This window comes from Cervus elaphus, chromosome X (assembly GCF_910594005.1).
Source record: "Cervus elaphus chromosome X, mCerEla1.1, whole genome shotgun sequence".
Classification (NCBI taxonomy): Eukaryota; Metazoa; Chordata; class Mammalia; order Artiodactyla; family Cervidae; genus Cervus; species Cervus elaphus.
Genome location: NC_057848.1, coordinates 153,857,496 through 153,974,371, shown reverse-complemented (window position 1 = coordinate 153,974,371; position 116,876 = coordinate 153,857,496). Strand labels below are relative to the sequence as shown.

General features: G+C 41.9%; 1 protein-coding gene, 1 long non-coding RNA gene and 1 pseudogene across 2 annotated transcripts; 2 read left to right on the top strand and 1 right to left on the bottom strand.

Annotated features, from left to right (window-relative positions):
* Positions 1-62,192: 62,192 nt before the first annotated feature.
* LOC122690744 lies at positions 62,193-63,984 on the top strand. Its single transcript, XR_006340093.1, has 3 exons — positions 62,193-62,304; positions 62,514-62,706; positions 62,974-63,984. It is a non-coding gene; the product is annotated as an uncharacterized LOC122690744 (long non-coding RNA).
* A 312-nt stretch (positions 63,985-64,296) lies between these two features.
* On the top strand, positions 64,297-114,433 carry SMS (spermine synthase). The gene is made up of 11 exons (XM_043896307.1): positions 64,297-64,627; positions 84,373-84,493; positions 88,076-88,166; positions 88,720-88,784; positions 95,037-95,212; positions 96,062-96,216; positions 96,652-96,741; positions 104,887-105,001; positions 105,967-106,046; positions 112,539-112,654; positions 113,920-114,433. Exons 1-11 carry the CDS (start codon positions 64,579-64,581, stop codon positions 113,957-113,959), a joined length of 1,098 nt encoding a protein of 365 aa, XP_043752242.1. The 5' UTR covers positions 64,297-64,578; the 3' UTR covers positions 113,960-114,433.
* Positions 94,354-94,820, bottom strand: LOC122689678 (annotated as a pseudogene).
* Positions 114,434-116,876: the final 2,443 nt, after the last annotated feature.

Genomic DNA, 116,876 nt, shown 5'->3' with positions numbered 1-116,876 from the left:
TCTAAATGCAGCCTCAGTTTTCACTTAAGCAATCACATATGAAAGTTGTTGACAGATCACAGAAAGAAGTCTTCGTTTAACGTGAAATCCCTGTGCTCTCACTACTCTTTTCAAAATGGCTTGCTTATTCATGGGTGAGGAAAGAAGACTATCATGTTTCATTACTGTGTGACAGGTCTTCTCTAAGTTAGGTTATGTTTTTAGGAATTCATGAGAAGAAGTGTTTTAACTATGATATTTGGTTCTTCACTTTTTGCCCTGGTGCTTCCTACCATGTTCACAGAGCCACCCTCCCAGACAAATACACACACACACACTCTCTCTCTCCTCTTCCCTCTCTTCCTCTCATTGTTTGGTTACTAAGGGCCAAATAAAACAGCCTGGGGATTTAACCCACTTCCTGAATGGTCAGCCCTCATTTCACTTCTCCTCTTTGCCTCTGATCCCATTATGCTACAGTGAAGAGCCACAAGACTAGATGATTGATTTTCTATCAGCTTTACTGAGATATAATTAAACACTATAAAGTTCAGCTGTTTAAAGCGTACAATACAATGTAGACTATTTTTCTTTTAATAACTCATCAAATAATACTACATATGTGCTTTAGTATAATCTGGCTTTTTAAGGACTTAAACATGTGATAAAAGACAGGAAGAAAAAAAAACTATTTCACAGCTATGTGAATTCTGGGAATGATTTTCACCATTGGAATAGAGTTGGGTAACAAATTTATTTTTAAGGTAAAGCATGTGGATATGCTTATTGAGACAGTAAGCCTTTAAAAATCAGCGCATATGCAAGCTACTCTTGCTGTTTAGGCCATACTAATTTGAATAATCCATTGTATATTTTATCAGACCATGGCAAATGAATTCAATGAGGGGAAGGCCTCTTATTTCACAACCTAATGCTACAATAGGTTATATTCAGGGTGGAGGTAGAAAAAATAGCTAAAGGAAGTTACAGTTCTAATTACCAACCAGGTTATATTGTGTAGTTTGATTTCCCACTACAGAAAGAAAAAATACCCTTATATCTTAATTTTATTTAGCTAAAGATCAATGGATATTCAATAAATGTCCCTTCTTATTATCTGAGTGTTTCTCAGACTTTTGTACTTAAGTGCTCTATACACTGTAGAGGTGGGAAAACCCTGAAGTATCTAAGAGTATAATCTTGTAATTGGCTCTCCATCCTATAAAATTGAAAATCACTTTATGTTACCTTTTCTTTTAAAATTTGACTTTGCTGGCATGTGTGGTCTAGTTCCCCAACCAGGGTTAGAACCTGGGCCCTGGTTTGGGAGCATGGAGTCTTAGCCACTGGACCACCAGGGAAGTCCCTCACTTTATCTTAACTTCTTGTGAATTTTACATTCCATTAATCAGGCATCAGGAAGCCAGTCCTCTTCTTAAAGATATGAAACTCTAAACTGTAAAAGAATTAGATGCTAAGAATATTAAGATTTTCTTCATGTCTAAAACACATTGATAGACAGATTCTTGGCAGTCCAGTGGTTAAGACTTGGCACTTTGACTTCCATGGCCCGGGTTCAATCCCCGGATCTGGGAACTAAGACCTGGCAAGCTATGCAGTGCAACTAAAAAAATAAATAAAACACATTGGTAGAAAGTAGTTTATAACAGCTGGTCTATAGACTAGTGACAGTCTATGTTGGTGTCCTTGGATCCATAGTGAAATAAAGATAATGTGTGTGTTGTTAAAACGTTACCTGCTGCCCTTTATCAAAGAGTTCTCCTTTATTTGGGGTATGGAAATACAATAATTTCACTTAGCACTTAGTGGCTGTCTGTAACTGACACACATTCACTGGCAAGGTGTGAGGCTTTCTTGTTTACCTACATCCTTACCTCCTCCTGAATTATCTGATTTCCATGTTCTGTCAAATCCTTTGATGCAAAATGGCATTTCCTTTAAATTTGCATTTCTCATATTATTAATAACATTGCACATCTATATTTGCTTAGCCATTTAGACTTTTCATTCTGCTAATTGCTTATTGTTATCTTTCGTTCAGTTTTCCATTGAGCATCCTAAATTTTTCTTATTGATCCATAGGAATTTTTTATACAGTCTACATTAGGGACTGACAGACTACAGCTTGAAAGCCAAATCCTGCTCACCAGCTATTTTTATAAGTTTCTATTGAAACACAACCATATTCTTTCAGTTTTATATTGTCTATGGCTGATTTCATGCTATTGGAGAAGGCAATGGCAACCCACTCCAGTACTCTTGCCTGGAATCTCACATGGACAGAGGAGCCTGGTAGGCTGCAGTCCATGGGGTCGCTAGGAGTCATGACTGAGCGACTTCACTCTCACTTTTCACTTTCATGCACTGGAGAAGGAAATGGCAACCCACTCCAGTGTTCTTGCCTGGAGAATCTCAGGGACGGGGGAGCCTGGTGGGCTGCTGTCTATGGGGTCGCACAGAGTCGGACACAACTGAAGTGACTTAGCAGCAGCAGCAGCTTTCATGCTATAACAAACAGGGTTGAACAGGTGCGATAGAGACCATATGGCCCATAAAACCTAAAATATTTGCTATTTACAGAATAACCCATGATCTAGATATCAACTCTTGTCCATTTCAGATGTTGCAAATAATTTTTCCTAGTCTATCACCCATCTGTAAATTTTGATTTATGAGATTCTTTGTTGAACAAGGATGTTTAGTTTGATGTAAAGTCTATTAATTTCTTGATTCATTGTTTGTATTTTGTGAGTCTTACAAAGTTCTGTCCTGTCCCAAAGTCATAGCAATATCCTACACTTTCTTTTCTATGCTTTAGAGTTGTACTTTCACAGTGTGATCTTTGATTTCTAGAATATATGGTTTGAAATAGGAAATCCAGGTTTATTTTTCTGTATAAAATGAACTCTTTAAAATAGATGTAATAGTATTTTCTTTATAAGATGTTAAATAAAACAGTTTACATAAAGTTCTGCATGTGGTGCCTAACATACTCAAGTTGCTGCTATGTACGTAAACTACTTTCAGAATGCAGAATTATTACATGAGTTTGCCCTCATATCTCAGTCCCCACTGGCATTAGATCTTGCCTCCTTTTGGTCTGCCATTTTGGTTTCCAGTGCCTTCGAGCTAGCTCTGGTTGTCCAGGGTATATCCTCAGGACTTGACCCTTTTATACATTTCTTCCCCCAATCAAAATGGACCTAATATCATATTGAAGATGTTAACTAAGGATTTTGTTCACTGAAACTATTTAAAATAACCTGTGTTTATGGGTATATTCATATGATGATAGTAACATGGACATTTAAATCTGATCTTACCCAAACTGTCTTAACTCAAAAGAAGGCACTATGATGGACCAATACAAGAGAGAATTCAGGATAGAATAGACTTTGAGGACTAAATCAGATAATATAAAGCTGTACAAAGTCTGGGATATTGCATTTCAAAGTAAGCTTTTTTTTTAACAAGTTAATTTATACTTTTTTGGTTAGAAAAGATGCCAAACTACTTCTTTAAATTTATTTTTTAACTGGAGTATCATTCCTTTCACAGTGATTCATAAACTTCTTATTTTTAATGTCTGTTTTTTTGTGGAAATTTTTATCCACATCCTTTGCCCATATTTCCCTGCAGTGATTATCACCTTCTTCTTGCTTCTCATCATTCAAGACTCACATTTTCACAAAGGGTTTGCAAATATATTGGACTGTATCTTGACTTCTTTTCCAGGTCCTTCACTTTCATACTTTATTCCTAGCATTCTTTCTTCCCTTTCAGCACTTTGTTTCCACCTTTAATGGCTTCTAATTTTCTTCCTATGCCTTATGTGTCACCAGAAATCTACAGGGGGAGGTAGCACTTAGCAATGTACAGAACATTCACTTCTCCAGTTAGGCTATCCCCTTTTCTGTTACAGAGATACCTGGAAAAAAGAGGTTGGTAATTAGGAGTTTGCTTTGGGAATATAGAATTAGAACAGAAGGAGATAGATAATGTAACTTTGGGGCCTTTATAACTATTTCTTACTAGAAAAGAAATGTAAGTTCATTATAGAAAATATGTTAAATGAAAGTAAATTTCTTGAAAAAAATAGCATATATTGTAATTGGTAAACTTGCTTTTTAAACTTGACAATGTATTACAAGCATTTTTCAATATTATTAATATTCTAGTGTTGTTTTAATGGATATATAATATTCCAGTGTTAAATATGCCATAAATCAATCAGCAACCCCTATTATTTCCAATTCTGTGATATTATAAACAAAGTTGTGAGGACTATCCTTATAACTAAAACTTTCTGTATATCTATGATTTTGGATAATTCCAGAAATTTTCAAGATAATACTGAAAAGAAAAATGGCAATCTTGAAATTGAACAAAATTTTATATGTACATATTGCCTTGTTGCATTTACATTCTTTTGTGTTAATTGAGTAAGGAAAAATGGCATCTCATTTTAATTCACATTTCTTTGATTGTAAAAGAGGTTTAACAGATTTAAATGTATTTATTGGCCATTGTATTCTTTTTATTTATCCCCATTTATCCCCCTTTTTATTTATATCACCCCATTTTGCATGGCAGTGATTATTGTCTTCTTACTGCTTTTCCTCATAAGCTCAGCTCCACCATTTGATTTGTTATATGTGAATATATTAAAACATCATTTAAATATAATGCTTATTGTTATGTTTTCACCTATTATAGTCTGTCAATCTTTGCCTTATGCTTTCCATTTTTGATGATGTGTTTTGAAAGTCTTAAGATTTTATAAATATTCATAAACATTCTCTTGCAATAATTTTATGATTTCATTTTTCAAGCATTCACATTGTTGATCTACATGCAGTATATTTTGATGTTGGTGCAAAGTAGGCATATAACTTTGTGATTTGCTATCTCCAAATGATTAACCAGTCATCTCAAAAGAGATGGTTTAGTCTTAGATTTCTCATACCAGCCAAGAAAAGGCATAAACATATATTTGAGAAAGAATAGATATAATAAGTGAAATTATCTCTCATTTGATAAAAAATTTTTATTTATATAGGAGGCAACTATTTATTATTTTTTCTCAATTCAGTAATACAGAACTGAGTATATTTCATGTTTTAATTGATAAAGTATTTAAATAATTAATTTTCCTTGAGATAAGTTTTTACTTTTATTGAAATAGTGTTTCTCATTTCTAAACAATATAGCAGTCTGGAGATTATTCTTATATATATCATTATCTAAAAGTACTCTTTTCATCACATTCTTAATTAATATTTTTTATTTTTGCTTCTTAAATTTTCTAATTTTAATTCCTCTTTCTGTGGAATTTTAAGTACTAGTCTTTAAAGGTTAAAAACTAAATCTGTCTTTGAAATAAATATCCTGATTTTAAAGTAGGTATCTTATCTTTATCTGTTTTAGTTATATAATGATTAAGTATGGAATACTACATTTCTTGATTACTTGTTCATATGTATGCATTAATTTTAATCATAATTTAAAATCAGGAAAATAAGAGGTTAGGATACTATGAATTTGTGTTTTATATCTTACAAAAATTGAACTTTTTCTATTCATAATAAATGATTGTTTTAAAAGACATTGGTTAAGTGTGCTTTCTTCCCCCATTTAAAATGCTTCTAAGATCATTATAGTTGGTTTTTTAACTTGCCAGATTTTACAGTGTGACTTTTGTAAATATGCTACTCTAATAGATGCTTATTGGAGTTAAAATGTTCCATTTTTCTTGTTCATCCTCATTCTGCACTCACTAGAACTGATCCATATGTTACTTCCTTCATTTAAGAAATATTGCATACCTACTATGTTCTGGGCTCTGGGGATTCTACAGTAAGTAAGACAATTTTTCTCTTTTATAATACCATTTATTTTTAAAACAGTAAGAATGTTCTGAATACTCCTGTGTTGTAGGCATAGGGTGGCAAGAGATTAAGAAGGTTAGCAGAGGCCAAGTCTTAGAAATATGATAAGGAGAGTGTGGACTTTCACCTAATCAAAAATGGAAAGCTATTGAAAGTTTCAAGTAAGAGAGAGCCATTAACAGAATTGCACTTTTGTATGAATCACCTTGGCTGAGGGTAAACTGTGGGTTGGAGGGAAGCGAGTCTGGAGGCAATAAAATTGGTTAGGAGACTGTTTCACTAGTCTCAGCAGGAGATGATGGTGATATAGAATAGAATGGTGGCAGAAAAGATCAAAAGAAGAGGACCAACTCAAAAGTACATCCACTATATTTGATGGTTTCGTATAGTTTAGGTTCAGGAAGGAGTCAAGAGGACTTCAGGTTTCTGGCTTGAATAATTAAAAGATGGCAGTGCCATTTATAGAGCTAGGACACATCAAGAAATTTCAATTTAGAACTCTTGAGTCTGAATACCTGAGAGGACTTCAAGTGGGCCATTGAGTGTACAGATCTGGAACTCAAAAGATATTAGTTGGAGTTACCATGTGTAAACTGACACATACCAAAGATATAATTGATCCCATGGGAGTGGATAGATAGTCTGGGGAGAATGTAGAAAAATGAAGAGGGAAGAGAAGTCATCCTAAACAGAGCTCTCAGGATCATCAGCATTTAGATAAGAAGGGTACAAGAAAGAGGAAATAGAAGGAGCTTCAGAAAAATTATGGTAAGTAAATTGTAAGTGAAAGTTTAGTATTAGAGAAACAAAAGGAAGAGCGTGTGTCCAGAAGGAGAAACCAATAATATGAGGTGTGGTTGAGAGAGGCTGCATAATAGCCATGCAATTAGCTGGAGTTCATAGATAAGAGGGTGGCCTCAGTACAGCAGTACAGAAGGTGAGCCAGGTTGTCGTGGATGGAGGAGCTGTGGAGACGGGGAGGGGGAGGTGTGCAGATAGAGATTGCAAGTGCAGAAAATGCCCTCAAGAAGTTACATTTGGAAAGGCTGGGGAGAAAGAGTGTGAAGGGACTTGGTGAAGGATGTAGGTTAGTTTAGGAAAGTTTTTGTTGTCATTGTTTTAGCAGTGGGAGGATCATGAGGCATGTTTTTAGTGCTAATGGGAAGAACCTAGAGAAAGAAAGATCATCATGGGAGAAGATGGGATCCAGAGCACAGGTAAAACAGCAAGAGGGATGCCCTTTGTCAAAGGGGAGAAAGAAGAAATATGGATCTGTTAGGGGAACCACTGACTGAAACTGCCTGTGCTGGGCAGGCACCATAATAACTACTTGTATGAGTTTTCTTACAACAGGACATCCTGGTAAGGAATACAGAACTAATAAGCTACCACCAACCAGAAGAATTCAGGAAAGGTCAGAAGAAGAGAGGAGACTCCAGTCCATGTGTCCTACCAACCTCCAGAATCCTTCTCACTGGTATCCATCTTGGCTGAGTGATGCACTGGCCACCAGGAAGGACCCTAAGTCAGAGTGATTGGCCAGAGACACCCCAAAACTAACCCCATTGCCATAAAACCCGAGACTACAAGCCATATGGCAGAGCAGTCCTCCTGGGTTCCCTTGCCCTGCTACTCTCTGCCCTGGCGCCCCTTCCCAATAAAGTCTCTTGCTTTGTTAGCTCGTGTGTCTCCTCAGACAATTCATCTCCAAGAGCCCACTCTCGAGCTCTGGAATGGGTCCCCCTTCCTGCAACTAGTTCATTGTCATTCTCACTGTTTCTGAAGGCCACTGGTAAGTTCCTCTCAGTTTGAGCTTCATTATCTTTACATTCAAGCTCTCAAACTAATTGGCCTTCATTTTAGGGGCAAGTCAGCTTGAGCTGGTAGATGATTCTGCCCAGAGCTCAATTGAGCTGGCAGATTGTTCTGCCCAGAGCCAAGCCCCTAGCCTTTCAGACCACAGTTCCCAAGTTTTTGAATGAAAAACCCCAGCCCTTGATTCTGTTCCCAGTTTGCACATTTGGCACTGCTGGTGGCTGCTGCAGTGCTTCATTTTGTCTGGAATCAGCCCTCAATCCCATTGCTTTGAGTTTGTCTGTTCAATCCTTCTCCAGTCCAAGGGTCCACAAGAGTTGGTGGTAGTATGTACTGGGCCATCTTTCAGCCAGGACACAGTAACGTCACTTGCTCCCTGTCAATATCTTAGCATTTTCTTTGACTTATTTTTTGTAAATAAAGATTAATTGCTAATGGGATCCTTTTCATCCAAAGAGCTGAACGTTCCGGTCTAAAATAAGCACACTTGCTTATTTTATGCCTGAGAACTGTGATTCTGCAAGCTGTAGAAAGTTACAAAAATGGTAATATATTGCTAAGCTTGTTTTGTGGCCTAAGAGCTTAGCTTGGTCGCTGAAAGGATGGACGCTTCAAAATATGGCTGGAATAGAAATGTAGGTTAAATTCCATTTGCAACCAGGAACCTACTAACCTGCTGCCAGTCTTCAGGGAAATTACAATGGCCATTATAAGGAATGTTCCAAATAGGTAAGATCATTTTTAAAGTGACTTAAAAGCAAGGGTTCTCAAACAGATGAAATGGAATATCGATTTTGAGTAATATGCAGAAGGCTCTAAAAGTTTTCAAAATTCCAAACTTGATATTCAGAGCCTGCTAGGGATGTTTTTAATGCTTTCTCTCCTTAGCTAAAGCAAAACCTTGTACCCAGAAGGAAACATGCAAATTAGAGAAAAGGTAGTTAGAGCAGGTTAGCCTCTTTATGATTCAGGCTGCCTTCCCGAAGTTTATAATTCATCTGCTGTTTATTCTTTGCCAATCCCCCAAGCCTCACCTATTCCTCTCAAAATACTGAAAAGAACCAGTACATTAGAAACAAAACTGACCTGCACTTAACCTATGCCTTTGTGATGTCGATTTTCTACCCCCATCTTCTCCAGCACCTGAGAGCCATTGTTTGAAATGAAAACTTTAGGAAGAAGTTTCTCATCGAAATGAAGAAAAAATAAAAACAGGAGGTACTTGGTAATTGGGCTAAAGAGAAATTTTGCAAATCTTCTCCACAGATGTTAGTAACTATAACTTCTCTGTTTACATCTGTCTTTATATATCTACACATACAAGTATATAGATATATAGTAAATTAATTTATTATCAACCCATTCATCTGGAGCCCCTTCTCTTTGGGAGAAGCAATAAGCCGCTAGCTTAAAGATTTCACATTCCAGAACCTTTATCCTCTAAAGAGACTTTCTTCCTAAGAAAGAGGACACATAAACTCGTTGCCAAACTTAGAAGTATGTTTCACAATGGGCATTTTAAGACTACATATATATAGTAAATGCGTGATGGGCATTTTAAGACTACATATATATAGTAAATGCGTGATGTTTTTCTATCTCTCAATGGTATTGCCAAACTTAATTTGTAAGAGCTCTATTTAGTTGGTTTGAAGGCAAGAACCTGAAAGGATTGGGCAGTAACAGAAACTAACCCAAATGCTTTTCAAGTTCAAGTAATCTGGGATAATCTCTGGTAAATAAAAGTAGTTTAAGTTCACTGGTTTAGCTAACATGTGTCTTTAAAGTTATCAACACTGAATATAATGCAGACACCCAACTTTTATTCTGTCTGGTCCTATTAGTCAAATAACTTCATGTTATCTCTGTTATGGAATTTGTCAACAAAAATAACTTAGAATTATGGCTGATTTTTGTCTAATGTCCCATGAAGTTTTGGTAGGTAATCTAAACATAGCCGTTGGGAGTGTTATCCGAAAAACTGGATTTGCTTCTTGGTTAGTGTCAAGCCAAAAGACAAAACCAAGCCAAAGAGCAGAGAAAGGAAGGATTTATTTGTTCTGCCCGTAGTCCGAGTCCCCGGTCGGGAAAGAAGACTCCTCGAAACAATGCAACTTGCAATAGGGGAATTTATTACTGACCAAGTATGTGAGGACGAAAGGCCCCGAGCTCCAGTTCTCTCAGGTATTTATTAGGTCAAAAAAGTAGCAGGTAGTTGGCGCAAGTGGATTGGTTACACAGTAGGTAGTTGGTGCAAGCGGATTGGTTACACAGTTGCAAGGTAATTTTTGTTGGCCCAAAGTGGGGCTTTCAGCTTTCCCTTGATAGGTTCCCTTTTTTCTTGCTAGGCATATGTTGATTGGCTAGCTCCAGGAGGCCTGATAATTATATTACCCCGGGAAACCAGGCCTACTCCTAATCTAGGCTGCCTGTCATGGCGTTAGCCGTGACAGCCTCACATTTCCCCCGTCTTTGTACTTTTGTAGAGGAATCTTTCTCTTCACCCTGTGAAATTGACTGATATTGTTGTCTCAATACCATAATTTGGATGGTATTTAGGCGCTCCCTAATAAATGAGACCAGACGGTTGAAAATGCATGGACCAAAGGTTAGTAACAATATTAATATTACGAGTGGACCCAGGAGGGTGGAAATCAAAGTGGTCAACCAGGGGGAGCGCTGAAACCAAGATTCAAACCAGCCTTGTTGGGCTTTTCGTTCTCTCTTTCGCTGGGCTAGTCCCTCTCTTACTTTCTGGAGAGATTTTTGTACCACCCCTGAATGGTCAATATAGAAACAGCATTCTTTTCCCAGTGCTGCACATAATCTTCCTTGTTGCAGAAACAATAAATCTAAACCTCTCCTATTCTGTAACACTACTTCAGCCAAGGAGCTCAAGGATTCTTGGAGGTGCGAAATGGACTGTTCCTGTGGTTTCGCAACCCCAAGCGGCACAGTAAAAAGAGTCAACTCCCCCACATTTTTCAATTTGGTTCCGATCTCTTCTTCCCCCCGGACAGACATAGACAGGCACCTGTTCGTAGTACTGTGGGCCTTTCCGCTCACAGTTATGGGTGAGCAGACCGAAAGGGCCGTGGGCAAAGAACTTGATCAGTTGGTGGGGACCAAACCCATTACCGTCAGCTGCCAACACGCACAAATCAAAGGTCAGTATTGGCCACCATGTCCCTTTGGGGGCCACGTTGGAGCTCAAATTAAGCACTTCTCCAGTCTCAGGATTGTAGATCACCCAAGTCAGGTTAGCTGGCTGATGGGGGTTGTGGCTGGTTGCTCCTGGGCCGATGAAAACTGTTATCAGCAGGAGAGTTAAGAGGGCTCCCGTCGTACGAGTTTCAGTTTCAAAGGATTTGACGGGTGAGGTCTTGCCTTCCATTCTGCTTGCACCTTCTCCTGTTCTTCCGGGGTGGCTTGCAGCACGTGATTGCAGTGAACCTAGGGCCCGATCCCGTCGACCTTAACAGCAGTAGGAGTGGTAAGGAGAACAACATAAGGGCCTTTCCATCTAGGTTCTAATGCTTTCGATTGGTGTCATTTTACCCAAACCCAATCACCCGGGCCAATATTATGTGAGGAGATGGTCCCCTTGCTTGGACCCTCGTGTATCTCTCGAATTAATTTCTAAACATGGCTATGTACCTTACTTAATGCCATCAGTGTTTGCTGAAATTGTCCCAAGGTAGGGGGTGGTAGGCATTTTTTCTCGAATATAGGACACACAGGAGGGGGTCTTCTATACAGAATCTCAAAAGGGGTAAGATTCAGCTTATAAGGGGTGTTATGTGCTCGAAAGAGCGTGAAGGGAAGGAGGGTCACCCAGTCCCTGCCAGTCTCTATTGCCAACTTTGTCAGAGTTTCTTTTAGGGTCCGATTCATTCTCTCAACCTGTCCTGAGCTCTGGGGATTATATTCACAATGTAACTTCCATTTTGTCCCCAGAGCTTGGGCCAGCCCTTGTACAATCTGGCTCACAAAGGCAGGTCCGTTATCAGAGCCCATAGTCACTGGCAGCCCATACCTAGGCACTATCTCCTCTAAGATCTTTTTAGCAACCACTGTTGCTGTCTCTCCCTTAGCGGGGAAGGCTTCTACCCACCCCGAGAAGGTATCTACCAGAACCAACAGATAGCGATACCTGTACTTGCCTGGCCTTACCTCAGTGAAATCTATCTCCCAGTGTTGCCCTGGCTCTTCCCCTCGGTACCTCGTTCCAGTGTGCTGCCTTTTCCCTGTCCTCATCAGCTGGCACGCTTTGCAAGCCTGGATTATCTCTCGTACAGTTGCATTTTGTCGAGGGAACCTCAGGCAGGCCGTCTGGAGAAGAGTCAGGGTCTTTTTCTCTCCCAAGTGTGTAGTTGTGTGCAGGTATTCACATAGGTGATGACCCAGGATGGCAGGCAATATCAGGTTGTTGTTTTGATCTCGGTACCATCCATTTTGTCATCCTTCTGGAGGGTGGTATCCTCGTTGATCCAAACGAGGTCAGGGAGGGAACAGTTGTGGACTGGCGGCAGAGTCCCCATACCAGGAGGTGGAAGTCCCACGGCTAATATGGGGGTGGCGTAGTCCCGGCTGGCCGCTTTTAGTAGGGCCCATCTGAGTGTCTGGAAAGCCTGTTTCATTGGCTCAGTCCAAGTCCAGTTTGGGGTCTCTTTACTTCCCTCATATAAGGGCCGGGCCTTCTCAGCAAACCCCATGATCCACAGTCTACAATATCCAACAGTCCCCAAAAACTCTCTCACCTGGCGGGGGGTCTTGGGCTCTGGTATCTGCAATATTGTTTCCTTCATGGCCTGAGTTAGCCACCTTTGCCCCTGCCTGATCTTATACCCCAAAGAGGTGACCTCTTGTCGGGATATTTGCGCCTTCTTTGCGCTAGCATGATGTCCCAAGGTGCCTAGAGTCTGTAAGAGGTCACCGGTGGCACGGCTGCATGCCTCCTCTGTGGTTCCAGCCAACATAAGGTCATCCACATATTGCAGCAGGATGACCTCTGGGTGGCTGAGTCCGATATTCATAGAGGTCCTCACTCAAAGCCTCATTAAACAAGGTAGGGGAGTTTTTGAACCCTTGTGGGAGGCAGGTCCAAGTTAGTTGTACTACCAGTTGGCCTTCCCCCTCAGTCCACTCAAAGGCAAATATTTCCTGGCTCTGGGCCACCAGGGGTAGGCTGAAAAAAGCATCTTTCAAGTCCAACACAGTGTACCAAGTGTACTCAGGCAGCAGACTGCTCAGGAGGGTATACGGGTTGGGGACAGTAGGGTGTATGTCACTCACCCGCTTGTTGACTTCTCATAGGTCCTGGTCAGGTCTGTAATCTGTACTCCCTGGCTTCTTTACCTATAGTAAGGGGGTGTTCTAAGGGGATTGGCACCTCTTGAGAATTCCGGCATCCATGAGCCGTCGAATGTGGGGAGTGATCCCCCGCCGAGCCTCCTGGCTCATAGGGTATTGCCTCACCCTCACAGGAGTCGCCTCGGCTTTTAGTTTGATGACGACCGAATGTCTCTGTTTAGCCAGTCCCATTCCTGCTGTTTCTGCCCATGCCAATGGGTATTTGTGGACCCACGGTTGTATATCTGGTGCTATAACCTCTGAGGGCTTAGGCACAAAAAGTCTGTATTTATCTTAAAGCTAGAGACAAGACATGTATCGGCTGTCCAAGTCCATCCGTGACTGACATTCCCCCAGGGTCAAAATGGATCTGAGCAGCATTAACTTTAGTCAACAAGTCCCGTCCAAGTAGAGGGGCTAGGCATTCTGATATCACCAAAAACGAATGGGACACCTGGTGGGTCCCCAGATTTACTTTCTGTTCCATGGTCCAACAATATCTTTTTTGTCCCCGTGGCTCCCTGCACCAAGCTGGTTTTTTTTAGACATTGGTCCCAGTTTTTTATTTAAAACAGAGTGTTGGGAGCCAGTGTCCACCATGAAGCCAACGGGTTTCCCCTCCACATGTATGGTTACCCAGGACTCGGGGAGGAGTGCCGAGTCTTGACTCCCCTAGTCACTGTCTTCCCCCGCATATAGAACTCGAGTTCCAGGGGAAATTTTCTCTCTCTGGGTTGTTCCTCTCTTCGGGTCCCTCTTAGGGCACTCATTTTTCTAGTGCCCCCGTTCTTTGCAGTAAGCGCACTGATCTTTTTTAGGGCCTGCCTTTTTGGTCTCTCTTTTTCTCCCAACGAAGTCATTCCTCCCTTTTTTCTGGGGTCTCCCTATTATTAAATACCTTTTCAGCTGCTTTCAGTAAGTCTTGTATTGTCTGTTCTCCTAACCCTTCTATCTTTTGTAATTTCCTCTTAATATCTGGGTCTGCCTGATTCACAAATGCTAGTAGAACTGCAGCGCATGATTCCTCAGCCTGGGGGTCCATAGGTGTATATTGCCTAAAGGCTTCCATTAGCCTCTCTAGGAAGGCTGATGGGCTCTCAGTGGGCTCTTGCCTTACTAAATTTACCTTCGCCAAATTTGTCAGCTTCCTAGCTGAGGCCTGCAGGCCAGCCATTGGAGTCTGGCGGTACACTCGGAGACGCTCCCTACCTTCCACTCGCTCAAAATCCCAGTTAAGCCGCAACAGAAGAAACCCCTCGTCTATGAGATGAGGCTGGGCGGTTGGTCTCCCGTCGACCCCCGGGACCCGTTTCTGCGCCTCTGCCAGGATTCGTTCCCATTCTTCCGTGGTGAAGAGCACCTGCAACAGCTGCTGACAGTCATCTCAGGTGGGGTTATGAGTGAACAAAATGGAATCTAAGAGGTTAATGAGGCCTTGGGGTTTCTCCGAAAAAGGAGGATTCCAGCAAGACCGGTTTTGGGCCCTTATTCTTCTCGGCTTCTTCTGGGGCAGTGGGGGTTTCCATAATCAGGGCTTGTACATTAGGAGAATCAGGGAGTTTGTGAACAAAAGGTTTTAACCATTCGGGCGGATCTTTTACTAGATCTTGCCAGACCATAACATATGGGACTTGGCTCGGGTGGCCCCAGGGATCAGGAGCCATAACTTTCTCTTTTACCACCGGAATAATAGAAGGTTGAAAAGTTCCTTCTGGAGGCCATCCAACTTGGAAGGTGGGCCACTCTGCAGAGCAAAAGGTTATTAATTTACTCTTTGTCACCAGTAACGACAGATCATACGCTCTAGTCCTGACATCCGAGAAATGATCAGTCATGAGAGAGAGTGGGGTAGATTTTTTCTTGCCCCATAGCGAGAGTCAGAAGAAAGTCACCGAGAATTACCACCAATAAATCCTATCGGGAGTGGTGGCGGCCAGGAGGTTGGGCTTGTGGTATGCTTCGTGGAACTATTTGAGTGCCTTAGTCATTGCATGGAAGTTTTCTTGTTGGGGGTGGGCACTCTAAGGGTTTCTAGCCCGTTCCGTGACCCCCTTATCCTTTCACAGGAGTCTTCCAGTGGCAGGTGCCCTATCGGCTCTTAAGTACCTGTCCCGTGCCCACACAGACGGGTTTTTATTTGGCCAGATTCTCGGTTTAGAATACGAGAAAAAAGAAAAGAGTTTCACCCTCTCGGGCTCCCGTTGCTGGGGCTGACTTGTTGGGAGGCCTTCAGAATCCGCCAGGGAGTAGCCCTGGCTGGGACTCGTCAGTTGCCCCGACAACTGTCTGCCTGTTCACTGAAACTCCCAGAAACAGAAATGAGGCTCCAAGGCTTTATAGGAAGAAGTAGACAACGACACACCAGAGAACAACGAGACAGGAGACAATGCCGGCAGTTATACAGAAAAACACATAGACAGACACACATCGGCCAACAACACAGATCCTCTGGAACAAGGGTCACCTTACCGAATGGCATCCACTGTTGCCCAGATTCGGGCTTAGGAATGGAGGTCTCCTTCCCTCAGAGCTGGCTGCCTTCCAGCGTGCTCGCTGGCCTCGGCCTCACGCCAGCCGGAACGGCCAATCCGTTCCCTCATGGAAAGCTTTCCTTCACGCCAGACACCTTCCTGCCTTTTAGCAGGGCCTCGGATTTACTCTGGGCTTTCTGCGCCAGATACCTTCCTGCTTCACAGCAGGGCCTCGTATTTACACTGGGCTTTTTCAGACCTGCCTGAGCACCAGTGCTATTACCTGTCCTTTTTCCCCTTTGTTCCAAAGAGCGTTCTTCCCCAGTCAAGGTATCCCGGACAAGCCCCCAAATGTTCTGCCCGTAGTCCGAGTCCCCGGTCGGGAAAGAAGACTCCTCGAAACAATGCAACTTGCAATAGGGGAATTTATTACTGACCAAGGATGTGAGGACGAAAGGCCCCGAGCCCCAGTTCTCTCAGGTATTTATTAGGTCAAAAAAGCAGCAGGTAGTTGGCGCAAGTGGATTGGTTACACAGTAGGTAGTTGGTGCAAGCGGATTGGTTACACAGTTGCAAGGTAATTTTTGTTGGCCCAACGTGGGACTTTCAGCTTTCCCTTGATAGGTTCCCTTTTTTCTTGCTAGGCATATGTTGATTGGCTAGCTCCAGGAGGCCTGATAATTATGTTACCCCAGAAAACCAGGCCTACTCCTAATCTAGGCTGCCTGTCATGGCGTTAGCCGTGACAGCCTCACATTATTACTTGCAGCAAGTAAGGGTGCAGGCATATTTGTGAAGGGGCTTGAGTCAAGGAGAATTCAGCATAGAACTGGGACAGAAGTTGACAGAGTCCAAGCTTTATAGGTGGTTGAAGTCATGAAGGTCAGTAAAGGTCAATTATCATCATCCCGTAGGTTCCATTTGATCTAGTGGTTGAGTGCTTCAGGGTAGTCTTTACCATTGAAGCAGAACTGAGAGTCTTCACAATCAATTTTATCTTTGCTATTTTTATTTCTCTTCTCTGTTAACAGCTTGTTCTTCTATTCTCTTAAGATCATTGTTCCTGAGACCTATTCAAGAACAAGCATTGTGAATGACTCAAGCAAAACTGGCTTCTCTTTTGTCAAGGAAGCCATGCCTGGTTTTCTTTCTCTGTGGACTCCATACCCTATCTGCTTAGAGAAGTAAATGATTTAAGTAAATGTAAGTAGGATAAGTTTATAGTTAAACTTTTTAGAAACAATTATATTTTAAGTATACTTAAAAATAACATCCAAAATCTTTTTGGTAACTTGAAGCTTTTGCATTGTGTTAAATTAACTGATAGAAGTTTATTAATTATCTAGATTATTTCCAAATAAAATAATGAAACTTTAATTACTGAACATAGGTTTATCTACTTTTGGCTTTCTGTTGCTGAAAAACTAAAGATAAAAATTGAATCTCTTTGTAAACATATTTGATGCCAAGCTGAGAAATTTTCTATGAGAAAGTGCATGTTTCAAGAAATTATAAAAAGTGTTTATGTAAGTTTACCTATCTTCAGAATGCTAATATAAAGGATAGTTCATAGTTGCTTACTTATTTTTTGGTAGAAATCAAGATTTCTAAGGGTTAAGAATTCTAATTAATATACATAATAAAACTATTAGAAATAATAAAGGAAACAACTCTTTATGCAAGGAAAGTACTGTGTGTTTTTGGTATAAAAAAAGTATGAGGAATAAATTTGTTAAGGGAAATGAGAATTTTGTTTAAACTAGAACTTCCGGTTACGAAGGACAAACTAAATGTATGCAGAAAGTTGAAGAGAGGAAAGGAGAAAATTTTGCCTTCTGTAATCAAGCTGGCTAAAACAATAAATATTGTAAGAATGCTAAAAGTAAGATTTAGTATCAATAGTATACTTATATAAAACTAAAACCAGGCTTTCTTTCATCTGCTAAAAGGACAAAGTGTTATTGGACCATTGGTGTGCTCTTGATAAGAAATTGTAAGAAAAAAAAATTTGTTACCTTTTCAGTGATCTGCCTAGAAAACAAAAATTCTGTTTTATCAGAATGATTTGCTGTTTCCTGTGTTCATCAGCTTTTTGATTACTTATGAAAACCAAGTCCTAAGTTTTGCTAATAGGTAATTAAGTATTAAGTTTCATAATAATCTGTTAAGGCAAGTGTTCTAAAACTGTTTTTAAAATATTTTTTATAAACTTCCCCAAATCAAATTCCAAATGAAGTCTTTTGACCACAAACCAACTTTGAAAATTTCCAGAGGGCCCTTAGGACATTCCAAAATTTTGTTAAACTCCCAAGTTGGCTTCAGTCATGTCCAACTCTTTGCAACCCCATGGACTGTAGCCTGCCAGGCTCCTCTGTCTATGGGGTTCTCTAGGCAAGAATACTGGAGTGGGCTGCCATTTCCTTCTCCGGGGGATCTTCCCAACCCAGGGATCGAACCCACATCTCTTACATCTCCTGCATTGGCAGGAGGGTTCTTTACCACTTCAGTTCAGTTCAGTTCAGTCACTCAGTTGTGTCCGACTCTTTGCGACCCCACGAATCGCAACACGCCAGGCCTCCCTCTCCATCACCAACTCTTGGAGTTTACTCAAACTCATGTCCATCGAGTTGGTGATGCAATCCAGCCATCTTTACCACTAGTGCCAACTAATTAGGCTTATTTCATATATTAAACTGCATGGAAAGCATTGTCAAGTAAGAAGTAGTACTGAGCTTTCTTTATGTTGTACAGGGATATCAGTGTTCTAGAAATTTTGTGAGATTCCTAGAAATCTGATATATCCTGGTATAAAGTAACTTTTAATCATAGTCATTATCTCAAAATATTGTATGATGTCCTCTGCGACCCCAATCAGAAATGGACAAGTAAGAGATCTTATTGCTGTTCTCTTACCTCCTGATATTGCTGCTGTCAAAATTGAGGCTAACACTAAAAGGACTGAACCTCATTACCAGAGCATTGCGATAACTGACTTTCATGCAAAGGTAGCAGCAACAGAATCTAAAAAGATTTTGGCACATGTGGATGCAGTCCAATCTCCTTCTGCAAAAAATGATCTCTCATTGCCATATTTTTGTCATTCTGATGTCCTCATAACGGCAGCAGTCTGCTCCTGAATCAGAGAAACTAATATGAGTAAACAATAGCTGTGAATTAAACAAACAGTCAAGGTTATGGGAAAACAAAGACAGCCACTTGCTTCCTCCTGGCTCCTGGCAAACCAGATTTTTTGGTTTTTGCATTCTTTCACCCACCATAGTGCATGTAAGAAAAACTATTTTTGTACTACAAGCCTCAGACCTCCTCCCACTAGACCTTTTAAACACCTGCAAGGGGACGTTTTTCAACTGTCACTTATTGTGGGTTACAAATATGTTCTTGTTATTGTATGTCTGTTTTCTGGATGGTCGAAGCTTCTCCCTTGCTCTTAGGGTAATGCTCTGACAGTGGCAAAGAAACTATTAGAAAATGTGTTTACCACTTGGGGCATACCTTCCACAGTCTCCAGTGATAAAGGCACTGGGCAAATCATACAGGCCTTAACAAAACTTAGCAAGCTTCTTGGAATTATCCCTTTCCCTATCACTTGAAATTATCAGGCATGGTTGACAGAACTAATGGAAAGCTGGATTCAAGCAGAATAAGAGTTAATAACATGAAACTTAACTGATGGGGATAGTTATAATTTTTATGACTGTGTTAAAATATTGCTGGTCCTGTAATGTGTTTTCCAGCTTTACAGATATATTAAAAAAAAAGATATATTTTCTCTTAAGCTACTCAACAATTAGGTAAGATATACTTTTCTAAGCAAATATGAAACACTTACGTTTTCTCCCTACCCAGTCCCTCCTCTCAAAGAGTATTATTTTCATACAAGATGACACAATAGCGCACAATTGGAAACACTACCTAGACTTTGACTATAATAGTATTACAGGTGAAGTGTGAGACTTCTTATAAAAAATTCCGGCAAAGTCATCTTAAAAAGAACTTAAATATCAGTCACTTTTCTTGCTCACTTTACTTACATAAATAACCAGGCAAAGTTTATTACAAGCAGGTTAGTTTTACTGTGATGATCTTTGGGGAAAAAATGGGGGTAATTGTAGGAAGAAAAATCATGTTTATATCTATGTATAAATTAGATTTCAGTCCTGTTAGTTGTCTTTGAGATTTTGTTATATATCTGTAAACTGAACTGGATCCTGAATTCTTCTGATTTCCTCAAATATCTGGCTACAACTCACCAAACTAGCTTTTCCAGGTTTCTCTTGCCCTTCTAATTTAGAATCACTAAGAACGAAGACTGCCCTTGAATCTGCTTGGAAGGGACTATATCATATCTGCTTCACTACTCAGCTGGCAGCCAAACTTCAGGGACTTGAGCCGTGGAAACATCTCACAGCTGAAGAACACCGTACCTGATCCTCTGCAAATGTTGGAGACCTCCAAGTGAGATCTATGAGGTTGAGAAGTAGCTGACATTGATGTGGACTGCTTCTTCCCAAGATGCCAGGTGAAGACTTCATGCTTTAACTAAACATGAAAGTGTTCTTCTCTTTCTTCCCTTTACTCTGGCATTGGCCTGGAAAGATAATGTCCTCATCTGTATCTCCCAGGTCATTGTTAAGGGAAGAGTGAACCTCTGGAATTTAAGGCTAGGAGATTCTTTTCCCACATGAGTTAAAAACCTGAGTGACCTCTGAATCTAACAGCTAAATGCAGAAGTCCCTGTGAATGAATCCATTAAGGGTATTTTCTTAACAGGAATGATTTGTGCCCACAAGTCTCATCTTGGTCTGTGATAGTTATCATCCTTGGGCCTATGAATACCTGAATGGTTGTACACAGCTGGGCTATGCCTCTGGGTTATCTAACTGTGCCTTTGTCTTTGCTAAAAAGGACCTACCTTTAATTCTTAAAAGTATTGTAGAATTCACTGCTAAAACACTGGCTGCCTAACAAATTCCTTAGGTTCACTGTCCAAGATTGTTTTTGATAATAGAAAAACCCTTGATTATCTTTTAGCTAAGCAAGGAGGTGTCTGTGCTGTGGCCAGTATTGTTATTCCCAAACTGAGTTCACCTCTTGGTGAGTGTCGTCCAAAAAAAACCAAAAATCCAGAAGAAGGAGGTGATGCCGAAAACTCAGCCTCTGTGCACCACTGCCAAATCAAATCTCGGAGACGAGGTTTTGGGTGAAGTAGAAAAGAACAGCTTCATTGCTTTGCCAGGCAAAGGGGGTCACAGTGGGCTGATGCCCTCAGAACTATGTCCCAGGGAGCTCCCTGGCACTCCAGTGGTTAGGACTTGGCGTTTTCATTGCTCTGGGCCCAGGTTCAGTCCCTGGTCAGGGGAACTGTAATCAAACAAACTGTGCAGCATGACCAAACAGAAAAAATTTTGAAACAAAACTGTGTCCTAACAAGGGAGTATTTGGTGAGGCATTTATAGCCATGGTTCAAGGGTAGGATTGCTGATAAGGAGCAGTGTGTGTGAAGAGCCTGCATTTCTTTACTCTGGCCTCAGGTAGTCTCCCGATGAGCATCTGCATATCCTACTCTCTGGATGAGGAGTGCTTCATCACGTAGTGGATTTCTTACAGGTTTTCATTCTGTAGAAAAGCTCAAATATATTGTTATGTGTATCGCTTGAGGTGCAACCGGGACCCTGCACTATTGTTTCTTGACTGCTCCTCCCTTGTCTCTGCATTCCCTCACTTACCTGATTAGCAACTGTTTTGACCCTGCCCTTCGGCCTCAGGGAAGGTCAAAGATGCTGAAGTCTATTCTGTACAAATAAGAAGTGGGGGACACAGAAAAGGCTTCCCTGGCCAGGAGCCCTACCAGGTCCTGCTCAGTTTTAGAAGGAGTTGTTACTTGCACCAAATAAGCAGAACCCTGGGGATCTTTTCCAAAGCAGTGTCTCCACAAACACCAAAATTGGAGAAGTTTAAAGCTAAGGGTACATGCATACTCATGAAGTGGCTTGAGCAGAGGAAAATTTAGCATAATATTAGAGCAAAGGTTGACAGTCAAAGCTTTAGTTGATTGACATTCTGAGGGTCAAAAAATATCACATCCTCATTCCATCCTTCACCTGGCTGGGGGCGTTTGTTCCCACAGAACTCAAAGATATGTATCAGGTTGTTATGTATATCCCTTAAGGCAAAACTAGTACTCCGTTTTATCTCTGAACTATTTATTTATTTTTTTGGCTGCACCAGGTCTGGGTCTTAGTTACAGCACTCGAGATTTTCTATCTTTGTTATGGCATGTAGGGTCTTTAGTTACGGCATGAGGGATCTTTAATTGCAGCTTGCAAGCTCTTATTTGAGGCATGTGGGATCTAGTTCCTGACCAGAGATCGAACCCAGGCTTCCTGCATTGGGAGCTTGAATTCTTAGCCACTGGACCACCAGGGAAGTCTATGAACTATTGTTTCTTGACTATTTTTCCTTTGTTCCTGCATTCCCTTACTTTCCCTTGAGATCATTAATTACTGAGGTCTGTTCAAGGGCAAGCTTTGTAGCCAGGCTTAGGTCACAAAATGACTTAGGCCAAAAATGGCTTCTCTTATGTCAAGAAAGCCATGCCTGATTCTCTTTCTCTGGGGACTGCCTACCCTATCTACATGTACCTTGTCCACTTTAATGAAATAAAATGCACAGTCTGTAAGTTGAGAATTAAGTTTTATTCTGTGGACTTTCTGAACTTAAGCTCGGAAAACAGCCTCTCAGCACTGAAGGACTGCTCCGAAGAGTAAGGGAGCAGCCAGAATATATAGGAGTTTTTGCAACAAAAAAACAGGTAGTCAGAATATCAAAAGGTTACTGTTTATTAAAGAAAACCAGACATCCCAAGTTAACAAATTTAGCATTTTTCTATGTAGGAGAAGATGAACGAGTCTAGGCTCTTTGAAATCATTCCTTTGGTATGCACCTTAACTATCTAGGGCCAGTATCTTGCTTTTCTCCCTCCCGAATCCCCTCAGGGTGCACAGTCCGAGGGGCTGCAGTAGCCATTGTTGCCTGGGTGGCCTCAACATCCTTTATTTACTGATAAGGCAGGCAACATTCTTTTTTGGTTTTTTGTTTGTTTGTTTTTTGGAATGATAATAACTGTTTAATCCAGGAACTGGGTATATGGGTTCATTATATTTAGTTCATTCTTCTTTTCTGCGAGAATTTGACATTTTTCACAATAAAAAGTTTGGGAAGTTCAAAAGCACTGTGATATCCTAAATTGAATCCTGGAATTAAAAAAAGGTGCATAAGTGGAAAAACTGATGAACTCTGAGAAAAGTCTGAGATTTAATTCATGGCAATGTACCAGCGTGGGGTTTCCCAGGTCGCTCAGTGGTAAAGAATCCACCTACCAAGCAGGAGATGGGGGTTTGATCCCTGGGTTGAGAAGGTCCCCTGCAGAAGGAAATGGCATCCCACTCCAGTATTCTTTCTTAGAGAATCCCATGGACAGAGGAACCTGGTGGGCTACAGTACATGGGCTCACAAAAGAGTTAGACATGACTGAAGCGACTGAGCACACACCAGTGCTCATCTCCGAGTTTTAACAGATGTACGTTGGATAGGAAGTGTTCAGAGGAAACTGTGCAAAGGGTATATGGGAACTCTCTGTGCTAGCTTTGCTACTTCTCTGCAAACCTAAGATTATTCCAAGGTCAAAAGGTTAATTTTTTAAGTTAGGTAAGAAACAACCAAGGGAAAAAAAAGGCAAAAAATGCAAGCACCCAAACATACTTGTAAAAGTCTTCATAGAATCGCCCCTTGTGATCCTGCCTAATTGAGGCTCAGTTTATTTCAGGAAATTCATCAAGAGATTTTGCATCATAAAAAGCCCTAGAAAACAGAACCACTGCTACCTCATGATTGCAGTTCTTCTCCTTCCACTTGGTAAAGAGATCAGCAAGGAAACCATTCACAGCTTTCTCAAAATACAGATCTCCATAAATACCAAAATCCCACATTTCACAGCTCATCTGAATAAATATGTAAGCCGTAGCCGACATAGAATGGGACACCACCCTGGTATCTTCGCTTATATAACCACACATGACCTTCTCATTCTTGACCCACAGCTCACCAGCCTGTGCCCTGAGGCCAGCAAATTCTACTTTCTGAGTGACATAGGCACATGTGCTGACCAAACTTTTCTTTAGTCACCACATATCCCCACGGTCAATATATTGATCCTTAAAGGTTAATTCCACAAGGTCAAAGGTCACATCCTTAGGATCTCCAACATTCACATACACATCTTGATTAGGTCTTAACCGGAACACATAAGTCATGGTCTGGTCAACACTAATAGTTTCTTTCTGCAAATCCTCCTTAAGTGACCTGACCTGCAAAAGCAGAGAGCTGTACTCATCGTTGGGGTGGGCAATCTCCACAATGTCTCCAAGCTTGATGTGCAGAAATACTTTGGGGTTCACAACCAGCTCATCGTCACTACCCCCGAAGCCCTTCTTGGTGATGACGAGTTTGTAGACCTTTGTTGTTCTCAAGCTGTTCCAAATTTGGGGAAGAGAAGTCATCTTGCCTCCCCGCAACTCCGGAGCCCCTTCCCACTTGAGGACGGGGTTCTGATGACCGGACCCTGGCCGGGTCCCCGCACCTCCTCCGGACGCCCCTCCTGCGCCCGCAGAGTCCGCGAGGACCCAGTGCCAGATTTGCAGGCGCTGGCCGGCAGGCCCCGGCCACAGAGCGCTCACCTGAGAACTCGCGCCACTCCGGTGACCGCAGGCAACATTCTTTATGCACAACCTGCATCACTATTTCTGGGAAAGTTGAAATTCAGTTATGTAAGATCACTGAAGAAACCATGTATCTTAAAATGGGGTCTTTCAATGGAGGCTTTCTTTGGTTTGGGTCTTGGGGATGTCAGTGAAAAACGTTGCCTCAAGCCATCAGCTATTTCCGCTGCCCCTGAATATGAGTGAGCCTGAGGAAACTCAGGATGGAGACAAATGGGTTGCCCACTGCCAAGCCGTCAGCCATTGCAGCCACCCCCAGTGGTGCACCCCGAAGGGACTCAGATTGGAAAAGAACAGGGTACTGGCCCTAGAGAGCTGAGGTGCATATCAAAGGAAAAAATTCAAAGAGCCCAGGCTCTTGCATCATCCCATATATAAAAGCACTAAAATAAAATGCATTAACTTAAAATTTCTGATTTTCTTTAATAGTAATCTTTTGATATCCTAACTACCTGGTTTTTGTTGCAAAAACTCCCACACATCCTGGCTGCTCCCTTACCTCTTGGGAGCAGTCCCTTAGAGCTACCTGACAGGCTGCCTCTAGGGCTTGGGGCCCTCAGAAAATCAGCCATATAAAACGTTAATTCTCAGCTTTTAGGCTGTGCATTCCACCACCACCCCCGCCCCCCACTCAACAGGGACTATGGCTCCAAAGTAAACTTCAAATATTGGGAATTATCCTGCTTATGGTTAAGTTCCCTCATAGCTCTGTAAGTAAAGAATCTGCCTGCAGTGCAGGAGACCCTGGTTCAATTCCTGGGTCAGGAAGATCCCCTGGAGAAGGAAATGGCAACCCACTCCAGTATTATTGCCTAGAGAATTCCATGGACAGAGGAGCCTGGCAGGCTACATACAGTCCATGGGGTCAAAAGAGTCGGACTCGACTTAGCAACTAAACAACCAACAACCAACAACCAATGGTTATCATAATGATTTCCTTGGCATTGTGTCCTCACAAAAGCTTCAAATGCATGTTCACAGCCACAGACCACCAGGCAAATGATCCCCCTATGGTAGGACTGTCAAATAGGGGATGAAAAGAATGACCAGTTTAAGGATTAGGACCTGTGACTGTCACGGGGATTAAACAGAAAGTCACGGCCTATGGGTCATCAAGGATCAACAAAGCTGTGGGAACTACAGAGCGGAAGCTGAGAATGGTGCTGATGCCTTAAATTTTGATCACTGTTAGGGTGAGTTTGATGAAAAGGGAATTGTTAAAAAGAAATAACTAGACCCAAATGGAATCATTTGTCGCCAGGGACAGCAGACCACGTCTTACTTGCAGTTTCAACCTCTCCCAGGAATGTGACCAGATGATCTGAAATTTCTTGATCAATAGTAGTGAGGTAATCTTCATGATAAAGGCCCGTGCTGTTCCCTCCCCACCCCCAAAAAAGACGTTGGCCCCGCCTGAAACAATCCTTTCTTTTCTTTTGTTAATACCTTCCTGTCCCACCCTCCTTCTACCTATAAAAACCTTCCATTTTGTACAACCCTTCAGATTGCCCTTCTGTTTATTAGATTCGATGCTGCCAGATTCATGAATCATTGAGTACAGTCAATTAGATCTTCAAATTTACTCAGTTGAATTTAGTTATTTAACAGAGCTTAGATGAAGCCTTCCTTCCTGGAACTCCCTCTTTAAAAATATTGTTGTTTATCTAGTTTTTCTGGATATGAACCTGAACTTTACTAGGATTGTAAAAATCCCTCCCCACAGTGTGGAATATAGATGTGCATTTGATGTAAATTATGTGGCTATTAAAAAAAAAACTACCCAACAACCAAAATAGTGGAATGGATAGATTAAATTATGTTCACATAAGGCTATTAAAAATTGTTTTTATAGAACATGTGGTAACATAGGGAAGTATTTCATTAAAAAAGAGAACAGGATATGTGGCCACTTAAAAAATCTTTGGTGCCTCGGTGTTTTCCTACACATAGAATAAGCACCTACTTTGCTTGTGGAGATAATGTGAAAACATTTCACTTGGAAAGAAAGTTACTACCCAAATCTAAGATCTGATTTAAGAGAGAAGGTAAAGAACACCAAGTTCATGTTAACCTTCCTGGTGCTTATAATTTAAATGTCTTTTTTTTTAATTGAAAGTTAGCAACCCTTTCTTATGTCTTTGAAAGTCTGACCTAGAACACAGATAAGGAAATTTGTTTTCTTTTTAAGAACTGACTCATTGGAAAAGACCCTGATGCTGGGAAAGATTGAAGGCAGGAGGAGAAGGGGACAACGGAGGATGAGATGGTTGGATAGCATCACTGTCTCTATGGACATGAATTTGAGCAAGCTCTGGGAGTTGGTGATAGATAGGAAAGCCTGGCATGCTGTGGTCCATAGGGTCATGAAGAGTCAGACACGTGGTAATAAGGGGAAGTATTTCATTAAAAAAGAGAACAGGATATGAAACTTTGTTCACTGCATGACTATATTTAGCATAAGAAAAGAAAGCAAGCAAAATCCTATAAAAATGATATAATGAAAGCTGCTTACCCAGAAATTCTACTACTACTTCTTTTTTTTAACATTTATTTATTTGGTTACACCCAGTCTTAGATGTAGCACTTGTGATCTTTGATCTTCATTGCAGCATGTGGGATCTTTAGTTGTAGCATGTGGGATCTAGTTCCTGGACCAGGGATCAAACCCAGGCCCCCTGCATTGGAAGCATGGAGGGGAGCCATTATAAGACCATTGGAAATCCTAGAAATTTTACTTCTAAGAGACAATCCTAGGGAAATGATTGGCTGTAACAAAATTAATCACCATGCAAAAAAAGAAACAACTTTAATGGTTGTTTAGTGAAAAAGTAGAAACAACACACATGTCCAACAACTCAAACATAAAGGATTAGTGAAGTTAATTATGATACAAATGTATAATAGAAAAATGAGCAACCGATAAAATGATAGAATCATATTTGTTGACTTAACAGTATGTTCATAATGTATTAAGTGAAAAAATGCTGGTTAAAAGGACTGCATACATTAAAAGTCCCTTAAAAGAATAGGAAGAGATAAGAATGCTTGTATGCATAAATACAAGTCTACAAGAATATTTTCCCCAAAGATGGCTAGTTATCTTTGAATGGTGGGATTATAGTATGGTTTTCTGAAAACTTTGCTTATAGAGATTTTTCATATTCCTATAGTTAATTTATAATCATGGTGGTTGTACGTCTGGCACCTTCTACTGGAGTCTGTGGCCAACTTGGTCTTGTTAATATAGAAGCATTGTAGAAAGTGCACAGATGTGTCAGGTGGAAGCCAGAAATCGCAAGAGAGTAGGACATGCTCTTTGTAAAATCAAAAAATAGTAATGCATTTGTTAATTGTGTATCGCAGAAGGAGGATAGAAAGCATGCCATACATATACAGGAGGCAACCTTTCAGATTTACTCAAGAGCACTCAGCTAGGTTAGAAATGTAGTGTATTCCTCTAAGTCTGCTCTGATTTACTGTACAAGCTCCCCTCTTGTAGGTAGAAGTGGGGAAGGAGGGACAAGATCAAGTCCAATTCATTAACCTCAGTTCAATCCCGTAATTGAAAATGTCTTTGTAGGTAAAAGCCTCTACTTGGATAATTTAGCTAAGTGCTCAGCCGGTCAGTTACGCCCCTCCCTCTGCTCCTCTCCTAGAAGGCATCTGGGTGTTTGAGGGAGGGTCATGGCTTTCTTGACCTTAATGCAGCAAAGGGTAGATGTTAATCCTGCCAAGGAAGAGCAGGCTCCAGACCCCGAACCTCTTCATGTCCTCTGCTTGCCCAGCAACCTTGCTAACAGACCTCCCGCCCTAGTACTTCAACCTGGAACAAGGAGATTAAGACAATCGCACCATGCCCTGTGATCTCTCTCCCAGACTGCACTGCCCCTTTCTTTTCCCTACAAGTAAGCCCAGAAGGACTGGGGGCATACTTTTCCCCCTTCTCTTCTTTACAGCCTGGGAAGTCTTCCTTCTATTCTGCACACAGAGCCTATGCATTAAAAAGGAAGCTTTGTTATTTAGAAATCCCCTTCTCCAAAAAGCCTGGGGTTTCTGTACATGTCTTACTAAAAAGAGGTCAAGAAAATCAGCTTTGAAATTCAAAGCTGATGAATGGCCACTCTGTTCTGGGCAGCACCTGTCTGTCCTGTCTTTCCTGGGACAATAAGCTTGATGACTTTGTCAGAAGGCTACTACAAAATAGGATTTAAATGGGGGAATCAAAATGCATTGGTTTAATTCTTATAAAATGTGTCAACTGAAAAACTAGTCACAACCTGAAAGTAGAGAGTTATTTTATTTGGTGGGAATGTTAAGGACTCCAAGCCGGGGAGGCAGCATGTCAGTTGCCCTGACAAAGGGAGTCAGGCTATATACAAGTTTGCAACAAAGGGGGCAGGCAGTCTGAACATTAAAGATTATTGTTAAGTAGTAGGGAAAATCAAATATCAAGCTAAGGAATTTAATGTTCTTCTGTGTATGGGGAGATGCAAGTCTCTGGGCTCACTGAATTCATTCATTTTATAAGCACCTCAGCTATCTGAGGCCAAATCCTGGTTCTGTACCATCTGAGCCACCAGGGAAGCCCCTAAATCCTGTTTCTTGATTGTTTACATCCTTAATTCCTTGTTCACCATAAGGAGTGGCAAGTGTGGCAGTTGGCTACTTCTTGCGTCCCCCACTTCCCCAGCTCCTCAGTAATCACTTTGCGGGTGGGAGTGGCAGCATCTGCTGGATCGTAGACATTGTGTTCCTATTTGGGAGTCCTCATTCACATCTGGAGACCTGACATCGCTGATGGCTGTGACATTTCTTGCCCATCGATATGGCAGGAAATATTTCATTTCACAAATGCAATCCCTTGAGAGGTGAAATTAGATGAGCTAAAGTAATGAGATTCATTTTCTTGGATGTCTTGTGAGATGCACCTCTTTTCACCATAGAGACAAAGTGTAATTTTAAAAGACATGACCCTGATGACAATATAGAGTGAATACTTGTCACAGGGTTGTGCATTAATGGAAAAACCAGCAGGATAGTAAATCTGGTACAAAAGAGAATTCAGAACAGAGAGATGTATATGTTCAAAAATGAAAAGAAAGCTAAAATAAGTTTTCTAAACTAGAAGCAAAACAGGACAATAGAACCATAATCTTTGGGACTGTCACAGAAATCTTTTGTATCTCTACTGCACAAAAATCTACAAGTTAACTGCGTCTGATCCTTAATCAAGCCACAGGGCATTCCCATGGAAAACTGAATCCTTGGGTGGGCCTGTTAGAGAAAGAACTTTAAATGAAGCTTCAGTCCCACGTTGAAAGGACAAGCAGTCATCCTTTTGCCTTGTTTTCAAGTGTTAGGTAATTTTTTCTTAACACGGTCAAATATATCCTGCCATATACATATATCTCACCCTCCTTAACAGACACGAATCCAGTCTGGTGAGAGCTACTGGAACAAACAGCCTTGAATGAATTTATAAAGAGCCTACAAAAATAAAAGATAGGTGTTTAAGAAGTCTAGGTTCTGCTTCAGAGACACAAGTGAGTAGGTATCTTTAAGAACCTAGAATTGTGATATTGCTCCAAACCTACAGTTTTACAGATATTTTATTACAAAGTACCCTTTCTGTTTTTAGATTCATATCTAGATTTAATTAGGCCTAAATGACTCCATTACCAAAGCAGATTAATCTGGTTAAATGAAACCGTAAAGGCACGTGATAGTTTTTTAGTCATCTTGCTTTATGTATGTCACCACAGCCCATGAAATGTATGCTGGTCTATTAGGTTACTGAACCGACAAACATTATTTCATGGAGAAGGGATATTCAGAGTTGGCTTAACTTTAAGGAATTTAGCCCAGTTCACATTTAAACCACTCTCCAGCTGATAATAGTTTCCAAAACATTCCTGATTTTTTTTTAACATTTCTGATTTTTAAGAAGCTCATAACAGCTTGTTTGTATACCATCCTCCATATCCAGATGGTTTTTGAAGCAGAAAAATAAAAGAAAACAAATATTATAAACAAACAAAGCCAGCTCTGAGTAGCAGTTTCCCCATGGGATTTCATTTTCTGAGAGTAAGATCATCTGATTAAAAAGCTCAAATTCTCTGAAACTTTCTATTGAAGTCTATGGTGTGTAATATGAGCACATTTCGACAGCAAGGTTATTCAGCTCTGGAAAACACAATAACTCACTTAGCGCTTTTCCTTTAAAAGTTGATGAAAGCTAAGACACTACATGTTGGTGCAGAAATGAGAAATATAAAGGTGTTTGTCACTAGCTGCTTGGCTGTGTTTGTTTTTTTTTTTTTTTCCCACTGCAAGAAAGCAAAAACAAACATTTGGGAAGGCATTGAAACTCAAAAGCATGACCAAAGCTAAGAAACTTAAGTAACTGTGTCACAGAAACATGGGAACACAGATTCTGTTGGCTTATCCAAATAGATAATTAATCATGTTCTTGACAGTGTGGAATGCAGATTCGCCTGCTATTTGCAGAGACTTTAGCAATCAGGCTTTCTTGAATACTGGTGCCTGGAGTGGTTGAGAAATTCTAAGTCAGTGATTCCAAAATCTGCAGATTCTGGGACCAGTAAACTTTGAAAACGACATTGAAAGCTAACATGGTGTTAACTTCTTATTTTGCCAAAAAAATAATACTTGGGGGAGGGGAAACCTTTTTATTTACAATTGCTGTCATTTCATGGAAGATAGGGCTTCACAGGCTAGTTCATAATTGGATTCATCAGTGGATTTGGGGCCCAGATATCTTTGGGTAACTTGTTTCTCAAACCTTTCATTAGCGACTAACAGGCACATTGGAGTACGTGTCATCCATGACTGATCAAAACGAATCCTACCCAAAATGATCAAAATGAGACAGGTGATTGTGACAGGATTAGACTTTTTCTCCAGATAAGGACTTGGTTCTTGAGAGTTTTTCTTTAGGATCCTCTTGTCTTAAGCAGGAGTTTTTCAAAAGGTGAGGAGGTAGGAGATTTAAACGACCAAATTCTGCCCTGCCTAACATTTATTTATTTATTTATTCATGAAAGAAATGGGAAATTTTATTCAAGCCAAATTTGTTTGAGGATTATAACCCAGGAAGAGCATATCAGAAAGTTCTGAGAACTGTTCCCTTCACCTGCCTACTAAATAAGAATCAAATCAATTCCTTGAATGCCTGTTACTAAGAATGTTGGGTTAAACGTTGGGGCAAAGTTTCTCAAACTTAAATCTACATAATTACAGCCTGAGAACCTATCAAAACAGCAGATTTCTAGGTTTTAGTGTCATAGGCTGTGAATGACATCGATATGGCAGCACCGAAATCTCAATTTTTAGCAAGCAGAATGTAATTCTGATGCACATACTCCATGGACCCCCGCTTCTTGAGAAACATTGTTCTAGGAGCTATAGGGAAGTAACACTTCCAGTTTCAGTAATGTCACACTAGCTAATTCAGATCAACCTTCTTGCTGAATATAATTTATTAAACATTATTTTAAAAGCATCAAAAAGCTAACAAAATACTGATAAATTAACTGAGGTGAGATCCAGAAGAGAATAGAAATTGAGGCATGAACTTGGCTAATTTTGAACTTTTTTCCCTTAGGGTCATGAGCTGATTTTGAAAAGACAATTGAGAGGGTAAGCTGTCTTTGTAACAATCTCATGGAACTAGGGGGACCAAAGTTGGATCAGGAGCTGTCAAGGTGGAGATCAGTAATACGTTCCCCATGACACACACACACATCCCAGGAATAAAGGTGAATTGGAAGTGGCTTGCTTAGAAAATCTCAAATCTTGAACTAAGCCGGACCTGGAAAAAGCAAATGAATGTCCTCTCTAGAGGAAGATAACATCAACCTGGGTATCAAATTATCTCTACAGATAATTTGTACACAATCAAAGATAACTAAAGCCTTAGTAGAGAGAAAACCATAAGCAGGAACCAGGAGGAAAAATGAACAACAAAACAGATACAAAGGGATTCCACTAGGTAAATCAAAATGATCATTGACTCTGTGAAACAATTATTATAATGTCCTGTGGGATAGATAGATGGATATTTAAAGTGCGTGACAATAATACCATAAAGGTTCAGGAGGGCTTTAAGTGGTATTAAATGTTCTAAATTTCTCACATTTGGAGGAGAGGAAAGATACCAGTGAATATTTGATACTTATGAGTAAAGAATACATGCTGGAATTCTGGAATAACTACCCAAAAGAATAGAAGAAGAGTACATGATTTGTAAGCTAAAAGAGATTTTTTAAAATGAATGATAAAGGGACTTCCCTGGCAGTTGAGTGGTTAGGACTTCACCTTCCACTGCAGAGGATGCAAGTCCAATCCCTGGTTGGGGGACTAAGATCCTTCATGCCTCTCATCCAAAATAACAAAACATAAAACAGAAACAATATTGCAACAAACTCAATAAAAAAACTTTAAAAATGGTCCACATAAAAAAACTTTTAAAAAGTGAGTGATAAAAATGATCAACCCAAGAGAAGGTATAGAAAAAAATGAAAAAGGAACACAGGACAGACAGGGAAAGAGATATATGTAATAAGATAGTAGATTTAAACAAAAATATATCAGTAATTATGTTGAATGTAAATGAACTCAATTTTCTCCCCCCCTTTTTTTTGATCCGTATATCTATTTGTTTTCAGATTCTTTTCCCATATAGATCATAACCGAGTATTGAGTAGAGTTCCCAGTGCTATACAGTCGGTCCAGGAGCTACCCCTCGCCCAAGGTCAGGGGCAGCAACCAAGAGCGCCAGGCTGCAACGGCACAGGAGCGGCCGAGAGGAGCTACCCCACGTCCGAGGTCAGGAGGAGCTACCCCACGTCAGAGGTCAGAGGCAGTGGCTGAGAGGAGCTACCCCACGACCAAGGAGCGGCAGCTGTGCAGGCTTAGGAGGGCCGAGAGGAGCTACTCCATGTTCAAGGTCAGGAGGGGCAGCCTGAGAAGAAACCCCTCATCCAAGGTGAGGAGCAGCGGCTGCACTTTGCTGGTGCAGCCGTGAAGAGATACCCCACATCCAAGGCAAGAGAAACCCAAGTAAGACGGTAGGTGTTGCAAGAGGGCATCAAAGGGCAGGCACACTGAAACCATAATCACAGAAAAGTAGCCAATCTGATCACAGGACCACAGCCTTGTCTAACTCAGTGAAACTAAGCCATGCCGAGTGGGGCCACCCAAGACGGACGGGTCCTGGTGGAGAGGTCTCACAGAATGTGGTCCACTGGAGAAGGGAATGGCAAACCACTTCAGTATTCTTGCCTTGAGAACCCCATGAACAGTATGAGAAGGCAAAATGATAGGATACTGAAAAATGAACTCCCCAGGTCGGTAGGTGCCCAATATGCTACTGGATATCAGTGGAGAAATAACTCCAGAAAGAATGAAGGGATGGAACCAAAACAAAAACAATACCCAGTTGTGGATGTGACTGGTGATAGAAGCAAGGTCCGATGCTGTAAAGAGCAATATTGCATAGGAACCTGGAATGTTAGGTCCATGAATCAAGGCAAATTGGAAGTGGTCAAACAGGAGATGGCAAGAGTGAATGTCGACATTCTAGGAATCAGTGAACTAAAATGGACTGGCATGGGTGAATTTAATTCAGATGACCATTATATCTACTACTGTGGGCAGGAATCCCTTAGAAGAAATGGAGTAGCCATCATGGTCAACAAAAGAGTCCGAAATGCAGTACTGGGATGCAATCTCAAAAATGACAGAATGATCTCTGTTCGTTTCCAAGGCAAACCATTCAATATCACGGTAATCCAAGCCTATGCCCCAACCAGTAACGCTGAAGAAGCTGAAGTTGAATGGTTCTATGAGCACCTACAAGACCTTTTAGAACTAACACCCAAAAAATATGTCCTTTTCATTATAGGGGACTGGAATGCAAAAGTAGGAAGTCAAGAAACACCTGGAGTAACAGGCAAATTTGGCCTTGGAACATGGAATGAAGCAGGGCAAAGGCTAATAGAATTTTGCCAAGAGAATGCACTGGTCATAGCAAACACCCTCTTCCAACAACACAAGAGAAGACTCTACACATGGACATCACCAGATGGTCAACACTGAAATCAGACTGATTATATTCTTTGCAGCCAAAGTTGGAGAAGCTCTATACAGTCAGCAAAAACAAGACCAGGAGCTGACTGTGGCTCAGATCATGAACTCCTTATTGCCAAATTCACACTTAAATTGAAGAAAGTAGGGAAAACCACTAGACCATTCAGGTATGACCTAAATCAATCCCTTATGACTATACAGTGGAAGTGAGAAATAGATTTAAGGGACTAGATCTGATAGACAGAGTGCCTGATGAACTATGGACAGAGGTTCGTGACATTGTACAGGAGACAGGGATCAAGACCATCCCCATGGAAAAGAAATGCAAAAAGGCAAAATGGTTGTCTGAGGAGGCCTTACAAATAGCTGTGAAAAGAAGAGAAGTGAAAAGCAAAGGAGAAAAGGAAAGATATTCCCATTTGAATGCAGAGTTCCAAAGAATAGCAAGGAGAGATAAGAAAGCCTTCCTCAGCAATCAATGCAAAGAAATAGAGGAAAACAACAGAATGGGAAAGACTAGAGATCTCTTCAAGAAAATTAGAGATACCAAGGGAACATTTCATGCAAAGACGGGTTCGATAAAGGACAGAAATGGTATGGACCTAACAGAAGCAGAATATATTAAGAAGAGGTGGCAAGAATACATAGAAGAACTGTACAAGAAAGATCTTCACAAACCAGATAATCACAATGGTGTGATCACTCACCTAGAGCCAGACATCCTGGAATGTGAAGTCAAGTGGGCCTTAGAAAGCATCACTACGAACAAAGCTAGTGGAGGTGATGGAATTCCAGTTGAAGTATTTCAAATCCTGAAAGATGATGCTGTGAAAGTGCTGCACTCAATATGCCAGCAAATTTGGAAAACTCAGCAGTGGCCACAGGACCGGAAAAGCTCAGTTCTCATTCTAATCCCAAAGAAAGGCAATCCCAAAGAATGCTCAAACTACTGCACAATTGCACTCATCTCACACGCTAGTAAAGTAATGCTCAAAATTCTCCAAGCCAGGCTTCATCAATACATGAAGCGTGAACTTCCAGATGTTCAAGCTGGTTTTAGAAAAGGCAGAGGAACCAGAGATCAAATTGCCAACATCTGCTGGATCATCGAAAAAGCAAGAGATATCCAGAAAAACATCTATTTCTGCTTTATTGATTATGCCAAAGCCTTTGACCGTGTGGATCACAGTAAACTGTGGAAAATTCTGAAAGAGATGGGAATACCAGACCATCTGACCCACCTCTTGAGAAACCTATATACAGGTTAGGAAGCAACAGTAGAACTGGACATGGAACAACAGACTGTTCTAAATTGGGAAAGGAGTACATCAAGGCTGTATACTGTCACACTGCTTATTTAACTTATATGCAGAGTACATCATGAGAAATGCTGGGCTGGAAGAAGCACAAGCTGGAATCAAGATTGCCGGGAGAAATATCAATAACCTCAGATGTGCATATGACACCACCCTTATGGCAGAAAGTGAAGAGGAACTAAAAAGCCTCTTGAGGAAATTGAAAGAGGAGAGTGAAAAAGTTGGCTTCAAGCTCAACATTCAGGAAACTAAGATCATGGCATCTGGTACCATCACCTCATGGGAAATAGATGGGGAAACAGTGGAAGCAGTGTCAGACTTTATTTTTTGGGGCTCCACAATCACTGCAGCTGGTGATTGCCATGAAATTAAAAGACGCTTGCTCCTTGGAAGGAAAGTTATGACCAACCTAGATAGCATATTAAAAAGCAGAGATATTACTTTGCCAACCATCTAGTCAAGGCTATGGTTTTTCCAGTGGTCATGTATGGATGTGAGAATTGGACTGTGAAGAAAGCTGAGTGCCAAAAAATTGATGCTTTTGAACTGTGGTGTTGGAGAAGACTCTTGAGAGCCCCTTGGACTGCAAGGAGATCCAACCAGTCCATCCTAGAGGAGATCAGTCCCGGGTGTTCATTGGAAGGACTGATGCTGAAGCTGAAACTCCAATACTTTGGCCACATCATGCGAAGAGTTGACTCATTGGAAAAGACCCCGATGCTGGGAGGGATTGGGGGCAGGAGGAGAAGGGGACGACAGAGGATGAGATGGCTGAATGGCATCACCGATGCCACTCGATGGACATGAGTTTGAGTAAACTCCGGGAGTTGGTGATGGACAGGGAGGCCTGGCATGCTGCAATTCATGGGGTCTCAAAGAGTTGGACACGACTGAGCGACTGAACTGAACTGAAAGTTTATATGTTAATCCCACCCTAATTTACGCCCCCCCCCCATACCTTTCACCTTTGGTAACCATAAGTTTGTTTTCTAAGTCTGTGAGTCTGATTCTGTTTTGTAAATAAGTTAATTAGTATCATTCTTTTAGATTCCATACGTAAGTGATATCATACGATATCTGTCTGATTTACTCAATTTTCTAGTGAAAAAAACAAAGGTTGTGAGATGGAAAATAAGCAAACAAAACTCAGCTATATGTTATTTAAGAGATACATTTAAAACATAAGAATAAAAACAGGTAGAAAGAAAAGAAATGACATGTACCCCACAATTGCTGACTAAAAGAAAGCTGATATAGGTATTAATCTCACCAAGGTACTCTGTACATCCCACTTTAGGTATGATCGTGGAAAACATTGGACAAGGACAAAGCCAGAGTTCAGAGAGGACCAGGTACAGACCCTTCTTCCAAGAGAACAGACCCAAGTCCTGACGTGAGAACTTCCTTCACTCAGAGGCAGGGAATGTGTACTTCTTGTCCAACATGGTTCATTTTTTCTATGCACCAATGACTGCTAAGTGATTTCCTTTCTTCTCTTTTCCAAATGGAAGTTTTCACTGTAGATAATTTGTTTTGTTCCACATTGCATACTGAAAGTTGAGTAGTCGTGGGGGGGGTAACGTCCTGTTATTAGATAGATAGCTGGAGTTAGACTCGATGGAGAAGGCTGCCCATTACCCAGAGATATTAGACTTTATTTTGTACTCAGTAAGTGGATTGTACCTTGGATTATTTTCTGAGGGAAGGGATAAATGTATTTTATGCCTGGAAATAAGGGTGTGCATGGATTTAAGCGGCCAGGGGTTTAGAAGTGTCACAGTTTGCTGATTATTTGTGGTGTCCATTTTCCCTTTCTGCATTTCAGTAATAGAGCCTTTCTGAGTGTGAGCTTACCACACAACTGCCCAGCAACTGCTACATTTCCCATCTCCCTCAAAGGTAGGTGTGGTCATGTGATCAAGTTTGGGCCAGTGGGATGTGAGCAGAAGTGATGTGTATTATCTCTATAAAGATGAAGCTGTTTGCCCTGATTTTTTTCCCTCCACCAGTTGGGAAATGGCGGTGACTGGAACAATCACTTCAGTGGTAACAGAGATGCTGAAAGGGACAGAACTGCCCACCAGCTTAGGTTCCTGTATGTTGTGAAATAGAGCTGTCCTGCAGCCCTGGACTGTTATGTAAGAAAGAATGTAACGCCTATCATATGTAAGCTATTGTACTTTGGGGTTCCTTTGCTACAGCAACTTTACCTATACCCTAACTAATACAGAGTTGTGTTATGAAGTAAGAAAGGGGAGTTAGAAAGGTGGGAGTGAGGAGGAAGCAATTGTTTTGAGCCTTAAAAACAAGCCCAGGCATCATGATTGGAGAGGCTTGGAAAGGTCTCTCTCCCTGAAGAGAGACCAGGCAGATGGTGGTGCCATGGTGTAGCTTCCTTGTGTGATGTTTATAATTCTGTATAATTCTCTATCTCTAGGCATACCTTTCCCAAGAATTCCATGACCACGTTTCTGAGGGCTGGCCAGAATTTCTCCCTGGAGGTCAAATAGGCTCTTCAAACTCAGCCTTTCAAAGCTTCATTTTTTCCACAGAGAGCCTTTTCTTCCTCTCGTGTTCCCTATTCTGGTTAAGTTGGGAAATAAAGATCCTGCATGCCACAGGGCACAGCCAAAAAGAGTATGTGTATGTGTGTGTGTGTGTATATATATATATGCTAAGTCACTTCAGTTATGTCTGACTCTGAGCAACCCCATGGACTATAGCCTGCCAGGCTCCTCTGTCCATGGGATTCTCCAGGGAAGAATACTGGAGTGGGCTGCCATTTCCTTCTCCAGGAGATCCTCCCGACCCAGGGATCGAACCTTCGTCTCTTACATCTCCTGCACTGGTAGGCAGGTTCTTTACCACTATGGCCACCTGGGAAGCCTATATATATATATACATATATATATATAGACTGAACTGATATGTATATGTACATACATATCAGTTCAGTTCAGTCGCTCAGTCGTGTCCAACTCTTTGTGACCGCAAGGACTGCAGCACGCCAGGCCTCCCTGTCCATCACCAACTCCTGGAGTCCACCCAAACCCATGTCCATTGACTCGGTGATGCCATCCAACCATTTCATCCTCTGTTGTCCCTTTCTCCTCCTGCCCTCAATCTTTCCCAGCATCAGGGTCTTTTCCAATGAGTCAGCTCTTCGCATCAGGTGGCCAAAGTATTGGAGTTTCAGCTTCAACATCAGTCCTACCAATGAACACCCAGGACTGATCTCCTTCAGGATGGAGTGGTTGGATCTCCTTGCAGTCCAAGGGGCTCTCAAGAGTCTTCTCCAACACCACAGTTCAAAAGCATCAATTCTTCGGTGCTCAGCTTTCTTCACAGTCCAATTCTCACATCCATACATGACCACTGGAAAAACCATAGTCTTGACTAGACGGACCTTTGTTGGCAAAATAATGTCTCTGCTTTTTAATATGCTATCTAGGTTGGTCATAACTTTCCTTCCAAGGAGTAAGCGTCTTTTAATAAAATAAAAGTTACATATATATGTTATGTTAAGAAAGTTTTATATATATATGTTAAAGAAGTTTTATATATATGTTAAAATTTTATTTATATATATATATCTCCTGTGATAAACTATAATGGAAAAGAATATCAAAAGAATTTATATATGTATAACTGAATCACTTTGTTGTACAGTGGAAATTACCACAACATTGTAAATCAACTATACTTCTATAAAATAAATTTTTTAAAAAAGAGCTATACTTTTCAACATCATCCTTCACCAGGTTGTCCTCATTGGAAACTAGGGTCACCCTTGATTCCTCCTTTGCCACCACACCCAGTTTCTCATAAAGATCTGCTACTTCCATTCTTTGCTTTCATTTTTATATTCCCATGGCCAGTGCCTTGATTCAGATCTCCACGATCTCTTACCTCAAATGTTGCAGTAGCCTTGTTTATAACTTATCTCTCTGATTTTGATTTCTCCCACACTTCACATTCAGGGCTGTTTTTCTAAAACACATACCTGACTATGTCATATCACCTGTCTATACACTTTCCTTCCACCTTTTTCCCAGACTTGGTACAAATCTGGTGTCATCTGAACTCCTAGCAAGCCCCTCAGTGTGCTGTGGATCTGAGCACACTGGGTGTTGGCAGTGTCCTTTCTGCCTGTAATGTCCTAGTCTTCTCTTCACAGACTCCTACTCAACCTTTGATGCTCAGCTTAAATGTGACTCATGAGAAAATTTTCCCAGAATTCTCTTGCTTAGTTGCTTAGTTATCCCCCCCCACAATATTTGATAAGTGAATGAATGAATTAAAGTTTGAATAGTAAGAAGTAAATCCCAAAGAATACACCCTGAAGAAAGGCAGAAAATTTCAGAAGTATAGAATTTTACTGTATTTTATACACATAGTAAAAGGAACTTAAAGATTTTTTAAATTAATTTTTATTGGAGTATAGTTGACTTACAATGTTGTGATACTTTCTACTATACAGCAAAGTGAGTCAGTTATACCTATATCCACTCCTTTTTTTTTTCTTTTTGGCCACACTGTGTGGCATGCAGGATCTTAGTTCCCTAACCAGGGATCAAACTCATGCCCCCTGCAATGGAAGCACAGAGTCTTAGCCTCTGAACTGCCAGGAAAGTCCTATCCACTTTTTTGTAGATTCTATTCCCATGTACGTCAGTACAGAGTATTGAGTAGAGTTCCCTGTGCTGTACAGTAAGTCCTTATTAGTTATTTGTTTTATATATAGTATTGTGTATATGTCAATTCCAATCTCCCAATTTATCCTTCCTCCTCACCCCTGTGAATTTATAGATTGTAAAGCTCATCTAAATGTGTTTATAGATGAGGTTCAGAGAACTTAAATGGCTTTCCTAGGATCAGACCGCAGAACTGGGAATAAGACATGGATTTTCTGGTTCTGTTTCTGGTGGTGTTTTCCTACATTTTGCCATGAAAGTCCTAAAGAATAATTTTAAGAGAAAGGTTTGTCTGGAAGGTTGAATTTAACCTGTAGAAGTTTTAGCCTGAGGTTGCACTTCAAATCACATATGGAATGATCAAAATGTCACTGTAATTTTGTCACAGCAATGATTATCTAAGTTGTGAGTCATTTTCAGTAGAGATCATGCATATGTACCAATGTGCATGTTGAAAGCCAGAGAACATTCAGTCCAGGGGCTCTACATGTTTTTTGTTTTTTTTTTGTGACCCAGGGGCCCTTTCAGTCTGACTTCTCAGAATACTGTTTCTGAATGCATAAAACTTCGTACACGGGAATACAAAGGAAAACTACATCAAAAATGTGATTATCAAGTTATTAAATATCATACATGTGTGATAGATGTACTTCTTTATTTAATCTATTAAATAACAAGATCTAGGAGCAGTCTAAGAACTACCCATGATTTTGAAGTGGCCATGAGTGTAAGTGATATTTCAAGGCATCTGTGACAACTGTCATGTGATAGGAAAATACTTGTGCTATCTATTGGTGACAAGTCACAGGTCCTTCCAACACAACTGTGCTTTGGTACTTATAACCGTAGTTGACGGAAACCCTTAACTTTTGTTGGAGATCACTGAAAGTGAATCTTTTTCTCTTTCAAGTTTACTGATCTGCTAAACCCCAGGTTGAGAATGCCTGGGTTAATACACTCTCTTCATTTTAAAGGTGAGGAATCTTTTATGTGAAATATGTAAGATAGGTTCAAATAAAATTAATTCAAAGAAAATCACTAATTGTGTCTATGCAGTTGGCCTCCCTCTACTTAGCATTTCTCCCTCAGGGAGCATGGGCTTAAAAGCAAACTTGGAAAAGGGAAGTTGCTTTCAAACCATTTCTGCCTTCTGCTCGGGGTTCCTAGTCCCTAGTCTTGGTGCAAAGGCCCTTGGGGAGGGGAGATATGAGAACCACAGGCAAATTAGTATCTCAATAAATTATCCTGCCACTGTGCTAAGAACAGGAAGAAAGGTGACATAATTAATTTTTGAATGAATGCCAATGATATGTATCCAAGTAATATGTACAAATATGGGAATCGAGTTGTAAACTGAAATTCGTCTAATGTTATATGTCAATTATGCTTCAATACTTTAAAAGAGAAGGATGTGACTGTAGGTTTAGGATACAACTTCATCTGAATTATATTCTGTTTTTTTGTTGTTTTGCTTTGTTATTTGCTTGTTTCCAATTTGTGTTACTGACACGTGGATGCTCAGGCCTTGACCCTGCTGGAAGTACTTGTACAGACTTTGCTTCTGCTGCTGCTTCTTGCCTTCAGGTCTTATTTGTGCTTGTTGAGCCATCCGCACATGCCACGTGTTTTCTTGGGCTGAAGATCCAGGGGCTTGTTCCTCTTGTCCGTATAGAATTTCTTGAGGTTCACGTTCTGAGTCTGATTAATGACGGTGAGTACAAGGCAATGGATTTGCCAACAACTTGAATCTTACAGAGTTTGGAAACTGTGCCACCTGTCACTTTAGCCACCCACTTCTGGGACAGCTCTACTTTCAACTCCATCCTCAACTGTTTCGGTAAATCCTTCTTTTTGCCAGGAAGGTCTCAAGCCTTAATCTCGGCCAGGGCTGTACAGTCTGCCTCCACCACTTTCTCAGAGGGAAAGAGCTCCATTTTTGTTTTTATTTCTTTTTTTTTAATTTTGGCCATGCTGTCAGGCATGTGGGATCCTAGTTCCCCAATCAGGGAATCAAACTTGCACCCCTGCATTGGAGGAGTGGAGTTGTAACCTCTCGACTGCCAGGGAAGCCCTTATTCTGGTTGTTTTTAATTTGACTTTTAAAAAACATACATTTTGTAGGGTGTGGAGTAAGGCTCTAAAATATTTTGAAACCAAATAATTAACTAAATATGTCAAAAATTTACTGAATTCATGTCACTACCATTGATTTATGGTGCCTCCTTTATCATGTATCAGATTATTACATGCACTAGTGTCTACTTCTTGAGCATATAAATTTTTAATTCTTGTGCCACTCCACTCATGGGCTATACTGGCTCATTTAATTACATCTCTGAAATTTGTGGTATTTGAAAAACAGTAACAATAGCAAAAAAGCAATAATACAAAAAAGTATTCAAAAATGCCCGTTAAAGAATAGAATGCCCAACCTTGAATTGAACCGATATTGTCCAGCGGTCCTGAGCAGCTGAATCTTTCAAACCTTTCTAAGTGTGACCCATGGTAAGAAATAGATTCTTTTTATTTGAATTCATCACAAAAATGCATGTATACACATATATGCAATTCAAACAAAAATTTCTCCAGACAGACATCTCTTAGTAAGTGATGGGGCCCACTGATATTTCTTATTCTATGCCATTCCAGTCCATTCAAAGAAATGCTGGCCAGTGATCTGCTATTTATGACGAAGGAATGAGTTGAAACAGTTTGATAAACATTGGACTGGATGAATTCCAAGGACTCTTGAATTCTGAGATTCTATGATTTATTTGTGGATCATATAAATAAGTACAGTATTAGGGCAGATGTTTTCAAGAAATGCTCTTATTTTATTTTTAACTCCAACTCTTATTTTGGGAAATTTCAAAACTACAGAAAAGTTGAAAGAATAGTTCAACAAATGCCCTTTACCATTTACCAAGATTGGCAGTTTTTTTTTAACCACATTTGCTCCTCTGTCCAAACACATACACACACAAACATACACATATTTGAAGTCTGTTCTTTTTTCGTTTTCCCTGAACTTTTTATTTCTTCAGTCATTTCTATTTATTGATTTATTTTTGGCCTCCTTGAGTCTTCGTTGCTGCACACAGGCTTTCTCTAGTTGCAGGGAGTGAGGGCTACTCTCTAGTTGTGGGTGCACAGGCTTCTCCTTGTGGTGCTTCTTTTGTTGTGGAGCACAGGCTCTAGGGCTCATGGTATGTGGAATCCTCCTGGACCAGGGATTGAACCCATATCACCTGCATTGGAATGTGGGTGCTTAAACCACTGGACCACCAGGGAAGTCCTGTTCTTTTTTTAATTTGAATTATAGTTGATTTACAATATTGTGCTAGTTTTAGATGTACAGCGTAGTGATTTTTTTTCAGATTATAGCCCATTATAGGTTTTTGCAAGATATTGGATGTAATTCCCTATGCTGTACAGTAAATCTTTGTTGCTTATCTATTTTATATATAGCAGTTTTTAATCTGTTAATTCCATTCTCCTAATTTATAAGTTTATGGGTTTCCCAGGTGGCTTAATGGAGAAGGAAATGGCAACCCACTCCAGTATTCTTGCCTGGGAAATCCCATGGACAGAGGAGCCTGGCAGGCTGCAGTCCATGGGGTCGCAAAAGAATCAGACATGACTTAGCTACTAAACAACAACATAAATGTGTTCTTCTACTTTTGCTGAACCATTTGAAAATAAGTTGCAGACATTCTGATACCATGGCTGCACTGAGTCTTCGTTGCTATGTGCAGGCTTTTTCTCTAGTTGTGGCGAGCGGGGGCTACTCTCTAGCTGCAGTGCACAGACTTCTCATTGCGATGGCTTCTCATACTACAGAGCTCGGGCTCTAGAGTGTGGACTCAGTAGTTGTGGGGCACAGACTTAGTTGTGCATGTGGGATCTCCTGGACCAGGGCTTAAACCTGTGTCTCCTGCATTGGTAGGTGGATTCTTAACCACTGGACCACCAGGGAAGTCCCTTCCCAGATGTCACTTTTATAGCTATTTTTCTCCCAGGATCCAATCAAGGACCATGCAGTGACTCTTCCATATGAGACCTTAAGAAAGAACTACTCAGCTGAGCCCCGTCAACCTACAAGACAACTGAAGATAATAATGTACTTAAAATTTTTTATTGACCTACTTTCAGATTTACAGAAAAGTTTCAAGAATAGTACAAAGAATTCCTAGCTATCAAGTCTCCAAATGCTTTACTATATTTACTTAATTCTTCTCTCAATATCTATCATCTATCACTCTCTATATTTCTCTCCCTAGTTTTTTTTCCTCAACTGTGTAAGAGTAAGTAGCAGTATGATGCTCCTTTATCCTTAAATATTTCAGTGTTTCCTAAAAATAAATTATCTTATGTAATCTTGTTGTTCATTGTTTTTTTTGTTTTGTTTTGTTTTGTTGTTGTTGTTCATTGTTAAGTCGCTAAGTTGTGCCCTACTCTTTGCGACCCCATGGACTGTAGCACACCAGGTGCCTCTGTCCTTCACTATTTCCTAGAGTTTGCTCAAACTCATGTCCATTAAGTTGGTGATGCTAACTAACCATCTCATCCCCTGTAATCATATAAAACTGTAAAAAGCAGTTAATTAACATTGATGCAATACTACAGCCTGATCTATATACCTGATTAAGATTTCACCAATTGTCTCCATGATTATTTTATAGCAAAAAACAAACAAAAAAACCCCCAGAAAATTCCAAGATAATGTGCTGTTTTCAGCTATCATGTATAGTTAGTCCCCTTTAATCTGGAAGACTTCCTGAGATTCTCTGTATTTTGTAACACTGACATTTTTAAAAGAACACAGTCCAGTTATTTTGTAGATGCTCCTTCACTTGGAGTTTGTGAGCTGTTCCTCATTATTAGATTCAGATCATGCATTTGGGGCCAGAATCCTGCAGGAGTGATACTGAGTTCTTCTCAGGGCATCCTACCTGGAGGCACATCCTATCAACTAGACCTGTTACTGAGAATGTTAATTTTGATTGGGTTAAGCTGGTACCTGCCAGTAACTATAAAGTCATTGCTTTCCTTCTTGTAATAAATATATTTCTTCTGAAGAGATGCTTTAAGACTCCGTAACTATCCTGTTACTACTTCAAATTTCACCTACTGGGTTTAGCATACATTGATAATTCTTGTCTGAATCAGCTATTAATATGGTAGTGGCCAAATGGTGATTTTTATATTTTCATCATTCCTTCTACATTTATTATCTGACTTTCTACTGTAAGAATGATCTTTCTCTTATTTATTTATTTGTTTGTTTGCTCATTCAGTTAAGTGTGGACTCAGGGACCCTTACTTTATTCAATAAATTATAACTCTTAATGTTATTATTTACTTTTATGCTCAAATCGTTCCAGATTTAACCAGTAGAAGTTCTTTAGGCTGGCTTCTGTGAACTTTTAACATGTCCCCATCATTTTTTGAGCTCTCCTTTACTTTTTAGCACAGATAATCTGCATTCAGTTTGTATTCTCCTTACTCCAGTCATTTCTCCAAGGATTCCTTGTTCCTTTTAGTGGAGAATATACTATTTGGAAACTATGATCTAGGTCCTAGGTATGTTTATTGTTACTGGAATCATTACTTCTAGACCATCTCAGCAGACAGAGCTGAGAAATAGATCTATAAATGTAATGAATACATATACACAGTCACACACAACTATATCCATTTCTGTATCGATCTATCTGATATCTCTACTTCCAATCCAATACAGCAGTGTTCAGTCTACTTCTCCCTCTTTTCCGTAATTGTGGGAACAGAAAAACCTGGATCCCATTATGCAGAATATATTTATTTATTGGCTTAATCCTAGAATGCATAGAAAGTAGTTTCAGAATTGTGAACTTTTGCCTATCTAAAAGAAAAACTTTCTTACTAGAGAGTTCAGTATTTGTTTAGAGTTTTTTCTCTTTAGCCTGAGGGCATGTGGTGCAAATTCTGTGCCTCAAAGTTACTAGGATTAATACTCCCTCCCCAATGTTATTATGTTATTTACTTGAAAAACGCTTTAGTTCATTGGTTTCTGTTTGTATTCAATTTTAAGGTCCCCCTCAATCATTATTTTAAGCCACTAACTTCTGAGGTGGTTTACCAGGCAGCAATGGATAACCCAGACACCCATGGCATCATATCATAGGCATATGATGTCGGTTTGCCCTATTAACAGTGATGAAAAGTTGTATCATTTGGCTAAAATCTTGTCTACCCAATTGCTTCATTATAATTAATAAGTAATCTGTGGTGGTGTCTCATCTTCTTTCTTTAATAACACTTGCTACATGGATTTAAGACCACCATAACAGTAATTATCAAGGGACTCTACTTCAGAGTTACATTTTTCTCTGTGGAAATACCTGCCTTAATGCCATTGGAATACAGACAGAAGGTGAGCTCTGGTCACTGATTACCCAGCGAGTGGACTCCACAGCCATCATCAAAAGGTAGAAATCCAGCTGTGATGAAAACATTCGAGTCTATTTGTAGTTCAACAGAGTCTGTGCTTAAAACAAACTCTGTGTAGGTTTGCCAACTGGTGATTCTGACCCTAAATCATGAGATTTGGAGAAAGAAGAAAAGCAAAGAGCAGTCTTTTTATTTTAAGCTAAGTAGAGTTAGGATCCGGTGCCCACTGAGAGAAAGTCTATTAAGGACCTTGCTTCTCTGTTTCACAGCAATGCAGGTATTTCCTAGTCAGGATGAACAACCCACTGTATAGAACTAGTTGGGCCTACATTGCCTTCTTGGTTCCATGTCTCTTAATTTCTGCTTTTGTGTGCTAACTGCTTCAGTCGTGTCCAACTCTTTGTGACCCTCTGGGCCGTAGCCCACAAGGCTTCTCTGTCCATGGGTTTCTCCAGGCAAGAATACTGGAGTAGATTGCCATGCCCTCCTCCAGAGGATCTTCCTGACCCAGGTGTCGAACCCATGTCTCTTAATTCTCCTGCATCGGCAGGTGGATTCTTTACCACTAGCACCACCTGGGGAGCCCCTGATGTAAATGTAAATGTGTTAGTAGTTGTATTTATTTTATAAGGCATTGTCAAAATATTCACAATTTAGGTACACTGAATAGGGAAGGGCAAAAAAAGCACAGCATCTCAGTAAGCAGCCAAAAGAACCTAACACGGTTATAGAAAACTCAGAGAATTAATTGCACAGGCTCAGTGTCATTGCCATCATCATCATTTTTATTTTATTTTTTTATTTTTATTTTATTCATTTACTTATTTTACTTTGCAATATTGTATTGGTTTTGCTATACATTGACTTGAATCCTCCATGGGTGTACATGTGTTCCCCATCCTGAACCCCCCTTCCCACCTCCCTCCCCATCCCATCCCTCTGGGTCATCCCAGTGCACCAGCCCCGAGCACCCTGTCTCATGCATCCAACCTGGTCATTTTTCAAAGTAGCCCTTGAATTGGGATTTCCCTGGTGGTCCAGTGCTTAAGAATCCACCTGCTAATGCAGGGAACATGGATTCAATTCGATTCCATGTGGAACAGGAAGATTCCACATGCCACAGGGCAACCGAGCTCATGTGCCACAGTTATTGAAACCCCTGCTCCACAACAGGCAAACCACCACAGTGAGAAGTCCACACACCGCAACTAGAGAGTAACCCCTGCTCACCACAGTTAGAGAAAGCGGGAGCAAAATAACGAAGACCAAGCGCAGCCAAAACTAAATAAATATATTTTTTAAAAAAGGTGGTACTTGGGACTTCCCTGGTGGTCCCATGGCTAAGACTCTGTCCTCCTAATACAGGGCACCCAGGTTTGTTCCTTGGTCAGGAAACTAGATCCCACATGCAACTAAGACCTGGTGCAGCTAAACAAACAAACAAACAAACAAATAAATACATTTTTAAAAAAGTGATACTTGAATTAACAGACAAGTACCTGGGATTACCAGTGTTAATAAATAAATAAATAAATAAAATTTTTTTAAAGTGATACTTGAATTAACAGACAAGTACCTGGGATTACCAGTGTTGCTAAACCGTGGTAAGAAAAGGCCTCCTGCAGTGAACCTGTGTTAAAATTATGAAATACTTTGAAATTTCTCTTTGTATAAACTGTAGTTTTAAAAAAAAAAGACAAAAATATTTTATTTTCTATTATTACAATTTTTTTGGCCTTGCTGCATGTGGGATCCTAGGTCCTAGATCAGGGATCAAACCACACCCCCTGCAGTGAAAGTGTGTAGTTTTAACCACTGGACCACCAGGGAAGTCCAAGAAAAAACATTTTATTTTTTTTTATTTTTGATTTTTTTTAGTTCTACCACTTTATTGCTACCAACCCATTTCCCTCCACCCTTGTGCACACATGCTCAGTCATGTAATCCCATGGACTTCAGCCCGCCAGACTCCTCTGTCCATGGACTTTTCCAGGCAAGAATACTGGAGTGGGTTGCCATTTCCTTCTCCAAGAAAAAACATTTTAAAATCATGTATAAGTCCACCCATAGGTAATGGTAAACATCTTTGTTTACATCTTTACTCTTTTTCTAGAATGTATATACTTAAAAATATATGAAAATAGGACTGATCTATATTTTCTTTTGTAACCTTTTTTTCTCACTTAACAATACTTTATGATCATCTTTCTACATCATCACATATTCTCCCAGGATATAAAATTAAAAGGTAGCACTATATGTAAAGAATGTTGGAATAAAATTGCTGACTAAACTACAAAGTTAGATATAAATGCAACTATTAAGGTTATTTTTATTGGGCAGAAATTCTTTGCAATTGTACTGGACCAAAATATATACAGTGTACTCACAAAGGTGGCACTAGTGGTAAAGAACCCACCTGCCAAAGCAGGAGATATAAGAGACTCAGGTTTGATCCCTGGATCAGGGAAGATCTCCTTGAGGAGGGCATGGCACCCCACTCCAGTATTCTTGCCTGGAGAATCCCATGGACAGAGGAGGCTGGCGGGCTATAGTCCATGGGGTTGCAAAGAGGCAGACACGACTAAAGTGACTTAACACGCACACATCACAATCTTACCAATCTTTTCTTCAAGTTAACATGTAAATATGTAACTTCATAGAGTCTGGACCCTAATCAATAGTAATTAATAAGTTAAAATCACACTTTTCCTTGGCTACACTAACCAATACGTAGCTACTAGCCACACATGGCTACCGAGCACCCGACAGGGTAGTGTGACTGACCAAGAAACTGAAGTTTTACGTTTTTAAAAAAAATTTTACTCAGCTTTAATTTAAATTTAACACTGAAGCAATGTAAAATATTTTTCCATTAAATTCAACTTTGTTTCAGTAGGACTACATTTCACTTTGTTACATCAGGTGAATGTTACTGTACTGAATTCTGAGAATCGTCTCCAATATTGCATGTAAACTCATCATATAACTAGTTAGTGTCAATGAATGTAATCCATTTAAATTATTTTTTCTATATATTAGGTTTACACTGAAATGTGTTTATTTGAACATTTTATATAGACAGCACCGTTTACAGTGATGCCTTTGTGAAATACTTTAGATGATAATTAAGCTATTTTTAAATAAAAAAAATAGTATGGACTAATTTTTAAATTTAAAACAAAGATATACTACTGAGGCAGAATTTAATGGGGACATGGATACTAGCATTAATATCAGAAGAGGGAAAAAAAAAACAGATTAGAAGAGGATATGTTGTAAATTTCATGTAATTTGCTGCAGCAGACCAAGATTTAAAAGCTGTTTATTATGTAAAAATTGTTTAAAGATAGTAAAGCGGATAATATTAAGAGACATTTTCAGTAAGTACAGAGTGAGTTTGATGAGAGCAGTCCATAGTCCAAAAAAAGTCAATAAAATTAGTTGCCTGCATTCAAAATGAGTGTCCAATAAAAACTGTTTAAAAAAATGATCACAGGCTCTGAACTTGTAACTTTGGCCAGCTATTTTTTTTTTTTTTTAATGTTGGCTAGGTTTATAATGGGTTGGATTCTTACACATGAAAGAAAACAGTTTTAGATAGTGATAGTAAAATAAATTATTTCTGTTATGGAAATTCTGTTTTAAAAATATAAAGGGAAGACTGAAAAAGATATTCTGAAAAAAAGAGAATGATCTTCAATTAAACTGTAAAATAATTGTCTGTAGAATACAAGAGCTTTCTAACAGTATCCAAGATTAGTTTATTCAAAAGTTGGAAATATTGCAAGTACTTTTCTTTAGTTTTCGATGATTCATGTGACACAGGACACTGTCTTATTAATACTTTGGGTGTGTTTTGTCTCACAGTGCTGTTGTGCTTGTAAAAAAAATACCAATCCGTCACCTAAAAAATTATGGCACAGATATTTTTGAATCTTTTACATTTGTCAAAGAAGAGATTCAGTTAAATATGAAAAAAAATATATCAGTACTCCAGCTGTTAGGTCAAAATTTTGGATCTCTTGGAATTTTAAAAACAAGAGACTGATGTTTTTCTGGTGACTTCATATCAGTGTATGATACATACTGAAAATATTTGTGCTCCATTCTCTGAAACAGACTCTATGAAAAGCGTCATGGATACAGTTGTTACAACTGTTCAGCATATACATGCAAATGCTGTGACTCACCAGTTCATGGAAGTGTTGAAAGAAGTAGACAGTAAATTTAATGGTCTTGTATTTATTACCAACGCTTCTTGCTTAGCCACAAAGAGTTTTACAAAGTTTTACTGTGCTGTTAAATCCAATTCAAGATTTTCTTGAAACAAAAGTAGTTCTTGCCAAATATTCATTAATAATAATTAAGAAAAGGCAATGTGTCTTACATGTTTTCTCATGGATTTCACACTGCATATGAACAAGATAAATTTGAAAGTCCAAGGAAAAGCTTCTGATTTAGCTGGACAAGTATAAGAATTTATGTTAAAGTGGAAATTTTTTCACGGTTCAAAGCATTAACAGTAATTTTATACACTTTTCTAACATGAATCAATGTATAGAAGATTTTAATTGTAATAGCATTCTGTAAATAGACTGTAAATACTGGAAGAAAATTTGAAGAATGCCTCATTTATGTTGACGAATGTAGAATTGCTTCTCAAAAAGCACAGTACCCCTTGGGTTTAACTTGGGTTAAGAATACTAAGTTAAAAAAAAAAAAGAATACCAAGTTGACACAAATTAGTGCATTTGCTTAACTTGGACAGATGTGGTTTTGAAAGTGACATGCTTTAAAGTCAAATCAATTCTTAAATAAACTAGTTTTATCAGGGCAGATGCAAATGTTGAAGGAAAATGCTTTTTGGTACTCTTTTCTAATATATTGAAAGGATAATATCTTGTATATATTGGGTAAAGTGATATGCATTATTAACATCTATTTTTCTAGTTTCTTTTTATTTATTTTTTATTATGGCTACTAGCAAATTTTAAATTGCATATGTGGCTCCACTGGACAGCACTGCTCTGCATCAGGTAACACAATCATACTTATCTGACATCCTCCAGTATGACATTGAAACAGCACAGGATAGTTATTTTATTATTTGATAAATAATCTTATTCTCAAATTTTGGATAATTTTTCTTAACATTATTGGGTCATGAAAGACCTTGACATGTCTGAGACTTGCAGTAACTCACCAGGTTTTGAGCCTGTGTCTCTGGAAGAATGATAGCAGTTGAGTCAAAAAAGGAAGTCTACAGCCAGACTGTAAGAAGTCCTTTTTTTTTTCTTTAAATTTATTTGGCTGTGCCAGTTGTGGCATGTGGGATCTAGTTCCACTAACCAGGAAGTGAACCCGAGCTTCCTGCATTGGGAGCGCAGAGTCTTAGCCACTGGACCACCAAGGAAGTCCCTGTGAGAAATATTTAAGCATTTGATCTTTAGTCTGTAGGCAATTGGCAGCCATTGAGTTTTAGCAAAAGGTTTTTTTTTCATCATTAGATATGTATTCCAGAAAGGTAACTGTTGAAACCTGTGGGGCACGAATTGCAGGAAGCCAATTATTATTATGCCAAATAGAAAGAATAAAGACTCAAATGTAGGTAATTGGGAATAAAGGGTAGGGGAAATGATGAGATCAATTTAAGAAAAATTTGGAGATTTGTAGAGTGTGGGAAGTGAAGGTAAAGAATCAAGAATGAGTCTGAAGTTTTTGATGTGCTCAGCTCAGTGAATGGTGATGGTACAGACCATCACTATTTTCTGACATGTAAATATCTCAAGATTGAGATTGCTTGAGAAAGATCAAGTTGGGGATGAAGGTCAAGAGTTCAGTTTGGTCATTTGACTTTGACTCTGTAAGGTGTGAACATAACCAGTAGACATGTCCAAAGTTCGAGGGAAAAGGTGGGAGCTAGGAATGGAGATTTAGCAATTTTCTGCATCTAGGTGGCTAGAATTGTAGGAGTAGATGAGATAACCTTGATAAAGAAGTTCTCCACCTTGGCTGCACCTTGCAATCACTTAGAGGGACTGAAAAATCCCAATGCCCAGGCCATACCACCAACCAATCAAATCAGGGATGAAACCCAGGCATGATAACTTTTTTTAATTTCCCAGGTGATTCTGTTCCCAGTGAAAGGCTCTTGTCTCAGAAAAAAATCTGAAATGATACCGGGAGGTCAGGTAAGTAAGTAAAGTAAGGATGTAATTGATAGTACACTCTGGAGATGAAAGTGGGCAGTTTCAGGTGAATAGCTGCCCTGAGTTTCTTTGGCAAGCTGGTTATGTGGGGTGTACAAATGAAGGGGTGGAATATTCATTGGGGAGGGTGAGTTTGGGGGGGTTATAGTCCCTGATTTTCATCCCATCGCCACCTTCCCAAAGGGAGGAGGGGTTTTTGTCCTTATTTTGCTTTGATTGGAAGTGTCATGGCCTCGGTGCATGATAGGTACTTCTTATCTGCGAGGTTAAGTATATTGTAATGACAACATAAGGGCAAAGGTCAACATTCAGATGCTGGAGATTCTCACCTTTGCCCACCTTTCTTTGTCTGCCTCCAGGACACCCCGAAATGTGTGCTTTCCTAGTCTGGAGGTCCTGCTTTTCTTTTCCGCCCATGGACCCCTGCTGTTTACAAGCTGTGTCGTTTCCTGCCATCTGGCTCATACACCCCTTTCTCTGCTCATACCTAGCTACCTGTAACAATTCTCATATGCAGCCAGGTTTGAGAACCAATTTCAGTGTAAGGAAAGAAGACATGCCAAGGTAGAACCCTGAAGAAACTCAACATGTAGAGAGGCAACAGAGAGCGGGGCAAAGAAGCAGTGGAAACCCAAAGAGAGTAATGTCATGGAAACTATGGGAAAAGGAAGTTTCAACAATATGGAATAATTTCAAGGAATAAAAGAATCAAGAGGAACATCCCTGGTGGTCCACTGGCTAAGTCTCCACGCTCCCAATGCAGGGGGCCCGGTGTTTGATTCCTGGTCAGGGAACTAGATCCCACATGCCACAAATAAGAGCCAACACAGCCAAATAAATAAATATTAAAAAACAAACAAAGGTGAGAAAAGATTGCTAAATAAGGTGGAAGCCCAATCATGTTGGGGGAAACACTCCCATAATCATATACACGTGTGTGCAGGCACATACCAGTCAGCACCAACATGAGGTTTTTCCCATTATCCTGAGCAACAAGTGGGAAGGACCAGAAGAGGCAAAAGGCTAGACTGATTCAGGGTTGGGAGTTTGCAGGGACAAAGTACAAGGGCTTAAGAGGTTGAGGATGTGATGACTAACCATAAAGAGAAGAAGGTGAGTGATACAGTGAAGGGAAATTGGGTGGTTTGGGGACTGAAGGTCTTGATATGATCAAAGAATGGGTGCAGCACACATACTCCGAGTGGCCAATGGCCTTTCCAAGAAGCTGTTTCCTCCTCCTGCCCCGCCCCAAGTATCCGGAATTACTGGAGTTGAGATTAAGGAACTGAGGCAGGGCGTTGGCTGAATCTTCCACAGAGAAGCCACCCAGGATGAGGCAGCATGGCATTGAGGTCACAGAGGTGTCAAAGTTGTCAGTGAAGGTGAGCTGAGGCCTGGAGGCCTGATAGAGAGTGACTGAGTTAGATGAGGCATGTACCTCTTGGGTGGTTGTTGTTTTTTCATTAACTCTGTGAACAATGGGTTGTAAGTATCAAAAAGGCCCCCTTCCTGTTTTCCTCAACCCTGCACTTTAAAAGGCAGACTGTTTCCCTGAAGTCAAGCCTGTCTATTACTGAGAGATTTAAACGTCTTGGATGCTGTGTCATATATAATTCAGGAGCATTGTTTTTCTCTCCTTCTTTGTATATTCTTACATTATCTACACATTCGATGTTTTTGGTAACTTTTCATTTTGATATAATTTTATTTTTTTTATATAATTTTAAATGCATGCACTAAAAAGCTGTAAAAAGAGTACAAGGAATTCTTTTATACCCTTTATCCAGATTCGACCATTGTTGATATTTTGCTCCATTTATTTATCAGTCACTCTTCTCTTTATTTTTATGTTCATTTTTTTTTTGTTTTCCTGCAAACCACTGGTTAGTTGGAGATCTTATAGCCCTTTACTCAAAATGGTTCAGTCTGTAATTCCTAAGAACAAGGACATTCTCTTATGCAACCACGGTATGCTGATCAAAGTCAGGAAATTTACCACTGTGATAAAGCTGTTGTTCAATCCACAGTCCTTGTTTCACTTTTGTCAGTTGTCCCAATAGTGTCTCCTATTTCTATTTTTCTTTCCTGGTCCAAGATCTAGTCCAGACTAACAAATTGTGATTTAGTGGTCTGGTCTTCTTAGTTTCTTTTCATGTGGAACTGTTCCTCAACTTGATTTTGTATTTCTTGACCTTGACATTTTTTGAAGAATATAAGTCATTCATTTTGTGAAAGGTCCCTTAGTTTTAGTTTATCTGATGTTTCTTCATGATTAGATTATTGGAAAATAATAATATGGTCATTTTTGGCAAAAATATGGTCATTTTTGGCAAAAAAGACCATAGTAAGGATGTTGAGTTCTTCTCAGTACATCCCAGTGGGAGGCATATGATGTTGGTTTGGCCCGATTGGAGATCTTACCATTGCTTTATAACAGCAATGGAACGTTTTTTGAGCTTTATTTTTCCCATTTGGCAGGCATCTCGTATTGCAGTATGATTTTCTATTTCGCACAAGCATGATAATGTGAAGTTTCTGAATTAGTTTTGATTAATTGCAAATAACCAAAGTGCAATAACCTGTTTTTTTTTTTAAAGGAAGCAAGTTTAAAATAATACCCATTCATTTTTACTTGTGAAGTTTTAATGACAACTGGTATACTTAGATCAAAACAAAATATACTTAGACCCAGCAGGCAGGAGTAGGAGCAAAATATATACATATATACCATTTCAGACAAAAATGAGAAAACTATATATTTGTAAATCTATTTTAAAAATATTAATTTATCCTTAAAGTCCAAGACCTTTATGATTAACATGGTGCTACACCATGTAATATACTGTAAAACCAGAAGAAACCCCTATGGCATACTGGAGGGAAGTGAGTTATTTTTGTAGCATGGATCTTAACAGTAACTGCTGCATAATGATTTTAGGCAGATTCTCAGAGCCTGACAGAGGGGAGTCATGGGACTGGTTGTGCCAAGGGAAAGAAGCTGAAAACTGAGCCAAAGAAGATTTTAAAATAAGAGCTGTGTCAACATGCATAAATTCACTTGCTTTGAAGAAGCTGTAATGGGATCCAGGAACAGGAAAAAAGAATATTTATTGTTTTGCCTTTGCATGCCAAACTGTAATCTCTCCTTTTCTTTTCTCCTTTCCTTAAAACAACACTTATCTGCATGTAGAATGAGTGAGTTTTAAATGAACCATTCAGTGCTCTTTCCTGCTCTCACTTCCAGTACTGAGAGGCAACATCATAAACTAGAAGTCTCCTGACTTTGGAGTCAGACTGACCCCTGCATGCACTTGGCCTCAGTGTCTATGTATTTATTTTTCATTTTTATATTTTAATAACAATCCCTTTTATTTATTTATGTATTGGCCATACCACAGGGAATGTGAAACTTTCCCGACCAAGGATCAAACCCATGCCCGTTGAAGTAAGCCAGAAAGATAAAGAACATTACAGCATACTAACACATATATATGGAATTTAGAAAGATGGTAATGATAACCCTATATGCAGTGGAAGCACAGAGTCTTAACCACTGGATCATGAGGGAAGTCCCAGTGTCTCTGTCTTTAAATAGGGGCTAAACCTTGTTGGGTTGCAAGGATTAGAAATGACATATGCTTCCCTGGTAGCTCAGATGATAAAGAATCTGCCTGCAGTACAGGAGACCTGGGTTTTATCCCTGGGTTGGGAAGATCCCCTGGAGAAGGGAATGGCAACCCGCTCCAGTATTCTTGCCTGGAGAATCCCATGGACAGAGGAGCCTGGCGGGCTACAGTCCATGGGGTTGCAAAGAGTCGGACATGACTGAGCGATCCAAACTTGAGTCAGAAAGAACCCATAGTACTTTACAAATACTATGGTCCATAGTGGACATTCAATAATGGAAGCTGCACACAAGGAAAATGGAGTTTAAAGAAAAGAACCCTGGCCTGTGAACTGGGGCACCAGAGTCCTGTTACCCAAAAACTAGTTCATCTCTTGGTGGGTGTCGAGTCAAAAGACATAGCCAAGTCAGAGATTGATCAGGAGGAGGAAGGAGTCATTACTTGGAGGAAGTAAGGAGAACACCCACTGGGGATCTTTCCCAAAGTAGTATCTCCCCAAAGAGCAAAATTGGGGAAGTTTGAAGCTAAGGGTACATGCATATTTGTGAACTGGGCAGAGAAGAATTCAGGATAGCACTGGGGCAAGGGTTGACAGAATTCAAGCTTTAGGTGACTGAAGTCTTAAGGATCAGAAAAGGTCAATATCTTCATTCCATCCTCCACCTGGCTGCGGGCCTTAGTTCCCAAAGAACTCAAAGATAATGTATCAGATTGTTGTGTATATCCCTTAAGGAAGAACTAGGACTCTGTTTTATTGCTGAGCTATTGTTTCTTGACTGATTTTACTTTGTTCCTGTATCCCCTCACTTCCCTTGCAATCATTAATTACTGAGGACTGTTCAAGGGTAAGCTTTGTGGCCAGGCTTAGATCATAAAACAGCTTAGGCCAAAAATGGCTTCTCTTCTTTCAAGAAAGCCATGCCTGGCTGGTTCTCTTTCTCTGGGGACACCCCTACCCTATCTGCTTCCAGTCCTGTTCCCGAGCCTTCATTTCACTAACAAGCATCTATACTTGGGCTGTGCTTTTTTTGGATCGCTGTCTCATTTGAGAAGTGATGGCTGGAGAGAAACACAGGTCTAGTTGGAGGAGCACTAGCATGCTGCCACTAATGCAAGATGGAAAGTTCTTCACTGGAGGGCTGACTGATGAGCTGTGGGAACACAGGTGAACAAGCAAACGAGCAATCAGCTCTGCCTAGATCGGGGTGGCATTTGAGCTGGCCCTTGAATGCTCATGTGTGGGCTTTTCCACTGGAGAAAGGAGGTGTTTCAGGTGAGGACAAAGACTCAAATGCCCAGCAGATGAAAGGGCATAGTGCTGCAAAATGGTGGCTTATGTCCAAGCCCAGTGCAGTCAGCTTCTGGGACCACCTCTGACTGCTGAGTTGTAGCAAATACATTTAAGATAAGTGGACCCTCTGTGAGCTTTGCAAATCTTTTGCCTCTCCTCTAGGGAAATGGTAACTGAAATGGGAGTTGCCCTCTAAACCCCCAGGTACTCACCGTTTGGACTGGGGCGAAGGAAACTCCCCAGTGAAACATTAGCCTTAACTCACTAATAACTGATCATTGCATGGGGTGTTCTATGTGCCAGGCACTGTTGAAGTGCTATTATACTTCTACTAATGTATTTAATCCTCAGAACAATCATGTGAAAGAGATGCTGTTGTGATACCTCCTTCATAGTTGAAGAAACTTAGAAAGATTAGATCATTTGCCCAAGGTCACCTGCAAGCAAATGGAAGAATCAAAATTAGGATCCAGGGTGGTTGACAAAGGCTTTGATCCTAACCATTCTGCAAGGTACCTCCCTAGAGACAGAGGAAGCAAGGAATCAATGTTATAGAAAAGTATGTATCTGTTGTTTATCACAATTTTTTTTTATTGAAGTATAGTTGTTTTACAACAGAAATGTACTATATATATGTAACTAGTGCTAATAGTTGAGAATTTAGTTACATCTTTGAATATAGCTGTGTGGAGGAGGAAATGGCAACCCACTCCAGTACTCTTGCCTGGGAAATCCCATGGACAGAGGAGCCTGGAGGGCTCACAGTCCATGGGGTCGCAAGAGTCGGACACGACTGAGCAACTGAGCAGGCACTGAGTATAGCTGTAGTAAATGCTGCATTCAGATGAGAAGCCAGGGCATTACTTTTGGGACCAAAACACGTTCTATTATTTTCTCGGTAACAATTTTGATTGTGTCATTATTTGAGCATCGGCACTTAGGTATTGCCTTACAACAGTTTAATCTCCCCTCCCCATAAGGCATCATTCTTTGCTGGAAATGAGAGGAAAGGAGGAAATGGAAAAAAAAAAGGAGGAAATGGGATGGGTTGGACAGCATTTCTTCTTTTTTTTTTTTCCCAGATGGTAATTTAAGTATTTATTTATGGCTACACCAGCAAGGCATGCAGGATCTTAGTTCTCTGACAAGGGGTTGAACCCATGCCTCCTTCAGTGGAAACGCAGAGTCTTAACAGCTGGACCACCAGGGAAGTCCCTGGATAGCATTTCACTTGGAGCAATGAGCACTTTGTAAAGAGTCTCAAGGAGGTTCTGTTTAAAAAGTCTGGTCCTGTGTGTCTTCTCCAGGCTGAGCGATGGAGCCTCAGGCTTCCAATTTTCCCTCTAAGTCAGGCTTTCTCAAACTGGAGTAACGCTATGGGGTGGTGGAGGGGAAGAGGAGGCACAGAGAGAGAGGTTGATGAACCTGTCCACTGTCACACAGCTAGTAGGAGGTTTGGTAGGAATTCACCCCAGAAATTGTTTTGTAGAGATAGGCGATGGCTCCAGAGAGGAGGGAGACAGGACACCTTCTCCAATTGCATACTCTGTAATGGAGAGGGAGCACCTGCTGGTGGGAGGTGGGCAGACTTATGCCCCTCAGCTTTGGGGAGTTGTAAGAAAAATGGGGATGCTTTGAGACAACTGGCAGGATGATCAGAGCCAGCACCATAAAGGGCTGAATAGCCAGACTCTGGAGCCACCTGCCCGGGTTCAAGTCTTGGCCCCAGCACTTACAGCTACATAACCTCTTTGTGCCTCAGTTAATCCATCAGTAAAATGGGGATAATTGTACCTACCTCTTAAGGCTGTTGTAAAGATTCAATAACTTAGCCTTTGAGGCTGAAGGATGCTCTTCTCTGGCAAAACCACAACCGTGAGTCTGGTTTCACAGCAGCCTTCAATTCGGCTCCATTCTGCAAACATCTCACTTTCTCACTTCGAGTCCACTCCATTGGGCATTTACTTAAAATTTTCTATGGGTGATGTAGTTCACTTAATAAAAATTTCTATAGAGCTTTACCTTACAAATTTGGCTTAGTTTTTTTTTTTCAAAATTGAAGTAAAATGTACATAACATGGAATTAGCCATTTTACAGTGAAAAACTCACTGGCATTTAATACATTTACAATTTGGGCACCTGTATGTAACTGCAAGACGTTTTCATCCCCCACCAAAGGAAACCCTGCACCCATTAAACAGGCACTTCACTTCCCTCCTTCCCCCAGCCCTTGGCAAGTGCTAGCCCTGTTTCTGTCTGTATGGATTTACCTATGTTGGGCATCTCAAGTGGAATCATACAGTGTTTGTCTTTTTGTGACTGGCATCTTCCACTTAGCATAATGTTTTCAAGGTTAATTTGTATTGTGCCATGTATCAGTACTTCATTCCTTATGTATGGCTGAATAGTATTTTGTTTATCCATTCATCTGTTGATGGAAATTTGGTCGTTTCCACCTTTTGGCTATTGTAAATAGTGCTATTGTAAACATTCGTGTACATGTTTCTGTTTGAACACCTGTTTTTCCATTCTCTTGGGTATATATACCAAGAGTGGAATCGCTGGGTTGCATGGTAACTGTATGTGTAGTGTTTTGAGAAATTGCCCAACTGTCTTCAACAATGACTCTGCCATTTTATACTCCCACCAGCAATTCCTCCACATCCTTGTCAACACTTGCTATTTTCTGGCTTTTGAATGTCTTTATTTACTTGTATCAGAGCCATCCTTGTGGTTTTATCTATTGGGGTTCACAATGCTTTGGGATCTGGCAGTGTCACACTTCACTTTACATTAGAATCTCCTGGGTTTTTATATATTTATTTTAATAACCCAATGCCTGAGCTGCAGGCTCAGGGAGCAGCAAGAGCTTCTAAAGTCCCCTAGGTGATTCCAGTGTACAGCCCAAGTTGAGAATCATTGTATCAAGGATTCCAGACCCCTCTCGGATAATATACTCTTTTTGATCAGAAATTTAAATAAAAAACAACAACAACAACAACAAAAAAAAAGAAATTTAAATCATGTTTAACTAGCTAGGTGAGGCCCACATTCATCTGAGAAATGGTGGGGGAGTGATCCACATTTCTGTCAGCCACTGTAACCCTAACAGCTAAGGCCAGTTCTTCTTTTTTATTTTTAAGAAAGGAAGTGATTTCACCACAGCTGTACACAGGAGGGAGGGAGGCAGAATGTCTCCAAGGGTCCCAAGTGAACTGGTGAAAAAGCAGAAAACAAAACAGTAAAACAAAGGGCTACTGGGGAGCGCTCCCCGCTGGTCCCCTACCTCTCTTCACAAGGAAGGTTTGGACTGTAAGCCCAGTAGGTGGCCTCTGGGTTCTTACAGCCCCAGGAGGTGTCCAGTTAGCACCCCCACTTCCCTGCCACCACCACTGCCTTCTTTTTAACACAGTTCTTTTCTGTTTTCCATTTTCTTCTTCCCAGAAGGTAGCTACTGTTAACTGTGCAGGATAGTGTGGTTCTTCTGAGTTTTTTAAAAACTGTTGCGGACGTGCAAGTTGGCATGACTGCCAATAAGCAGATGGACCCCTGCAACATGAGTTTTGGATGAGAGAAGTATCTCACAGTAAGTAGCATTTTGCTAAGACAGTCACCTGCAGTTTTTCCCCCTACGTACTAACTTAATCTTATTGTCACCTTCTTCCACCCACCACCACTGCGCCCCCTCCCCGCCCTGCCCCGTGGCAACACCTGCAGTGGAATAGCCCTGCAGTGTGGGGATCCACGGGGCATCAGAGAGAGAGGGCTCAGGAAGGACCCCATGTAGCAGTGGGTTCTCTGGGGAATGCTGAAGGAAGCTGGGTGTTGCTCTGGACTGGGTGCTGTCAAGAAGCAGGGGTGAGTCCTGATGGGGTATCTTAGTAACCTTACAGAGAAGGGGGAAGACCAGACTAAGGCTGGGAGTGGTGAAGAAGCCAAAGCCACTCCTAGGAGCCAGGACCCCCGGATGTTGGGTGATTTTGGTGGTTTGGACAAGTTACTGCTCTGTGCTCTCACAAGATTCCTGAGTGGTCCTGTTTTTGTTCAGTCCCATCTTGAACTCAGAGTGGCCTTGTCTGATGTTGGAGTTCTGGGGAATTGTTTGTGTTCAACAGGAGAGTGCCTGGCCAGCTTTTGTCAGATACCAGGCGCTGCTTTTCTCTGTCTCAGGCCTCCTTTGGGCCAAGAATAGATGAGGGCAGTCAAGAGGACATTAATCCATGATGTCTACATTTTCACCATTGCCGAGATTTTGTTGATGATGAGGATGTTGCTTCAAAAATTCAGGCTGGAGTTGGGTAAGTCTCTTCTGCTTTTTAAAAATTTATTTATTTAAAATGGCTGTACTGGGTCAGATTGTTGCAGTATGTGGGATCTTTAGTCATGGCATGTGGGATCTAGTTCCCCAACCAGGGACTGAACCCAGGTCCCGTGCATTGGGGAACTAGATTCCACACCCCAGCCACTGGACCACCATGGAAATCCCTCTTCTGCTTTTTTGTTGCAGGATAAGTTGCTGAATTCTCTGATGTGACCATAGTTTCACAGAAGACACCAGTCAACTCTAACACAAACAGTTCCCACAAACAAAGTGATTATTCGTCCTCTAACAGACCTTGAAGTGAGGGACCTAGATTATAAAACCCAGGCAAGGAGAACACCTTCCAGAATCCAGATAGGTACTCACAGCCCAGTTGGAGGTATTTAAAAAGGCCTCAAGACTTTGATTCTTGTCCATGTCCTACTTTTAACAATTTTGCCAGGATCCTGTCGTTGGTAGGTGATACAGGCATTGTAAACATGCTTAAAATCACCCCAACAATGCTGGCTCCATTTCAAGGCCCATTTATCTCTGATGCTATGCTAACAGTATGAAGCATTTCTGTTAAACTCCGCTTTTGTTGTGGCTGTCTGATGAGTTAATGGCACAGCGTCTTGATTTTCCTCTCTCTGTTTTGCACCTGCAGAGGCAAGGCCGGGCACTAGCTCTGGCCGCTGTCAGCTGTCCTGCCAAGACACAAGCTGCTAAGCAGGACTGGCTCCATAATTTGCAGGCCCAGTGCGAAATGAAAACAAGGGGCCCCTCGTTCAAGATTTATTAACAATTTCAAGACAGTGAGAGCAGAAAGTTAAACCAAGTACAGGACCCGTCTAAGCCTGAGGAGGCCTGTCAGAGCCCTGCTGCCCCTGCAACATGGCAGACAAGACAACTGGGTTCCCAGGGCCCTAACTCCAGAGGAATGGCCAGAACTGGAGAACATTCCAGGAAGCAAACAGGAGCTGCAGTCTGAAGATTAGAGACTGAAGGCCAAGATAGCAGAATAGCTACTGAAACTGAGGACCCTGGGATCCTCAGAAGAAAGCAAACTGTTCAGGGCAACAAACAGGTGGCCTGGGCAGGAGATAATCAATGTGGGGGCTGAAAGCAGATCCAGTTCTTAACAGGATGGTCTATTGAAGGCCACTGATGAAGAAATTGGCCCAGTTCTTGAAGAAAGGTGAAGGACTCGGCAAAACAGCCAATAAGGAGTGTCTGCAGAAGAGATAAGTTTAATATCTAGGTTCGCCCTGGGCTTGTAACAAGGAGGTAGAGTTCACTGATCTAGACTTTGTCCAGCCATTTCGGCAATTTCTGAGGAACTTGGGAACGCAGGGAGAGGCACAAAGGACTGATGGGATGATGGAGGCCTTTGCCGAGGGACAGTGTTATCAAGAAGGTTTTAGTGCCCAGATGCTGCTATCCTCCCCTTTGCACATCTTGTTGAATACCAGCTAGAAGCCCCAAGTCATAGAGAAGCCCGCAGGAGAAAGGTTCACTGCCATGAACAGAGCCATCAGTGATGGACGAGCAACTCTAGAAGCTGTCATTTCTCAAATTAACATTAACCACGTTTGCCTCTCACTTGCTTCTTCCCAGTTCCCATTTTTCACACACACAAAAAACGTAGGTAACTAACGTGTAATACCCAAGAGCTTTCTATTCGGTGCTGAAACGCAGAGCGGCCCTGGCTGATGATAATGGCAATGACAATTCTAATGGATTAAATTGTAGCATTGGAAGAGTTAAGAAAAAGGCGGCAGTACTTTTAGACTCCAGGGTGGATCCAAGCATTTCATTTTCTTGGCTTGGCCAGGAAATCAGAGGGGCCTGGGCTTGGGGGCCGGTCTGGGGGAAGTGCGGGGGGTGGGCCCCCCGGAAGTCGTGCTGCGCGGTTTAAACCTAAGGTGACCTAACGGACGGCGGGAGCGCCCGCCCGATCCTCGGCGCGGGGCGCGGCCATTGGTGACGCACGCCGGGGAGCACGGCGCCCACGTTTCCACCATTGCCTTCGCGCGGCCTCACACCCGGCGCTCCGAGTCCGGGGCTGCGGGCGTCCTCTCCTCTTCCCTCCCAGAGGCGGGCCCGGCCCCGCCCCCGGCGCCCCGGGTGGCTCCCGGCGGCCCCTCCCACCTCCTACCCTCGGCCTCCCCGGCGCGGCGCACTCCCCGCCGGCCGCAGCCTGACACGCCGCGCGGCCCCCCCAGTCTCCCCGGCCGTCTCCCCCAGGCATGGCCCAGGGCTTCGCCTCACTATGGCAGCAGCACGGCACAGCACCCTCGACTTCATGCTCGGCGCCAAAGGTGAGGGCGCGCGCCCGCCACCTGCCCTGTCGCTCCCGCCGCCGAGCGGGCTGGGGCCGGCGAGGCCGGGCGGGGCGCGCGCCGCGGGCCGAACAATGCGGACGGCCGCGCGGCCCCGGCTCCGGCGCGGGCGTCTCCCCGGCTGCCGCGTGCACCGGCGCCCGCGCGGAGGCCGCGCTCCTCCTCCCGCCGGGCTCGGTCCCGGCGAGGGCGCGGGGCCCGGAGGGGCCGCGCCGGCTCCCTCCTCGACCCGGACCGAGCCGCCCTCCGGGGCCTGGGTCGTCCACCCGCGTCCCACGCGGGATCAGCCGTCCCCGTCGGGGTCCCCTGGCGTCCCCCGCGCGGGAGGAAGACTCCCGGGGGGCCGCGTCCCCCCCGGGGGCGGGGGGCGTGCGCGGGGGCCGGCCGGTGGGACCGTTCCCCCTTCCCAGTTCCCCGAGGCGCGTAAATTCCCCGGGGGCGGGGGCTCCCCTCGTGGGAGCCGGCCTGGGGCAGTACCGCGCCGCGCTCGCAGAATTCTCAGACAACTGCGTAGGAGACAGATTCCCCCGGAAAGGAACGGGGCAGGGGAAAAGGAAACGATGATTATATTATTATTGGGGGGGGGGGGGGTGAGGTCCGAGCGCGGGAACTAAGTCTCGGGGTCAGGGAGGCTTCGAAGACCGCGAGCCGGCCAGAACAGAGGGCTGGGAAAGTCCGGACCGACTGCAGGAATCGTGGAGACGAAGGGTATTCTGCACGCTTTTTTCTGGTGCTTCTAAGACGGGGTGGGGGGGGGAGGGGTAGGGGTAGGGCTGCTGGTCTTTTTTCTGGTGGCTTTTAAACCTGTGAGTGCCGCAGACTTGGATCTGCGCTTCCCGTCCGTCCCACTTGGAGCGTCTCACCCAGGTCTTGCTTTTTCACTGTCTTCCTCCCTATTGGTTAGAGCCACCTTTTCTGTTACTGTTGAAAACATTACTTTCACACTTTCTCTCCCCACCCCCCGCTTTTTTTTTTTTTAAACTTCTGAGTACTCACTTAGCATTTTCTCCCCCAATGTAAATGTTTTCCAAAGGCATAAGATGAGAGGGGGAAAATAAGACTTTAGGGACAGAAGGAAGACCTACGTTTGCGTCGTGTCTTGACTGGCTCTGCTTGTGACTTTCTCGACCTTTCTGAGCCTTGGAACAATGGAGGACCGTGCACACTTCGTAGGGCTCCCCCGCCCCGGACTTTGAATGGAGTTTCCGTGAAACACTGCAAGGTAGTTAAGTAGTATCAGTTTATTTGGGTGGTGGGGAAGTGACAAGGAGAAAAAAGCATTTCTTAGTTCGCTCCTTTCTGATGTGAGGCTGGAGATGGCTGCGGAGAATCAGGAGATGAAATGGTGATTGCAGATAGCTAAAAAGGTTTTGTTGAGTAATTAGCCTGCTAGCTGTAGGGCTTAGTGAAGCTTCTAGTATACACAACTGAGAGGTGAGGAGAGTGAGGCTTGAGGAAGAAATAGTGGTTCAAGGTCACTTAGCTGCTAAGTTGAGTTTTTGGTGACAAGCATGTGTGAACACTCACCTGTTAGCATTGAGCGTGGGTTTTCTAGGCTCTCAGGAGGGTAACGATGAGGCTGGAAGATTTTGGCACTTCCCTCAATCTGAGTGTCTTTGCTTGAAGCCTTAAACACTTTTCAGCTTAATTCAGGTCGTTCCCAATGGCCTTCTGTGTTCCTTTGTAGAAGCCAGGGGAAAATCGAGAGAACTTGTACATTTGGGGCAGTCACTGGCTAGAGAGGGAGAGAGAACTCTGGACCTGCAGTTTGGAAGGGAGCAGGAGAATCTGGCAGGTTCGAAGTTGGTGAGGTGTGGAAGTAGCATCTAAATAATTTAGTTGTGTGCAGAGAAAGTTAAAAAAAAAAAAAGATTGAGAATTCCCAGCCAGTTACTCTTAATTCCCAGATTGTTAATCTTCAAGATGAAAAAGTTTTGATGGCAAGGTGAAGAAAGAGATACTAAGGGGACATGTTGAGTATGCATCTGTGTTAGATCTTGAGTCCCTGCAGAACTGTTTTGGGAGAATGAGAGCCTTGATTCTTACTGTATTCCCCCATCACTCGATTTTGGGGGGAGGCATGTCACCCTTGCTGTCCTTAGGTGTCCACCCTTGTAAAATAAAGGGATCTGGCTAAACTAGGATCAAAGTTTTTGGTTCTCATTAAGGGGCACTTGGTGAGAAGTCTACCACCTGTGAGGTCTCCAAAAACATTTATTTTAATTGATAATGAGTCAAAAGATATTACTCTTGGCATGTGAGTATTGAATGTGACTCAAGGGTGAGTCAAATGCCTGTGGAGCCTGGAATCATGTTCTTTTTCCCGTTTGTCAGTAATCCTTCCTAATGCTCCAGTTCCATGATGTGATTTTAATGGAATTAAACTTGAACCACTTAGTTATTTTACTGTGTTGTGATTTTGTATAACTTAGTTACCAGTGCAAGCCAGCTAGTCTAGTACCCAGCAGGTACTGGGCCATTGCAGCCAATTATAGGTTGGGCCTGGTGGTGCCTGTTTAGTTCTGGTTGATGAGGTAACTCAGGAAATTTTAGTTTCTGCTGGAAAAAAAAAAATCTCGTCTTTGATCTTGTAAGTGAAGTATTCGACTTTGAAGACCCTTGAGCCAGGAAAACACTTTGTGATTTCTCAGCCTGAGGCTAACAAGAATAAACATGTCCCACATTGGTATAGCTTAAGCATCTCTGGGCAGGTGGAGGACATGTGGTTCGTTTACATCAGGCAGCCAGCAAGTATGCTTTATAGATAGAGGAGAGTGAGGTACACATAACCTCCGCCTGCCCTGGAAAGGTAGCAGTCTTTTTCGTGTCCATTTCGTCCCTGAGCTGGGAGTATCTTTGAAAGCTGACCTTCATGATCTGGGATACAGACCTGTTGATTCTTACAGATGTTTGAGAAGTACTGGTTAAATACAATACCTGATTGGTGTTATGTAAAAGGTGGAAAGCTAGTTCAAGTCCACTAGAGGAAAACCAGGCGCACATTTACCTTTAGAATGTGGAGAATGGGTCCTGAGTGGGGAAATGTGGCCAATGCTATTGGGTCCGGCTTTTGGACCACTGATCTATAGTTTAGGTAGGGAAACAAAGTGACTTGTGTCATTCAAATGAACAAATTAGTTTCATAACAAAAATCTTATTTAATAAATTAAGAACATGGATGTTCGCTGATGGCTTCGTGGTAAGGATTCTGGGCTTTCACTGCCATGGCTTAGGTTCAATCCCTGGTTGGGGCCTGAGATCCTGCAAGAGGGTGCCACTGCCAAAAACAAACACAAAAACAACATAAGTCTCCTTGGGAATTAAGGGCTTAGCCAAAAAAGGTGTAGGATAGAGGTTCTTAAATTGTATTGCCTTTAACCCTCATTGGGAAAGCCTGTGGAACGCTTCTCAGCATAAGAATTTTAAATGTGTAAAATAACCCATTTTTTTAAAAAAAGAACATCTTCAAAATAAATCCTCTAATATGTGGCATAGTAAATAGTAATATATGCTTCTTTAGTAACGCATTAAAATATAGTCTAGCTTTGGGCCTCATAATTTCCATAATTTTGAAGTAAAGCCATGAAAATTGGTATTTCAGCTGTTGTTTGATAAGGAAAAACGGTGCTTCTGTTGTGACAATGGCCAGGTAGTTGGTAATGTGCGGTTTTATAAGCAGCAATGAATAAAATGTTACGTTTCAGTTAGTGAAAATAAGGATGTATATTTTTCTCATCTGTGTTCACAGAGCCCCTGATTTGTGTCCAGTGGCCCTTTGGGAGTCCATCAACCCATAGATCCTAGGAGCTAGAGAGAGGACCGGGACTGTCATTTCTCTGTATTGTTCCTTTTGGGAGGAGGTTAGGACTTCCCTGGTAGCTCAGACTGTAAAGTGTCTGCCTACAATGAGGGAGACCTGGGTTCGATCCCTGGATCGGGGAGATCCTCTGGAGAAGGAAATGGCAACCCCCGCCAGTACTCTTGCCTGGAAAATCCCATGGATGGAGGAGCCTGGTGGGCTACAGTCCATGGGGTCACAAAGAGTCAGACACAACTGAGCGACTTCACTGCGCTTCGCTTCCACCAAAGCCAAAGCTGTAAGCAAATATCCCTGCTGCTTCAAAACATCTTTTTGAAAACATGAAAGCCAATGTTAACTAATTGTCTCCTGGGCTAGGCACTGCCCTAAGCTCAGAAGATATTATTTTACGTAATCCTCACAACAGCCCTATCTGGTGGGTTTCCTTATCCCCATTTTAAAGGTGAATACATAAGCACATTGAAGTTTTTTCTCCTAAGTGGGGTATCTGTGATTCAGAGCCCTGTCTCTCTGATTCCAAGGCCTTTTTGTTCATTCCACAGCTGTGAAGCCTCTGAGTTAAGGCAGTGCTTCTCATGGCCGTGTCCCCTGCTTTCCCCTCCACCCATTTATCACTATGTTTCCTCAGTTTGGCGAGGCGCTATCAGCATCTAGTAGGCCAAGGATGCTGCTAAACATACTGCAGTGCACAGCATTGCCAAGCCGTCATATCTGTGGTGCTGAGGTAGAGAATCCCCAGTGTAAGTTCTAACCAAGTTGTGATCTGGGTGGCAAATCATTAGCAAAATTTCCCTGGTTCTTTTTGGAAGTCTCCATGGGGCCGGCGGGGTGGAGGATGGGCCTTACCTTCCCCTGAGGTTTGCACTGAGGTCGGTTAGCACTTGGTACCCAGCAAAGCCTGTGGCTTCAGGTGACCCTCCCTCCCTGAGTTCCTGAACCATTGACCTCCACCAAGCTCCTGCTCTTGCGTGTGTTTACTGAGCTGCTTTCTGGTGGAAACATATCATCTTTGTGTATTTTCAGTAGCTATAACTATAAGCATAAAACTTAAACCAGTTTTGATTGCATCTGGCTTTTTTGTTCTTTTGTTCAAGAGTAGAAAAAGCTTTCTCCCTACCCCTTCAGCATTATCATTATCTTTGTCCCATTACACTTTATCCACCACCATGACACCACCCACACCCACACCCCTGCTTTAACAATGAAACTTGGGGCGGCTGCTGAGTGGGGAAAAGGCATTCACAGGCCCCACGCTAGACTGACATGAATCACAGTCTTTGAGGGCTGGGTAGTACCTGGAAATTTACATTTTTAACCAGCTTTCCTCCCAGCAATTCTGATGCTGATTAAGTATGAGAACCATCACACAGTAAGAGGATCCTCACTAAAAACAAAAAACCCCTTGTACCAGAAACCGTGCCCATCCACGTCTTTAAGTCCTGTGGATTGTACCTGCTACCCTCTCAAATTCCTTGCTCACCTCTTCCCTGGCTACTGTTCTTGGCCACAATCTCTCAACTTGTCTCCCTTGTTGGGGAAGGGCTCAGTCGACAGATCCCTGTCCCTTTTCCCATTTCAAAGCCCTCCTTTGACTCCTCATCACGCTACAGAATGACTTGAAACTCCTTATCAGCACTTGCAGGGTCCCTGAAGGTCCATTTCTACCCATTCTGTATCCTCACCCAACACACACTTGAGTCTCACACTCCTTGTGCTTCCACATAGCACCTGGACTTAGAATTAATTTTCTAACAGCCCCAGGGAAGGTATTTTCTGTGTTACGTAGGTATTCTCTCATACCTTAATTGTCTTTGAAAATGTTTTCTAGTCTGCCTGGGGAGGTCTCTCCTCGGAGTCAGCCTACGTTTGGCATGCTCTTCACTCCCAACTCTGCAAGACTCTTAAGAGCTCTGATGGTGCTCTATTTGACCCCAGGCTGAATAATTGCACATTGCTCGGAATTCATCTTGTGAGCTTGCCATGTAAAAATTGTGTAAACCTTAATGGTTTTTTCAAGTACAGTTCTGAAACTATACCCATATCTTTATGCCTCCAGAGGTAGCATATGGTAAAATTGCTAATACTTTTGCTTTATATAAAAAAATCCTCATCTAGTTCTTACTTGGTAGTTCTCTAGTTGTTTTAGATGCTTTGGAAAGGATGATAGCTGTTGAAGAAATTGACTCCATAATCCAGGTATTAAGAATAATCCCCACCCCAGCTAACAAGAGGTTTTTTTTTCCCAAGTAATCTGAAGCTCTGCAGGTGGTGGTTTCTTAAAAAGTGTTTTACAGTTTGATAACCAACTGGTAGATGGTTTGTCTTGTGGGTTTTTTGTTTTATTTTTGTGGGGGAAAGCTGGTTTCATTTTGCCGTGGAGGAGTTACCACTTTGGAATCTTCTTTGTCTTCTATTTGTTTTTATGTTTGTTTGTTTTTTTGGCTAACCTATGCAGCACGTGGGATCTTAGTTTCCTGACTGGGGATCGAACCCCCACCCCCTGCAATGGAAGTGCAGGGTCTTAAGCATTGGCCTGCCAGGGAAGTCCCTCTTTGTATCCTCTTAATTGTATAATGCAGATGGTTTTCTTTGAAGGCCTTCCCTACCTTCTTGGGAGGTAGCCTGAAGTGCTGTGGTCTCTGAAAACTTTGAAAAGTTAGAGCTTTTGGTGTTGAACTTGGGACCATGGAAAGATTTGGAATTATGGACTTTGTAATTTGAATTGAGACCACCGTGGTTATAGTAACCCTTGGCAGGTAGGGATTAGTTTGAAAGTTACTGGATTGTGGTTGAGCATCTGTTTAGAAACGTGTTCAAGAAAGCTATTATTGAGTTTAGTTTTTGGAGTCACGCATATTCTGGGTGTTTTAATCCACCATTTCACTGCAGTTGTAACCTAAACCTGCTGGTGTGCGCTGTGGCTCCAACCACCATTTCATGGTAGTTTAATTACAGGCTCAGTTCTTTTGAAAAGTCGGGAAACCTCCTCAATTGAATTCTGCAAACCAAGTATGTAAACCATTGCACAAATGCTCTTTTAAACCCTTACAGTTAGGCACTTTTCCAGACCCCAGGAGAAAGACAACTCGGCAGCCCTAAGTTGTGGTGGGCTTGCATTTCGTTAAACTGACGATGTAGCTTGTGTTCTGGAAAGAGCCCCTGAACTAGTGGCTGTACTTGTGATGAAAGATATTTATGCACTAAGTTGCAGAGTCAAAAGGAGCTGGTAAGATCCAGTAGCATATTCTGAGATCCTGAGCTGACTTGACCCTCTGGGTAGTTTCCCATGTACCTTAATTTCACCCTTTGCATAAAGGCGCCAATGATACCAGAATCCCACACATTGTGTTGTTGGGTGGGATGGCCAATAAAATATTTGGAAGAGTGTCAAGCGATACATAAAACACTTCACACTAATTGCAATACTTAGCGCTGAGCACTTTGAAATTCTGCCAGTGGGTAAAGAAGATCAGTTATAAAGAGGTGTGAATTTCACTTACTGAAAGATAAGGAAAGTTTTGCTGGCAAAAGAATAGGCAGAAAATAAAGGGTTGGCATGTGATTTGAAGGTTGGTCTGCTTAAAGGACCACTCTAAGTTACTAAAGCAGAAGTTTAAGAAGCCATTTTGATTTTTAAGATAACACTTCCATGGGTTTCTGTTGCATGACTCTCTTTTCCCCTGGAATGGAAATTTCCCCTGTGAGACTCCTGAGCAATTTCTAGGCTACTGTTTACATTTAACACCAAATGCAGACCACAGTGGTCAAGCAGTACTGATAGGATAATGGGCATTCTGAATTTCTAGAAAATATTAAAAGAGATCTCAAACTGGGTTCAACATGGGGCCCTTTCTCTTTTTTTATTGAGGTGTGTTGACACATAGCATTGTATTCGTTGCAGTGTACAGCGTCATAATCCAATATGTGTATGTATTGCAAAATGATCACTGCAGTGAGTCTAGTTAACATCTGGCACCATACATAATTTGAAAATTATTTTTTCCTCTGGTGAGAACTTTAACATCTCTTCTTGGTAACTTGCAAATATGCGGTATGGTGTTAACTCTAGTCACCAATGCATAGTCACCATGCTGTGCATTACATCCTGTGACGGACTAATGGGACCCCTTTTCTTAGACCCAGTGCTGTGGATCACACTTGGGAAAACAGTAGGGGTTTAACACTGACTTTTTGAACTGTTTAATGCTATAGCTAAGTGGCCCAGTTAGTTCTGGCGTTGTAGGAAGAGGCGTGGGCCTGTCAGTCCAAGTGTTTGATGTTCCTAAATGGGGTCTGTCTAGGTTGGAGAGAAAAAGAGCTTAACATCAATTTTTCTGTTTGGAATATGATAGGTCATTTAAAAAGAAAGCATTTTGCGAATGTTAAATTATTAATAGAGTTTGCATGCATATTTTTTTTTCTTTGCATAGAGGATATGGCTTTCCTTGAAGAAACTGCCAAAGCTGTTCAAGTAATGGTTTATATATTTGTCTTTTTAGGTGTTTTCGTTTTTAAGTTGTGTGCTCATTTTAGACTACCTACAAGGTGTAGGGAAAATGGGGAAAAACCCAGATCTCTGATCTTATGACAAGTAGATAACCAATGTTGATGTGTTGGTATGTCAGGCAAATGGCTTATTCTCACCCCATATATAACTAAAGGAGACAACACTGGGCTGAGATTAAAAGCACTGGGTCTTTGGAGCCCAGTTGCTTGACTTTGGATCCCAGCTTTACCACTTAACTTAATAGCTCTGTCACCGTGAGTCCATCTCGATGCCTTGGCCTTATTGAGCTGGCTGCACTTTCAGTACTTTGTTGAATGGCAGCAGTGAGAGCTGACATTCTTGCCTCCTTACTGATAGCATTCTGTCCATTAACGTTAACTACGATGCCGGTTGTAGGTTTTTTGTAGATTACTCCTTATCAAGTTGTGGACATGCCCCTCTGTTCTTATTTTCTGGGAGCTTTTATTTTGAATGGGTGTTGAAGTATATCAAATACTTTTCTTCATCAGTTAATACCATGTGTTTTTATTGTCTTCCTTAGTTTATTAATATGGTACATCAAATTGATTTTTTAAAAAAGTATTGAACTTGTATACCTGGAGTAAACCACATTTGGTCATGGTACATAATAATTTTCCTATATTGCTAAATTAATTAAGGAATTAAAGAATTTGTTAAAGATTTTTGTGTTTCTATTCACGAGGGGTATTGGTCTGGTCTGTAGGTTTCTCTTTTGGGGCTAACTTTGTCTTGTTTTGCTGTTAGGATAATGGCTTCATAAAATGAATTTGGAAGTGTTTTCTCCTTTTTTATTTTCAGTAAGAGATTATGTAGAATTGCTGTTTAATTCTTTAAATGTGTAGTAGAATTCTCTAGTGAAACTATCTGGGCCTCAAGATTTCTTTTATTTGGAATTTAAAAATTTCAAGTTCAATTTCCTTAAGTTATAGGGCTGTTCAGATTACCTGTTTCATATTGGTTGTGGTTTGTGTTTTTTGAGGAATTAGTTCATTTCCTTAAATTGTCAAATTTATGTGTTTATAGTTGTTTGTAGGGTTCCCCTATTATCCTTCTGGTGTTTGCAGCATTTGGAATGATAGTTCTTTGGTTCCTAATACTGGTAATCTGTTTTTTTTTTTCCATCAGTCTTGTTAGAGTTTGTCAATTTTATTGACCTTTTCAAAGAAGCAGTTTTTTGCTTCACTGATTTCTCTATAGTTTTTTGCTTTCAGTTTCATCGATTTCTGCTGTTATCCTGTTCCCTTCCTCTGCTTGCTTTGGGTTTTTTTAATTTATTTTTAACTGAAGGATAACACAATATTGTGTTGGTTTTCTGCCATACATCAACATGGTTGCTTTGGGTTTATTTTTTGCTTTTTCTAAGTTCTTGAAGTGGGAGCATAGCTTCGTGATTTGAGACTTTAAAATGAAGGCTGGTACTTTCAAATACTCTTAACTCTCTAGTGTGAGGCTATTCCTACTAGTTACTAATGTAACTTTTATGTTTTCCTTAAAATGCAGGGTTCTTAGTTATGCAGGTTATTAGCTGTTATTTTTTTCCATATTTAGTAAGTTGCTAAGTTAAATGTAGAAAATGTCCCTCAGATTATTCCAGTCTCTAATTCTAGAATGTCATTTCTGGAAATTCAGCTTGTTGAATTACAGCTGAGCATCCCCGTGCTTGTTGTTTAAGAATTTAGAGTTGGAAAAAATCTCAGACTTGGGGTCAGCAAACAAAGGCCCTTGGACCAAATCCTGCCCTTCTGGCATCTTTTTGTACCAAACTCCAACTCAGAATGATTTTTGCCTTTTTACTTTTTTAATTTCCAGCAACGCTGCAAAGGCTTGTGGGATCTTAGTTCCCAAACCAGGGATTGAACCCAGGCCTTTGGCAGTGAAAGTGCCTAGTCCTAACCACTGGACTACCAGGGAGTTCCCTCTGCCGTTTTAAAGGGCAGTAAATCAGTCGCATACAGATGTTTGTTTCAGGACCCAACTCAGCCTGCAGAGCCTGTCGTCATTTCTGTGTGGCCCTTCACAGAGCAAGCCTGCTCACCGCTGCCTTTAGACATCTAAGCCAGCTTCAGAGGCGTCTGGAAAATGTGCACGTACAGGTCCCAGGTGCCTCGCCATCTGTCGTAGCACGTGCCCCTCCCCGTGCCCTCTTTGTTGTTGTGCCATTCTCCAGCCGCACTCACTTTGCAGGCACCTCCTGGGCCCTTCTGAGGCGGGCAGACTTGGGTGTCGACTTGGCTGAGTGTGGCCTAGCCAAAGCCAGAGCAAGGGAGGGTGCCCAGGCTGCCTCGGGGCATTTCTGACATGAATGTGATTTTTGACATCCGAGTTCACAAAGTCCAAACTGCTTTATCTCCGGAAATCGTATTTCATGGTTGATTTGCAGCCTAGCATAGAAACTCTGGCAGAAACCGTAGCATTTTTTTTTTATAGCAACATACATGTTTTTCATAATAGGTCTGAGCTGAGAGAGAGCCTGCCCACCTAAAGTTAGTGGGAAGAAAGCTGGATATTCATATTGTTTAAGTGATTGGAAAACTTACTTCATCCTTCCTGGACTTAAAAAAAAAGTCCTAGCTTTTCTACTTTGGGAAAGAAATCTTGTTCTCCTTCTGAGTGGAGCCGAAGGCCATGCCTCCTTGGGTCAGCCTGTCATGTGCCCTCCTGCCGCTCTGGGAGGTGAGGGGGAGGTGGCAGGCGGTGGCTGAACCCCTCCATGCCCCGCGGTGGACAGCAGTGTTGAACTAAAGTATCGTAGGAGCTGCTCTGTCCTCCTGGGCCAGGTGCCTCAGGTCTTCTGTCCTCTAAACTCAGACCCTGTCCTTCCCCTCTTGCCACCTGCTTGTCCTTTTGGGGGTGCTGCTGGGCCTGCTTTAGCTCCCTTGAACTTCCCCTTCCTGTCTGTCAGGGTGAGCCTGGCCCTCCGAGAGGGTTTATTGTGCCCGTGTCCTCTGAGCTGATGATCTTCCCTTAGTCTCCTCCACACCTCCGGGCCGGTTGCCTGCCTTCTCCCCTGAAAGCCAGGGCCATAGCGTTTCTCCAGCGGCTCCCAGGAGAGGGCAAGCGGCTTGATGTTCAGCACCTCGTGGCCACGAACAAAAAGTGTCAGCTCCCCCACCACCCAAGGAAAGCCAGGCTTTGGCCTAATCTCCCTTTTCTCTGCTTCATTTTATAAGTCTTGGCTTTAGCCTCCCACGTGGGCTCAGTCAGGATGTGAGGACGGGAGAGTCGGAGCCACGTGCCACCTCTGGGGCGGGAGGTCCCCCTCCCTTTGCCCACTGAGGCTTGTGGGTGTTGGCTGTGCTTTGAGAAGTCTCCTAGTCTTCAGGGAAACGGCCGTGCCAGGAAGAAGAGCTACACTCTGGTATTACTATTAGTGTTCTGGTTCCAGAGTGTAGAGGGATGACAGTTGTGCCTCATAGATTACTCTTTTTTTTAATCCTCCTCTAGCTTCTTAAGGAGATTGTTTCTGAGTTGCTGTTATTTTAAAGTAGAGCCAGGTTCCTGCCACCTCCCCAGTAGGTGCTGGGGGCCCACACGGCTGTGGGAGATGCCCTTTTCACTGCTCCTGCGGTGGGAAAGGGGAGGCCGGGTGGTGAAGCAATTAGCAATGCGTTGACAGTATCCTGAGTGCACCACAGTGTGAGTTTTAAGAAATAGTCATTGTGGCTGGGACTGTAAACAGTCCCATATGGTTTTCCTTAACATACGTTTGCATGAAAAGAGCTAGGGTGTTATTTCTGTGTTGTATGGCTGTCAGTTCAACTTCAATAGGTCCTTTGCTTACTGTCATGAGTAATTTTTTCCTGATGTAGTTTTTCTTCTCTGTGTATATCAGAAACTGTGCTCTGAAAATATGCCCAAAGTGTTGATGTCATTGTCCCTTTCAGAATTCTGCAGCCCCACCCTGATGCTGGGATTTATTTATTTTTTTATTGAGGCAATTGTAATTGACAGAACATTTCAGGTAATGATTCAATAAGTGGAAATATTGCAAAATGATTGCCCAATATCTGCTTAACATCCATAAGCACACATAATTACAGATTACTTCCCTTGTGATGAGAACTTTTCAGGTCCACTCTCCCAGCAGCTTTCAAACATACAGTACAGTATTCATAACTGAACTTCAATGCTGTGATCAAACCCAAGGCACTAACGTGGGCTGCAGACACGTGTTAGTGGCAGGAAACCATCTCCAAGGACTCAGACAGCATCTACATGAGGCAGCCCTTCAAACACATGCTAAATGATGAGGTTGGGGATTGGTGGGGATGGGTACAGAAGACCACCCCTTGCGACCCCTTTGAACTTGCCTGTTTTTTTCCTTTTTCTTTTCCTTTGACTGAGTGGCTTGCAGGATCTTAATTCCCTGACCAGGGATTGATCCGGCACCCCCTGTAGTGGAAGATTGAAGTCTTAACCAGTGGACTGCCAGGGAAGTCTCTGGGGCCTGTCTTACGGTTGATTGAAGGGTAGAAACTGGCTTCTGGAAGTTTGCTGCCTTGATTACCCCCCAGTAACTGAGAGTATAAAATTGCTGTTTGTTTGTTTGAATGTTTTTGGACCACTTTACTGAGAGATATGACTCATACAATTGCTTAATTAAAGTTCAGTGGTTTTTTATTATATTCCAAGTTGTGCGACCATAACCACAATTTTAGAACATTCTCGTCACTCCAGGAAGAAACCCTATGCCCCTTTGCCATCACTCCATTCATTCCTTCTAGATCCCTATATGCCAGGGCCTGGCAGCCACGAATTTGCTTTTTGTCTCTAGGGGTTTGCTTTTTCTGGCCATTTCATATAAATGGAATCATACAATGTGTGGTCCTTTGTGCCTGGCCTCTTCCGCTTAGCATGTGTTGTAGCTTATGTCAATATTGCATTCCTTCTGTGGCAAAATAATTGTCCACGGTGTAGATAGTATCACACTTTGCTTATTCATTTATAACTTGATGGGCTGTTGGGTGTTTTCACTTTTTGACTGTGAGTCATGCTGCTTTGAACATTCCTGTTGGCGTGGGTTTTGTGTGATGAGATTAATCATCCTGCAGCTGTTACAAAGGGGGACTATATGACCAAGTTGTTGAACCTAAGACAGACCGAGGAAGCACCTGCTTGACCTTCACTTTAATCCCTGGAAATGAATTAGGTTTTTGAATGTCTGAGATGTCTTCTGATACACAGACCCATTGTTAAAATTAAATTTTTGAAAAATATAACTTTAAGTGTGTTTTTGATAAACTTATGAAGACATCTGTTTATCATTTAATTTCAGTAATGTGGCCTTGTTGCTTCTGCCTCACAATATTCTTTTTTTTTTAAATCTAGCATATTCAGTGTGTGTTCAAAGGATGTTGTTCTTGACCCCTTAGGCTGTCAGCTGGGGTGGAACGGGGCCCATGAGGAATGCTCATGCTATTTTGTTGTTCTCAGAGTGGTTATGCCAGTGGGGTTGGTAACTCTGGAAGATTTTTTTTTTAACATGGTATATTTTACATAGAGTAAACTTTAGTGTCCAGTTTTGAGTTGTGACCAAAGCATATGGTCCTGCGAACACACCACTGTGAAGATGAGGATACTTTTAAAGCAGATACTTGACTGATTTCCAACCGTATTTGGAGTCCCTTTTCCTTTGCTCCCTCTTTTAGGGGTCTGTCAAGAAGACCAGAAAGCTGGTCAACTGCACAGCCCAAGCCTGGCTCTTAGGTTCCCTGACACATCAGAGTCTCGGGTTTGAAAAGGATACCTGCCTTTATGCTTCCTCTTGTGGGGAGCTGCAAACAGATCTGCCAACAGCTTCAGGGCCATCCTCCCGCAGAGAGAGTGCAGATGTCTGAAAAGAGGAGGTGGGAGTAGGGGTGGGCTCTCTGACCTGGATGTGTGTGGAGGAGGTTGATCAAAGGGCGCCTGATACCAGGTATCAGGGAGGGAAGGGAGCTCTGGAAATTTCAGAGTCTGGGGAGTGGGAGGTGGAAAGGAAGGAGGCTGGGTTTGGGGCCTCACCTCTTGGGCATGGTGCAACCATGGAAATAATTAACAAACCTCTTGAAGCTTAAATTACTCGAGCTTTGTGGGAGAGATCTAGGAGACAATAAAGTTGGGGGGCGGGGCGGTCCTAATTTTTATAAACCAGGTGCTGCTTAAATGTGGGCGAGCAGAAAGGAATGCAGCCTAATTATGCAGAGGGGACTAGTGGGGTTGTGGCAGGGTGGTGGCCCCGCAGAGGCAGAGACTGGGCGTTGTGCAGCTTAAAGCCCTCACACTTGACGTCCAGAATTTTCTTAGTTGAAGTATTTGAAGTCAGAAAAGACTTAAAGGTGCAAGTCACGGTCACGGGGTAGAGTCCAGAGTTTTCCTAAACGTGTGAGAATTGCTTATTTTCTGAGGCCAGCCTCTCTAATGGAATTCACTTAGTTAAGGAGGTTACCGTATCTTAGCCTCTTAAAGCTGAAGAAGTGGAACTCTAACCAGAGCATATTTCCCTGCCTTTTTGCCAGGGCACCAAGTGTTGTAAGATTTCGTTGGCAGGACTCTCTCTTCTATTTGGGCTAGTAAGCTTGGCTGATGTAAGTACATGGCTGATGTACTTAACTTATGTCCACAGGCCTGCCCACCTTATGGATCAATGATTAAATGGCAGTGCCTGATTTTGAGGGATCGAACATCGGTGCAGGGTCCTTATAGGGACCCTGTGAAGGGTCGTCTCCTTTTTTAACATTTGAAGAAATGAGATGTGTAAGTGAGGGCTGTCCTGACCAGTGAGTTTGAGTGGTGCAGAGAGGCTCTGGTGGGGGACTCGGGGGAGAAGCTGGGGGGTTGGTTCAGGCAATCTTAAGTGGCAGGGTTATTAACCATTGGTGGGAAGGAGTAGGGAAGTCTGAGCTGGGTTTTGATTCCAGATCAGGACAGTGTGGTGAGCATTCGGGCGGGAAGAAGGTTCCAGCTGGATATACAGATTTGGGATTCGGCCAGGGTAAGAGTAGTGAGGTTCATTCTCCCGAGAGAGGCCTATAAATGGGTCTTTGGGACAAAATGAGGCAGGGAGATGAAACCTACTCTTCCCTGGCCTTCTTTTGATAGTGGTGTATTTAATTTGGACCAGACCTCCAAGTTGATTCCTCTTAAGTTCTTGTTGAATAAACACATACAAAGTGGGCAGTGGTCTGGAAATGAGGACATTGAGTTGCCCGTTGGACAAAGGACACATTTTGCCCTGGGACAGGTCGCTGTGTTGCTGAGCACTGTGGAAGGCTCTATCTGAGTGCTTCGCTAGTTACACATCATTCTTGCTTGGGCAGAGTTTTCTAAGAACTTGTGCCAAACAACATTTTTATTAGCCTAGTTTGGATTACCATGTCGACTTGAGTCTGGTGTGCTTATATTTCTTTTATCATTGAATCTATTTTTGCATTTTCTGATTTGTAGGCATTTATGACATTGCTGTCTTGTATTCCCAAGTTTGGGTAATCATTCACATCATATTTTCAACCCAAGTTGAGTAACTCTGTTACAGCAAGTACATTTTGTTTGGTCATGTTATATGTTCCTTACTAGACAAGCATAGAGGTTGAAATTGGATAATTAATTACAGAGCATTGGCTGTAGCTATAACCTATGGCTATAGCTAGCAGGGAGTTTGGACTTTTTTCAGGCCCCCTGTTATTGTTGAGGATTTATTTCTATCTGATAGAACCTTTTGGTGACTTGAGTGTGGTTAGTTTGGAGATAGTGGGGAGTTTGGTTTTCTTTTTTGTATCTAGTGATTTAGATCAGTGGTTGTCAAATATGGCTGCACATTGGAATTTCCCAGGGAGCTTTAAAAGTGTGATGCCTGGGTCCCACCCTCAAAGTTTTCTATAATCGGTGTAGGATGTGGCATCAGAAGTTTTATAATTCCCCTGGTGGTTATAATGCACAGCTAGGATTATGGAAACTACCGGTCTGGGTGTTCCAACAAGATACAAAAATAGGATGATTAATTTAGCCAAATGAATTTTTCATTTGACCCACAAAACATTTATTGAGCACTTGAGATCAAGAGGACCAAGGAGGCCACCTTGTTAAGGCTATTGGAACTCATTTCTTTGACTTCCAGTTTTCATTCTAAGAACTTGGCTCTGGAAAAGAGATCCTAGGTAGGTGTTTCAGCTCCAGCTCTGCTTTCTGGAGTCTTCTCCAAGGGCTGGGAGCAGCTTGGCTGACAAGGGAGCCCCCAGGTCTGGAGGAAGGTGAATATGACATGAGGTGAACAGTGGACAAAATGGCCTGATCCCTGTGTCCCTGGCAAGGCCAGCACACTTGATGGCCACAGGATCTAGGCGGCGGCGACTGTCAGGTCATTCAGACCTAGGGTATTTTTACTGAATTGGGAAATAAGCCCACAGTATAGAAATACAAGAACACTAAATTGGATCTCTTTTGTAATGTGTTTTCTTCAATTTGCAACCTGGCTGGAGGTTAGCCCCCTCTGCCTTTCTGCTAGGATGGTCGCCACGCTGGGCTTGGCTAGCAGTCAAAGGCTTTGTGTGTACCAGACAAAGACACCCCCTTTTCCTACCCAGGGGATAGAGTTTGCTCCAACTCAGCCCCGGGACTCTTGTTCAGCACACAGCCTGGCCAGTGACCCGCGGGGTGGCCCTGCCGGCGTGGCCCCCTCCACCATCATGGGGGGTTTGGGTTCAGTTGTGGAATGTGCCAACTGAATTTGGGCCTGAGGCCGTTTACAGGGAGTGATGATTTGTTTTATACACTTTCAAAACAGAAAACATCTGTTCTGGCCAAGGAGGGATTGAATAATTGCATAGTGGCTTTCCTAGTCACAGTTCAAGTACTGCCGGGCGCACTTGTCTTCACCACCCCACAGCTCGGTCACTTCCACGGTGGCCTGACCCCCCCACCCCCGGCTTCTCAGACCCCAAAAGAACAGGATCACATGTTTGCATCAAGTTTGAAATTGAATTTTTTTTTCCAGGGGCCAAATTCAGTCTTAAAACCATGGTTCTGGGGGATAAAATTCAAGCTTTCCTCTTTTAACTTCCTGAAGCCACTTTCAGAATAGTAAAGCCAGCTAGATTATTTTTTTGTCAAATGAGTTTCCCAAACACACAGTTTTGCTGGGAATGAGGGAGCCTTACATGGGCTAGGAGGTCGCCTCTCGCATCGGCCAGTGCTTGTGCTCGGGTGGGGCGGTGTGGACGCCGCTCCAGGGGTCCCTTCCTGATGTGGGAGCCAAGGCCCCTTCCCGAAGGGACCTCAGGTCATTTGGCTGAGCCCAGGGCTCGGCTACCCCCACACCCCCTGACCCGACCCTGGGCCCCATGGCCTGCCAGGCGGCACCCTCTGAAAGCAGGGGGCCCCTCCCTTTGGGGTGAACTCCTGTTGGTATTTTTATGAGGGGTTTGCAGTCCCTTTGCTGTGCCCACTTGCTCCTCTCACACTTATTGGTATCTTACAGGTTTTTGGGCGGGGATTGCTTGTCTCTCCCTACTCACGGTGTGCTATCTAGGCACACACACAGCCTGTCGTTCAGTTTTGTTCTAAATGTTGTCCGTGAGGTTTGGCAGTCCTACCCTAATTGCTCTGTGTTTGGAAATGGAGAAGATGAAAGAAATCACTCCTTCGCTGCCATCTTTGCTACTGCATTTGCTTTTGTTTTTTTAAGCAAAGTTAAAATCTGTATTTTGGTGGGTGTATTAGTTGGCCAGGGCTGTTGTAACAAAGTACTACAAACTGGTAACTTCAAGCTAAAGAAGCCTATTCTCTCCCAAGTTTGGAGGCTAGAGTCTGAAAGCAGAGCATCAGCAGGGCCACGCGCCCCTAAGGGGTCTAGGGGTGAGTCCTCACTGGCCTCTTCCAACTTCTGGTGCTCTGCATGTTCTTGGCTGGTGGCCATCACATTGCCAGTCTCTCCCAGAGTTCACCTGCTCCTGCTCCTCCTCCCTGTGTCTTCCAGGCTTCAGTCTCTGATAAGGACTTACTGGAATTAGGAGCTCCCTGGATACTCAAAGATCATCCATCTCGGCATCTTTAAATTAACTACTACATCTGCAAAAACCCTTTTCCAGATCAGGTTGCACTCCCAAGTTCTGAGGGTTAGAATGTGGCCACATATTTTGGGAGGCCACTTTTCTACCCCCAACAGTGGGAATAGATGAAATCACCTGGTTTTCAGACGCCAGTTAACTTAAAAATGTCTGCATAGGCCAGAATAAGACATATCTGCTGCCCAATGTGGGCTCTGAACCTAGTTTGTAGCCCTTATTCTGACTGTGCGCTGGAAGGTGTTGGGGGGCCTAGTTCCAAATGTCATTGGAGATCAACTCTGTGTAGATTGAAGGAATTCTTCCAGTCCATTTTGGCACTCCTTGGTTTATGGAAGGAATTCTAGTGTAATTTTCTTGTGAAACCACACTGTGGTCAACTGTGGATTTTCCGTTTTTTTTTCTTTTTTTTTTCATTTTGCTCTTGGTTTAAGTCACAGGGGTGCTTTGTTTTGACGCTTCTCACCCTGCCCTCTTTTCCTTCATGTGGAAAAAGCATCAGCCTGTGGTGGGCTCATGGGACAGTACAGAGTAATTCCTTTTGTCTTATTGTGGTTCTTTATCCTTAACCTTCCCAAGGAATGAGTCCTTTGGCAGATACAACTAGAGAATTCATTGCATTTTGCTTTTCATCTAAGTATCATACTGTTGGATGTTTGTGAAGATTCTGGATTCAAGTAAACCTGCAGAGGTTAATGCAATTTCTATAACCTTGACCTCAGTCCTTGACCTGAGCTCCTCTTTGGTGGGGGTTGGGGGATAGTGGGTGGGATGGGAGAGAGGGGCATCAGAATGCCTAGCAGGTTGTAGCATATTGAATTGTTCAGTTTCTACCAATTAAAAATAGGTTACTGAGTGGTGCTATTTCTTTTTTTCCCCCAATAATAAAAAACAAGGCATCCTTATTGCAGAACACCTGGAATACAGAGTCAGAAGTTTTGAAGTCATGTATGATACCCATCAACAGTGGATGGAAACCCTTTTCTAGTACTCTAGATCCTCATTAAGTTTATTTCACCTAAAGTGGAATGTCTTTTATCGTGTTTTTGTTTGATTTCTGGCTAGGCTGAATATTTTGTTATGCTATTTCTAGTTGGCTGAATTATCTGTCTGCATTTTTGGCACAGCTGTTCTGTGGTTGGTGTTGCCATTCTTACTGTGTTACCTGGTAATCTGCAGCCTCTCCCTATGGGGTTGAGCAAGTTCTAGCTCATGACAAAGGGGATAAGTGATGCCCATAGCTCTGTTCAGGGTTTCTCAAAAGTTGGTTCATCAAACTGTGCTTTGCTTCTCAATGTTTCAGCTGACCATCTTGCCTTCTCCCCCTGTTCTCCAGCTGATGGTGAGACCATTCTGAAAGGCCTCCAGTCCATTTTCCAGGAGCAGGGGATGACAGAGTCAGTGCATACCTGGCAGGACCATGGCTATTTGGCGACATACATAAACAAAAATGGCAGGTGAGGTGACCGTGAGTGCTCCTATTCGGATCTGAGTGCTTCAGCTGTGTGTGTATGTAAAGACTGGTGGTGGGGGACATCCAGATTGAGCGCTTTAGCTGTGTGTGTGTGTAAAGAGTGGTGGTGGGAGGCATCCAGAATTTTTTTCTTTTCCTCCTTTGACATCTTTGAGGAGGGGACTAGAATCCAGTGCTTCTAGCTTCCCAATAGAATCATCATCATAGAATCCCACGCCCAGGCACTCCCCCCAGAGATTAAGGCCACTGGGTGTTGCTGTTTCTCTAAAGACCCTCAGGTGATTCTGTGTGCCCAACTCAGAAGCCTCCGGCAGCATAAGCAGTGTGAACCAGCAGGCCATGATCCAGATACGCTGTGCTCCACTCTGAGAGTTTCTGCTGCAGCAGGTCTGGGGCCGCACCCCAAATAGTATTTCTGACAAGCTCCTCTCAGAGGATGTTGATGCTGTGGGTCAGTTGACCCCACTGTGAGTAGCAGTGTAATAAGTGGTTATCAGTTAATGCAGACCGTAGTCAAATGCAGGATGAAAAACTCTGCAAAGAGCTTGATAGGAAGCTGGGGGCATCTAGGAGTTTAAGATTTGGGGTTTTGTTTTCTCCTTAAGACTTTATAGATGATCTATCTAGACTTTTTCTCTGATCAGTATGGAAATGAAAGTCAACCTGAGACTAGGGAAGGAAACCTAAATTAAGAAATGACTGAAAACAGGGGACTTCCCTGGTGGTCCAGAGGTTGGGACACTGTGCTCCCAATGTGGGGCTGCCCGGGTTCCATCCCTGGTCGGGTAACTGGATCCTGCATGCTGTACCTAAGAGCCTGTATGCTGCAGCTAAAAAGATCCTGCTTGCTGCAACTAAGACCCGGCGCAGCCAAGTTAAAAAGAAAAAAGAAATGACTGATAACAGAAGATACTGGTGCAGTGAGTTCTGTGTATTTCCCTAAGTCTATGTAGTATCTTCTAGAGTCTAAAACTGTTAAGAGTCTTAGTAATTTGCACTGTTAATTTTAAAACATGAACTCCTGTGTATTTTTGATGGCTTTCGTTCTTTTCTCCCAATGGAAACTAAGTCCTAGAATTCTACAAGGTTTCATTAATGTCCCACATTCTTCCCCTTGTTTTTCTAACTAAAAGAACCCCCCGCCCCATCTTACAGAGGCTCAAAAGGAGGTGAAGGAAATTTGTACTTTTGAGCTCTATTATTCTTTTTGTAAGTCTACATAGTTCTTCCCTGTGAACTTATCTACACCTCCCAAAGAGACCTTAACCCCTGTGCCCTCAAGCCCCAAGTATTTCTGACTGCATAGCAAATCCCCATATATGCACAGAGTAGATCCCTCCAATGTATCTAAAGTGATTTCCTCTCAAGGGTGACCCAGACCCTCCATTGCCTCCATCCTCGCCCAGTTACTGGCAAGTCTCCTGGAAGCGGAGGTCTGCAGCTGGCCTGACACCCTCTAGCCTCTCTTCTCCTTTTCTCCCTGCCCCCCTCTCTCCCTGTCCTAGCTCTGGTCTGTAACTTGGGGACCACAGCAAGTCAGACCTTACCTCTCTGCCACCTTGTCAGGTTCCTCCTCTAATCCAGCTGAAGCCTTGAATCTCCTGTTGTTGTGTAGTCACTCAGTTGTGCGCCTCTTTGCAACCCCGTGGACTGTATGTAGCCTGCCAGGCTCCTCTGTCCATGAAATTTCCCAGGCAAGAATACTAGAGTGGGTTGCTGTTTCCTTCTCCAGGACATCTTTCCAACCGGGGGATGGAACCCGCATTTCCCACATTGGCAGGCAGATTCTTTTCTGCAAAGCCACCAGGGAAGCCCCTTGCATCTCCTACCACCTCCTAAGGACCTTTGGGGTTGGACAGGGCCAACAATTCTACTTCAGTTCTTGAATCTTCTACCCTAGACACCAATCCCAGTTTTCTAGAAGACTTAGAATTCTTCCTGGAAGGGAGTTTTTGAGTGATAAGAGCTGTTGGAAATTGCTTCTGAAAACAGAGAAAAGAGAAATTAACATGCTTAGTTTACTTTTTTTCTTGGCCTTGCCATGCAGCTTGCCGGCTCTTAGTTCCCTGACCAGGGATGGACCCTGGACCCCCTGCAGTGGGAGCACAGAGTCCGAACCACTAGACCATCAGGGAAGTCACTAACGTGCTTAAAGACTTGTTTCCACATTGATCTTCCTCTTCTGTCACTTGCTCAGCTGGGACCCATCCCCATGCTGCCAAAGGTCTTGGTCCTCAGTCACCTGTTTTTTGGTCTCCATTTTCCCCCCACCCCCTTGCAACTTTTCCTCTTTCATTATTTTTGCTTTTAATCAGATGAGGTCAGTGCTTGTCCCCACCTTCCGGCATCTCCATGTTCCTGTGGTTCTCTGGTGGAGGATTCTGTGCTAGAACCACCTAGCTGGTTAAGAGGTGGCATTTCTCTATCGTTCTTTGACTCCTGGCTCCTCTCCTTTGTGTGGCAGTTTGGGAGGGGGGCGTGATCAGCTAGTTTAGGTGTACATGAGTTAGTGGTGCCCCTGGCCTGAACTTGATTTTGAGGCCATTTAAGGACTGAAGGTGAAAATTAACTAGTTGTGTTTATCTTTTTTAATCCAAGCACACTGCTTGTATTCTCTGAACCGAATTCTTCATCTTATTTAGTATTATTATTCAAATGTTTCTTTAACCACATCTTATAGTAAGATAAGTGATTTTAGAACTTCCCTGATGGTTCTATGGCTAAGACTCCTTGCTCCCAATGCAGGGAGCCCGATTTGATCACCAGTCAGGGAACTAGATCCCTCATGCCCCAACTAAGACTGGCGTAACCAAATAAATATTTTAAAAAAGAAGTGATTTTATATCAGATGTGCACATACATATCTGCATATATACAAATATACATGTCTAATTGAAGGAAAAGTTTATTCAGATAATTCTTATACATGTGTGATACACTATTTTTATTTCACGAAAAAGCTGGTCAGACACACTGAATTAGAGGTTAAAGCTTTTCCTGTAAGGAGCTACATAAGGTCCCTGTCACATACTCCTTTTTTTTCTTAAACAACTCTTTAAAAATGTAAGAACCATATTTAATCTGCATGCTTTACAAAACATGCCAAGGGCTGGATCTGACTTGTAGGCCGCTAACTTAATGAATGTAGCCACCACCTGTGTGCAGTCAGAAAAACACGGGTCTGTTTTGGCTCTGTTTTGAACTCCGAGGGTAATTGGGAGACCTGAGTTTGCTCTGCCCCACCCTCCCATCCTTTTAAGGAGGGATCAGTCACTGCTGAGGAACCTTCTTAAAAATCAGATTCACAGGACTTCCTGCTGAATCACTTTCTGGGCCCAATAACCTGTTTGAAAACCTTAGCACTTGATGATTCTGTCTAAAATGTTGCCTAAATGTTTGTCCTCCCTGCCCCCATGAAGAGGCTTCTAATAAGAAAGCCACAGGGTTAATTATGTTATTTAGGGGAAAAAGAGCAGTGGTTTTGCCTTTTAATTGGGTTGGTGCCTTTTTTCTTTTGAGTGCCATGATACAGTTCCTAACCTTATAATTATGCTCTCCTCTGTAGCTTTGCCAATTTGAGAATTTACCCGCATGGATTGGTGTTGCTGGATCTTCAGAGTTACGACGGCGATGCACAAGGCAAAGAAGTCGATAGTGTCAGTTTTCCACTTTTATTTACTCAAGCATTTAAGGATCACAAAAACGGCTCAGTTCAAAGATAAAATCATTTTCACCTAATTGTTGACTTCCCAGTTAATTTTAAACTTGGTTGCCTTCAGATAAGTGATTTTAGAAGAAACATAATTATTCCTCAAGTGATTTTTAGGACCCTGGTTCTCATCTTTCCCTTGGCCACTTGAGTACTGAGTAATGACTTGACTTTGCACTGGAGGGAATGTAAACCTTTAACCAGGATATTGTAGCTGCAGTATCCTTGAGCCTTCCCCTTTGCTATTACTTAGGATGCCTTTTGATACTGTTGATACCATAGACTGAAGTGAGGTTGGCACTGGGAGGGGAAGATGACAGGGGAGCATGGAGTTGGGCCAGGCCCGCAGGCTGCTGGAGAGTTGAGGGGAGGACAAGTGTATCTGGACATCTGCCAGAGTAGCAGCTCTGTCAACATGACACTGACCTTCTGGTCTGTAATTTAGCTCTTCTACCCAGCTTGTTCGATAAGCCCATCGATTTCTTTTCTTGTCATTGCAGCTTTTGAACAAAGTAGAAGAAAGAATGAAAGAATTGAGTCAGGACAGTACCGAGCGGGTGAAGCGGTAAGTCCACTCCTGAATGTTCTTTTATATTGGGTTAATTGATAAAATGGGCTTCCTTTGTGGCTCAGATGATAAAGAATCTGCCTGCCAATGCAGGAAATGTGGGTTTGATCCCTGGGTGGGGAAGATTCCCTGAAGGGCATGACAGCCCACTCAAGTATTCTTGCCTGGAGAATCCTGTGGACAGAGGAGCCTGGCAGGCTACAGTATGTGAGGTTGCAGAGAGTTGGACACGACTGAATGACTAAACAACAATAAAAACGATCATTAAAATAATTGCAATGGGCTGTTATCCCTGAGCAGTGTCTATGTAAGATGTGGAAGAGATCAGTCAACTTCTGCTTCTGGCCACTTGATAGGCTAATGTAGATGGCCCTGATGGCAGAAGACTGTGTGTGTGTGTGTGTGTGTGAGAGAGAGAGAGAGAGAGAGAAAACAGGGGCAGAAAGGAGTGTACAGGTGAAACTGTAATGCAGAGAATCCTGAGGGGTGAAACTGTAATGCAGAGAATCAGATGGGACTGGCACCTCAAAGAGGAACTGGAAAACTCCTCCTTGACTGTGTCCAGTGAAGAGAAAAAAATCATCTATCTTTCCTCAGAGTTCTGGGCCCCACAGTAGAATTAAGCAGTTTTAAGAGATTTTGACAGGATGGGATGATAGAAAATTTGCCTCAGTGCTTTCAGGTAGGATGATATTGACATTGTAAGAACATCAGAGGCAACCCACCTTGAGCACCCCCAGTAGGTCCTTTTCAGTTGATGACAAAGACAATTAAGCTTTCGTTGAGGAGTGCAGCTACTATGCCACCTGTGTCTGTTTAAAACTAAGTTAATAAAAAGAACAAAAACAGTTCATTTCCTTACTCACCTTTTGTCACTAGCTAATGGCTAGTGACTGCCATGTTGGACAGCACAGAGAAATGTTCTGCTGGACGACACAGACGTATGTGCTAGTGGGGTCAGATGTTAGAAGAGCTCTGATAGAAGTGCAGTTTTGGCATTCTTTGGGAGGAGTAGAGTCTGACAGGTCCTGGGAATGAAGAATGTGAATGAATCATGGCTCCACAATAAGTTATTCTGAGCGGTTTGGCCTTGCTGTCCCTGGGTGATTCCTTATCAGACCCCCCAAATGGGTCTGTCCCTGGACAGCAAGGAGTTCAAATCAGTCAGTCCTGGTAATCAGTCCTGAATATTCATTGGAAGGACTGATGCTGAAGCTCCAGTACTTTGGCCACCTGATGTGAAGAGCCGGCTCACTGGAAAAGACCCTGATGCTGGGAAAGATTGAAGGCAGCAGGAGAAGGGGACGACAGAGGATGAGATGGTTGGATAGCATTACCGTCTTGATGGACATGAGTTTGAGCAAGCTCTGGGAGATGATGATGACAGGGAAGTCTGGCATGCTGCAGTCCATGGGGTTGCAAAGAGCCAGACAGGACTTTAGCAACTGAACAACAATAACAGCTTGCTCATAAAGGCAAATACATAGATGCAATAACACAGAGAGACTTGATTAAGGTCAGACCATCACTATTGGAAGTGACCAGAATACAGACTTCTCCAGTTCAGGGCATTTTCCACAAGAAGGAATCCTTACTGGCTGTTTAAGGATGTTTAAGTACTTAATGGTTCATCCTGCTAAATTTGATCAGCCTAGAGGAAAGCCCCTGGAGAAGGCAGTGGCACCCCACTCCAGTACTCTTGCCTGGAAAATCCCATGGACGGAGGAGCCTGGTAGGCTGCAGTCCATGGAGTCACTAAGAGTTGGACACGACTGAGCAACTTCACTTTCACTTTTCACTTTCACACATTGGAGAAGGAAATGGCAACCCACTTCAGTGTTCTTGCTGGAGAATCCCAGGGATGGGAGAGCCTGGTGGGCTGCGGTCTATGGGATCACACAGAGCGGCAGCAGCAGCAGAGGAAAGCCCCAGGCCAGGTGTAGAATAATTAGAAATTTGTTTAACCTCCAACTTGAATGCAAGGCAGGGAACTGCATGTGAAGAGAGCAGGACATAGTATAGAACTTGGCCGCTTGATTGAAATCTGTCAGAGGAGCCAGACTTATTTGTCCCCCAAGTTCAGTTTACATATCCTCAGGCCCTTCCTCATCCTCAGGAAACTTGTCCACACCCACAATCTTTTCTGAAATTTCCCTCTTTTCCTGTTTGCAAAGTTTTCCTAATCTTTCCTGAATTGATCCATCTGAATTGAATGGGTTCCCACTGTGTCTTTAGTTTGGTGATAATGAATTGGCCAACATCAAAATGCCAGATTTTTTTTTATTAGTGTGGTTTTTATTGGGGTTACTTCTAGGAGTGAAGGAATAGATGAAATGCGTTTATGGGCCTCAGCACTCATGAAATCTGGTTCCTGTGTGGTTGTGGTGTGGGAGTTTTTGAAGTGAGAGTGCAGTTACACTTCTGATTTCAGTTCAAAACACAGCGCAGGCCTTGTTCTTCTTGTCACTGTTTTTACATCTTTTTATAAAATCAGGGTGGAGGGGGCAGGAAGCTATTGGGAATACTTTGTTGTAGGCCCTTTGTTTTTGGCCTCAAAAGGACAAGAATGGTGCCACTTTGCTGTCTGAGGAATGACATTGTTAGAGACTGAATCATTAAGGAATGACTCAGGAACATCTGAAATGATTACTCCCCTGTGGGCAGCGTACCTTTAATTTCTCCTACCCGGTGAGAATTTCAGTCTTTGCAAACTTCTCAAAGATGTCTTGTGTGTATCCCTTGATGGGAACCGGGACTCTACCCCAAGGCTGCCCTATTGTTTCTTCTGACTGTTCTACCTTTGTGTCAGTATCCCCTCCCTTCTCTGATTAGCATGTGTTTGAACCTGCTCCCTGAAACTCAGGGAAGATCCTAGAGGCTGAAGGAAGCCTATTTCCTATAGTCAAGAAATGGAGGGACACAGAAAGACTTTTGTGCCTAGGAGCCCCCAGGGTCCTGCTAGTATCATAGAATGAGTAATTCATCAAGGTGAAGCCATCCTTTAGATCCTTGTTTCTTTGGATCTCTTTAAAAGGGACTGTGTTGCAATAAAGAGCTCTACCTGCACCTAAGGCACCATTGATGCAATTGAGAATGGACGTTGTTTACATTGGTTTTGTGCAAGACTTCAGGAACTGCCTATAGCTGGCTGTCAATCCCCAGGGGTAGGTTTCCTCCCCCGAAAGCCCTTGAGTTGATGTTTGGTGCTTTCATCCTGTGTCACGGGCTCATGCTCCCACCACTCATCAGCCAGGGGTGGAAGAGGCTTCTCCCAAGTCCTGTTTCTCCCAACCCCCTGCTCTCAGGGGTTGTCCTGCTGGGGCAACGACGTTTTACAAGAAAAATTCCTTAGCTGCCTAATTCCAACAGCTGCATTTGTTCTAGAATGTGAAGAAGTGGTTAAATCAGGAGGAGTTGGGATTAAATGATAGTTTATGGAAACTTGCTTTGTAAATTCAGTGCCCTTGACAGATATTAGTATTTCCTCATGGGGCTTCCCAGATGGCGCTAGTGGTAAAGAACCTGCCTGCCAGTGCAGGAGATGTGAGATGACGGGTTCGATCCCTGGGTCAGGAAGATCCCCTGGAGAAGGGAATGGCAACCCACTCCAGGATTCTCTCCTGGAAAATTCCGTGGACAGAGGAGCCTGGTGGGCTACAGTCCATGAGGTTGCACAGAGTAGGACATGACTGATGAGACTTAGCACACATGCAGTTATTTCTTCATTGAAAGCCTTGTTAACCTGTAACAGGTTCAGACTGTATTCTTGGAAACAAGTGAGCAGGGAGAGCAAAGACTTTGGAGAGCAAGTCGGAGGTAGCCCAGCATTTTAGGTACCTGGGGATTGCTTACTGCAAACCCCACTGTATTTGCGGACTCAGAACTTGCGCGTGGTTGTGTTGTGTGTGCAGTGAGCTCACCTTGTTTGTGTTCCTGTTCGTTGGCCAAGCCTCCTTTCTAAGTCTGGTTTTCCCTGTCATGTAGTGTCCTCTGCTGGCAGTTTCTAGTATACTCTGTGTAAGACACTCAGGAATTACAAAAAGGACTGACTGAGACAATCATTAGTTGGCAGACATTCTCATAATAATTGGTTCAGGCAAGAATCTTCTAGATGCCACTGGTGAAGGTGTGTCAAGAGATCAGGAACTTGACCCGGTTTTATTGACCTGGATTTCATGGACTTCCCCCTCCAGCTCCGCACACACCCTGCTTCATAATTACCAAGGGACAGAAGGTACCTTTGCAAATGGAGGGATCTTGGGGGCGTTGGCTTTAACCACATGGTCACACTTAGCATCACCAATTAGGACAGGCATACATCTCAGTGTCCCTGATGTGATGGGTGCATAATGTGCCAATGTGACCCTACTGGAGAGATCTTCAGGCAACCCCCCCCACCCCGAGGGATTTTCTGCAGAACACCTGGTCTGGACTTTGCTGAGATGTGAAAGTCATGAAACACGGGGAAGGGATGACAGTGACAACTATCTATTTTAGATGAAATGAGGGTAAAAAAGCAAAATACAGTATGTGATTCTTATTCAAAAGTAGAATAGTTATGAAGGAGATAGTTGGGGCAGTTGGGAACACTTAAACATGGATTCTCAGCTAGGTGATGGTATTACATGTGTGTGCACTTGGATGCATGTGCTAGTGACAAAGTGGTGACGCAGACATTCTTGGGGAGTCCTTCCTGCTAGAGTATTTGGGCATGAAGTGTGATTTCTCTAGTGGCCATTTTCTCCTTCAACTTTTTTTTCATTTTTTAGGGAAAATTTAAAGTATTACAGAAAGGTCTTTTTAAAAAGTAAATTCTTGGGACTTTACTGGTGGTCCAGTGGCTGAGATTCCAAGCTCCCTATGCAGTGGGCCCAGGTTTGACCCCTGGTCAGGGAACTGGATCCCACATGCTGCAATTAAGAGTTTGCATGCCGCAACTAAGACCTGACACAGCCAAATAAATTAATTTTTTTTTGCAGAAGTGCTTTTAAAATTATTTTTTGTTTATTTTTGGCATGCCTGGTCTTTGTTGCTGCCTGGACTTTTCTCTAGTTGTGGCAAGTGGGGGGTACTCTCTAGTTGTGGTGTGAGGGCTTCTCATTCTCTTCTTGTGGAGCATGGACTGCAGTAGTTGCTACAAGTATGTGGGCTCAATAGTTATGGTTCCTGGGCTCTAAAGCTCAGGCTCCAGTATTCTTGCCTGGAAAATCCCATGGACAGGGGAGCCTGGTGGGCTGCAGCCCATGGAGTCACAAAGAGTTGGATGTGGGTTGGCAACTGAGCACATACACAGAACACAGGCTCAGTAGTTGTCGTGCATGGGCTTAGTTGCTCTGTAGCTTGTGGCATCTTCCTGGACCAGGGATCGAACCTGTGCCTTCTCCGTTGGCAGGCGGATTCTAACCAGGGAAGCCCCAAGTTAATTCTTAATGTACAGCACTGTTGAAATTTGGTGGTGGCCATTCTTACATAGCCCTCAAAGTTCAAGTTTTTGGTTGGTTGTGTACTATTTAGGAGTCTGCCTGAGGCCATGTGGCTCCATGTGGAACATTCTTGTTCCTAGGTCTTCTTTTTTTTTTTTTTTGTAGGTTTGAGGCATTTTATTATAAAAAGCTGGTATGCATAAGTGAATAAGAACTTAAAGTCATCATACATTTACTTCATTTTTTAGCTTGACCTTCTAGTAAATCTTTAGCTTCATTGATTTTGGCTGCTATATAAGGAGATCCTCCCTTGTCTGGGTGATTTAAAAGCATAATTCGTCAATGAGCATCTCTTATTTTGGCTTTATTGGCAGTAGGGCTTACACCTAGTATTAATGCTGCTTCCCGTTTCGTCATTTTGGGTTCAAACCCACCTCTGTAATAGCCACCACTGAAGGCAGATTTTGGTAGACTTTGAAAAACTTGTTTTACTTGAGGCTCCATATGCTTCATGGCTTGCAAAGCATAACGACCTGCAAATCCTGCAGCAGCAATGGTCAGTCCAACTGCTACCACTGTACTGGCCATGGCACCTGCTCGGTTCCCCTGCCTCCACCAGGAGCTCGGTTCCCCTGCCTCCACCAGGAGCGCGGTTCATCCCAGCCCACCAAGTTTATGCCTCTATCACAAAGCGATTCGTCCACCACCAGCACTTACAAACCACCTAGGCAAGGGCGCCCCCTAGGTCTTCTTTTAAGGCAGCCTCACCTAAGCCGACTGTGTCGTAAGGCTCACTCCTATTTTCCTTCTTTCCCCTTTTTTCCAGATTACCACCCATAGTCCGAGGAGGGGCCATCGACAGATACTGGCCCACTGCGGATGGCCGCCTGGTTGAGTACGACATAGATAAAGTGGTGTATGATGAAGACTCACCTTACCAGAACATTAAAATTTTACACTCAAAGCAATTTGGGAATATTCTCATCCTCAGTGGGGATGTTAGTAAGTATTCCATCTCTACCCCAATTGCATAACAAAGTGACAATTTTAGATTGTGTTTTTGTGACCCACCATTGTGGGTTTGTCCAGGTGTGTCATTGGGCACTGCTGGTTATTTTTGTGTGTGTTTGGTTTTTGAGATGAATATTTACATTAGATTTACCTGTGGCTTGTCTGGGTTTTCATATTTTATAGCAGAGCCATGAAAACTTTGTCTTGATACTCTTTTTTTATGTTATACATAGATATAAAATACATATTTATTAACATTCTGTTATAGGTTATTGTTAAGATATTGAGTCTAGTTCCCTGTGCTATACAGTAGGTCCTTGTTGGTTATTTTATATTAATTGCTTGTTTATTTGGAAGTCTTTTTGTTGTGGAAAATTTCAAACCAAAGTAGATACAACAGTTAGATGAACCCACGTATAGTCACCATTGAGTGTCAACAATGATAAACTCCTGGCCAGTCTTGTTTCCCTTAAACTCCAGTCACTTTTCTCCCTCTCATATTCTTTTGAAGCAACTCTGCTGTTATTTCATCTAGAAATATGTAATTGCTTTTTAATTATCATATCTGAACAGGCTAAAGACTGAATTTTCTTCTAAACTAAACTATATGTGTGTATAATCTATGTAGGTAACATGTTGGGGGGTTAGTCGAGTAGGGATGAAGAAAAGTCCACAATCCAAAAGGAAAAAAAAAAACACTAAAACCTTCCATATGCTGAGTTTTTAAAGACTGAAAAGGAAAACGTCTGAATTTTCTAGATTCTAGCAATTTCTGGAATGATAAGTCAGGTGCTCTGAGACTTTGGTTAAGTCACTGTTTTGGATGTTTCTCCTCCCTAGATTTGGCGGAAAGTGATTTGGCGTATACCCGGGCCATCATGGGCAGTGGCAAAGAAGATTACAGTGGCAAAGATGTACTGATTCTGGGAGGTGGAGATGGGGGCATATTATGTGAAATAGTCAAACTGAAACCAAAGATGGTGACTATGGTAGAGATATCCTTTGTTGTATAAGAGATTAAGTTTGGTGGACATTGTTCTCTTCCTCCTTTTTTATCTTAGTACTACAGTTAATGTTATAAGATTACTTTGAACAAAGATTTCAACTTAGTACCAGTAGCCTTTTTATATGGCTACCAGCAGGCCACCAGCAAAGAAGCAGAGTTGAGAATTAAAGAGCAGGCAACCTTTGCACCGTGTCAGCTGCCCAGCAGTTGCTGAGACGGCTTCTCCATTAGAAGGAAATTCAGTGCCTTTTGAGTGTCCTTGGTGCGCAAATGAAGTCATCGTCTCATCCATCATTTTTTTAAACTTTATAGTACCAAATTAGTGTGAAAAATGTTATGTTCATCTTTACCTTTTAAAAAAGTATTTCAGAATCCTTTGACATGTTCAAATCCAGGGGAAATTTCTCCTTAACCTATTTTGAACATTGACCAAATGGTGATTGACGGATGTAAGAAATACATGCGAAAAACGTGTGGTGATGTCTTAGACAATCTTAAAGGAGACTGCTATCAGGTAATTATTTTTACCAGATAAGTGTTTTTTATTAAGTCAGGTGATAATATGATGTTATTGATCACAACTGTGCCTTCTTAAAACAGCTTTAAGTGTAATTGGTTAAGAAGACAAGTAATCGGGACTTCCTTGGTGGTCCAGTGGCTAAGGATTTCAAACTCCCAATGCAGGGGGCCCGGGTGTGATCCCTGGTCAGGGAACTAGATCCCACATGCCCCAACTAAGACCCATTGCAGCCAAATAAATTAATAGATAATATATTTTTTTAAAAAGAAGAAGATAATCAAGATGATGGATGATCTTGTAGGGGAGGAAAAAGTTTCCTTCTACCCTTCCAATGCTTGCCCGAGACCCCTTGTGATAAGACTAACAAGAGGAAAAACAAGATTCATTAACGTTTTACACTCATGTATACATGGAACATACACAGGAAGATGAGCCACTCAGAGGTGGCTTTAGAATTTAGGCTTAAGTATGATCCTAACAGGGAAAGGGGGACGTAGGTGTCTTCAGTTCAGTTCAGTTCAGTTGCTCAGTCGTATCCGACTCTTTGGACCCCATGAATCGCAGCACACCAGATCTCCCTGTCCATCACCAACTCCCGGAGTTTACTCAAACACGTGCCCATCGAGTCGGTGATGCCATCCAGCCATCTCATCCTCTGTCGTCCCCTTCTCCTCCTGCCCCCAATCCCTCCCAGCATCAGGGTCTTTTCCAATGAGTCAACTCTTCGCATGAGGTGGCCAAAGTATTGGAGTTTCAGCTTTAACATCAGTCCTTCCAATGACTGATCTCCTGTAGGATGGACTGGTTGGATCTCCTTGCAGTCCAAGGGACTCTCAAGAGTCTTCTCCAACACCATAGTTCAAAGGTGTCTTAGGTGAGAGTAAATGACTTAGGAAAAATGAACCAGGGCCCTTAGAAGAGTAGAAAAAGAGGTGTGATACTTTGTGAAAAAGTTTAGGTGTGGTCTCAGCCTCTTCTGCCCTGATAAGAGGCCATCTTCCCTGGTTGAATCCCTCGGGGAGGGATCTTTGATACTTTAGTTCCTTTTGGGGGCTCTGTCTTTAGGTAGGTAAAGGGGAGGTCAGAGAAAGCCTCTCTACATTTGCTGTTTTGAGATAGTCTGTTCTGCTGCCCTTTATTCTCTTATGTGACTTCTATATATATTTATATCCAGGGAAAGTGTGTACATCTAATAAAGAAAAGAAATTGCCAATTCCAGATGCTTTGAATTTAATAACATGAATACATTCTTGTATAAAAGATGTCATGTACCTTTTACAAATTATTTATTTTTGGCTATGCTGGGTCTTTGTTGCTTTGAGTGGGCTTTCTCTCACTGCAGAGAGCAGGGGCTACTCTGTAGTTGGGGAGCATGGGTTTTCCATTGCGGTGGCTTCTCTTGTGGAGCAGAGGTTCTAGGCGCACGGGCTCAGTAGTTGTGGCTTGTGCACAGGCTTATTTGCTCCATGGCATGTGGAATCTTCCCGGACCAGGGATCGAGCATGTATCCCCTGCATTGACAGGCAGATTCTTACCCATTGCACCACCAGGGAAGTCCTCATGTACCTTTTTATGACCTGGCAATCACTACCTTTTGTCTATTTTAGCCTGAGTCCATTTCTGAGTTCTCGAGAAGGGATTTACTAATTTAATTAGAGAGTGTAGATGATTAAAATGTTTGGCATAGGAATATTTGCTTCTTGTTAAGTAAAGTGAAAGTGAAAGTCACTCAGTTGTGTCTGACTCTTTGTGACCCCATGGACTATACAGTCCATGGAATTCTCCAAGCCAGAATACTGGAGTGGGTAGCCTTTCCTTTCTCCAGGGGATCTTTCGAACCCAGGGATCGAACCCGTCTCCCTCATTGTAGGCGGATTCTTTACCAGCTGAGCCACCAGGGAAGCCAAGTTCCTAAATTCTACTGTGCTTGTAAGTTGACCAATCATTACAGTTTGTAGGATACATTTTGTATTGTATTTTGGGTATCCAAATATTAGTGCCCATACCCACATTATTTGATAGAGCAAGATAGCTAAGCTAATGCATATTTTTATTTGACTAGAATCTTAAATATGTATCTCTAGTTTTACAAACAGTTTAGATGAGTGCTTTAATTTGTTACATAAATTACTTACTCCTACCCATGTTCTTTGAGGTGTGTGTGTCCAATTTGATTTCATGGTACACTCATATTAATATTTTTAAGCCAAGAGAGAAATTATATTTGTGTTAAAATGTACTTGTGATAGTTTTATGGGCAAAAGGGAAAGATACATATTTCACTTAACACTATTGTAAAGTTTAAAAAGGGAGGGATGATGCAGCAGTTCTAATCCTGGGTGTTTATTTGAAGGAAAGGGAAACACTAATTCGAAAAGATATGTGCACCTCCATATTTATTGCAGCATTATTTATAATAGCCAAGATATGGAAGCAACCTAACTGTCCATTAACAGATAAATGGATAAAGAAGATGTGGTGTATATTACACAGTGGAATCTTATTCAACCATAAGAATAAAAGAATGAAATCTTGATATTTGTGACAACTTGGATGGACCTTGATGGTATTATTTTCACTTAGCATAAAGTCCGGAGAAAGAAAATTACTGTATGATTTCACTCATGTGGAGTATAAAAATTTTTTTAATAAAGGAAGAAACCAAACCAAATAATACATAGATCCAGGGAACAGAGTAGTACTTCCCAGAAGGGCAAGGAGTGGGGGAGGCTGAAATGTGTAAAGGGGGCCAACTGTCTGGTAATGGATGGAAATGATCCTTTTGGGGGTGAGCACGCTGTAGTACACACAAAAGTTAAAATAGAATGCTGTACCCATGAAAAGGAAGAGGGAGGATTTAGGTTCTTCAGAGCATGACAGACTTTTCACAGTGACTAAAATATCTGCAAGTTTTATCATTTGTTTACAAATATTTGCCTTGTGAGCCAGACCCTTTGCTTAAGGGTTTTAAAATTTAATCCTCAAAGCCTTATGTGGCTGCTGCTTTCTGTTTTGGAGATGAAGACAGTAAGTTAAAGAGTCCAAAGGGCAGTTTATTCAGGATTCTAGGGTAACTTTAGAGGAATGTTTCAAATTCATGTCTCCCTGACTCCTTAGGTTAACTTACTTATGTGGATTAAGAAAAAAATACAAGAACAGCACATCTAAACCTGCAGTACTATAGAGTCATAGACTGTTGTGATTGGAGGCAGGGTATGGGTATAAGTGGGAAGATTTACTAATGGCCCCAGGAAAAAACTTCTCGACTTGCAAGTCCAAGTTCTGAGGACAGAGCCCCAAAGGCAGATGGTGACATAGACAGGGGGACCTTTTAGAGAAGGAAAAATATTTTAAATAGGTTGGCTCTTGAGGAAGTTTAGTGCCCCAGTGCATCCCCCTCCCCATTTTGGGAACAGAATAGCCACCAAGGGGAGTCTGACAAACTCTTCTGATGCTAAGAATTTTCCCGAAGCTCTAAAGGGGAGAGGGTTCCTGATCTGTGGGACAGCAGTAGGCAAGCCCCTTAGCCCTTAAAATACAACCAAAAAAAAAAAAAAGACAGGTTCTTGGTTGTACCTTAAATGACTATAATGTTGTATGTCAATTATATCTCAGTAAAACTGAAAGAAAATCATTTTGGAAAAAGCATTAAAAAAAGAAAACAAACCAGGTCCTTGCAACTGTTTGTCATTAGAAAACACAATTACTGTTAACCGTTTTTAGAAAATGTTCCAGTGCACACCCCATTCCTTTTATGATGGAATAATTTTAATCTTAAGGTAGTACAGAAAGAAAAATGAAAGATTTTTTTTGTATATATATAAGATTTGCAAGCAGTGAATCTAGCAGTTTTAAGGAATTTTTGTCCCCTAAATCTTGTCCCCAAGAGATTTAGTTAAGGAATTTTTGTCCCCTAAATCTTGTCCCCAAAAGATTTAGTTAAATGTAAAGACATGAATCTTAAATCTCTTATCAACACAATGCATTATATATATAAACTAAAATAACATTAAAAACTCATTTATTCTTGGTTGTGCTGGCTCTGGGTTGCTGTGCGCTAACTTCCTCTAGTTGCAGCGAGCAGGGGCCACTCTCTAGCTGGGGCACACAGGCTTCTCACTTGGTGCTTCTCTTGTTATAGAGCACTGGCCCTAGGGCATGCAGGCAAATGAATAATCAATTCAAGAAATGACAAAAAAGTCTGTAGTTGCAGCGTGTGGGCCAGTAGTTGTGCTGCACCGGGGCTTAGTTGACCTGAAGCATGTGGAATCTGCCCGAACTAGGGATCGAACCCATGTCCCCTGCATTGTCAGGCGGATTCTTATCCACAGTACCACTAAGGGAAGTCCGTAGTACTCTTTTTTTTTGTTAACATTTTTTATGAAGCCACCAGGTTTTCCTTTTAGGATTCTTTACTTGCTTATCCAGTTCATGGGTATGATTTGAAATCTATTAGAAACTAGGGCATGTCAAAAAGCCTTTCCTATGAATCTTCTTGAAGATGAAGCACTTTTGCAAAAGCAGTAAGACAGTAATTGAGTGGCAAGACTTAAAAGGTACAGTGAAACAACTGATCTCAATGTCACTGACAGACTTGGTTGTAATAACTAGAATTATGGGTACCATTTTGTTAGGACACACCATAATTTTAGAAATTCCATGTTATTTTATTAATTATTTGGCCACACCCTGTGGCATGTGGAGATCTTAGTTCCCTGACCAGGGATCAAATGCATGCCCCATAGAGTGGGAGCATGGAGACTGAACCACTGGACTGCTCGCGAAGTCCCTATATAATTTTCCTTAAATTATTAGTGGAGTATAGTTGATTCACAATGTTGTATTCCATATAATTTTAAGAATGTAAAAACATTTGCCCACACAATATAACCTGAGGAGGCTTATCTCTCATTTGGCAATGTTTCCCACGTAATTTAACATACTGAATTGTCCTGTTAATTTAATCTCGGAGATGCCTCAAGGGTTCCTCTGAAGCACCCCAAAGTTAGCTGGAGGACAAAAAGAACTTCAGATCAAATTTGATATTTGGGGCACTTGTCAGAAATACTAAAAAGTCAAAGAAGATGATAAGTCACTGTGAAACAATAACCATTCACCCAACCAAAGTGACAATAAAAGATCTCAAAGGTAAATAAATACATGAAGTTAAAATCAGATCTCTCAAAAAGGCAAAAGCAGCTTAGCACTCTAAGGAAACTTTATTTTCTGCTGGGAAAGCAGAGAGAGGAAACCAAAAATCCAAATTCTAGTCTTGTATTATCAGCCTGTTCTTGATAATAAAATTTATTTACTTAAATTCAGTCTAATCATAGCCAATATTGACCAGGCACATACATGAACTTTTCTAAGTGTTCCTTTTTCACAAACTTTCTAAAATTTTCTATACCTATATTATTTTGTCCCTGAGTTTCTTTACCATTCAGAAACAACCAACTCTAGGACAGAATTACCTTTTTTTCCATTTAACAAAATGGATATCCATTCTTCATACATGCTTTTACTGCAGACAGTAAAAGCTTTACTTGTGTGTTGAAATATTTCTCTTTTTTTAAACATTTGAAAAAATGTTTTACCTAGAAATCCTCTTGAAAGTGACAGTGTTAGTTGCTTAGTCATGTCTGACTCTTTGTGACCCCATGGACTGTAGCCCACCAGGCTCCTCTGTCCATGGAATTCTCCAGGCAAGAATACTGAAGTGGGTTGCCAAGCCCTCCTTCAGGGAGTCTTCCTGACCCAGCGATTGAACCTGGGTCTCCTGCATTGCAGGTGGATTCTTTACCGTCTGAGCCACCAGGGAAGCTCTTACATTTAATTTACTCAAATGTTTCATCATAGTTTTTCTTGTTGACAAATTTTATAGCAATATGAGCTTTATTGACTTTCTTAGATGCAATAAAAGTAATATACTTAATACTAATGACTCTAGAAACATGTCTGTATTAAACCAGCACATTTAAAAGCTAGATTTAATACCAAATATCAGTTTAATGGTGAATATTTCCTAGATCATATGAACCTGAAATTCATTCTGACTAGTTTTTTACATTTCTGAGAATTTACATAAGCACTTAAGTTCTTTTAAGTTAAACAGAGCTCATCCACAAACCAAGCTTAGCATTGCAATTTGGAGATGGAGGCACATCATATTTATAATGTATGCATAAACATGCATATGTCTGTACAGACACAGATCTAAAACTTTACCTGTTTGAGTTTAAAAAGCACCCCCCACCCCACCCCAGAATCACAGATGATTAAAGTTTCTGCGAGTCCAGGTAGATCATTTTCATCTTGAAGGCACAAAGATCTGCTTGTTTCTCCTAGAAAGCTAGCTTAATACTGATTGCACACACAAAAACCAGTTTCAGAATGTCAAAAGAGCCCCATCTCGGCTGTTTTCAGGGTGAGATTTCCTGCAGTTTCTACATACCTGTCACTCACTCATATTCACACGCTTCTCTTACAAAAGAACTTGAATCAGCATTCAAGTTCCCAAGACCCCCTTAATGAGGGTCAAAACCAGAAGAGAGAACAGTATTAGGACTCATGTACCCAGACACTTGGGCACACACGCCAAATAAAAGCCAAACCAATTCCAAAAGGCTCCCTTAGATATCATAGTATAAGCCTATGCATAAGGAACTCTATCCCATTTCCCTTCCCTTTTACAAAACAGTTCTAGTTGAAGGATGTTCTAATTTGGAGGGTGTCCAAGGGGTACTGAGGCCAAGCAGTACAGTTAAATTTTTTCTTTCATTCATGGGAGCAAAGCTGATCTCCCTGTTTTGTAAAATGTACCCTAGTGGACTACAAGATGGAACAGAATTGTCATCACCCGTACCTGTTCACGGCTGCTGCTGTCAAATACCAAGCAAAGGGCACACCAATGCAATGCAGAATGGTCTCTCAGGGTCACAGCTCCCTTGCCCTAGAGAGGAGATACCCAGTCAGTTCCCCATTAGAGATGAAGGCAAGTGACCAAGCTGTACTCTGAAAGGGAAAACCCCTTGCTGTAAGTGAAGCCAGTGAAGTTGGGAAGAATACCCTGGTGTCAGCATGAGCTCCATTACCAGCAATATCTCAACAGGCCAACGCAAGTACTAATACACAAAGACAAAAATACAAATATGGTCGCAGAGACGAGATCAGGTGAAGTATAGTTCAAAATTGCACTCCCATTCCCACATGGAGGCCCCCGAACAGATTGGCCTGGGTCCCAAGAGAGTATTAGGGTGACTCACAGTGTGCCCTGAGTGGCTCGCTTTCCGAAAGGGGGTGAACTCAGAAGGAGCAGGTAGAATTCCTAGGTTATGTATGTGGGGGAGAGACCCCAAACCCATACCTGAGGTGGGTGGGCTGTAGGCCACATTTGTTTCCAAACAACCTCGTTCCAAAAGGGCAGGTATCACCTGTCCCTCCTAGTTCTCTTGAGTGGAACGAACTCTGGGGACGGTTGGAGACTCAAGGAAAAGGGCTGCTCTTGGCCAGGGCCGACCTGCCACGGGTACCAGCCCTTGGGTGGCTCAGCAGATGTGGTGAAACCCAGTCCGTGTGCCTGGTGCACAGTGAGGCCAAACAAACTCAGAGTTTGGAGCAAAGCAAGGTTTCTTGCAAGGGCCAACCAAGGAGAGGACGTTCCTGGTGGATCAGTGGTGAAGAATCTGCCTGTGATGCAGGAGACGCAGGAGATGTGAGTTCATTCCCTGGGTCGGGAAGATCCCCTGGAGGAGGACATGGCAACCTGCTCCAGTCTTCTTGCTGGAGAATCCCCATGGACAGTGGAGGCTGGCAGACCCCAGTCCACGGGGTCGCAAAGAGGCAGACACAACAGCACGCATGCAAGAGCAGACTTGGTGACCTCGCTTGTTTGTTTTCTCTATTTGTAAAATGGCGATGATAGTAATTCCTAAGAGGAGTTGTTCCACTTAATTGAAAGGCATGTAAGGCATCTGGTAAGCCCTGAACTTTTAGCAATCCTGGCAGGTATGGGTGGAAGTGGCTTTTGTTCCTCCGGCAGATGCTGCATCCCCTGTGTGCATTTCCCCCTTCCTTTTACAAGTGTTTAACCACTTTCATGTATGTTGGCCCACCTGCATCTATGCTTGTTCTCTCTGGAAGGTTCTAATAGAAGACTGTATTCCAGTACTGAAGAGGTACGCCAAAGAAGGGAGAGAGTTTGATTACGTGATTAATGATTTGACAGCTGTTCCAATCTCCACATCTCCAGAAGAAGGTAGATTCTGTTTTTCCTTTTATTTTAAACTTTTTATTTTGTATTGGAATATAGCCAATTAACAATATTGTGATAGTTTCAGGTCAACAGTGACGGGACCCAGGCAGACATATACACATATCCATTATTCCCCAAACCCCTCTCCCAGCCAGGCTGCCCCAACCAAGATAATGTTCACAGAAATACGGAAATGTTTTTCTTAATACCATGTGAGAATGAAAAGACCTTGAGACATTGCCTAGTGAAGTTCCTTCATTTATTAAAGGTAGTAAACTGAGGCCAGTGGTGGGAAGATGGCTAGATTTGGCTTTGTCAGATCCTGTTTTGCCACTAAACGAGCAAAATTACCACAGTCGTTTGAAACAAATATAGAAATAAAATGACTCATAATCATACCATTGAGATATCAGCTTGTTTATAATTTACATACTGGGATTTTTTTAACATGTACTGGGACAATTTGGTGACCTTTCTGAGCAATACCAGAGACAAGGCCCCTTTTCATGCCACGCAGTCAAAATCACTGCTCGCTTAGGATTTCAGTGTTCATGTTTTTTCCGTTACCTTGTCTTCCTGCTGAATTTCCAGACTCAGGTTCCCACCCTCACTCTTGCAGTTTCTCTCCTGCTTTTCCCCTTGCTTAAAGGTGTTCTCTTTCACATTTCAGCCACTGCTTTTTTGTCAAATCTTTATGGGTATGGTGAGAGCAATGTTATGTACATCTGCATTTGCTTTTGATTTTGCTTGTATATAGGTGTATGTGCACATGTGTCCAAGATACAAAATATATGACAGTATGTTCTTGTTCACAGGCCCTTGAATATTGGGTCTCATGGCTATTTCTCTTTTTTTTCTTTTTGTTTTTTTTTGAATCATTGACTATTAATGTGAATGTTTGACTTTAGATGTTGTTTCTCATGCATGCAAACCGATATTTATAAAACTTAATTTTTTTTAACATCCAGATTCCACATGGGAGTTTCTCAGACTGATTCTTGACCTCTCGATGAAAGTACTGAAACAGGATGGGAAATATTTTACACAGGTATAGACTTTAAACTGTTTTTTTCCCCCAAAAAATTCTCAATAAAAATTTTACATTTTGTGCTTCACACACCAAAATACTTAGACATTGACATAAAGACTAATGATAGCACTAACTATTTAGTTAATTGTAAAATGAAGACTAAATAAAGGTTTAAAGGGACTGGGTATAGTACGACAATATGCTCTTCCAATGCTGGGACAGTACAACTACTGGAAACAACGGTGAGTGGGAGAGACTGGGATAAGTATGTGCAAAAATCTTACATATTTTCAGTAATCATATTGGTGGTGATGGCATTAGTATTGCTTTTCTTAGTTGTATTTGCAATGTGGCATAAAGCCATTGAGCATTTATACAATATTTTAATTTTATCCTCAGCATTCTCAATGTGGAAGTAGGTAGTTGAAGATGTAATATAGAAGTGGATAAATGAAACTGTTGTACTGAAAAAATTTTTTATATTTATGTCTGTCTGTGTTCTCAAGCAGTAAGTTTGTAAATAGCTGACCTGTCCCTTTTAGGGAATTAATGAGTTCTGTCCTGTCCTGTTGCGAGTGTCCCTCATGGCTCAGTGGTAAAGAGTCCACCTGTAATGCAGGAGACATGGGTTCCATCCCTGGGTTGGGAATATCCTCTGGAGGAGGAAATGGCAACCCACTCCAGTATTCTTGCCTGGGAAATCCCATGGACAGAGGAGCCTGGTGGGCAACAGTCCATTGGGTCGCAGAGAGTCAGACATGGCTGAGCAACTAAGCAGGCATGCGCCTTGTTCTGTTCTGTCCTGTTAGCATAACCTTCTGATTTATTAAATTTGGGCTTTGGCTGTAGTATGAGCTGCTGCCACCAGATGAAGACACAGACCGTGATTTCCACCCCCTTCCCCCTCTTCACCCTCCTGAGAGTGTTTAGTAGAAAAACCATCATAAACTGCATTGGCTGCAGTATGAGCTTTTGCCACCAGAGAGAGACACAGACCGTGATATAGAAGTATCTCCCCTCCCCCGCCCCCATTTTCTGGAGAGTCTTTTAGTGGGAAAAAACCGTCATAAGCTGCACTAGCTGCAGTATCAGCTGCTGCCACCAGAGGGAGACACAGACCATGATTTTCTTTTCTTGTTTTGTTTTGCCTTTGCGCCTCATCCTCTAGGAAAAGTCATCAATATAATTTCATAAACTGCTCTGGCTGCAGTATGAACTGGTGCCACCAGATGGAAGCAAATTGTATTTTCCTCATTTTCTAGGGGATTTTTAATTTTAAAAGAAGGTTTGAAGTCAGTATTTTCTGATACATAAAAATACATATATGTATCCTACTTAAGTCCTTAACATTTTGGAAATGACAGCAAAAGCAAGCTAGTTGATGATCAGTCTTTTTACTTGGTTGAAAAAGCCCTTGATTTATAAGCAGAGTATAAACAGTATTGTACTCTGGTCCCTGTAATTAGTTCTTAAGCATTTTCAGGAGAACTCTACCCCCCCCCAACTTTTTTTTTTTAAGCACTAGTATATTTAATGGACTTTTATTTTTTATCTTCCCTACCCAGGGATTGAACCTGGATCTCCTACATTGCAGGCAGATTCTTTACCATCTGAGCCACCAGGGAAGCCCAAGTGTATTTAAAAAAAAAACAAGAACTATGGGAAAATTCCTGATTTTATTCTTCTGAGGAGGCTTTTTTAAAGTAAGCCCTGGGTAGTTTATGAGGTCTGAGATTCATAATGCTGAAAACAAATCGACAACTCCTTGAATTTATTTCCAGCCGATCCTGTTTTCTTCCTCTTCCCCCTGCACAGAACACCCCTACAGGTGGCAATTAATCCTTGATCATCTCATACTTGCTGAAAGTGTCGGCAAGCTTCAAGGGGAACAGACAAGTGTCTACAAGTGGACTTTTAATTTTTTTTTAACCCCTGATGCTTAGGAATGATTTTTAAAAACACATTCTAATATTGACTTTTTAAAAGCCAGGGGTCCATAAACCACGGGCCGTTTCTCACCCCTTGCTTGTTGTTTGCAGTTTTCTTGACACACAGCCACGCCCATTCATTACACAGTGTCTGCAGCTGCTTTTGCACTGCAGCAACAGCTTGGAGCAGTTGTGGCGAAGACTATATGATCTGCAAAGCCTAAAATATTTTCTCTCTGGCCCTTTGCAGAAATTTGCTCACCCCTGCTTTACAGGAACTCTACAATGAAACCTGCTCAAACCAAGTGGCCTAATTCCTGTAAAAGCAACCCAAATTCAATGAGTTGGGTTTTCATAAGTGAATATTTCTCAAGCAGAGCATATATTGATAGAACTGGATTCTTTTTATGTTTCTGCAAATAGAAATCCCATGGGGCTTAAGTTGGGAAAGAAAGTGAGGCTCTGGCATCTTTACTCAAAAGAGACTGAGAACAATTTGGATCTAATGCAAACCAGTCAGTTTGCAGTAGACAACAGGTGCTCTTAGGAAGAAAGTGTGACGTGTCTTTTGTTGCAAATATTTGCCTGGTAGACTGCTTTCTCAGTGTGGACAACTAATAGAAGCACTTGTTTGACAAATTGTCATCACACATTTGTTAACACTAAAGACCCAGGCTTTGATCACCTGGTCTTTGCCAACCAACTTTTACTAAAAACCACCTTAAATACTCAAGGCTGTGCTGGTTTCTAAGAGTTATCCAAAAGATGTGTCAGGACGTGCTTCCCACCCCTGCATTCAGTGCACTTGGAAACTCAAGGCGATTTCATTTTATGATACCTGGGAATCCCATAGTATGTCGGGTGGTTCAACATGTCATATGGACCACAGGGGCATAGGCCTGTGAAGAAGCAGTAGTCGGGTCAAGAGCCACAGCATGCTCTGACTGAGGACGCACCGATGGTATTGCCACGGTGGAACACTTCCCTCATGTAGCACGTGGTATGCTCAGGAAATGCCCTTAATACACTCACATCTCCCTTCCCTTAGCCTGTAGCTTAGAAACAGAGGAAGGGTTAAAGACGGGACAAAAATGGTGTTTGGCTTGTTAACTTGGTAACTGACAAAAACTAAACGTCCCTGCCTAAAATTGCTTGCATCACCATGGAGATTTTATGATGTCACTAATTTCACTGTGGCTTCTTGAAGACAGCCTTGTCTGTGGGCCACAAAGCTGGGGAAGTCCTCCTGGAATGTGCTGATCCATGGAGCCACGTCTGGTGGGCCAGGGGGCAGAGAGTTGCTTTTGTGGAACTAAGAGGCAGATCCTGGGACGTGACTTCCGCCCCTCCACTCCCCATTAAAAAAGCTTTAGTTATTTGGAAGTACAAATGTGTGTGTGACATTCATGTTAGTTACGATACAAAGATATGAACCCCCCTCCCCCCTACCTCCCACAGACCTGGATGTTACCAGTACAACTTGACACATCTACATTTCTCCATCAACCCCTCCCACCTTCTGGAAGCAACTCAGAGTTTTTTTCCCCTCTGTTTTTGAGGTATTTCACATATGTGTGATTTCCTAAATCATCATGTTATTTTTGCTTGTTTTAGAAGAGTTAAAAATGGTGTCATTAAGTAAATAGTCTTCCAGACTTTTTTATATTACAGATATGACATAAACTCTTTGAAAGATACAAACATGGAGAAGGAAATGGCAACCCACTCCAGTATTATTGCCTGGAGAATCCCAGGGATAGGGGAGCCTGGTGGGCTGCCGTCTATGGGGTCGCACAGAGTATGACATGACTGAAGTGACTTAGCAGCAGCAGCAGAAACGTCCTCTCGGAGATGCAGCCAAGAAAGCCATCAGCAAATTGACAACCAGAACAGTGAAAAAGGGTGATAAGGAAACAGACCCACACTTCGATCATTGTGCAGTCTGCATAGAAAGCTATAAACAGAATGATGTTGTCCGGATTCTGCCCTGCAAGTTCTTGCACAGCACCAGGAGGCTGCAGAGCTGTGAAAACAACTCACCTTCAATGTAGACGCCTCACCCCACCCCCAGCCATTGTTCTGATCACTCCAGCTTCCAGTGTGTTGGGAAGTAGGAGAGTGGGAAGGCGTTGTTTCAGTGTTACTGGTTTTGTTCCCTTTTATGTTCTATACTTCCACATATCCCCAAGTATTTCTGTATCTCAAAGTATTTCTAATAGGAATAAAGGACTTTTCTGGGAAAAAAGATACAAACAATATTAAAATCTATAAGGTAAAAAAGCAGGTGTCACCCAGAGCTAACATGGGGCAACAAGAACCTTGTAGAATGGAAGATGCTATATTGTGGTTTACCTCCCAGGTGTGCCCCTGCCTTGCCACATTATTCTCTTCCTCTCCTCCTTAATAGGTTATGAATTTTTTGCTATTGGATTGTTGTTATGTATCTCCTATATGTCTTAAGAAAAGAACAGTGTAGTTTAAATACACAGAAAGGTGAAATGTATCATGGTACTTTTTTTGGGTAGGCATCTATTTGTGGGGATTTTTCTTTTTTAAACTGCTTTTTGACAATTTGGGGGAAGAATAAATTGAAACTGTTCTGTTTACTTACTACAGTCTTTGTAAGGAGGTCTTCCTGTATTCCGTCTATAAAGAGAGAGTATGGTGTCATTTTTAAGATGGCAAGGAAAAGCTTAAACTGTGAACCTTGGTGGCATTTCCATTCTATAGCTTCCGTAGTAGTGAGGTGTTCTAAAAACAACTGGGAGTGTTTTCTATTTGTGAATCTTAAATTACACATGTGGTGTTTATATACTCTCATGGTGAACTTACTGTTGAAACCAAATTATATGCTGGTCAAAGGCACTTGGGCCAATTCCCACTGCAGGACCCTAGATGATGGGTTACTAAACAGGTTGGCACTGAAGTATGACGACATGCTGATCGAATGTGCTCAGTTAAAACTGCTCAGGCCAGCTCTCAGAATAGTCCTGTCTACCCACTTCCCCGTAGCTGGCTGGTTTTTTTGATTTTGAAATGCCATCCTTAGGAATGCTTGTATCACAGGATGCTTTATTTGTGAATAATTTTCATCTTGGCTGTTTTGAGGCAAATTGATAAAGAAGTTCTTATGAAGAAATGTTATCAGCACGTATACTCTAGTCGTTCCAAATGTTTAGAACTTCAGAGGTTAAAAGGAAATAGTTGATATTAAATGCTCATCTTGTTTTCTAAATCCATTATGAGAAAATTGGGGGAAAATTGTGCTCAAATGATAAACCCTACCCCAGACCTACTTAATGAAAATCTATAATATAACAAGACCCCATGTGATTCATATACACATTAAAAATTGAGAATTGCAGCTCTAGAATTAGGCAGATTCTGTATCCATTCACCAGCTCTCCTGGGTCTTGGCCACCAGCAATTCTGATTCTCTTCACCATTTTTTTTAATAGTCATAGAGTGGCTGCTGCAGCTCCACATATCACATCTAAGTCACAGGCTGGAAGAAAGTTGAAGGAGCAAGGTCATTGTGTTTATCCTTGATTTGTCTACAGTCAAATATCACTTATATGTGGAATCTAAAAAATAGTACAAATGAATCTGTAAGAAACAGACTCACAGACACAGAAAACAAACGTATAGTTACCAAAGGTGAAAGGGGACCAGAGGGAGAAATGAGAAGGTTGGGATTGATAGATACAAACTACTGTACATAAAATAGATAAACAACAAGGACCTCCTATATAGCAGAAGGAACTATATTCAATATCTTTTAATAACCTACAATGGAAAATGATCTGAAAAGATGTGTATATGTAGGTGTATATCTATGTAGCTGAATCACTTTGGTGTACGCTGAAACTAACACAATGTTGTAAACCAACTATACTTCAATAATTAAGAAAAAGAATACATTTCAAAAAAAATCTTTTCCAGCAGATTTATACTATATTTCATTGACCACTCCTACCAGCTGGGGAGACAAAAAAGAAATGGCAATAAACGGAGAAAAATTAGAACAATGAAGTCAAGACAAAATGTTTGATAAAGAGTAAACTAGGGAATACCTTTAGTGTATGTATATGGAATTGACTTTTGTTGGATAATGCACAAGGGTGTGAAATAGTTCTGTGTTAACATCTTAGACTCTTAAGAGGGTTGTAGTTTAAGCCATTCTGGAAATCAAGAGCATTATGTTTCTGATACTTCATCCTCAATACTGTAGTGACTTTAGGGAAAACTAATTTTGAATGGGTTATGTGTATGAATCTTCGCTAATTGCATGGTGTTGATACAATGACTGTGTCACTAATGAGAAATTGGTCTCACTGCTTTCTGTTGCTTCATCCTCGAATAATTTGAAATGGCTTGGTAAATGAAGTAGAAGGATAATGAGCTAATGGATCTATAAATAGAATGCAATGCAATTTGTGAAAGTACAGAAACCTTATCTCATTTTCAGAGATGAACTTTTATCTAAAGCTAGAATTGTTCTCATTTATTAGAAACCTTCCAATGAGTGGGACCCTCCTAGGACTTAAGATTCCTGTTGTTTGCTTTTCTCTCTTTGATTTAGGGGAACTGTGTCAATCTGACAGAAGCCCTGTCACTCTATGAAGAACAGCTGGGGCGCCTGTATTGTCCTGTGGAATTCTCGAAGGAGATCGTCTGTGTCCCTTCGTACTTGGAATTATATCCTTTGACCACATCATTGTGTTGCCCAGTCAGAACCCCCATGTAAATACCATGCCCATTTACCAGTTTCAAGAAACAGAATTAGTTCTGTAGTATACAGAAGGCCCTGGTTTTCAAACTTGGCTATACGTTGTAATCCCCTGGGAGCTTGAAAACAATACAGATTCCTGGGTCCCAGCCTCAGGTGCTGGGGTGTGGCCTGACAGCCTCCCAGGTGGTTCGGATGATATGGCACCACTGTTCTCACAGGACCACCAGACCTGTGACATCACCTGGGAGCTAGTTAAACAGGCTCATTCTTAAGCCCCACCCCAGCCTGCTGTCCAATCAGAAACACTGGAGGCTGGGGCCACGTGACTTGTCTCAACCAGCCCGCCAGGGGATTGGTGTGCACTTGAGAGCTTCAGAAAGCCACCCTAGCTGGAGCAGGCTGGCTGAAGAAGCTCATTGTCCTTTTACACTTATATTATTCTGCTTTAATATTAGTTTCTACACTTGGCTTGATGCCGCTTTGCAGTAGAGATAGAGCTAAAAATAATGCCAGGCATCACAAAGTCAATGTTGGTATTCTCCATTTAGTTCCACTTAGTAAAGTTGGTCCAGAGAAATAAGAGAAGAACCCAGAGAAAAGGCAAAGGAGAGCATTGTCATTGGACTTTCAGAGTGCATTTCTTCCTCCTAAAAACCGGACAGTGTTCTGCAGTCCAAAGCTTCCTCTCCCTGCCTGGCCCCTTCATCAGGGTTGCTCTCCAGAGCATTCCATGACAGTCAGATCTTTGTCTACATGCTCAAAGACTTTTGAAAGCAGTTGATGACATCTGGAGAAAAGGTTTCCACCCTCTGGCTCCTCTCTGGTCCCTCATCCTTCACCTTTTTTCCTTCTCTTCCTCGGTCCCTCTCCTCCCACCTCCACCACCCGCTCCCCCACCAACTCCCTCTGATCTTTCTCTCTCCTTCCCACCCTTCCTTCTCATATTCATTCCCTAAAACATTTTAGAGTCTTTGGAAGCACAAGTGTTCCCTGAGAGAATATTTGTGTCCCTTTAACCTTTTCTCTGCTAAGCTCCTCCCCAGCCTCGCCCTAACGTCACAGATGGTGGGCATCCAGGCTGTGAAGTGACCGTGTCTCAGAGGCCTTCGCTCTCATTACCACAGTGCTGTAAGCTGTGATGTGCGCATCCGTCTTCCAATCTGTAGGCCAGTAAACAAATTTTAAGTGATGCCTTCAATTACCTACTCTTATTCCTTGACTCCTTCTCCAGGTGGGTATTTTACACTGTTTGGAAGAAAGCTAAACCTTGAAAACCAGTGTCCCCGAGTCACGTGTGCTGCGAATAGCCTTCCTGACCTTTCTATGCTGTGCGTGAAATCGAAACAAGTCAGGCAATTGATTGTGAATTCCTTCACGTTTCCTCTTTTTAATTATTTTTTTAATTTAAAAAATCAAATGGAAAAAATGTATATTTTGATGAACTAGGATGATTAGACAGCACAGTGAAGGCTGCTAAATGCACTGAACCCCTAGAATGTGATTTTTGTTTTTGTTTCTGTTTTTCTGTGTGGGCTTTTTTTTTTGTTTTGTTTTGTTTTGTTTTCATTTTGGTAGACTTTGAATTTGGTTGTTTGGAGGAGTGCACATCATTGTTTTCTTCTGGAGGGGAGTTCTTCATGGAGTTTCTTTCCCCCCAAATTGATATAGATATTAAAATTTGGTGCTTATGAGGAAAGACTTTAAAAATGAATAGCAACGCTTCGATTAAAATTACAAATGAGAAATCGCATGTGTCTGTCGTTTTATTTCAGCCAGGTCCTCTCTTGCTCACTTCTGATCTTACAGAACAAAGGTGTCTCCTTGGTCTTTTTTTGGTTCCGTCCTATCAGTTCGTGCCATTTATCTCTTTATAATAGGATGGCCTTAGGGCCTTTGTTGAACAGTAGTAATGACTTCATTTACCACCGTGGTAAATGATACACAGCCTATTACATTCACCACTTCTTCATTATAAAATTGACCTGGAGGATGGGAAAAGATCTGGCCTTACTGTCAAGTTGAAAGTCAAAAGCTTATTTCTCTTAATAAGAGTTTCTCTTCCAACTCTTTAACGGTATATTAGATGTGAAAATAAAGATCACTGTGGATGGCTGCTGTGAACTTGTCTGAGTTTTTTAGATGCACAGATAGGGGATAGTTTATGCAGAGGCCCACAGCCACAGGAGCAACTTCAACTCGCCTAAGGAAGTGCATGTAACAGCTGGGTAGTGTATGTGTGGGTCACAATTCACATCAAAGGTAAGTTTATATTGACTCAGACTGTTAGACATCACTGGGTTATCTTGTTGTTTTTAAAAAGGTTTATGTTTTATCGATGAAATGAGTTCATTTACGATGAATTTGTAGGAAGAAAACCATTAAAATACCCACTGTCTGTTCTAAGGTAAAATTCGTGTCAGCCCATAATATTCTTCTGAGATAGGTTCATGGTATGAAACATATAATCTTTCAAAATGAATATATGCCCACTTACTCTCTTCTGTGGGATTGGCATGAGAGAAAAAATAATGAACAAAAGCAGACTCATGTGGTAGCTAGATTGGCTTTCAGCACATATTTTTCTTGTGCATAGAGGTTAACAATGGCATTGATAGACACTAGGAACCCTACTCACCGCCTTGCCTCCCCACCACCAACTTCCTCAGTCTTTCAAAGTCTCTGTATACTGTGTAAGATTAAAAAATATGGTACTGTTAGAACACAGAGTGGGTAAACAGAAGTGGAGGTTTTGGGGTGTTTTTCTTCTTTCCATTTGAAAAATGAAAGCAAGTGTATCTGCTGTCTGGATATGGTGTTATAATATGTGATATAACTTTATACTTGAAGTCTAGCTTGAGGCTGAAGCTAAATCTGCTGATGTAGCAGGTCCTGCCAAGAGCTGAGAGTTAGGAACGAGATGCATCGGGTTGGGACAGACCATGGAACATGTGTTCAGGAGAGACTAAGGGGTATGGTATAGGAAGAAGAAGGAAATGGAAAGAAAATTTTTGTTCTAGGTGATAATCATGAATTCTGAGCACAATCATTTCTTTCTAGTAGGGAAAGGATGTCTAGTGTTTTTTGAACATCTTTGTAACTGCTAAACGTATGCAAACTGAACTCTTGATAACTATCAACGACCTTCAGTTCTGCTGCATTTTAAGGAAATGTAAAATCTCAGCATTGCTGCATTACTCTAATGGCTGTAGTGTTACTTACTGTTGTGGTCTCCTTTATCATCTAAAATAGAATATACTGTAATACATAGCTGCTTTTTAATGAAAGCCAAGTGTGGCTGTAGTTTAAATTCTATTCAGCACATCAGCAGTTAACCAAGAATTTGCTTATTAAAAGAAGAAATGCTGCCTTCTGACCGTGTGATTGGCTGTTTTAAAAACCTGATTAATGGTGATCCTACTGGGCTAGAGGGAGGCCGGGTTGACACTGTTCCTACTGTGCAGAAGAAAAGTGTGCTGCTCTTCCTCTGCAGTCGAATAGACGCCTTCTTGCTTAACTATTGCTGCCATAAGAGTTTGCATTTGTCTCCATAAATTGATCAATTTCATTGTTCTCATGACTCCTGGGATAGGGTGAGGGGTGTGTGTGTGTGTAGGATAAGGGTGTGTGTGTGTGTGTGTGTAGGGTAAGGGTGTGTGTGTGTGTGTGTGTGTGTGTGTGTGATGTATCATTGCTCTGTGCCCAAGACTCTAGAGCAGTATTAATTGGTGTGGTCCTTCAGCAGGCCATTATATTCTATGCACATTGTTTCGTTTGCTTCAGCTGAAGTTCTTTCATTCCCAGCAAGACCACCTCAGTGACCGAAGCAGCATGTTGGTCCCCACGGCAGGCCCGGTCCTTCCCCAGTCTTGGACTAGCACTGTGAGTAGTGCTGTTCTTGAGGCCAGGTGCGCAGCATTATTTGAGTCAAGCTGCTACATGGCTTTGAGATAACACTTCACCACCTCCTTTTTTTTTGTTTTTACTTCACCTCCTACATCACCCCGTTGCTGAATTACCATCTTTTACGGTGCTGTGCTTTGGGTCAGTACACAACTTTCCTTTACATTCTCTTGCTCAGTCTTAAAAATAGCTTTGTGAGCTTTGTGAATTGTGAATATCACTGAGTAGGCCAGCAGTCAAAATTTGAAATATGCCTAGGGGTCTCGTGTCCAGTAACAATCTGAATTT

Coding starts and splice junctions, on each gene's coding strand:
- SMS (XM_043896307.1), top strand. CDS start 64,579: ATGGCAGCAGCACGGCACAGCACCCTCGACTTCATGCTCGGCGCCAAA. Junction 64,628..84,372: donor CTTCATGCTCGGCGCCAAAG/GTGAGGGCGCGC, acceptor CCTGTTCTCCAG/CTGATGGTGAGACCATTCTG. Junction 112,655..113,919: donor GTCCCTTCGTACTTGGAATT/ATATCCTTTGAC, acceptor CTCCTTCTCCAG/GTGGGTATTTTACACTGTTT.